The 137,620-nt window shown below is 49.7% G+C and overlaps 8 protein-coding genes across 12 annotated transcripts in view; 4 read left to right on the top strand and 4 right to left on the bottom strand.

Annotated features, from left to right (window-relative positions):
• Positions 1 to 2,863: 2,863 nt before the first annotated feature.
• Cdc5l (cell division cycle 5 like) lies at positions 2,864 to 47,452 on the bottom strand. The gene is made up of 16 exons (XM_070023623.1): positions 47,131 to 47,452; positions 44,288 to 44,391; positions 42,775 to 42,936; positions 40,661 to 40,788; positions 36,366 to 36,465; positions 33,928 to 34,146; positions 32,575 to 32,719; positions 31,447 to 31,635; positions 29,503 to 29,651; positions 26,782 to 26,944; positions 24,354 to 24,518; positions 22,742 to 22,822; positions 22,240 to 22,482; positions 20,669 to 20,866; positions 9,415 to 9,627; positions 2,864 to 8,261 (listed from the first exon to the last, which is right to left on the bottom strand). Exons 1-16 carry the CDS (start codon positions 47,173 to 47,175, stop codon positions 8,157 to 8,159), a joined length of 2,409 nt encoding a protein of 802 aa, XP_069879724.1. The 5' UTR covers positions 47,176 to 47,452; the 3' UTR covers positions 2,864 to 8,156.
• A 2,797-nt stretch (positions 47,453 to 50,249) lies between these two features.
• Spats1 (spermatogenesis associated serine rich 1) lies at positions 50,250 to 71,889 on the bottom strand. 3 transcript variants are annotated; one of them, XM_070023626.1, is made up of 9 exons: positions 65,535 to 65,622; positions 64,892 to 65,057; positions 61,900 to 62,047; positions 60,645 to 60,763; positions 59,802 to 59,963; positions 58,214 to 58,334; positions 55,604 to 55,666; positions 52,221 to 52,336; positions 50,250 to 51,969 (listed from the first exon to the last, which is right to left on the bottom strand). In XM_070023626.1, exons 2-9 carry the CDS (start codon positions 64,905 to 64,907, stop codon positions 51,941 to 51,943), a joined length of 774 nt encoding a protein of 257 aa, XP_069879727.1. In that variant the 5' UTR covers positions 64,908 to 65,057; positions 65,535 to 65,622; the 3' UTR covers positions 50,250 to 51,940. The 3 variants fall into 3 exon arrangements, with proteins under 3 accessions (XP_069879727.1, XP_069879726.1, XP_069879725.1); XM_070023625.1 differs by lacking the exon at positions 65,535 to 65,622 and adding an exon at positions 71,814 to 71,889 and having other exon boundaries at positions 50,250 to 52,336; XM_070023624.1 differs by having other exon boundaries at positions 50,250 to 52,336.
• A 3,824-nt stretch (positions 71,890 to 75,713) lies between these two features.
• Aars2 (alanyl-tRNA synthetase 2, mitochondrial) lies at positions 75,714 to 89,945 on the top strand. The gene is made up of 22 exons (XM_070023627.1): positions 75,714 to 76,060; positions 77,896 to 78,087; positions 78,860 to 79,005; positions 79,214 to 79,381; positions 80,075 to 80,219; positions 83,482 to 83,627; positions 83,744 to 83,852; positions 84,176 to 84,214; positions 84,308 to 84,419; positions 84,713 to 84,846; positions 85,540 to 85,684; positions 85,878 to 86,050; positions 86,170 to 86,283; positions 86,377 to 86,517; positions 87,177 to 87,314; positions 87,395 to 87,504; positions 87,649 to 87,757; positions 87,963 to 88,085; positions 88,229 to 88,339; positions 88,935 to 89,018; positions 89,132 to 89,242; positions 89,547 to 89,945. Exons 1-22 carry the CDS (start codon positions 75,818 to 75,820, stop codon positions 89,712 to 89,714), a joined length of 2,961 nt encoding a protein of 986 aa, XP_069879728.1. The 5' UTR covers positions 75,714 to 75,817; the 3' UTR covers positions 89,715 to 89,945.
• A 4,599-nt stretch (positions 89,946 to 94,544) lies between these two features.
• On the top strand, positions 94,545 to 109,831 carry Tcte1 (t-complex-associated-testis-expressed 1). Of its 2 annotated transcripts, none has more exons than XM_070023629.1 (5): positions 94,545 to 94,680; positions 100,425 to 100,769; positions 102,558 to 103,126; positions 107,519 to 107,968; positions 108,342 to 109,831. In XM_070023629.1, exons 2-5 carry the CDS (start codon positions 100,502 to 100,504, stop codon positions 108,549 to 108,551), a joined length of 1,497 nt encoding a protein of 498 aa, XP_069879730.1. In that variant the 5' UTR covers positions 94,545 to 94,680; positions 100,425 to 100,501; the 3' UTR covers positions 108,552 to 109,831. The 2 variants fall into 2 exon arrangements, with proteins under 2 accessions (XP_069879730.1, XP_069879731.1); XM_070023630.1 differs by lacking the exon at positions 94,545 to 94,680 and adding an exon at positions 94,985 to 95,053.
• On the bottom strand, positions 109,125 to 117,141 carry Tmem151b (transmembrane protein 151B). Its single transcript, XM_070023628.1, has 3 exons — positions 116,734 to 117,141; positions 114,260 to 114,700; positions 109,125 to 112,997 (listed from the first exon to the last, which is right to left on the bottom strand). The coding sequence occupies exons 1-3, from the start codon at positions 116,848 to 116,850 to the stop codon at positions 111,858 to 111,860; spliced, it is 1,698 nt and encodes a 565-aa protein (XP_069879729.1). The 5' UTR covers positions 116,851 to 117,141; the 3' UTR covers positions 109,125 to 111,857.
• A 5,474-nt stretch (positions 117,142 to 122,615) lies between these two features.
• Nfkbie (NFKB inhibitor epsilon) lies at positions 122,616 to 130,404 on the top strand. 2 transcript variants are annotated; one of them, XR_011372207.1, is made up of 7 exons: positions 122,616 to 123,120; positions 125,512 to 125,614; positions 126,441 to 126,663; positions 127,727 to 127,815; positions 128,210 to 128,446; positions 128,672 to 128,830; positions 129,468 to 130,404. XR_011372207.1 is itself a non-coding variant. In XM_070023632.1 (6 exons), the coding sequence occupies exons 1-6, from the start codon at positions 122,759 to 122,761 to the stop codon at positions 129,531 to 129,533; spliced, it is 1,080 nt and encodes a 359-aa protein (XP_069879733.1). In that variant the 5' UTR covers positions 122,743 to 122,758; the 3' UTR covers positions 129,534 to 130,404. The 2 variants fall into 2 exon arrangements, 1 of the variants encoding a protein (XP_069879733.1); XM_070023632.1 differs by lacking the exon at positions 128,672 to 128,830 and having other exon boundaries at positions 122,743 to 123,120.
• A 503-nt stretch (positions 130,405 to 130,907) lies between these two features.
• Slc35b2 (solute carrier family 35 member B2) lies at positions 130,908 to 133,858 on the top strand. The gene is made up of 4 exons (XM_070023634.1): positions 130,908 to 130,997; positions 131,428 to 131,621; positions 131,792 to 131,946; positions 132,495 to 133,858. Exons 1-4 carry the CDS (start codon positions 130,987 to 130,989, stop codon positions 133,428 to 133,430), a joined length of 1,296 nt encoding a protein of 431 aa, XP_069879735.1. The 5' UTR covers positions 130,908 to 130,986; the 3' UTR covers positions 133,431 to 133,858.
• Positions 133,859 to 133,958: 100 nt separating this feature from the next.
• Positions 133,959 to 137,620, bottom strand: part of Hsp90ab1 (heat shock protein 90 alpha family class B member 1) — a 7,148-nt gene continuing 3,486 nt past the window's right edge. Inside the window, exons 5-12 of the mRNA XM_070023633.1 lie at positions 137,406 to 137,539; positions 136,989 to 137,294; positions 136,478 to 136,643; positions 136,091 to 136,281; positions 135,834 to 135,981; positions 135,443 to 135,711; positions 134,419 to 134,752; positions 133,959 to 134,317 (exon numbers count right to left, since the gene is read on the bottom strand). Of these exons, the coding sequence (XP_069879734.1) occupies positions 134,208 to 134,317; positions 134,419 to 134,752; positions 135,443 to 135,711; positions 135,834 to 135,981; positions 136,091 to 136,281; positions 136,478 to 136,643; positions 136,989 to 137,294; positions 137,406 to 137,539 (1,658 nt within the window). The 3' untranslated portion in view covers positions 133,959 to 134,207. The remainder of the gene's footprint in view (positions 134,318 to 134,418; positions 134,753 to 135,442; positions 135,712 to 135,833; positions 135,982 to 136,090; positions 136,282 to 136,477; positions 136,644 to 136,988; positions 137,295 to 137,405; positions 137,540 to 137,620) is intronic.

Genomic DNA, 137,620 nt, shown 5'->3' on the forward strand with positions numbered 1-137,620 from the left:
CAAGACTCTTCCGGCAGCTGCTGCCCCCAGACTCCTGTTCGGGTCTTCCTCTCGCCCCTGCCACCCCTCACCTGGCCTCCAGCAGTCCTCCATCCCCTGCCAACCTCCTCCTTCCACTGCTACTGGAAATTCCTCTTCCTGTTCCATCAGCAATTTTTTTCAGGCCATCATCCTGTCATGGGCTGGAATCGTTTGGTTCTAGTATCTGCAACCAACCCAAGCAGGCTTCAGATGATGTGGATGGGGACAGAGGAGGGAGGGAGTGGCAGCTGGTTTTCAAGAAGCCTCTGAAAGCTGAGCTGAAACCTCCCGAACTCTCCCCGGGTTCCATCCCTGCCCCTTTCTGTAAACAGCTTTCTTGGTTCTTTTGAACATCATGATGCACAGCAGCTTGGGGTTCTCAGCACAGCCACGAGTGGAGCTGTAACTCTTCAACACCAACTTTCCAGTAGAAAGGATTTATTTGCTCATCTTGGGTCCAGGGTCAAGCCTACTCTAAGACAAGCAACGAGGGGTCCTGGCACCCACAACCTACAAAACAGGACCTCCCTGGCTTCGACCATCTCCTGCACATGCCGCCGCCATCCACAGACCCTCCTGGCTGTCCAGCAGGATCCTTGGTTGCAAGCAACAGAAGCTAATTTGGCCCAGTGTCTGTGAAAAGGGAGCGGATAGCTCAGCCACTATCAGAGGATCCAGAAAATCCAGAACAACAGCCCAAAGACAGCCTGCAGAATCAGTCCAGCCCCACCGAGCACATGCAGAGGCTCACCAGCTGCCAGGCATTCATCCCTGGGGGGGGGGGGGGGGGGCGCCACTCTCTCCTGGGAGTCTCCAGCTCCTGGACCTGTCCATAAGATGAGCTCCCATGTCCAGGAAGGAGGCTGGGAAAGGGAGCCCCCCACTTCTACAAATTGCTCCAAAACAGATCACAGATTTGAGTTGCATCCCAGTGACTGTTAGTTTAGAACCTAATATGATTTTGCAGGTCATCTAGGTCAACGGAGTCTTCAAAAATATAAAAACAGCCGGGCGCTGGTGGCTCACGCCTATAATCCTAGCTACTCAGGAGGCTGAGATCTGAGGATCTCGATTCAAAGCCAGCCCGGGCAGGAAACTCCGTGAGACTCTTATCTCCAATAAACCACTAGAAAACCGGAAGTGGTGCTGTGGCTCAAGAGGTAGAGCACTCACCTTTAGCTGAAGAGCTGAGGGACAGCGCCCAGGCCCAGAGTTCAATCCCCACAACTGACAAAAATAAATAAATAAATAATAAATATTAAAACAACTTTGGTTAAAAGTAATGACAATATGCTGAGCGCTAGTGGCTCATGCCTGTAAGCCTAGCTACTAAGGAGGCTAAAATCTGAGGATCACGGTTCAAAGCCAGCCCAGACAGGAAAAGTCCATGAGACTCATCTCCAATTAACTACCAGAAAACCAGAAATGGCACTGTGGCCCAAGTATTAGAGCGCTGGCCTTGAGCTGAAGAGCTGAGGGACAATGCCCAGGCCCAGAGTTCAAGCCCCACGACTGACAAAAAAATAGTGACAATGAATATGCTCTACTCAAATTTGAAGGTCAAAAGGTCAATCCAATTGCATCTCACTCCAGTGCAGTTCCTCCAGGTAACCACTAGGTGGCACTGGAGCTGTAGTGTGCTATGCCAGAACTAAGGACCACATTGGTCAGGTTCCCTGCCCAAAAGGAGCAACTATACATGTTTATCACTTTAAAACCAATGCTTTCTAAAGGCAAGAACCAGATAATTGATTGCCATCAAAGCAATAATGGAAAGCAACTCCAAACAGGTGACTTGGAAAATAGTACCAGTCTGCAAGTTGAGCATTATACACTTGTCAGTTCAGCTATGACAGAAAGCCTAAAATGGCAGACTGAGGTCCAGGTGCATTACCTGGGCAGGAAATGAGACAGAGACCCTATCTCAAAAATAATCAGTGGAGGAGCTGGGAAGATGGCTCAGTGGTAGAGCGCCTGCCTTGCATACATGAGGCCCTGGGTTCGATTCCTCAGCACCACATAAAAATCAGCAGAAGGAAGGAAGGAAGGAAGGAAGGAAGGAAGGAAGGAAGGAAGGAAGGAAGGAAGGAAGGAAGGAAGGAAGGGAGCTAAGCGACAGCTCCCAGGCTCTGAGTTCAAGTCCCAGTACTGTACTGGGAGGGAGGAGGGGAGGGGCAAAGACTCCCTAAATAAGTTGAAATATAAAATATAAGATTATGCTGTTTAAGAGACTGGTTCACACATGTAATCCTAGCTACTCAGGAGGCTGAGATCTGAGGATCATGGTTCAAAGCCAGCCCAGGCAGGAAAGTATGAGACTCTCAGCTCCAAATAACAACCAGAAAACCAGAAGTGGAGCTGTGGCTCAAAGTGCTAACCTTGAGCAAAAGAGCTCGGGAACTGTGCCCAGGCCCTGAGTTCAAGCCCCAAGACCTACCAAAAAAAAAAAAAAAAAAAGAGGCTGTTACCAGCAGGCATGATGGCTCACATCTGTTAACCTAGCAACTAGGGAAGCAGAGATCAAAAGGGTCACAGTTCAAGGTCAACTCAGGCAAAAAGTTAACAAGACCCCATTGCAATCAATAAGCTAGGCACAGTGGTGATCCCAGCTACATCAGGAGGTTTGAGTATGTGGATGGCAGCCTAAGGCTGTCCCTGGGCAAAACATAAGATCCTATTTGCAAAAGGACTGGGAACTCCAGTAGTAACGCACTCCTAGCAACCTTAAGGCCTCAGCTCAATCCCTAATACAGAGAGAGACACAAAGACAAAGACAGACAGACACCAAAAGTCAAATGTTCACACTGCCCATCACACAACCAGAAACTCGGGAGACAGAAGCTGGTGGAATGAGATTTATTCGGAGCCAACGCTGAAGAAGACAGAGGCCAGGAGACTGACTGAAATCTCTACCTCAGGGGCTTCATGGCATGAAGACATTTCATAGGAGAAAGGGGGTACAGCGAGACAACACGCAGGAAGTCCATGCGCTGGGCAGGGCTCATCCAGAGGCGGCCCTTTCTTCTGTGGTGGGAAGACAGGAACAGAGTTTGACCTCTTGGGGCAGGCTAACTAAAAACCTAGCCAGGGCTTCTCGCTGGTAAAAACAATGAGGAACAGTTTTCTAATCAACAGTTACAACCAGAAGTTACACATGAAATTTAAAACAATAGGATAGACAATTTAGCAAGCAAACACAAACAAGAAGATAAACACTCTAATAACAAAGGAAGTAAAATTCAAGGCAAACAACAAAAGGAACCAAGTGTTAAACTGTATATAACAGGCACAAGTATATCTCCAACACAGTATCAAACTATACAAAGCAAAACCTCCAGACAAAAATCAAGAGAAATGACAATAATGACTTTGACACATCAATCCATTGTGTTTATAAACCAAAAAATATAACTGAATCAGATAAATTGGTTAATACCTGTTCAGCTCTGTAGTTTGCAAACTGAAGAAATCTTCATTTAAAACATCTACAAAAAAACCTTTTTTGGGACTCAGTATCAAGTCTCAAAACTCAAAATTCTATGAAACAAAAATGGCATATGCTGTATTTTCTTTCCACACAGTAAAATTTCTGCACGTAGCAATTTCTTTAAAACACCAACCACACCAAAATGTTTAAATATTCCTAATACTTAAAATCTTAAAATTAGAACCAAAAATCTAAAACAAAGTGAGAAAATAAGGTGACTACACATCAAAATGTCTGCGATGTTCGCATTTTTAACTGAGATGTAACTCACAACATATGTGCATACAAACAAAATAAGCATGATTCAAAACCTTAAGAGAAAAAAATGCAGAGAAAACAAAACAGGATATATAATTTAAGATAAAAATCACCATCAAAACACTAGTTTTCTGAAGGAAAAAGCATGCCTTACACAAGCCAAAAATAAAATCTCTCGAAAGTAAATTTCTTAGAAATAGCAAAAATCCACTTTTAAAAAGATTCTTAGTTGAAATTCTATGCCAACAAATATTTAAGCTTCAAGTAGAAAATATTCAAGTGTAAATTAAATTTAGTAAATAATCAACATAAAAGAAGTATACCAAGACAGAAATTTTTAAGTTTACTGAAATTTGAAGGTAGCACACTAATTGTCACAAAAGAAACTGACAATTATCAAGAAATTATTTCCCAACAGGGCTCTGAACTGACACTTTTAACAAGCACAATCTGCCAAGCTTTCATGGAACAACTCTCTCTCATGCTGGAGCCGTTTAACGCACAGAAAAATATACACCATCCTATTTACTCTGGAGAGCTAGCAAAAGCCCCGGGTCCTAAGTTGTACACTAGCCCAAAGACCTATCTGGAAAATTCATGTGGAAGCTGTCAATTTTGTAAATAACAGAAAGAAGTCAGACTCAAGCACAAACAGGCAGTCCTATTTTGGGAGAAAAGTTTTCCTACAAAGGATTTGAGCTAGGCAGAGTAAGCACCCAATTAGTGTGGTATCATCTTGGATGCTTTATCCCAACATGACTTCTAATGTTTTAAGAGGTTTCTACTAGAGTAGTTTCTTCTGACTCAATCAGATTTCATTTCCTTCCCAAAATTAGGAGATTTTAACAAGCTCTTCAACACTAGTTTAGCCCTACCATAGTGAGTAGTCATGAGAATACATGGTCAACATGAAGGTTGAAACAGGCATCGACATCACTCACACCTATGCTGGTGCCACTTTCAGTTTAAAGGATACGGACAGGGCAATGGCAGGCATTACACTGAAATGGCAGGAACAGTGCAGACTGCCCAGGAGAAAAGGAGAGTTCTTGGTGAGGTGTTTAGGCATTGACTTCATGTAGTAAGATGGTGATTATCAGTACAATTAGATTAAGTCCATATAACTCAGATCTACATAAAATGCAAATGAACAATAAATATTTTCATTTTTTAAATGAATCTACCTGGCTTGAGGAAGGATGGTTTAATGCAAGAAAACCTGTTAATGTAAGTAATCACCACACTACAGTAGAAAAACTATATACGATCATCTTAACAGATGCCAAAAAGTCTGACAATATTCTACAGCCCTTTCTAATTCAAACTCTTTTAAAAACTAAAAACAGCTATACTACCATTCTAGATAAAGAGTCTCTAACTCAAAACAGCAAACTTAAAACACAATACAGTCATTCTGTTCAATGAGCATATGTGAAAATGGAACCACATAACTTGGGGGTGTGGGTGGGGTTGGAGGCCATGTGGGAGAAAGATGAAAAGGGTGGCACTGAGCTAGAGGCATTATCCTTATGAACTGGTTTGTTGAATTGAAACTCCTTTGTTCAACTACTTAAAAGATAGTAAAATAATAATTTTTGTTTAAAAGAAGAAAAAGATGGGCATCAGTGGCTCACATCTGTAATCCCAGCTACTCAGAAGGCTGAGATCTGAAGATCACAGTTCAAGCCAGCCTGGGCCGGAAAGTCCATGAGACTCTTATCTCCAATAAACCACTCCGAAAATGAAGCGGTGCTGTGGCTCAAGTAGCAGAGCTGTGGCTCAAGTAGCAGAGCACTCACCTAGAGCTGAAGAGCTGAGGGACAACGCCTAGGTCCAGAGTTCAAGCCCTACGACCAACAAAAAAGACGACCAGGGTTGGAGGCATGGCTCAGGTAGCAGAGCATCAGCCAATGAGCAAAAGTGTAAGATGAATTTGAGTCCCAGTCTCAGACAAAAATTTTTTTAAAAAAAGTAAAACAGCTGGGTGCTGGTGGCTCACCCCTATAATCCTAGCTACTCAGGAGGTTGAGATCTAAGGATCATAGTTCAAAGCCAGCCTGGGCAGGAAAGTCCATGAGACTCTTCCAGTAAACCACTAGAAAACCCAAAGTGGCGCTGTGGCCCAAGTGGTAGAGCTCTCACCTTGAGCTGAAGAGCTGATGGATAACGCCCAGGCCTCGAGTTCAAGCCCAGGGACAAAAAAAAAAAAAAAAAAAAAAAAAAGTAAAACACAGCAAACATTCTCATTCAAACCAGAAACAAAACAAGAATATATCACCACCTAATGTTGTTCTAAACATATCCACTATCAAAACATGCAATAAAAATTTATTTTAACTATGCGAGTACCACTGTTCAAAGATATTAAAGTATTTCCTAGAAAACCTAGAAGAAATTAACTGAAGTCTAGGAACTGAATGATGCCAGGAATACATGGTCTAAGACTTTAGAAATATGACCCCTTCAATCTCTCTACCCATCTCCATCCACCTCAATCTTACCTTGAGTTTTCCTCTAATTGTCTGACTTATTGTGTCAAGGATCCTAAACTAACTGTCTTTCATTTCCTAACTCCAGCAAAATAAGACATTCTTCTCAAACCTATTTGACATCTCATTCTTTCACTTATTCTTGTAGTCACTCATCGTAGACCCAATTCCTTACCATGTCCTTATACTTGAGGGCCTAACAAAGCCTTGTAGTAATGCCATTCTTGACACTCCTGCCACACTACCCTCCTGCTCCTCAGAATATACGGGCTTTGTGCTACCTACTAACTGCCTGGCTGCTCTTTCCCTCCAAGTCACAAGGGTGGCTCTTTCTAAAATGGTAATCAAGTGTTAGCTCTTCAAGAGATTTCTTTGATCACTTCCTATCCATATGGTTCTATTTTCATTTCTCCACAGAAGCTGACACTCATGATTTGATACTTCTCCCTGTTTATATTGTTTCCCCAATTAACTTTTGTTCTAATAAATGCTCATCTCCACCACCAGTAAACATTTACATTTAATTGTTGTTCTTTGCAGACTGTTAACTGCACAAAATAAAATCAGAAGCACGTCTACTTTATTCAATGTTCTCTCTCTGGCACAGGACATTTATTCAATAAATACCTAGTGAATGAGTGGGTCTTTTCTTCCTCCCTTTAGTTCCTAACAGTCAGATTGGGCAAAAATCCAACTATCTGTTAGGTTCACTCATTAAACTTATAAACAAAGTAAGTGAATAAATCCTTTTTTGTCATTGGGATTTAGTTTTTTTGTTTGTTTTGTTTTTGAGATAGGGTCTTTCACTATGTAGCCCAAGCTAGCCTTGACCTTTTTTGTTCTTCCTGTCTCAGTCTCTTAAGTGCTGGGATTACAGGTGTGTACCACTATATCTGGCTGCTACTAAATCATCTTATATGAATACTTATAAAATTAGGCTTATTCTTCATATTCTGTACTTAAGTACTTAATAGGTAAGCTAAATAGAGAGCTGTGAAGAAGCTGGACGGTCTTGTTGGGACATTGTTATGACATTGTTCAAAATAATAATCATAATAATCATAATAATACCTTGTAAGAAAAGAAAATACTTTGAAAGCCAGGTGCCGGTTCCTCACACCTGTAATCCTAGCTACTCAGGAGTCTGAGATCTGAGGATCATGGTTCAAAGCCAGCCCAAGCAGGAAAGTCCTTGAGACTCATCGCCAATAAACCACCAGAAAACCAGAAATGGCACTGTGTCTCAAGTGGTAGAGCAGTCAGCTTGAGCTGAAAAGCTGAGGGACAGCACTCAGGTCCAGAGTTCAAGCCCCATGACTGACAAAAAGAAAAAAAGAAAGTATTTTGCTAATTCATGAAGTATGTAAGCAGCTGGCAGACCCTCCCTAAAGGTGAAGAGTGAGGTACCACCCTCGCCTGCCCTCGCCTGCCTCGGCAGAGTAGAGCAACACACACCACCGAAGCACAAAGGACTGCCCCTGTATGTCAGCTGACCCCCAAGAGTCACTCTGTGACACAAGAGCAGCGGCTGCGTGTAGGCAGCTTCTGACTACTTACTTCACACAAAAGGCTACATTCCCAGTTTTTACATTTTCTTTTTATTCAAGGGGTTACTCACAGGCAGCACTTCAGTCAGACTTTTTTAAGGAAAGGCCAAAACTAAAAAACACAACTATGACACTGTAAAAGAATGCTCATCTTAATAATTTACACCCTGGTCCGTCCTGTGAAGTTAAAAGTCCTTACACAGAATGTGTAAGATTGATTTAAAATCATTTAAAATAAACAACTGAAAAACTGCAGATGGTGGGTAAATCTGCCAATGAAGACAAGCATCCGTTTCAGCCTTGCAGATATGAAAACCAGTGATTATTCATTTTGTGAGGGACACAAAATGTGCTTCAGAACTTGGACTGCAATGTCTCCTTCTCCAGCAGCAGGTCTGCATACCTCTGCTGAAGCTCCTTTTCTCTTTCCTGCTGCCGCTGCACATCTTCTTTGAGACACTTGGAGAGAAGAAAAGATGAAATAATTACTTCACACATAAGTGCATGGAAAGTGCAAAATCCAATGGAACTGCACCATCCTAGAGACAGCCAAGATACTCGGAGCACCTAGGAGACATGCCCCGAAAAGAATCGAACAGAGCGAAGACTTGTAGTAAAACCACTTCTATAACCATCCTTTGCTTTGTTGGGGTTTATTTTTGGGGGGGGTTGTGTTTTTTGTTTTTTGGGGGGGCGGGCGTCAGTCATGGGGCTTGAACTCCCTCTGCTCTTCAACTCCAGGCTAGTGCTCTACCACTTGAGCCACAAGCCACTTCCGGCTTTTTCTATTTATTGGTGCTGAGGAATCAAACCCAGGGCCTCATGCATGCCAGACAATCCTCTGCTAGTGAGCCACCTTCCCAGCCCCTTTGCTTTGCTTTTGTAAGATTACATCATGTAAAAAAATCTCTGCTGCTGCCAGGCACTGGTGGCTCATGCCTGTCATCCTAATTATTCAGGAGGCTGAAATCTGAGGAGTCCAGTTCAAAGCCAGCCCAGGCAGGAAAGTCTATGAGACACTTATCTCCAATAAACCACCAGAAAACCAGAAGTGGCACTGTGGCTCAAGTGGTAGAGTGTTCGCCTTGAGCTGAAAAGCTCAGGGACAGTACCCAGGCCCAGAGTTCAAGCCCTATGACGGACCCAAAAAAAAATCTCTACAGCTAATGTAGTAACAAACCACTACTGCCCTCCCAGCACCCACAAATGCACTAAGTAAGCCGTGACTGGCCTTTAACTGGGCCCACTGAGGAGAATGATAGTCAAAACCTGGCCAAAGGAATTTGATGTTTTGAGGTTCCCAGCATCCAAACACAAAAGGACACTGCTTAGTTACCCTCTTCCAGGTGCATGAATGGGATATGGTTAAGTCCTGTGGGACAGAGCACCAGCAGTACTTATTCCATTTCCCGGAGTGTCTACATGGAACCAGAAGTGAACAAAGCGAAGGCCTCAGCCTCCATTATTTGCAAAGGCAGATCTAATTGGAAAGTCAAAGGCCCACCAGTACACATTTCAGAAAGCCTATAAGGAAGAAGAAAATGGTAAAGCTCTGATAACTAGTTCTTTGCAGCTCTCCTAGGCAATGCTTTGAAGTAACACAAAGTACTACCTCTAGTCTCCGTGGAATTGCAGAATCTTCATGTTTCTTGAGTTCTTCAAAAGTACGTAATTCCAAGTGAGCCTGCTCAATTTGGTCCCATAAGTCATTCAACTGCTTCATGAGGCCCATAGCCCGAGACTGGTAACCTCCAAGCAAAATTTTCATCTTCTTTTCCATCTTTGCAGCTCTCTTGGCTTCAGTCGTCATGTGACCCCTGTTTATCTAGGGGAGTGGAGGGAGATCACATCCACAGTAAGTGAAAAAAGCAGAGCACCGAAGACTACTAAAGACCTAAACAATGCCTCAAAACAAAACTGCATGAGAGTTCCTCTTACCTCAACTAATAGAGCACAAATTTAGCTTAAGAAGGATTTATCTTGCACCTCACTTGAAGTTTATATAGTATAATAACTTGACTCACAACTCAATCTCAAAGCAGGTCTGAGTTTTAGGGTATGGGAAGATGACTGACTGTTCTAAAAATACTGTTATCAATCATCTGCATTGATTTTGGACAGGCAACACAATTATATCTCAAAACTGAGCTTCTGTATTATACAACTTGTCCAAATTTAGTAACTGAGTAATATTCTATTCAATTAACATGTAATAAGTGAAACCAAGCATAACATTTTCAAACTACAAAACTACTATGTCAGAAGCATGGTGTAAGACCCACAAGGGAAATAAAAAATACCATTTTGGGCTGAGAATGTGGCTTAGTGGTAGAGTGCTTGTCTAGTATACATGAAACCCTGGGAGCAATTCCCAAGTACCACATAAACAGAAAAAGCTGGAAGTAATGCTGTGACTCAAGTAGTAAAGCACTAGCCTTGAGCAAAAGCAGCTCAGGGACAGTGCCCAGGCCATGAGTTCAAGCCCCAGAACTGGCACAAAAAAAAAATCATATTGAGTAATAATGACAAAAATTCTGAGGAAACAGAAGATTAACAAAAAACTTAAGAAAAATAAGGTTTTCCTATTAAATATGTATACTGAGCATATATAAGCTACCTTCCCGAAGTTATAGGAAAATAATTTAAAATGTATAACTCACAAAAGAACAGAGAAGTTTCATCAAAATTCTGGTGCTATATAAACTGGTATAGCAGGCAGAAAAAGGCCCCACTTAGAGGGAGAAATGATAAGAAGGTAGCAGAATCCATCAACACACAGTGTATACTTTAGGAATGTATTCTACATGCTCACATTACATAACCACATCAAATTTCAAAGTGATCTGCAAAAGCCAGATCTTGACACATTACACACAAATGTGATGTTAAGCCTTCCTCTTCCTTTCTGCCTCAATGTGTTAATGCAACTACTATTCTTCTCTCAGACATTAAGTGGGCTGGGGGTACATAAGCAGAAATGGTGCTACATGGAAAATACTGCCAAATGCCAAAAACTGACATAAAAACTGTAGTAAAGATACTGTGAATATGTTTAGAAACTAAGATGTCAAAATACACAAATTTTTCCTCAACAATTATGATATATAAGATCTGATTTCAAAAAAAATTGTAGGCTCACTCTCAATGCTTTATGGTTAGAATATACAAGATTAAAAAAAAAAAAAAAAAGAGTGTCCATCAAAGTAAAGTAGAGCTGGGCACCAGTGGCTCAGGCCTGTAATCCTAGCTACTCAGGAGGCTGAGATCTGAGGATCAGGATTCTAAGCTAGGCCAGGCAGGGAAGGACACGAGACTCTTATCTCCAATAAACCACTCAGAAAACCAGAAGTGGCGCTGTGGCTCAAGTGGTAGAGCGTTCACTTTGAGCTGAAAAGCTGAACAACAGCCGGGCGCTGGTGGCTCACGCCTGTAATCCTAGCTACTCAGGAGGCTGAGATCTGAGGGTCGCGGTTCAAAGCCAGCCCGGGCAAGAAAGACCGTGAGACTCCTATCTCCAATAAATCACCAGAAAAAACCGGAAGTGGCACTGTAGCTCAAGTGGTAGAGCACTCGCCTTGAGCTGAAGAGCTGAGGGACAGCGCCCAGGCCCAGAGTTCAAGACCCACAACCAACAAAAAAAAAAAAAAAAAAAGCTGAGCGACAGTGCCTAGGCCCAGAGTTCAAGCCAGAGTTCAAGAAAAAAAAAAAAGTATTCACTCCTCCAGCATTTTATGAAAGTTAAGCTTTCAGTATTCTATACCTAACCTGAAGAGTAAAATACAGGTGAATTGGCAATGGAGCCATTTTCCTCTAAAGAATAACAAATAGAGAGCTGGGAAGGTGGCTCAGTGGTAGAGCGCTTGCCTTGCATGCATAAAGCCCTGAGTTCGATTCCCCAGCACCACATAAGCAAAAAGAAAAAAAGCCAGAAGAGGCGCTGTGGCTCAAGTGGTACAGCACTAGCCTTAAACTGAAGAGCTGAGGGGACAGTGCCCAGGCCCAGAGTTCAGGCCCCACAGCGCCACATCCAGTTTTCTAGTGGGTAATTAGAGATGAGAGTCTCATGGACTTTCCTGCCCTGGATGGCTTTGAACTGCAATCCTCAGATCTCAGCCTCCTGGGTAGTTGGGTTTACAAGTGTAAGCCACTAGCGCCAGTCTCCAATAATCTTAAATAAAGTGAAGTTCACTACCACTATTGAAAATTTAAAGCAGACCAACACCTGACACAATTACAGCTGACTTCATCCCATGTGAAAGGTAATAGTCAACCCAAAGCAGATGGATGAGAATATGTCAGCACAGCACTGTGCACAGATGACACAGACCAACCACATGCTTGGAGAATGTAAACGCTAAGGCTCCACAGTTCTCTCTACAGCATCATGCATCAGGAATAATAGTGGAAGGAGTGGTGACACCAGAGGGGCCACAATTTGATGTTGCTCAAGTTGCGTGAGGACAAAGTGCACTGGTCTACTTACTTGAGGACAGATTCGAAAATTCCTATAATAAAAGACATTTTAAAAATTCAAATTCAGCAAGACCAAAAGAAGATACTCCTAAGAGTGGAACACAAAGACACAATGCCTATGTGCATCTGACCATTCAAAATAATGTTTATCAAAATGAACTCCAGTAATGGAAACAAGGTTTTTTTTTCATTTTTGTTTTCTTTTCTTTTTGTTCTGATTACTCATTTACATATGTCTTTGGGAAGTGCAGGGGGAAGCACAGAACTGACGGGACAGAGGGTGACCAATGCAGCAGTGGTACTCACTGACACTGTGTTGAAAACCAGGAGAGAGCAAGGGAAAGGGTGACCCTGTCCAAAAAGAAATGCACTCACTACCTGACTCATGGAACTCTCATCACTTTTATGATAGCAATATAGTTTTTTAATTCAAATTCATGCCTACTCTCAAGGCAATTGACTTTGTTAACATACAACCAACCATTCACCAATCATGAAACATCAATGTAATGAACTATAATGGAGGCATTAACATTTACAAAAGCATGTCAACACATCAAAACATGAAATGGTAAGCTGAAATCCATAATGACGGAAAACCCATTTACAATAAGCAAAATCTGAGTTTTAGGCCTTGCTCAGTATAACAATCTCTCTTGCAAAATCAACCCATGTCTCCAGCTTCAGCAATTCATCAAAGCATACAGAATATGAGAACTACAACACCCATTGTGCAGGTAAAGTTGCTTTTTTTTTTTTTTTTTTTTTTTTGGTCGGCCGTGGGGCTTGAACTCTGGGCTTGGGTGCTGTCCCTGTGCTCTTCAGCTCAAGGCAAGCACTCTGCCACTTGAGCCACAGCACCACTTCCGGTTTTCTAGTGGTTTATTGGCGATAAGAGTCTCATAGACTTTCCTGCCCGGGATAGCTTTGAACTGAGATCCTCAGATCTCAGCCTCCTGAGTAGCTAGGATTACAGGCGTGAGCCACCAGCGCCCGGCTTTTTTTTTTTTTTTCTTTCTGTGACAGTCCTGGGGCTGAAACTCAGAGCCTAGAGGCTGCTCCTGAAATCTAGCTCATTGGAGCCACAGCAAGATTTCCGTATTTGGGGTGTTTAATTGGAGATAAGAGTCTCACAGATTTTCCTGCCTGGGCTAGCTTTGAACCTCCATCCTCAATCTCAGCCTCTTGAGTAGCTAGGCCTGAGCCACCAGCTAAAGCTGCTTCTTGAGGCTGCATAATTATCAACCACGGAATCCACCACTGAAGGAACTGAGGCACAGAGGTGTGCAGACGTACAAGAGGACCTCCCCTTTCCTTACACTGCGATTTCCTAGTATCTTATTTCATCCTCCATTATCTCAGACTAGCTTTCCATTCAGCAAAAACTATTACCCTCCCAAAGTTCACAGATAGACACAAGAGTGAGACCCATACCACTCACCTTGCACTGACGCTCCAAAGTGGACGTTTCCTACTTTACAGCCCACTACCAACAATGAACCTTCCTTGCTCCAGCCTGAGATGAAAGCATGCTTAAAGCCACCACATGGCTCCCTGAAAAGCCAATCACTCTAGACCCTGACAACAAGACCCTGGTATCTGCTGCTGCCCTTCATTCCTCCTTCCTGACTGGCAGGAACCTGTGCACACCCACTTGAAGAATTTTGACACTTGAGAAAATTTTTTAATGTCCCTTAGCTTCTATTTTTGAATTCCCAATTATTTTACTCTTAACAAACTATTGGCCTACGGGAAAACAAACATCTATGAAAATTTTTACAGGGAACAACTTTTTAAGAAGTTGAAGCTGGGCACGGGTGGCTCACACCTGTAATCCTAGCTAGCAGGAGGCTGAGATCTGAGGATTGTGGTTCAAAGCCAGCTCAAAGCCAGCCCCAGGCAGGAAGGGCAGGAAAGTCCGTGAGAGTCTTATCTCCAATAAACCACTCAGAAAACCAGAAGTGGTGCAGTGGCTCAAGTGGGAGAGCGCTAGCCTTGAACTGAGCGTAGGGACAGCACCCAAAGTGGCTCTGTGGCTCAAGTGGTAGAGCGCTCACCTTGAGCTGAAGAACGGAGGGACAATGCCCGGGCCCAGAGTTCAAGCCCATAACCAACCAAAAAAAAAAAAAAAAAAGTAGAGCAAAATACAACACAGTGTTTATTTAAATATGATCTTTGCTACAAACTTTGAGGAAAAAAAAGATCATATTTGTTCCTTTAAAAAATCATATTCACCTAGCTACTCAGGAGGCTGAGATCTGAGGATCGCGGTTCAAAGCCAGCCCGGGCAGGAAAGACCGTGAGACTCCTGTCTCCAATAAACCACCAGAAAACCGGAAGTGGCGCTGTAGCTCAAGTGGTAGAGCGCTCGCCTTGAGCTGAAGAGCTGAGGGACAGCGCCCAGGCCCAGAGTTCAAGCCCCACGACCGACAAAAAAAAAAAAAAATCATATTCAGGGGGCTGGGAAGTGGCTCCGTGGTAGAGTGCTTGTCTTGCATGCATGAGGCCCTGGGTTCGATTCCTCAGCACCACATAAGCAAAAAGAAAAAAGCTGGACGTGGCACTGTGGCTCAAGTGGTAGAGCACTAGCCTTGAGCTGAAGAGCTGAGGGACAGTGCCCAAGCCCAGAGTTCAGGCCCCACGAACGGACCCAAAAAAAAAATCATTCAGCCAGGCACCAGTGGCTCACTCCTGTAATCCTAGCTACTTAAGAGGCTGAGATCTGAGGGCAGTGGTTGGACAGGAAAGTCCATGAGACAATTACCTCCAATAAGCCACTCAGAAAACCAGAAGTGGTACAGTGGCTCCTCAAGTGGTAGAGCACTAGCCTTGAGCTGAAGAGCTGAGCAACAGTGTTCAGGCCCAGAGTTCAAGATCTATAACCAAAAAAAAAAATCATATTCACCACTGGGCAATGGTGACACACACCTATAATCCTAGCTACTCAGGAGGCCAAGATCTGAGAATTGCAGTTCAAAGACAGTCCAAGCAGAAAAGTCACTCTTATCTCCTGTAAACCACCAAGAAAACCAGAAGTGGCGCTGTGGCTTAAAGTGGTAGAGTGCTAGTCTTGAACTAAAGAGCTCAAGCACCCAGGCCCCCCAGGATTGACCCAAAAAAATCATATTCAAAGCATTGTACTATTAAATGAAGTATGCAGTTTTAATCTCTTTCCTCCCTTCTCCTACACACTGATAAAAGACACAAAATGCTGGGGGGCATTCATGTTGGATAGAAGACTACTGTATTTTTTTCTATTTTAACTTTCCTACAATGCACAGGTATTATTTTTAGAAAAATGTCCACATTTTTTTAATGCATAGAAGAGAAACTGTCTAAAAAATACTGGCAAGAGACCAATGGAAAACTGATGGTCCCCAGGAGATGAATCAGCGGAACCATAAGTGTTTCCTCGGGTCATTACAAAAGGGAGCTGTATGGGACTTATAAAAGTGTAATTGTTACTTTCAAGCTCACTGAGTTTGCTAAGGTTACTAAGTCTAAGTAATTCCAAAATAAACACATTATCCTTGGGTTTCCAATACTGTCTTCAGTTCAAGTCTGTTACAGTGAGGTTCAGAAACATTTAGAGCATCCCTCATTGAGACTCTTGCTTAGGGGCTCAGAACAGAACCCTATTCCACTGTAAAAAGAGGTTTAACAATACCCAGAATAAATACACAGCGGATGGCAGCTCCACTTCCTAGTCATCATTCAGCAACATGATCCTATAATAGAAAGATGTGGTTCAATCACCACATTTGCAAACAAGAGTCACAAGTAACTCCTTTCATCTCCAGACTCCTCACTGGCACGGAGTTTCTTCACTGAACCTTTTCTCTACTGATGAGAGCAGGTTCCAGTAGGAGATTACAGTCAGCATCCATCAGAGTGAGCAGCCAGCAGACTGTATTCTTGAAAGTAAGCCAACTGGTGGAGTAAAGTCCCTAACAACCTCTCCAGGGGCAGTAATCTACTAGCAAAGCAACATCGTGGCATGTGTGAGGCCGTGAAATCTAAACGGCCTGAAACAAATCCAACTTATGCTGAGGAGTCACAAGCAACATGACTAGACCAAGGAAATCTCTGGTCCAGTTCGGAGCTCTTGCTAGAGAAAACTAAAAAATCCACCAGGACCTTGAAGGAAGAGTCATGGCAGAGGAAATCAGACTTGGAAACCAGAGTCGCACAGGCCGGGAGCCTTCTCCCTGACTCTAAAGCCATGAAAGCATCATCCTGCTGACATACCTTCTGCACAGTCCTCAACCAGCACTGCACACTAACTCAATCCTTACCCTTCATTTTCACTCCAAGGAAAGGTTTTCCTGTGTAAACATATCTGCCTTCAAAATGGAAATCATGAGAAAATGGGATCCATTGTGCTGCCAATTCTGCTGAAATATAACCCTCCAGAAAGTCAGGGTCCTCAGAAGAGTTACAAACACACTGAGAAGAATGTTCAATGTGTTATCTGTGCTCTTTATTTCCAAGAAGTCAGTGTTACCTAATATTTCTGGGCTCCAATAACTGTGCCAGTGAAACACAGGGAGAAGTATTACTTCTGGACAAGTTTCCCCGTTTTTATAGCTAACATGACAAAATCCACTTTTCAGCCAAACTTCCTCAACACAGAAGTTTAGATACTATTTCAAATACTATTAAATTTAACAGCAAGCCTAAATTCAGATTTTTCATTTCACTTTTGCACCTAGTAGAAATTATTTTACTCAAAATAATTATGTCTTCAGATGATTTCCTATTTCCACTTGAAGTAGAAACAAATTACAGTACTTCAAATTCTATTTGCACTTCCCAATAGAAAGATGATTCATTTATGTGACATCCACAAAAATGAGTTCCTCCACATCAGGCTTTTCCCAGGTAAGTGACACCCACAAATAGACAGCTTATCTGCAGCGTTCCCTGCTACATCCCCAGGGGCGTGAGGGGTGCCTGGTATACAGTAGCTGCTTGGTAAAGTTCACTAAACACATGACTAAGTAAGTCAAGGAAAAGCTTTTATTTCTTGCCATTTGATGAAATTTTTCCTGCAATGATTACAACCATCCTTCCTCCTCTGTTGTTCTTGTTGTTGTTCTTGTTGTTTGTCCATCATGGGGCTTGAACTCTGGGCCTGGGCACTGTCCCTCAGCTCTTCAGCTCAAGGCGAGAGCTCTACCACTTGAGCCACAGCACCACTTGCAGTTTTCTGGTCGTTTAATGGAGGTAAGAGTCTCACAGACTTTCCTGCCTGGGCTGGCTTTGAACCATGGTCTTTAGATCTCAGCCTCCTCAGTAGCTAGGATTACAGGCGTGAGCCCTGGGCACCTATCCAGCTCACCATGTTAAAATGCCCCAGCATGCTGTGTTGTACACTCAACACCTTTCCTTCTCTGATATTAGCTATCACTTCTGCCTCCTCTGCTGCTCCTTGACACACCAGTGTATGGCAAGCTTTTAGAGCTAATACTGCCTCTGAGGCAGAATAAAACATAGGGACTTGGGCACAATTCAAAGTCTTTTCCACTTCTGACCTGCAGCCACATTGTCTGTGCATTTAACAGACTCTGAGCACACAAGCACCCCGCCACATTTCCCAGAATCTCTGAGGAGGTTCTCCACATTTTAAGTGCGTATCCTAGGATTTTCAGGAATGGGCTTGGTTTCAAATATTAATCATGAACAACGGCTGAAAAGACCAGCTCCAATGTAAACCTCAAGGCGTATTTTTTTAATCCATTTAGGAGACACCAGTGGCAGCAAAGCTGGATTTCATCTGGCCTGATGAGCTGTGATAGGGCCACAATTTAGATTCACTGTTCCAAAGTTCATGGCAGCAAAAAAATCAAACACACTGGCAACCATGGGGTGCTGAGCTTGCCCAGAAAGGCCTATCTCCCCAAACCTGAGAGTGGAACGGATAATTTGAGTACAGCATTTAGTTTATACAATACAACTGGAGTTCCTTCCCCACAACAAACTTTGAATAATGTTTATAATTTAGTAATCAACTGAAATGATGAAAGAATTACCACAATTGAAATAAAATATTTATGTATTTCAAACCAGTAAAACTATGTCTTCAAAAGCTATGAGAAACCTAGTTCTGAATTAGGGATGGAGACAAAATGGGGGATTTGTTTATTTGGGTCTTTGGGTTGCTTTTCTTCTTAAAGATTTAATAAACTTTCATTTGAAATAAGCATAGTTTACTAAGTTAAAGGATCTGATTAAGTATTCCTTAAAAGTAACTAGCTGGGTAAACAATAAAGCACAAGTTATCCAAGAGTCAGGGAGAGAAAAATTACTTCAGACTGTTTTATGAACATTCTTCCAAATGCACCAATCCTTCAACAAAAATAGTTCAACGGGAGATTTCAGTTCCTGGTACTGAACTGAACAAAGAGAACCACATGTTTTTAATGGCTGCTCATAAACGACCCAAATAAATCTCTAAAAGAACAGCAGTGGTTCTTTCTGTACTTTTCCCTTCAAATTCACAAGACCGATTCCACACAGAAATAAAAATTACTGTACTTTATGGCACCACTCACTCTGTGACACATTTATTTGCTGTCATGAAAGTTAGTGCCTCAACAAAGTAAATGAGATTTAGGGGGAAAACTTGTTTTGTTTTGTTTTGTTTTGTTTAATTTTAAACAGCACAAAATGTCCTTGCCATTTGTGGCAGAAAGAGTTTACCCACCTCAAATGAGAAGATTTTCAAACTAAGTGACAGACCTAAGTATTTATATACAACTGTTACAAGGAAGCTTTCCAAATAGCTTTCCAATCATTTCTGATGCTGACCTTAGATCAGGATTACATTGCTAACTACCATTTATAAGAAATGAAGCCTACAGAACACAAAGTATCACTTACAATTTAACCACTGATGGGCTCTTTGCCCCTGACTTTAGCTGTGGATTAAAACACAGAGCAACAGCACACCCTGCTGGAAGCTGGCAGGACAGCTAGCACTGTCAGCAGCTGAACACTAGCTCCCCACAAAGTGTGAATCACTTCAGAAACACTTCCCACTAAACAGGAAGCAGTTCCGAGGCACTAACCACCAGGTGTCTGTAGGTGTGATCTTAAAGGTTAACTTAAGGTTTTCAAGTAAACAACTTCCAAATGAAAAGATACTGCCTTTTCTTGCTCATTTCTCTAGCTCCACAAAGCCCAACTACCCCCAAGTAATTCTAATAGATGGATTTGGCCCAAAATAATGGTATTTGCAAATTGCTATCTGTAAAGAAAAACTGGTGATCACATAAAAGAGGAAACTGAAGCTATTTTCTGCACACAATTGCCTGATTCTACATACAAGCCCATCTTGGCTCAAAAACACCCCTAAAGACCACCATTAAGAATCCGCAAGGCAGCTTGGTGGTCTGTGAACCACAATTTACATGTCATTGGCAAAATGCCTGAACAGATTCTGGAATTCGAAACATGCCAACTGTATTAAGAAACCACAACCATGAAACAGCTAGTGTGTCTCGCAATCACAGAAACCAGTGCAGCCATTAGCTAGCTAAGTAATCCAGCTCCATGCTGTCTAATTCAAATGTATAGGAATAAGGAATAGAAATATAGGAATAGATGCTGGGTGCCAGTGGCTCACGCCTACAATTCTGGCTACTCAGGAGGCTGAGATCTAGGATTACAGTTCAAAGCCAGCCCACACAGGAAGTCCATGATACTTTTTTTTTTGGCCAGTCCTGGGGCTTGAACTCAGAGCCTGAGCACTGTCCCAGAGCTTCTTTTGCTCAAGGCTAGCACTCTACCATTGGAGCCACAGCACCACTTCCGGCTTTTTCTGTGTATGTGGTACAGAGGAATCAAACCCAAGCCTTCATGCATGCTAGGCAAGCACTCTACCACTAAGCCACATTCCTAGCCCCCATGAGCCTCTTATCTCCAATAAACTACTCAGAAAAAGCCATTAAGTGACAATCTGGCTCAAGTGACAACACAGTGCTAGCCTTGAGCACAAAGAGGCTCAGGGACAGCACCCAAGCCCTGAGTTCAAGCCCCAGAGGAAAAAAATGTATAGGAATAGAAAAGCATCAAAGTTCTGAGCTGTCTTGGCTAAAGAAACAAAACTCCTTTGTACCACTCAATGACATTATTCTGATGACATCCTACGAACAACCTTCTCACTTCTCATAAAAAAGACTGGGTCATCAACCTGCAGTGCATTCTTTAGAAAAATTAGCAATTCTGGAAAACCAATGAACAAGGCCAAGGAAGATCAAACACATCAGCATAATTTTCTTCAAGAAGTGCAAAGGTAATAAGCAACTGAAGCTGTCACTAGTGGTACTTACTATTTGGCTCATTATTTCAACCAAGATATATTTGGATTGGAACTTTCAAAGGATACTGACCTCAAGCCTCTTTTCAAGTGATTCAATTCTATCCTTTTTGCTGGCTAGATTGGCCCGTGTGTAGCGGCTTTGCCCAGGAAGATACAAAACTTGACTGTAGCACTCTTCCCACACCTGGTTGTAAGCTTCACTGGAGAGCTCACCATGGCTCATTCCTTGTTTTACCACTTCCATCTCTTGTACCAGAATGTCCTGGGCCTGTTTACAATAAGAAATTCAGTAAGTTAAATTCCATAAATACTAGTCAACACTGGAGAACTTAAAACTAGTCCAAGCTGATGCGGTGGCTAACAATTGTAATTCTAGCTGTTCTGTAGATAAGAGATTAGGAGGATAGTGGTTCAAGGGCAGCTTATACAACAAGTTCACAAAATCCCCATCTTGATCAATGACGAGTTGGATGTGGTGGTATGCACCTGTCATTCCAGCTATGTAGAAAGTGTAAATAGGAGGCTAAGGGACCAAGCCCACCCAAGCAAAAAGCAAGATCCAACTGGAAAAATATCAAAGCAGAAAAGACTCGGGGGGTGGGGGGTTCTCTGACTCAAGTAATAAGAGCATTTGCCTGGAAAGTGTAAGACCCTTAGTTCAAATCTCAATACAACAACAAAAAGAAAAAAAAAAACAAAAAACTAGTCTCTTTTTCCCTTAAGCCAAAGGCTAGGAATATTTTTTTTTTCCAGTCAGTTGTGAAGCTTGAACTCTGGGCATGGGCACTGTCCCTGGCTTCAGCTCAAGGCAAGCGGTCTACCACTTGAGCCACAGTGCCTCTTCCAGTTTTCTGGTGGTTAATTGGAGATAACAGTCTCTCAGACTTTCCTGCCCAGACTGGCTTTGAACCGCGATCCTCAGATCTCAGCCTCCTGAGCAGCTAGGATTACAGGTGTGAGCCACCAATGGTGCCTAGCAAGGCTAGGAATTTTGATCAGCTGTTTTTGTTGGTTTTTTTTTTTTTTTTTTTTGGGGGGTCCAGTCGTGGGGCCTTGAACTCTGGGCCTGGGCGCCATCCCTCAGCTCTTCAGCTCAAGGCTAGCGCTCTACCACTTGAGCCACAGCGCCATTTCCGGCTTTTTTCTTTTTGCTTATGTGGTGCTGAGGAATCGAACCCAGGGCCTCAGGCATGCAAGGCAAGAGCTCTACCACTGAGCCACCTTCCCAGCCCTTGTTGGTTTTTGTTTTTTTTTTAAGAATTAATATTAAGCCTAATCAATCAAGAAACCCCTAGTAAAAGCAAACTGATTTTAATAAGTCAAGCACCATGATCCTAATAGTATAAACATCATTTGCTTTTTTTTTTTTTAGCAATACTAGAGTTTTAACTCAGAGACTTGCACTTGCTAGACATACGTTCTACCACTTGAACCATATTCCCCAGCCCTTTTGCTTTTGGTATCCGGGAGGGCAAGTTCTTGCATTTGTGCCCAGTCTAGCCTGGCTCTAGATGCTCCAATGACAACTCCCGTGTAGCTAGGAAGAATGTGCACACAACCAAAGCAAGCTTGTATCTGTTCACAACACACAGCATCTCAAAGTGCTTCATCCTATGACAGAAACACTCTGCTCACTCGTACCTTTTTCAGCTCTTCTTTGGAGAACTTCTCATAAGGGCTATGCTCCAAATAGGTAATGTGTTCTGCATTGTTTGTACCAAATCCTACAGTTTTTCCTTTCTTATTTCCAGAGGGTTCGTAGGGATGGTGCAGAAGATCATAATGAAGCATTGTAATCATTTCCTTTTTGATTAGTTCTTCACTTTTTTGCAAATCTGTCAGAGGTGGCTCTACATTTAAGGGTCTTAAAATAGTTTCATTTACCTAAAATTTTAAAACAAGTACAATTACCAAATATACCACTGCAATATACTAAGGATACCATGCTTACAGTACACATTAAACAGCAATTATTTTCAAAAATGACGTTTTTCTCCTCTTAAATACTTAATGATCTCTGAAAGACATGTAAAAATTGGGTATGCTAACTACTTTACTATATTGTAGGAAGCAAATGAAATTTTATGAATGACATAAAAGCACCAATCAATTAAAACTTCCTAAACCAAAGATCCTCACTTACTTCAGAAGGTCTTGGCAGATCTTTCTGTACAGCCTTATGCATTCGCTTCATTTCTTTCACCCGCTCAGCTTCTCGTATGGCCTGAAAAAAGATTTTATGTCCATTACTGCATCTATCCAGTATTTTACACTTCTCATCAAGTATACTCAAAAACTAAAGCTGGAGCTTTGTAGAAAGATAAATGTTTGTAGAAAGATAATGTTAAAGCCACAGAAATACTCAGTAGATCCATTCTCATTTTACAATAGAAACTAAGATCTTCCAGTGTCCACCAGAGAATCCTCTGTAATTACCTCACTCCATCATAACTCAGGAGACTTCCACACACCCTTTCCCTTCAGCCAAAGCTAGTGACGTCATTTAAAAGCCAACCCATGTGTTCTTATACTCAAGTCGTGAATAATATCTTAATCAATAAAGCTTCATGTCATTTATGAGAAATTAAGTGTAACTCAAAGTAGCTGGGAACAAAACACAAGGTTGTCTGCTCTTCACATTCATATGGCTCCCCTCTAAAATAGGACTTCCACTGAATTCTTGATTTGTTCTCACAGAGACTGCAGCAGAACTAACTGAAACAAGCTACAGAGTCTCCATGCTATTTGAGGACTCACCAATTACCAGCCACAAAACTGAGGAAAACTCACTCATGTGAGCCTATTTCCTCATTTAAAAAGGGAGCTAATAGCCGGGCGCTGGTGGCTCACGCCTGTAATCCTAGCTACTCAGGAGGCTGAGATCTGAGGATCGAGGTTCAAAGCCAGCCCGGGCAGGAGAGACCGTGAGACTCCTATCTCCAATAAACCACCAGAAAACCGGAAGTGGCGCTGTAGCTCAAGTGGTAGAGTGCTCGCCTTGAGCTGAAGAGCTGAGGGACAGCGCCCAGGCCCAGAGTTCAAGCCCCACGACCGACAAAAAAAAAAAAAGGGAGCTAATGAGCCAGGCACCAGTGGCTCACGCCTGTAATCCTCAGGAGGCTAAGATCTGAAGATCATGGTTCAAAACCAGCCCAGGCAAGAAAGTCCATGAGACTCTTATCTCTAATTAACAACCAGAAAACCGGAAGAGGCACTGTGGCTCAAGTGGCAGAACACTCACCTTGAGCAGAAGAGCTCAGGGACAGCGTCCAGGCACAGAGTTCAAGCCACATGACCAACAACAACAACAACAACAAAAAAAGCTGGGGCGGGGGGGGGGGGGGGGGGAGCTAATGCCTTTCAATTATATGTAATTATACATACTTATGACATTCTCCAAATCCAGGTTTTAGTAGTTTACACTGACTAGAAACTATTTTCTTCAACTAACCCAAGATCTTCTTGTTTGAACACATCTTTTCTAGAGTTGAAGCAATGTCTAGAAGACTAGCTGTGTGTTTTAAAGAAGCATAATGAACTGCAGTTGATATTTCCATATACCTATTCATTTTAAGAAGCTCATCAAATTGTGAGGATACAATCAGTTACATCAGTATGCATTACTCATGATATATTTTGTTGAATATTGGGAAACGTTCAGAGCGAAGATGTGGAGACAGGAAGCAGCCCCTCTTCCCTGTGGTGCTGCCCAGCACACTGGGCAAGCCCTCACTCCTTTCTGCACCATCACTCACCTGCTTCCGTGCATCCACATCTGCGGCATCTTCGATGTATGTTTCATCTACCTCCCGCTCCTCCAGCTCCTTCTCGGCATTTTCTGGTAAAACGATTTCAAAATCATTCTTAGGGGCAGGAAGGCCCATCAGTCCTAAACGGAGATGTTCACGAGATTCTCTTTCCTGTGGAAAAGGATTGTTGTTCTTCAATTCGTGTTTATCAAGAATTCAACCATATTCTCTGAATTTCCCAAAAACCCAGCTGACCTAACATCAATTTAGAAAAATGATCCTGACTTCAGAATTGGTCTTTTCTTCTTTCTTTTACTGAAGACAGGTTCTTGTCATGTACTCTAGGCCTGCCTAGAACTCACAAGGCTCTTGGCACTACCTCCTGAGTACTAGGAGTGTATGCCACTATGCCTGAGTTCATTCTTTTTTTGCCAGTCCTGGGGCTTGAACTCAGGGCCTGGGTACTGTCCCCGAACTTCTTTTGCTCAAGGCTAGCACTCCACCACTTGAACCACAGTGCCACTTCCAGCTTTTTCTGTTTATGTTATACTGAGGAATGGAACCCAGGGCTTCATGCATGCTAGGCAAGCACTCTACCACTAAGCCACATTCCCAGCCGAATGATTTAATTCGTATACAAGCATTCAGAAATGGCATTCATTGGTACCAATTAAGCATTAAAAGAACTTCAGGCTAGCCTGAGCTACAGGCTCGGAATTAGGACCTCAAGACTCAAAAAAATAAATTAACCAATCTATATGTGAAGATGTATAAGGTACATTATATGTGTATATAAATAATAGGTTTATAGTATTAGTATTATTAGAATTCACTAAAAAAAAATCACTGACATTACATAAGGTCCAACAGTAAAAAATAAAAGCATTATCTTTAAGAGTCAGCAAAACTGAATCTTTATTTATTTGGGTTTGTTTTTTGCTGGTCCTGGGGCTTGAGCTCAGGACGTGGGTGCTGTCCCTGGGCCTCTTCATGCTCAAAGCTAGCACTCTACCACTTGAGCAACAGTGCCACTTCCAACTTTTTTGAGTAGTTTATTGGAGATAAGAGTCTCACAGGAGCCAGGCACTGGTGGCTCACACCTGTAATCCTAACTACTCAGGAGGCTTGAGATCTGAGGATCGAGGTTCAAAGCCATCCTGGGCAGGAAAGTCCGTGATACTCTTATCTCTAATTAACCAGAAGTGGTGCTGTGGCTCAAGTGGTGGAGTGCTCACCTTGAGGTAAAGAGCTGAGGGACAGCGCTCAGGCCCAGAGTTCAAGTCCCACAACTGGGGGGGGGGGGGGGGGGTGAGGGTCTCATAGGGACTTTTCTGTCTGGGCTGGCTGCAAACCACAATACTCAGATCTCAGCCTCCTGAGTAGCTAGGATTACAGGTGTGAGCCACTGGAGCCCAGCTTAAAACTTTTTTTTGTAATTAGCTTTGAGTTCTAGGTTCTCTTAAACATACAAAATAATTCAGAAGGGGCTGGGAAGGTGGCTCAATGGTAGAGCCCTTGCCTTGCAATCATGAGGCCCTGAGTTCGATTCCTCAGCACCATATAAGCAAAAGGAAAAAAGCCGGAAGTGGTGCTGTGGCTCAAGTGGTAGAGCGTTAGCCTTGAGCTGAAGAGCTGAGGGACAGCACCCAGGCCCAGAGTTCAGGCCCCACGACCGTACCAAAAAAAAAAAAAAATAATAATAATAATAATAATTCAGAAAAATTCAGGTTGAAAATCAATTTATGAGATATTTGAAACTCAAGACAATTTATAGAAATAGAAAAGTAGGGGCTAAAAGAAAGGTAGCTCAGTTGGTAGAGTGCTTGCCTTGCATGCATGAGACCCTGGTTTCGGTTCCTTAGCACCACATAAGCAGAAAAAGCTGAAAGTGGTACTGTGGCTCAAGTGGTAGAGTGCTATCCTTGAGCTGAAGAGCTGAGGGACAGCGCCCAGGCCCAGAGTTCAAGCCCACAACAGACAAAACGAAAAAGAAAAAGAAATGGGAAGTAGCTCTATGGCTCAAGGGGTAGAGCGCGCGCCTTGAGCTGAAGAACGCAGGGAGAGTGCCCAAACCCAGAGTTTAAGCCTCACGACCGACCAAAAAGAAATAGAAAAGTAAAACAAATGTATCCTTCATAAAAGGAAGTATTAATTAATGACAAAAGTCAATGAGAGATACAAGAGCATTACTTTCGGCTCTTACCAATATTCAAGTTCCAGTCCTAGGGGCTGGGATGTAGCTCAGTGGCAAAGCGCTTGCCTAGCAAGTGCAACGTCCTGGGTTCGATCCCCAGTACCAAAAAAGAAAAGACAAAAAAAAAAAAAAAAAAGATATCAAGTTCCAGTCCTACCAAAAGCGCGTGTGTGCGTGTGTGTGTGCGCGCACGTGCGCACGCACGGGGCACTTGCACGTAGAAAGGGAACTGACATTTACCATCTGCTTCACATAAGAGGGATCACTGTAATCTGCCATTCCATCCTCTGGGTTAATGTTTAATTTGTCTCTAAGTGGAGTTCGACCAGGGGTAGAGTTTGTCACAGGCTTGGGGGTGGTTCCACTCCGGGGAGTCAGCCCTTCAGCTCCATTAGAAGGAGTCCTTGAAAACAGAAATTCCAGTTAGTAAGAGTGCCACACATATTTGCAAATTTTTTCACATAAATTATTTCACAGGAAATGCAGAAGAGAAATAAGACAGCCCAAAACTTCTCTTATTTTACATTATTCTTTATACTATGATAAACTGGTGAGCACGGTCTTTACATGTAATATATTTACTGACTTCCAATCGTCTTTATACTTGACATTTTCTTGCCTTCTTAAATAGGTCCACCCAACATCATTTCAACCTTTGATACCTTAGGATGGCTAAGGAGAGGCAGTGATCCTGGATGACTTTCACCAACCAAGTTGTTCCCTGTCAGGTCAATGACATCAGTACTTAATGTAATTTAAGTGGGTCACCCCTTTACTTTGTATCTGGAAACCAACCACCACCTTTACAGAATCTCATATAAGTAAGCACATGTGATGACTTGGAGACTCTCCCAGCAATAAAGCCCACAGACTTTGCACCTTGTATTTTAATTGTTCAAAGCCTTTCTTATGTTTTGTTTGCTTACTTCCTGTATCTTGGCTGGGATCCACATTGATGGTGCTGTCAGACAGCTGTTCCCGAGAGGTGAAGTAATCGTTTAAGACATGGTCCCTGCCCCCAAGGAGCTTACAATCTAGTTGAGAAATAAGACATACACAAAAAAACAGCAATTAGGCTCTCAAGAAACACTGAATGTTATATAGGGACTGGCTGCCAGTGCTTCTTGATTGTGCTATCAAGTACACATGAACCAGCCTGAAGGGCTTTCTCTACTGAACAACAACCCACAAGGACATCCAAACACTTACAAGTAAACATCAAACATTAAGTGCTTAATAAGCTGAAATTCCATTTTAATATGACTTGCCTCTGTGACATTTATATCTTAAAAGATTCCTACAAAGAAGCCGGGTGCCGGTGGCTCACACCTGTAATCCTAGCTACTCAGGAGGTTGAGATCTGAGGATCAAGGTTCAAAGCCAGCCCAGGCAGGAAAGTCCAAGAGACTATTATCTCCAATAAACCACTAGAAAACTGGAAGTGGCACTGTGGCTCAAGCGGTGGAGCAGTAGAGCACTCGCCTTGAACTGAAGAACTGAGGGACAGAGCCCAGGCCCAGAGTTCAAGCCCCACGACCAACCAAAAAAAAAAAAGATTCCTACAAAGAAAAATCCCCATTTGATATAGGAAGTTCCACTGCCAGGCCTGGGTTCTCACAGCTCCCAACCTCTGCTGATGCTGTACTATACCCAGGAAGCCATCGCCCCATGCCAGCCTATGGAATCAAGCCTAGTTGTGAAGTCCCTTTTCAGGAAGCTCCCAACCTGCATTACTCCTTCCTGCTCTACTGCAGAGTAGAAATTATCTTTCTCTGCTTCAGGATACCAGCATTTAATGACGGAGGCCAGGCCTTATCAATTCAATCCTGTTATGTTCACACCTCTTTCTTCTTTCTAGCTGACCTAATCTCTCTGCTGGGCCACTCACTCTTGTTCTGTCTCCTTCAAGCTCTCTCAATTTCCCTCTTCCCCTGGCCCTCCTCTGCTTCACTAGAGAAATGCTAACTTCTACTTGCAATTACCTCCAGGGCTATTACCCAGTTAGACTCTATTCTGTAATCCTAGCTACTCAGGAGGCTGAGATCTGAGGATCATGGTTCAAAGCCAGCTCGGGCAGGAAAGTTCCCCATAAGACTTTTTTTTTTGGTCGGTGTGGGCCTTGAGTGCTGTCCCTGTGCTCTTCAGTTCAAGGCAAGCACTCTACCGCTTGACCCACAGCGCCGCTTCCAGTTTTCTAGTGGTTTATTGGGGGTAAGAGTCTCACGGACTTTCCTGCCCAGGCTGGCTTTGAACCAAGATCCTCAGATCTCAGCCTCCTGAATAGCTAGGTTACAGGCGTGAGCCACCAGCACCCAGCCCCCATAAGATACTTATCTCCAATTAACCACTCAAAACCTGGAATGGCACTGCAGTTCAAGTAGTAGAACACTAGCCTTGAGCACAAAGGGGCTCAGGGACAGTGCCCAGGCCCTAAATTCAAGCCCCACAACCAGCCAAAAATTAATAATAAAAAAAAAAAAAAATTCAGAGACAACATCCAGGCCAAGTTCAAGCCCCACAACTGATATTAAAATAATAAAAATAAAAACATAATAAAATAATAAAAATAAAAACTGAAGCCTTAAAGAAGTTCTAGTATTGAACCATTTCCTTAATACTATTATATGATTTATTATGAGAAGTAAGTAGAAATCAGAAAGGCAAAGAGAACATTTATTTCTGTTCTGTCAACATTACGAAATAAACATGCTGCCCTAGTCCATAGATTCAAGGTTTTCTAAAATATAAAATGCACTCGTTGCGGGGAGGAGGGTTGGGTAGGGGGGTGGGGGGAGGATGGGATGGGAAGGGGAAACAAAGGAGGAGGCTACAATGCTTGATAAGAAATGTACTCATTATCTTGCCCATGTAATTGTAACCTCTCTGTATAGTATTTTCACAATAAAAAAAAAAAAAAAACAAAAAAAAACAAAAAAAAAAACGCACTCGTTCTCGCAATACCTGAATGGGGTAGAAAGAACTGTGTTGGGAGTCTGCACCACTTGCCGCTGTGGAGTCACACCAGAGAAGTCACTCTCATGCAATGGGGTGTTCAGCCCACCTTTTAATGGGGTGTCCACGTTGGTCAGGGCCATGAGGTTCTGGGCCTCCTGATTAACAAGGACACAAAGAAGCACATTTAACAGTTTACAAATTTTGAAACACAAAAATTCTTTCACATCTTCTCAATGAAAACCAATAGAGCCAGGTGCTCATGGCTCACACCTGTAATCCTAGCTACTCAGAAGGCTGAGATCTGAAGATCACAGTTCAAAGCCAACCCAGGCAGAAAGCCCCATGAAATTCTTATCCAATTAACTACTCAAAAACCAGAAGTAGAGTTGTAGCTTAAAGTGGTAGAGAGCTACCCTTGAGCGAAAGAGCTGAGACAGTGCCCAAGCCCTGAATTCAAACCACACAACCGACAACCTCACCCCCACCCCACCCCCAGCTAAAAAAAAGAAAACAACAGAGAAAATGAATACTGGGCCATGGCAAATTTCAGTTTTTCCATTCCTCTGGCAACAGAAGACAGCACATCAGAGGCGCTAAATTAAGTGTACCTGTAAAGTTATGCTGTTGCAAACTCACATAGGGAACTGCCACTGCCCAAAACCTTCTACTAGCTGTGCCATCTCTCTTTACAAATGCAAGGTGCCAAGAATGCAAGTTCCCCAATGCAAGCTGAGGTCAATGTCAGAACACCTAGGTTTTAGTTTGGCTTCATCACTAATTCCTTATCTAATCTTCATAGCATCTCTGAGTCTCCTGGAAAGTTAAGATACTCCAAGTAGCCCACCACAAGGCTCCTAGGTTCATGTTCCTTTCAGAAGTCATGCTTGACCTCTTTAGGCAGAACAGACTATGCAGAATCAATGAATCCTCCATCCTCTATACTCAGTATGTACTCATTACATCCTCTCACCTCAACCACAATTATGATTGGCTCAGTGGTTAAGCACTTGCTTGGCATGTGCAAGATCCTTAGTTTAACCCCCAGCACAGCACAAAATATTTAAAAGAATAAAACAATATAGTAACTGGGGCCTCTGGAGCAAGTGATAAGGAGATCAATTGTTTTTCTCACTAAGCCTTCCACAACTATTTAACTCTTGAATCAAGGATCTGAAATTGTAACTCTTGAATCAAGGATCTGAAATTGTATTTCTGACTCCGTTCCACTCCTGCCCACAAATTCCATGTCCACAGGCACTCATCTAGGAAGTAAGCTCCCAGACCTGAGGCCTCTGCTCCACTCCACTGGTCCAACTGGACAGCATTAGACTATGTGAAGCAAGCTAAGTCAAAGGACCAGAGCACACAGTAAACTAAATGAGACGTTCTCTTCTCCACATTTCCCAAACTTTCTCACAGCTACCATCTCAAAAAAGTATAACAGAAAAATAAAATAAAAGCATTCACTTAACTGGCAACTCCTTTGTACAATAAAGATATTATTTTTTTAATGGAGAAACAACAGCATTTGCTGTGGCTGGTGTGATGGAGGAGGGGAACGTGGTGCTGCTGGCATACTGTTACAGGAACACAAAGAAGTTTGAAAATTCACTATTTCCTAATCACACATATGACTTTCTTCTAGGATTACTAGGCAATGTGAAACATTAAGGTGTGGTGCTTTGCTAACAGGTAGAAAGGACCAGAGAAGGGAAGGGCTAGCTTCAAAAGTTATAAATCAAAGGATGAAGAAATGACATCTGAAATACACAGTTCCTGAAGTAACCAGTAATCAACTGACTTCACTTCTTTACCACAGAAATAAATGCCCTCGGATCTCTACGCATTCAGGAATCAGCTTCAAACTGCTGATCCAAAAAGAACTACTTAGTCCTCTTTGTTGACACTTTTAAGGACAATAAACCAAGTGAAAGATATGTGACACCATACCTGCAGAATTCTGTCCTGCGAAGCTGGTGTTCTCGGGGTCCTAAGAGCAATGCTGTTGTTGGTGACATTGTACTCAGACAAAAGAGTGCTAGATGCAGAGTTTGTTATGCCAGACTCCTCAGCAGTCTGACGTGCGATCTCACTTGCTTGGCCTACTTTCACAACTTCCTGGAGCTCCGCATCTGAAATCTAGAAGAACACAATCATCAAAGTCCTTACTACATGTGGTTTTAAAATATAATAGAAAAATAAAATAAAAACATTCACTTAATTGGCAACTCCTTTGTACAACTACCTAAAGATACTTTTTGTTTAATTAACAAGGTGCTGGTGGCTCACACCTCTAATTCTAGCTATTCAGAAGGCTGAGCTCTGAGGATCCAGTTCAAAGCCAGTCCAGGCAGAAAAATTCCCATGGGCTTCTCATCTCCAATTAATTACTCAAAACACTGGAAGTGGAACTGTAGAACCAAGTGGCAGAGCACCAGCCTTGATCAAAAGAGCTCAGGGACAGAGCCCAGGCCCACAACCAAATTAAAAAAATAATAATAATAAATTAAAAAAACACTTTGTTTCCCCAAGCCAAAGCATATCTACCCTCAATTTAAAAAAAAAAAAAAAAGGCCTGGAGGGGCTGGGAAGGTGGCTCAGAGGTAGAGTGCTTGCCTCATATGCATGAGGCCCTGGGTTCAATTCCTCAGTACCGCATAAGCAGAAAAAGCCCCCAAAGTGGCACTGTGGCTCAAGTGGTAAAGCATTTGCCTTGAGCTGAAGAGCTGAGGGATAGCGCCCAGGCCCAGAGTTCAGGGCCCATGACCGCCCCCCCCAAAAAAAAAATTTAACTCAAAAAAAAAGGCCTGGAGCCCTGGAGCCCTGGCCTATAATGATTACTTCTAACCACCACAAACTATGAGAACTCTCACAGAGGAGTGTTCTTATTTCTCAACCCATCACAATGACTGATTTTGATAGGTGGCTCATCACTGTACTGTGAATATTTTAAGAGTACTCAAGACACGCCTGTTACATAGGCCCTCAATTGCCAAATAAATGAAATACCACATAAATCCAAACAATGAGATAAGCATATAAATTCACAAGATGAAAATACTACTTTAATCAAATTACCTGGGGGGCAGGAAGTACTAGTTTGCTTCTCTTTTTAGTAAACTCAGAAACACCACTGGTCTGAAGAATTGCTGATGGTAAATCAGATTCCTTTTTTCTTTTCAAGTGCTGTTTGTCTTTTTTCCTATCTCTTCCTTCTTTTTCACTGCCATAAATCAGGAAGTTATACATAAGCAATTAACATTAGATGCCATATTCATAACCTCTAAACAATCTTTGTCTTATGGGAATAACTAAAGCAACAAAAAAAGATTTTCTGGGCTGGGAACATGGCTTAGTGGTAGACTACTTGCCTAGCATGCATGAAACCTTGGGTTCGATTCCTCAGTACCACATAAACAGAAAAAGCCAAAATGGTACTGTGGCTCAAGTGGTAGAGTATTAGCTTTGAGCAGAAAAAAAAAGCTCAGGGAAAGTGCCCAGTCTCTGAGTTAAGCCCCAGGACTGGGAAAGAAATAAAAAATAAATTTAAAAAAAAGAAGATTTTCTAAAATGCACATTAAATTGTTCCCTATGAAGATTGCAAATTAGAATGTCTATTAAGAAACAGAGTACAGCCAGATGCCGATGGCTCAATCCTGTAATTTTAGCTACTCAGAAGGCTGAGATCTGAGGTCATGGTTCAAAGCCATCCTGTGCAAAAAAGTCCATGAGACTCTTATCTCTAATAAACTACTGATAAAAAGTCAGAAGTGGTGATATGGCTCAAGTGGCACAGTGCCAACCTTGAGCAAAAGCAGCACAGGGATGACACCTAGGCCCTGAGTTCAGGCCCCAAGACAGGCATTTAAAAAAAAGGAACCAAATATGGTTTTGGTTTTCATTTTTCTGGTTGGCCATGAGGCTTGAACTCTGGGCCTGAGCACTGTCAGCCCTGAGCTCTTCAGCTCCAGGCCAGCGCTCTACCACTTGAGCCACAGCGCCACTTCCAGTTTTCTGGTGGTTAATTAGAGATAAGAGTCTAAAAGACTTTCCTTGCCCAGGCTGGCTTGAATTGCAATCCTCGGATCTCAGCCTCCTGAGCAGCTAGGATCAGAATATGTTTAGGAAGATTTCTTCCATTGTAAACACTTCATCTGTTCACAATGCACACATAAATGTTAAGACGTGGTCAGTGAACAGACAGTCAACTAAGAGAACTGTGATTCAAGGGCCATACGTACAGCATTCTGTGCTAAAAACATGACAGCCAGGGTCACTGGCTGTCCCACAAAATTAAGCCCATTAAAGAAACAGAAGGATAACCAGTACCCATCAGGCTAAATAATATTCTAGTTTGGACAAAGACAATATTAGAACTTAAAAAAAAAAATCCTGTTATATATTTATTTCCAAAATCCAAAAGGAACTCACGATCTTAGCTCCCCATCAAGATCCTGTTGTCTTAGTTTCCTGAAATCTGCATCAAGGGCCTGATAGTTTTCCTCCGAGGTATCATAAAAACCAAGAGCAGGCTTTTTTTCGAATGGAATCTCAGCATTATAATCAACTCCTCTCTTCTTTTTTCTTTTCTTCTGAATTTCTATACCAGCTGCTCGAAGTTCTCGTCTTTTTTGAAGAGCAGCAAGACGCCTGAATAAAGAGAATACAAAATCACCCAGAATATCACTTACTATGGGCCAACAATGATCACTCACCAAAGTTAAGAAAACTATCTGGTTTTTGGGAGAAAGAAATACTCATTTAAGCCCTCACCTCATATCATTCACCAAACCCAAGTTTTGACTTAAAGAATAGAAAAAAGCAAATGGAAAAGCCAGAGAAAACCGTAGAAAATTTGTAGCTTCTCTTTGGATGAGAACGTACTTACTAAGTTAAATAATTGTCACTAGTTTTGAGATTTTTTTTTTCAGTCATGGGGCTTGAACTCTGGGCCTAAGCGCTGTCCCTCAGCTCTTCAGCTCAAGTCGAGTGCTCTACTACTTGAGCCACAGTGCCACTTCCAGTTTTCTGGTGGTTAATTGGAGATAAGAGTCTCACAGACTTTCCTGCCTGGGCTGGCCTTGAACCGCATTCCTCAGATCTCAGCCTCCTGCTTAACTAGAATTACAGGCATGAGCCACCACACCCGGCTTTGAGATGTTTTTTAACTGCAGCACTATAACAAAATTGTAAAATTAAACTGAAAAGAAAAAAAGATTTGTAATAAATATGAGGTTCAGCAGTAAGACTATAAAGAACCTTAGGTAAAGATTTTTCAAAACTCATTCCAACAGGAGTTTTTAAAAAAAGGTAAGTGAAAATAAATAATAGCATATCAGTTGCAGAGCCCTATACCCTCTCTTCTCCCTCCATCCTCCTTCCCTACTTCCTGCCCCACTCCCTACCCCCACTAGGGGAGGAGGAAGAAATGCCAAGCCACATGGACCAGCAAGAACACAGGCTCTGGGAAAGAAGGACAGAGAACAGAAAGTTCCAAACTTCTTTCAACAGGAACTTACTTCATTTGCAACAGTGCACAGAAAAGCAACAGTGCACTGCGAACTCCTAATACAGCGCATGTAGTGGTAAAAGGCAAGTGGGAAGAAACTGATAGAGCCATTCATTGGAGATAAAGGCAAAACGGAAGATGACTCATTTGCCAAAGAGAAACTGAAAGGCAGGAGGGAGGAGCCCTCTTGGAGTCAGAACAAATCTCAAATAATTCTCAAGAATTATCCCTTCATATGACCCTAACTGGATTGGATCCACTTGTGGATCCCCAGGACACTGCTGGAAAAAATTCAGAAAACAGCCCGAGGTAGTAAAGGAAAAGATGTCAAAGGGTGTTGAAAGGATGTTGGCAGAATACTTGCCTAGCTCCGAAAATTAACTTATTTGGTAGCAATCATGGGTTTAGCCAAAAGAAAATAAGAAAGAGATAGAGAAAATCATGGTTAAAGGCAATGACTACTTTAGCTCAATTTTTAGACAGACATTTATTTCTATGAGGCTGGGACTGTGGTTCAGTGGTAGAATGCTATCCTAGCATGCATGAAGCCTTGGGTTCCATTCCTCAATAACGCGCACGTCGGATTTAGCACTGTGGCTCAAGTGGTAGAGTGCTTGACCCAAAAAAGTTCAGGGACAGTGCCCAGGCCCTGAATTCAAGCCCCAGGACTGACCAAAAAAAAAAAAAAAACTAAAATGGGTTCAAAGCTCATTAACTCCTTCTCTGTTCAGAAGCGATGGCAGTTTCCCAGCCAGTGCCTGCCCGACTAATCAAGAAGAGTAACTAGCTGGCAGCAGTGCAAAATTCACACAGCCTTGTGTGTCCAAGGTGCCACAGCAAACCAAACACCACAGAGTTAGGGAAACGCAGTACGTCTGTCACAACTCACAAAATTTTCAAAATATGTATATTTTTCTATAACTAATCTAAAATGGGTAGAGGGGGCTGGGAAGGTGGCTCAGTGGTAGAGCGCTTGCCTTGCATGCATGAGGCCCTGGGTTCGATTCCTCAGCACCACATAAGCAAAAAGAAAAAAGCCGGAAGTGGCGCTGTGCCTCAAGTGGTAGAGCGCTAGCCTTGAGCTGAAGAGCTGAGGGACAGCGCCCAGGCCCAGAGTTCAGGCCCCACAACCGGACCCAAAAAATAAATAAATAAATAAAATGGGTAGAGAAAAAAACAAGTGAGCATGAAAATCAAAAGTCCATCCCCAGTTCCACAAAAAATATAAAGCAGCACCAGAGCTAAATATCAGAAAAACAAGAATTGGATAATTGAGATTACTATTCACCAAACAAGGTCAATTAATCATGCCTTACTGGATCTAAGGACAAGGACCATGAACATGGAAAGAGAAACCTACCTTGCTTCTTCCAACTGCTTCTCTCTTGCTTTTCTCTTGGCCTTCTTTCCCTGAGTATTTGCCAGGCGAGCTCTAGCTTCAGAAAGCATCTCGAGTTCATCTGCAAAAAGAAAAGAAAAACCACGTTCCTCTGTAACATAAACAAGCTATGTCATATAGACACTACATCATAGTGTCTAAAAGCCTAAAAAAACAAAATTAAGCTGAACACTGGCAGCTCATCCCCGTAATCCTAGCTACTCAGGAGGCTGAGAGGATCTGTTCAAAGCCAGCTGGGGAGGGCTGGGAAGGTGGCTCAGTGGTAGAGCGCTTGCCTTGCATGCATGAGGCCCTGGGTTCGATTCCTCAGCACCACATAAACAAAGCCAGCTGGGGCAAGAAAGTCCATGAAACTCTTATATCTAATAAACCAACAGAAAACCGCAAGTGGCGCCGTAGCTCAAGTGGTAGAGTGCTAGCCTTGAGATGAAGAGCTGAGGGACAGCGCCCAGGAACAGAGTTCAAGCCCCATGATCAACAACAACCAAAAAAAAAAAAAAAAAAATGGAAGTTGGAGATGTACTGGCCAAAGGAGCAACTATTCTAGCTGGGTGTGGGGATAAAACACCAGCAATCCTGAGGCAGAGGACCTCAAGATCTAGGCCAGTCTGAACAATAGCAGACACTGTCTCAAAAAAAAAGAAAGGGGAGAGAGAAATAGGGAAGAGGGGATGGGAAAGCAACTATTCCATAATAGAAAAGACTTGGAAAGATAGAGATTTGGGCCCAGTGCCAATAATCCTAGCTAATCAGGAGGCAGAGATCTGAGGATCATGGTTCAAAGCCAGTCCAGGCAAGAAATTCCGTGAGACTCTTATGTCCAATGAACCAACAGAAAACTGAAAGTAGCGCTGTAGCTCAAGTGATAGAGAGCTAGCCTTGAGCTGAAGAGTTTAGGGACAGCGCCCAGGCCCAGAGTTCAAGCCCCATGACAAAAAAAAGAGAGAGAAACCAATTAAATAAGCCAATATCCTATAACGAGATACAGGAAGCTATCAAAAGTCTTCCAACAAAAAAAAAAAAGCCCAGGACCAGATGGATTCACAGCAGAATTCTACAAGACCTTTAAACAAGAACTAATACCCATACTCCTCAAGCTCTTCAGAGAAACAGAGAAGGAGGGAGCTATCCCAAACTCATTCTACGAAGCCAATATCACACTCATCCCCAAACCAGGCAAAGACCCAACCAAAAAGGAGAATTACAGGCCAATTTCCTTGATGAACACAGATGCAAAGATCCTTAACAAGATTCTAGCTAACAGAATCCAGAAACACATAAAAAAAATTATACACTGTGACCAGGTAGGCTTCATCCCAGAGACACAGGGATGGTTTAACATACGTAAGTCAATAAATGTAATCCAACATTTCAACAAAGCCAAGGTCAAGAATCACATGATTATCGCCACAGATGCAGAAAAGGCCTTTGATAAAATTCAACATTCATTCTTGCTAAAAGCTCTGGAGAAGCCGGGCGCTGGTGGCTCACGCCTGTAATCCTAGCTACTCAGGAGGCTGAGATCTGAGGATTGCGGTTCAAAGCCAGCCCGGGCAGGAGAGACCGTGAGACTCCGATCTCCAATAAACCACCAGAAAACCGGAAGTGGCGCTGTAGCTCAAGTGGTAGAGCGCTCGCCTTGAGCTGAAGAGCTGAGGGACAGCGCCCAGGCCCAGAGTTCAAGCCCCACGGCCGACCAAAAAAAAAAAAGCTCTGGAGAAAATAGGAATAGAAGGAACATTTCTAAAAACAATAAAAAGCCATTTATGACAGACCAATAGCCAATATTATACTTAATGGGGAAAAGTTACAACCAATTCTCCTAAAATCAGGAACAAGGCAAGGATGCCCACTGTCTCCACTCCTCTTCAATATAGTCCTGGAACCCTTAGCCAGGGCAATAAGGCAAGAAAAAGACATTAAAGGGATCCCCATAGGGAAAGAAGTTAAACTATCCCTTTTTGCAGACAACATGATACTATACCTTCACGATCCCAAAAACTCCATCCCCAAACTCTTAGAAACCATAAATCACTTCGGCAAAATAGCAGGATACAAAATAAACCCACAAAAATCAGTTGCCTTCCTGTACACTGACAATGTACAAGAAGAGAGGGAAATAAAGGGAGCAACCCCATTCACAATAACCTCCCAAAAAATAAAATATTTAGGAATTAACCTAACCAAAGATGTAAAAGAACTATTTAATGAAAACCATAAAAAGTTAAAGAAAGAAATTGCAGAAGACACTCCCATGCTCCTGGATAGGCCGACTTAATATAGTAAAGATGGTAATACTTCCAAAACTAATATACAAATTCAATGCAATTCCTATTAAAATCCCAATGACATACATCACTGAAATACAGAAAACAGTCCAAAAATTCATATGGAACAACAAAAGACCTAGAATAACCAAAACAATTTTAGGGAATAAAGACAATATGGGAGGGCTATCCATGCCGAACTTCAAACTCTACTACAGAGCTATAATAACAAAGACAGCATGGTACTGGCACAAAAACAGACCCGAAGACCAATGGAACAGAATAGAAGATCCAGAAATAAATCCACAGGCCTACAGCCAGCTGATATTCGACAAAGGAGCCAAAGACATACAATGGAAGAAACACAGCCTCTTCAACCGCTGGTGCTGGGAAAACTGGGCGGCCACATGCAGAAAACTAAAAGTGGACCCCAGCCTATCACCATGCACCAACATCAACTCAAAATGGATTAAAGACCTTAACATTAAACCTGAATCTCTGAAACTACTGCAAGACAGAGTAGGAGAGACACTTGAACTAATAGGCACAAGAAGGAACTTCCTGAACAGAGTCCCAGGGTCACAACAAGTTGGAGAGAGACTCGACAAATGGGACTACCTTAAAATAAAAAGCTTCTGCACAGCTAAATCTATTGCAACTAAGCTAGAAAGACAACCAACTAATTGGGAAAAAATATTTACCAGCAATATATCAGACAAGGGGTTAACATCCTGTATATACAGGGAACTCAAGAAACTAATCCCTCCCAAACCTAACAAACCAATTACTAAATGGGCAAGGGAACTAAAGAGGGACTTCTCAAATGAAGAAATAAAAATGGCAAAGAAACACATGAGGAAATGTTCATCATCCCTGGTGGTGAAGGAAATGCAAATAAAGACAACCTGAGATACCACCTTACCACAGTCAGAATGTCCCACATCCACAAATCAGCCAACAACAAATGCTGGAGGGGATGTGGAGAAAGAGGAACGCTATTACACTGCTGGTGGGAATGTACACTCATACAACCACTTTGGAAAGCAGTCTGGAGGGTCCTTAGAAAGCTAAAGACTGACCTCCCTTACGACCCAGTCATACCACTTCTAGGCATCTACCCTGAACAACAGGAACCAATATACAAGGACACGTGCACCTCCATGTTTATTGCAGCATTGTTCACAATAGCTAGGATATGGAAACAACCCAGATGCCCCATCACAGATGAATGGATCCAAAAATTGTGGTATCTATACACAATGGAATATTATGCAGCCATTAGAAATGACAAAATAATGGCATTTGCAGGGAAATGGATGGAGCTAGAAGGAATCATGTTGAGCGAGGTAAGCCAAGAACGAAAAAACAAACGGTACATGGTCTCCCTGATAAGTGGATGCTAAATCCAAAATGTTAGGTGATACGACAAAACTAACAGGACTTAAGAAACAAAGAACTCCCACTCATCTGGTTGAACCACTACTAAATATCCCCATGCTGCTGATCACATATATGGTATATAACACGTGAACACCGTTATATGTTACAGACTGTGATAGACAATTTGCTCCAGGAAAGTTAGAATGAACTTGTGACTTTAAATAGCATCATTATTCCACAATACTGTGAAATTCCGGAAATTATGTAATCACTTAATCACAATAAAAAAAAAAAAAAGAACCTCGGGGAAGGTAGGGAGGGAGGGGATGGTAGGGGGAAAACAATGGAGGGGGTAACAATGTTCAAGAGGAAGTGTACTCATTACCTCACTCATGTAACTGTAACCCTCTGTATAGTATCTTTACAATAAAAAAAAACATATGGAAAAAAAAGAGAGAGAGAGAGAGAGAGATCTGGAAAGAGTCTAAAAGTAACAACTATTAGCAGAATCAGGATTTTAAAGTCACAGTATTTCAAGAGAGAACTGAAAGGTTTAAAAAGTCTGACAAGTCTTGAAAAGAAGGCAATTCCTCACAGGCACACACATACCCTCATCCATATCAATTGGATCGGGTCGTGCTGGTTTTGTCTCTGGATTTGGATCTATTTCTCCAGGTTTAAGCTTTCGTGGATCGTCTGTGGTTTCCTCTTCATTGTCCCTCTGGGCAGTTTTGTCCCTAGGAAAAAACCCAGATGATTAAGTCATTTAATATTAGAATTATCAGGTTGCCTAGCTCTGAAACTTTTTTTTTCCCAAAAAACTTTATATATAGGCCTTAACAACATAAAACATTTCTACTATTGCTTTCTCTGACAGAAACGGTATTAAAATTCTCTCATTTCAGTATGACATTGGTGGCTCACACCTGTGATCCTAGCTCTCAGGAAGCTGAGATAAAAGGACCAATGTTCAAAGCCAAACTGGACAAAAAAAAAAGTCTACGAAACTCCATCTCTAATTAATCAACAAAAAAAAAAAAATAGGATGAAGGTGTGATACAAGTGGTAGAGCACCAGTTTTGAGCAAGCAAACCAAGCAAGAAAGCATGGCACCAAGTTCAAGCCAAAATACCTGCACCACACACACACCCAAAAAAAAAAAAAATCCTCTAACTTCAATATTTCTATTCACTATGAAACAGAATCCAAGCAGCAACTTAATCATAAATACAGTAGATGGAAGTAGAGGTATGGTTCAAGAGCCTGGAGCAAAACAAACAAAAAAAAAAAAAATCAAGTAAGAGCACAAGGCCCCTAGTTCAAGACACACACACACACACACACACACACACACACTACAACCACACAAATAGAAACACAGTTATAACACACACACACACACACACACACACACACACACACACACACACACACACTACAACCACACAAATAGAAACACAGTTATAAACAAACCATGAACTCTGGAGGCAGAGGTAGAGGGATCATGATCAGAGCAAGGCCTGAGCAAAAGTTCAAGACCCTATTTAAAAATAACCAAGCCAGGCACCAGTGGCTCTCACCTGTAATTTTATCTACTCAGAAGGCTGAGATCTGAGGATCACGGTTCAAAGCCAGCCCAAGGAAGAAAGTCTGTGAGACTCTTATCTCCAGTTAACCACCAGAAAATCGGAAGTGGCACTGTGGCTCAAGTGGTAGAGTGCTAGCCTTGATCTGAAGAGCTCAGAGACAGTGCCCAAGCCCAAAGTTCAAGCCCCAGGACCAACAAAAAATAAATAAAATAACCAAAGCAAGCTAGGTGCTGGTGCCTTCGCCTATAATCCTAGCTACTCAGGAGGTTGAGATCTGAGGATCAAGGTTCAAAGCCAGACCGAACAGCAAAGTCCATGAGACTACTATCTCCAATTAACCATCAGAAAACCAGAAGCCGAGCTGCGGCTCCAAGTGGTAGAATGCTAGCCTTAAGCAAAAAAAGCTCGGGGGTGAGGGGAGGGGAGAGGGAAGGCTGGGAAGTTGGCTCAGTGGTAGAGTGCTTGCCTTGCATGCATGAGGCCCTGGGTTCAATTCCTCAGCACCACATAAGCAGAAAAAAGCCAGAAGTGGCGCTGTGGCTCAACTGCTAGGGTGCTAGCCTTAAGCTGAAGAGCTGAGGGACAGCACCCAGGCCAAGTTCAGCCCCCCAACAGACAAAAAAAAAAAAAAAAAAAAAAAAGCTCAGGGGCAGCACTCAGGCCCTGAGTTCAAGTCCCTACAACCAACAACAACAACAACAAAAAAAAAACCTAAGTAACAAAAGATTTTGCAAGCATATGACATTTGGAATAAAGAATGCTTCTCTAGCTTTAGTAACATTTATAGTTAAAAATTTAAAGACAGCCGGGCGCTGGTGGCTCACGCCTGTAATCCTAGCTACTCAGGAGGCTGAGATCTGAGGATCGCGGTTCAAAGCCAGCCCGGGCAGGAGAGACCGTGAGACTCCTATCTCCAATAAACCACCAGAAAACCGGAAGTGGCGCTGTAGCTCAAGTGGTAGAGCGCTCGCCTTGAGCTGAAGAGCTGAGGGACAGCGCCCAGGCCCAGAGTTCAAGCCCCACGACCGACAAAAAAAAAAAAAAAAAAAAAATTTAAAGACAGAAAATGCTAGATGTTTCTTCAGCCTCATTAACATAAACACATATTTTAATTTGCTACTGAAGATTACTTACAGGAGAAACTCATAGTGTTCCAAGCACTGGGCTGCTGTTCTTCCAATGATGGGAGCAATGGTCCTCCACTGAGTTGGCATCAACTTGGCCAAGTGCAAAAGTTTCTCTTCTTCTTCTCTGGACCATTCTGTTTTTTTAATGCTTGGATCTAGCCACTCATACCTAATTAAAAGATACCATTTTCATACTTTAATCAATTACTAGTATATCCACTGTACATATTAGATATTCTGACTTGTACTGTTTAAAAAGATGCTCCTATCCTTCAATGACTAAAACTATTCTTTAGACAACAGAATATTCCCTGTAACATTAAACTGATCTCACTCTACTCCACTGTACTTTAATTATGCAAGACAAAGAAAAAGGTGATTTGCCTAAAATATGATCTTTTTCAATTACCTTTTTCATTTATTTTGTAAGAGGTTTGGAAACTATGTAGAAAACTATGTAGAAAAAGACACTGTCACCTCATTATTTTTTACAGTCTTCTTACTTTCTCAGTGTGATTGTCTAACAACTTGACTTCTTGCAAGCATTTGACTTACAACTACTAGATACTTTTCAATATTGTATGCATTTTTATATGCTTTTAAATTCAAGTAAAACTACTACAGCATCCTGTCTTTCCAAATGTCCACCCCACCCACCTTTTCTGCCCAGTACTTAGCCAGATATAAGAGGCTGGCAAAATGGACCTAACTCCTCACAACTAAGCATCCCTAACAGAAAGAAACAAGAACCACATATTCAGCCTTAGAATCATGAGCCTCTTTATACTCTAATCTCTGCATTCTGCCACTTTCCCACATAGGAAGTTGGGTCACTACTGTATAATCCAAAGTATATTCCTTGTAGCAGCTAGCTGGGGCTAGGGCTGGGACCAGCTCATGCATGATAAGAGCACAGGTAAATAGCTGAATGTGTCATTACCCTGTGATGTAAAAGATGAGCCATAGATGGAAGTGTTTTAATGTGTTCTGATATATTTTAGTGTAGAAAATACAAAGTGCTTTGACTCTATTAAAGGGAAACAACTATTTATTATATGGTTGCCTAAAAAAATTAACCATTATTGCTTGTTTCTTTATGAAAATAAGTCCTAAAACAACCAATTCACAAACATCTGGACTGTAATCTTCTTCTAAGCTGGGACCCATCTGTCCCTGGAAGATTTTTACGCTTCACAAGGCACTCGCAAACACATGAACTCATTTAGATGGGGCTTCACATCTCCGTCAGTCAGTGCCAAAAGTTATTATGCCAAATTGGGAGAAAACTGGAGCAGGATGGAGGGGAAGGAAAAACAGCTTGTGTAAGACTACACAGGAAACAAGTAACAGCTAAGCTGAAATCCTATCTCCCACTCCATACTTTCTGTTATATCAGGAAGCCAGGGTTTTGGGGTATTTTTTTGTTTTTTGTTTTTTCTTAGAAGATTCAAAGAACTGAGAGGAGCGCTCACTCATGATCAAGGTTGCTTTGTGTTTTCTACTTATTAACTGGTACATACCATCTGGCTTTGCATTGCTTGGCTGATTTTCTATGCAGCAATGAGGCAATCCTAGACCACTGGTTTTTCCCATATTTCATTACCGCTGCTTTCAGAATTTCATCCTAAAATAATTGCCAGAGAAAGAGTACATTCAATCACAAAACTTCAAGTAAAAACAAAGACAAAACAACTCTGATATGATTTCTCTAGAGACACGTACACACGCATGTGTGCACACACAGACATGATACCCTTTCACCTTATCCACACTTACATATACATCCCTCCACAAACGGAAGAAGGAACAGTCCAATCTGAGAAACTTTACTTTATGATAGATTAATAAAAAGTATTTCCCAATGTGTACTGTCATTATCTTCAAAAAGATATATTCATTTATGTGTTCATCCAAAAAACATTTCCCAGATACCTACCTTGAACCAGGCCTTATGTTCTTGGAAGGAAAATTAAATAGGACATATCCAAACCTCAAGAAGCAACTAGGGCCTGCTATTATGGATAGTACTTTCTCTCCACCCAGTAGCCCTCACAACGACCCAAGAATTCACATCTCAGGCCTAACCTAAAAATTATCTCCACCTATCCCATCAGCTCACATAGTCTACTGTTTCTAAATACTAGTTTACCAAGGCATCAAACAAAACACAGAATGCCTGACAAGCTGACAAAGACACCAAGGATGATAAGGGCCAGAGGTAAATGCATTTGGAACATTTTACTTTTAGGCTCTATCCATATTAGACTCGAGTTACAGGCTTTGAGTTTCAGACTCTCCACTGCAGAGATCAACAATAAAATACTGCAGAGCTTTGCCTACTGCCTTGGAATCCTGTTACTAGATTTTGTGCACATTTGTCTCTCCCTCAGAAATCATGTGTTCAGGGCTGGGAATGTGGCTTAGTGGTAGAGTGCTTGCCTAGCATCCATGACGCTCTGGGTTCAATTCCTCAGTACCAATGTGGCTCAAGTCAAAAGAAGCTCAGACAGTGCCCAGGCCCAGAGTTCTAGTCCCAGGACTGGCAAAAAAAAAAAAAAGAAGGGAAGGGCAGGGAGGGAGGAAAAGAGAAAGGGAGGGAGGGAGGGAGGAAGGGAGGGAGGGAGGGAGGGAGGTAAAGGAAGGAAGGAAGGAAGGAAAGAAACAGACAGACAGAAAGAAAGGAAAAAAAAGAAAAAGAAATCATGTGTTTAACTTTAAAAGAAAGAAAGAAAGAAAGAAAGAAAGAAAGAAAGAAAGAAAGAAAGAAAGAAAGAAAGAAATCATGTGTTCAACTTTAAACATCCTAGCTTCCTCACTGCAAGTTAAGGCCATTTTCACTGACAACATTCCTAACTTTAGTCAAGTTCTGCTTATACTTCAATACATCTTCAACCAAATATATATGATAGGTATCTACCCTATTAGCTTTATTCCCAAACATCTGCCAAGCAACCAAGAACCAGAGCTACCAATTACTGAAAAGCATACTATATGCAGGACTGTGATATACCTGTCAAATGTATAAACGCATTTCATCAGACAAGAGATAGGATTATCTCCTTTAGGAAAATGAGGTCTAGGCAAAGATACAATTATCTCCTTGAGAAAACTGAGGGCTGGGCACTGGTGGCACATGCCTGTAACCCTAGCTACTCAGCAGGCTGAGATCTGAGGATCACAGTTCAAAGCCAGCACAAGCAGGAAAGTCTGTGAGACTCTTATTTCCAATTAATCATAGGAAAAATAAGCCAGAAGTGGAGCTGTATTTCAGATTCATGTGGTTCAGGTAGAGTGCTAGCCTTGAGCAAAAAAAAGAGCTTAGGGACAGTGCCCAGGCCCAGAGTTCAAGCCCCAGGAAAGGGGGGGGGGGAGGGACGAGCGCTTTAAAGAGGACAAAGCAAACTCCAACAAATGGAGAAAGGAGTATGAGTGAGACCACTGAGGTTATGATTCTTTGGCAAAGATTCCAAGAAGTATTTCTGAACTAGTCTTGTAGAAGGGTATAAAGGTCACCAACCAGCAAGAAGATATTTCAAGAAGGTACAAGACATAAACGAGACAAGTGCATCTAACAGTGTTTTCCAGAAAGGGATAAATTCAGTGCACTCTAAACACAAAAGGCACTGCAATCTAACTTCTACTTGGGCCGCTTTCCATTGCCCTTCAGCGCACCCAGGGCATTACCCACTGCCTTTGGACGAAAGGCAGTCTCTCTGGACTGGCTTCTATCCAGGCTAAGGCGGACTGGCAGGAAGGTAAGAGGAGGACCTTGGAATTTATCGGGAGAAGAGACAAGTTACAGATAAGCAGAGATGCAGGCATCGGTGGGCTCCGCCAGCCTGGCACACAAGCTGTTTCCACTCTGCAAGGAAGTCAAGAGAAAAGCCTAGCTGCGGCTGGAGAGACTCCTCTGTGTTTTCATCAGAGGCAAGCACACCTTGCTTAAAATCGAGAGCGAGCGAGGCCCCCAGAAAAACCACCCCTGGCGGATGTGCCGTCCCCCCCGCCCCAGAGCTCCTCCGGGACAAGGAAGGGGCGCGTCCCCAGTTCGCCAGTAAGCGTGGGGCCGGGCGACCCCGGTGGGCAATCGCAACGCCTGCCCTGGAGAAGCCCGGGCACACCATCCGGGCCCCGGGGCACGCCGTCAAGGCCCCGGACACACCCCGCGGGCCCCGGGCACGCCGTCCGGGCCCGGGACGCGCCCCGCGAGCCCCGGGCACGCCGTCCGGACCCCGGGGCTCGCCCTCGCGGTCCCCCACGCAGACCCCACAGGGCAGAGTCCGCGCCCCGACTCCGTGGCGCGCGTGCGCACAAACTACCAGACCCGGCGGAGGGCAGCGGACGGCGGGAAAAGAGAACTCACCTCGGTATTCCGCCACACGCCCCCTTTGATCATAATTCGAGGCATCTTGGCGGCGAGGGGTCCCGGCAGGCAGCCGAGAGGAGCTCCGGTGCAGTAGTAACGGCGCTCCGGTCACGGGACGGGACGCGACGCCGCCACTTCCCCCAGACGCGACCTTCGGCTTTGAAGTGATCGACGCAGGCGCGGGGAGGGGCGGGGGGGAGACGCGAAATCGCAAATCTCGCGAGATCTTTCTGGCTGAGGGAAAAAAGAAGTACCCGGTCCAAGCCTTCGGATGTCGGCAAAAAGCATCAGCCGCTCCCGGCCAAAACGTCCCACGCCGCGCGCATGTCCGAGACAGGTTGGAGGAAACGACGGCTCTCGCGAGATGCGTAGGCGGGGCCGGGCTGAGAAAACTGTACTGTGATTGGTGGTGACGTCACGCGGCGGGCGACGGTGGGAACGGAGCGTGGCGTTCCCGCTCGCTCGGGCTGCGGGGAGCCTCGCTGAGGAACGTCGCGCTCTCCTGAGCGGTTTAGCAAAAGTTCATTCAGAAGACACCGGGAAAAGGCAGTCGCTTCGACAGCTCAGTTTTCCAGCCTGTGAAACAGATACTAGTGGCAAGCTTTGCCGCCCCGCCCCCGCCGCGGGGTTTCTCCGGGTGAACGGGCCTGGCCGGGCTGGGTTGGAATCTGACCTCTGTTCTGTGTTCTGTTTCCCCATGGGAAAAGGGGAGCTGAGAATACTTGGTTCATACACGGCCTCCCGCGGAGATGGCCCTGCAGTGTCCTCCTGGATGTTCCGGGTGGACCCGAAGCACCTGAATATTTTGTATTCCTCTTTATATTTCATTTCGCCATTTGTCCCTTCTGGAAGAGCCGAAGAACTTTCTGATTCATTTTGGGGTTTGGGGTTGGTTGGGTTTTTTTGGGGGGTGAGGGGGACGTGGGGGTGTTTACCTTGCAATGAGAAATGGCTTTTTGCATGTAATAGAGCCCTGTTTTCTGTTGAGCAACTGTGTTTGGTCATCTGTAATCGCATTTCACTTGTCTCTGCTGTCAGCTGATGGTGACTGGTGGTGACAGTCCTGTCTCTGGACCTCTGCAATGCTTTCCTTCTAGGATAACCATTACCCTCTACCCTTCCCCCTACTCCTCTACCCTTCCCCCTACTCGTCGTCACACACACACATACACACACACACACACACGCACGCACGCACGCGCGCGCTCGCGCCATTTGGTTGATCCCCTCAAGAAATCTCCGTAATTTTCAACACCAGGACCTAACAGAAACCGGTCTCTCTCTGTTGGCAGCTGAACCTCTAGCTTATACGACCCAGGAATTGTTTATGTTCTTGTTTTGGGGTCCGGTCGTGGGGCCTGAACTCGGCCTGGGTGCTGTGCCTCAGCTCAAGGCTAACGCTCTACCACTTGAGCCACAGCACCACTTCCGGGTTTTTTCCTTTTGCTTATGTGATGCTGAGGAATGGAACCCAGGGCCTCATGCATGCAAGGCAAGCGCTCTACCACTGAGCCACCTTCCCAGCCCCACTACCCAGGAATTGTATACTACCATTTTGAGACTATGGAAACTGCAATGGAAAGCAGGCAGGTTACAGATGCATTCAAAGGAGCAGAAAGTGGAGAGACATAGCGATAGATCTGGGCCACATCAGACACCTTAGGTGTGTATTCCCAAGTCCTGGTTGCTACTTTATTCTTGCATTCTGATGATTTAGTTCCCCTTTTGGCATTTGCCAATTGGAACTGACTTTATTACTGTTAAAGAGTCCTAATAAATCCAGAACTGGACCCAGAGCCTTTTCAGATTTGAAAAGCCATGATGCCTTCTTCCCATTCAAAGAGACCATTGTATAGTGGCCATAACTATAACAAAGTGGTCACTTTTGGTGGCCCCTAGAAGAAAGTACCTCTTAAGACACTTTAGTATCTACACACTACTATAAGGAATTTAGTTCCATTAATATCTACCACATGAGGCTGGGAAGGTGGCTCAGTGGTAGAGTGCTTGCCTTGCATGCATCAGGTCCTGAGTTCGATTCCTCAGCACCACATAAGCAGAAAAAAAAAAGCCTGAAGTGGTGCTGTGGCTCAAGTGGTAGAGCACTAGCCTTGAGCTGAAGAGCTCAGGGAGAGCACTCAGGCCCAGAGTTCAGGGCCCAAGATCAACCAAAAAAAAATATCTACCACATAAATTAAGCCCCCCCCCCATGCATTGCATGCATTGCATAGCCAACACACACAGCAGCCCTATCAACTGTCCAAGGCACCTCTGAGCACACAGACTCCATTTTCAAGATGCAGAACATGCACACTGAATGGTTGAAACCAAAACCCCATAGTCAACATTTACCATATCACCCTAGTTTTACCAGTCAGGATGGGGAATCCCACCAATTGAAAAATTGACCACCACCACCAAGCAACTGCTAGAATTTTCTAGCAGGACAAGTAGACTATAGACCTTGAAACCCTGAGACATTTCAGCAAAGTGAGTAGCCACTTCTAAGTAGAGACTAAACATGTTAGAAGTTCTACTTTTTCCTTTTTTTGCTAGACATGGGGCTTGAACTCAGGGCCTGGGTCCTGTCCCTGAGCTTTTTCACTCAAGGCTAGAATTCCGCCACAGCTTCCATTTCTAGCTTTTATTTCTTAGTGATGAATTAGAAATGACTCCTCAGATTTTCCTGCCTGGACTTGCTTCAAACCACAATCCTCAGATCTCAGCCTCCTTGTAACCCTAATACTAAGATTATAAGCAGTTCCTGGCAACTTTTTTTTTGGTCGGTTATGGGGCTGGAACTCTGGGCCTGGGTGCTGTCCCTGAGCTCTTCAGCTCAAGGCAAGCACTCTATCACTTGAGCCACAGCACCACTTCCAGTTTTCTGGTGATTAATTGGAAATTAAAGTCTCATGGACTTTCCTGCCTGGACTGGCTTTGAACCGTGATCCTCAGATCTCAGCCTCCTGAGTAGCTAGGATTACAGGCATGGGCCACCAGCACCCAAAACCCAAGAGAACCTTCTGAGAACAAGTCACCCTATGGAACTTGTTGTTGTACATTTGTTCACCGTTACACCCACACAGGTAGTTTGCAAGTCACATTTTTATACAGAACATACTTTTATTTATACAGCAATAGAAATGCACAAAAATTGTTTTCCAGAGTTAATGGATTATGGAAACATTGTTGGAAAACTCCTTTGGCTTTTCTGAATTGTTTGGTTTTATTTGGATGGTCCTTGTGTCCCGGGAGGCAGAGAATTAGCACAGATACCTGCTGATATCACTTCAAGGAGTGGTCGGGCACAGCAGCTGGTGTAGGTACCCTGTTCTCTGCCAGCTAGTCTTCCAGCACAAAAGGTAGCATGAATGTACTGAGTTCTAAACCTCTTCATTCACATTGGCTGTCTGGAGACAATAAATGTTTTGACAGGGAAAGAAATCATCTCATGTATTGGGCACTTTTGGTATCAGCATGGGTCTTAAAACATCTTTTCCACAATAAGGTTTCAGGGAGACCAGATCTGCAGTCCTCAATCACCAACCAACAATCCCACCTTGTGGACAAGGCTGTAGGCTAGGAAGACGCTGAGAGGCCGGCATATGCCCATGTCACAGCCTGACTGAAGAGCAGGCTTTCCTTTTCACCTCCTCCAAATGATTGCTTCTGCAATGTGTGAGAAGCTCTAAGAATAAAGATGACCAAAATTCCCTCCTGTGTTAGATAAGACAAGACTGAAATGGGAATGAGCTACTGGACAATAGTATCCATTGTCTAATTATAGCCCTTTCATTTTTCTGACATGTACAAACTTGAGTATTTGAGAAAATACCAAAAAGTATTAAATAAATGAGAATGTGCTATGGCCAATCAATGAGAATTGTTTTAGCCAAAAAGAATGAAGGTTCACTGCTATGAACCTCAGGCCATATCCTCCCTCCAAAACAATCATGTGTTGAAATCTAACTCCCAAGGTAATAGTATTAGGAGATTGAATAATTAGCAGGCAAGGCAATTGGGAAAGAATGCAATCAGAACTCATAAAGTAGACCCAAGAGGTGGGCAAAATAGTACATGCCTATTATCCTCAGGAGACTGAGACTAGCCTAAGTAACATGGGGAGACCTCATGTCAAAAAAAAAAAGAGAGAAAGATCTCAGAGAGCTAACCGACACCTTCTGCCATATGAGGACACAACAATGAGGTACCATCTATGAACTGCATTAAAACTCCTAGACTCCAGAACTATGAGAAATAAATTCCTGATGTTTTTAAGCTATCCACTTTGTACAATTGTTAGGCCTTACATTGAGGGTCTCTTTAGAAAACTAAACCCATCTGAATAAAAGTGAATGTGGACTGAGTATTAGTAATACTGTTGATCAGTATTTAAATTCTTTGAAGTTGATCCAATTGTTCTTGTTAAAAAATTCATTTGGCTTTAGGGCAGCCATACTTGTAGTCATGTAGGTATACAAGATTAAGATGTCTGCCACTCCGTGTTAAGTAGCTCAACAAAGTAGTCACAGTAATAATATAAAAGAGACACAGAGGGAGGATCTGGAGAGGTGCTTACAATCACAGAATGTAGATGAAGCATATGCAAGTATGTAAAAGTCTCACAACTTCTCTACAAGTTCTGCAAGATTTCAAAATTTAAAGCTCAACAAGGCAAAGTACAGTGATTCCTCAGAGAAGCCATGATTTAAAACAGTGACATTGTCAAAACACAGCAACTGGATGGAGCTCGCTGGAGTGCAGTCAAGTGAGTGCTTTGTGGGCGTGTTTCTGAGCGTGTTTCTGCTCAGGGTTTTCTTGGGAAGTCCAAAGCACCTGTGGATAGAGGCATGGAGTTAAAGGCTGTGCTTCCTTGCGAGACTAACTTCTATCTACCAACGCACTCGACCCGCGATGTCTGGCTGTGACATCTGCCCCTGGTGCCATCTCGAGGCAGGAGATATATCCACTCCAGGAGAGGGTTGGCCTTCTCTCTCCTTCTTTCTGTAGGGAGCCTCTCAAAACCCTGCTCTTCTGGACTCTTCCAGATTGTATCCTGGTTGTTTCTGAAGGTGCTTTAAACCCACCAGAAAGAAATATGCTCTGTACTAATGTAGGTGCAGGCTGCCAATATTCAAGCTCCTCAACTTCTTTTATCTCATTCTTTAAGTTGTTGGCTTTCTCCTTCTCCGAGAAAGGCAAGCTGCAGGAAGAAGAAAATTCCAAGTTTCAATTTGTCTGATGTGAAATTTCCTTACACAATCATTGCAAAAGATACATGCTCCAAAAGATACACATACACAGTTTTCAAATTTAGAACTCATGTCTGTAATTCTAGCTACTCACGAATCAGAGATTAGGAGGATCATAGTTCCAGGCCAGAGCAGGTTAAAAAAAAAAGTTCAAGAGAATCCTATTGTAATCAGAAAGATTGGGCATGGTGGTATGATCCATACCAGCAGAAAAATCAGACAGTAGAAACAGAGCTGATGGCTCATGCCTGTAATCCTAGCTACTCAGGAGGCTGAGATCTGAGGATCACAGTTAAAAAGCCAGCCTAGGAAGGAAAGTCCATGAGACTCTTATCTCCAATTAACCACCAGAAAACCAGAAATGGTGCTGTAGCTCAAAGTGGTAGTACATTAGGGCTGGGAATGTGGCTTAGTGGTAGAGTGCTTGCCTAGCATGCATGAAGCCCTGGGTTCCATTCCTCAGTATCACAGAAACAGAAAAGGCCAGAAGTGGCACTGTGGCTCAAGTGGTAGAGTGCTAGCCTGAGCAAAAAGAAGGCTCAGAGCCGGGCGCTGGTGGCTCACGCCTGTAATCCTAGCTACTCAGGAGGCTGAGATCTGAGGATCGCGGTTCAAAGCCAGCCCGGGCAGGAGAGACCGTGAGACTCCTATCTCCAATAAACCACCAGAAAACCGGAAGTGGCGCTGTAGCTCAAGTGGTAGAGCGCTCGCCTTGAGCTGAAGAGCTGAGGGACAGCACCCAGGCCCAGAGTTCAAGCCCCACGGCCGACAAAAAAAAAAAAAAAGAAGGCTCAGGGACGGTGCCCAGGGCCTGAGTTCAAGCCCCAGGACAGGCAAAAAAAAAAGTATTAGAGCTTTAGCCTCCAACAAAAAAGCTCAAGGATACCACCCAGGCCCTGAATTCAAGCCCAACAAATGACAGGGGGGAAAAATCAATTGAGATTTCTACAGATCAAAAATACAATAGCTGGGAGCTGGTGACTCAAGCCAGTAATCCTAGCTACTCAGGAAGCTGAGATCTGAGGCTTGCTATTCAAATCCAGCCCCAGAATTAGAAAGTCTTTGAGATTCTTATCCCCAATTAATCATCTAAAAACCAGAAGTGGAGCTACACTAAACTAGTAGAGAGCTAGCCTGGAGCAAAAAAAAAAGTCAAGGAGAACACCCAGACACTGAGTTAAAGCCCCAGCACCAACAAAAGAAAAAAAAAAGTTGGGGGGGAGGGGTTGGAGGGGGGGTGTAGTTGTGGAGATGGGAGGGAAGGGCTGGGAGGGGAAAAACAAGGAGGAGGCAACAATGCTTGATAAGAAATGTACTCATTACCTTGCTCAAGTAAAGGTAACCCCTCTGTACAGTATTTTCACAATTAATAAAAAAAAGAAATGGAAAAACAAACAAACATAAAAGTTAGCCAGTGCCAATGGCTCATGCCTGTGATCCTAGCTACTCAGGAGGCTAAGATCTGAGGATCTGTTCAAAGCCAACCCGGGCAGGAAAGTCCGTGAGACTCTCAGCTCCAATGAACCACCAGAAATCTGAAGTGGCACTGTGGCTCAAGTGGTAGAGCACTTGCTTTGAGCTGAAGAGCTGAGGGACAGAGCCCAGGCCCAGAGTTCAAGCCCTACGGCTGAAAAAAAAATTTAGTAGATGGAATTAACAGAATATTAAAATACTGCAGAAGGAAACACTGAATCTAGGAAACAACCAATAGTAAATCCCACAACAGAACCTGAAACTGGAGCTTTTGTCTCTCCTGATTTGACTATCCGGTGGCTATGTCCTGAAGAGGGAGCCAACTCTCCACAAATAGTGTCTGGTCACCAGACATGCTGGTGTACAGTGCTTTGTCCTTTTAAAAAACACCTACTTTGACCTGGGCACGGTGGCTCATGCCTATAATCATAGCTACTCAAGAGGCTGAAATCTGAGGATCGACGTTCAAAGCCAGCCCAGGCAAGAATGTCTGTAAGACTCCAATAAACCACTAGAAAAGCAGAAGAGGTGCTGTGGCTCAAGTGGTAGAGTGCTCACGTTGAGCTGAAGAACTGAGGGACAGCGCCCAGGCCCAGAGTTCAAGCCCCAGGACTGAGAAAAAAAAAAAAAACTACTTTTTTAACTGGGCACCAGTGGCTCAAGCCTGTATTCCTAGATATTCAGGAGGCTGAGATCTGAGGATCATGGTTCAAAGCCAGCCCAAGCAGGAAAGTCCATGAGACTCTTATCTCCAATTAACCACCAGAAAACTGGAAGTGAAGCTGTGGCTCAACTGGTAGAGCACTAGCCCTAAACACAGAGAGGCTCAGGGACAGGGCTCAGGCCTCATCACCACCATCATTACCATCATCATCATCATCAAGTAAAATTAGACAATGGTATACCCACCTAGGAATATTAGAGTGTCCCATTTACTTTAGTTTGGCCTCTAGAGGTAGTATGTCTATCTTGGCATCTGCTCCACATACATACTCCTCTTGTGAAAGCTAGTACAACCCATGGCACCTGGCTGTTTACCAGTCCATCTGCTGAACATGTACATGTGCCCATCCCATGCCAGATACCACATGTGCTTGACTTCCCTGTTTCCAAACACCCCCTGGAATCCAAAAAGCTCCAGAAGTTGACTCCAATGTCTTCTACAGAAAAGATGTAGGTAGGTAGGTAGGTAGGTAGGTAGGTAGGTGAGTAGGTAGCTGGGTAATGGGGTGGAGAGAGAGAGAGAAATGTTTTTTGTTTTTTGTTTGTTTTTGCTAGTCATGGGGCCTGAACTCTGGGCCTGGGCGCTGTCCCTCAGCTCCTCAGCTCAAGGCTAGTGCTCTACCACTGAAGCCACAGCGCCACTTCTGGCTTTTTCTGCTTATGTGGTGCTGAGGAATCGAACCCAGAGCCTCATGAATGCAAGGCAAGCACTCTACCACTGAGCCACCTTCCCAGCCCAGAAACGATGCTTTCTTTTTATTTCGTGGGGGGGGGGTCCGGTTGTGGGGCCTGAACTCTGAGCCTGGGCGCTGTCCCTCAGCTCTTCAGCTCAAGGCTAGTGCTCTACACTTGAGCCACAGCGCCACTTCTGGCTTTTTTTTCCCTGCTTATGTGGTGCTGAGGAATCGAACCCAGGGCCTCATGCATGCAAGGCAAGCGCTCTACCACTGAGCCACCTTCCCAGCTCAGAAATGATGTTTTCATAATGAAGGAATAGCATAAAACTTGGTGAGAGAACTTACGTGGGAATTTGTGGAAGAGGCTCAAGTGGAATAAATGTATCAAATTTCTTCTCATAAGGCACTCTGAAAAACAAAAGAAAAAAATCAACTATAAAGTTAGTATGGCTTTGCTGGGCATGGAAGCTCACAACTGTAATCTCAGCTATGTGAGAGGCAGATATTGGAAGGAACAAGATTCAAGGCCAGCCCAATCAAGGAGTTACGGAGACCACCATCTCAAACAACAAGTCAAACATGGTGAAGTAGGCCTGTCATCTCCATTATACAGGAAGGATAAATAGGAGATTGTGGTTCATGCAGACACCGGCAGAAATGAGATATTCTATCCCAAGAATAACTAAAACGGATTAAGGATGTGGCTCAAGTGATACAGCACCTGCCTAGCAAGCAAAAGTACTTCAGTTAATCCATCCCCAAGTATTGTTTCAAGAAAAAAAGGAGGGGATGGCTTCTGTAGCATATTAATATATTACTGTGTATGGGGGGGTGAGTGTGTGCGTGCGTGCGTGCGTGCGTGCGTTTGTGTGTGTGTGTGTGTGTGTGTGTGTGTGTCCAGGGGCTTGAACTCAGGCCTGGACACTGCCCCTCCACTCTTTTGCTCAAGGCTAGCACTCTACCACAGTAGCCACACCTCCACTTCTGGCTGGTGGTTAATTGGAGATAAGAGTCTTATGGTCTTTCCTGCCCACGCTGGCTTTAAACTGGGATCCTCATATCCCAGCCTCCAGAGTAGCTTATGTTTATTTTTTAAGTCTTATCTTCCAATATTAATTTTCAAGAATGGGCTTCAAAATTGTAAGGACTGGGGCAGGGAAGATGGCTCAGTGGTAGAGTGTTTGCCTTGCATGCATGAGGCTCTGGGTTCGATTCCTCAGCACCACATAAGCAGAAAAAGCCAGAAGTGGCGTTGTGGCTCAAGTGGTACAGCACTACCCTTGAGCTGAAGAGCTGAAGGACAGCACCCAGGCCCAGAGTTCAGGCCCCACGACCAACAAAACAAAATTGTGAGGACCTTGCTTTGTTTGTTGTATTGTTTGTTTTGTTGGCTAATACTGGGGCTTGTACTTATGGCTTTGCACTCTCAACTTTTCACTTTTTCACTCAAGGCTAGCATTCTACCATTTGAGCCACACTACTACTTCTGGCTTTTTCTTAGTTAATTGGAGAAAAGCACCTCATGGACTTTCCTACCTGGGCTGGTTTCAAAGTGAAATCCTCAAACCTCAGCCTCCTTGAGTAGCTATGATTACAGGTAAGAGCCATTAGCACCCAGTTCCAACTTACTGAAACAGGATTTAGCTAACTTTTGCCCAGGCTAGTCTTTAACCGTAATCCTTCTATCTCTACCTCCTGAGTAGCTAGGATTACAAACATGTGCCACCACACCTGTCCCTAATGATGAAGTTTTTAAGACATTATCACCTAGTTATGTCTGAGATCCACCTCTCTTAAAAAAATAATTTAGGGGGGCTGGGAAGGTGGCTCAGTGGTAGAGCACTTACCTTGCATGCATGAGGCCCTAGGTTCAATTCCTCAGCACCACATAAGCAAAAAGAAAAAAGCCGAAGTGGTGCTGTGGCTCTAGTGGTAGAGCACTAGCCTTGAGCTGAAGAGCTGAGGGACAGCGCCCAGGCCCAGAGTTCAGGCCCCACGACCAGACCCCCCCCCCAAAAAATAATAATAATTTAGGGGCTGGGAAGGTGGCTCAGTGGTAGAGTGCTTGCCTTGCATGCCTAAGGCCCTGGGTTCAATTCCTCAGCAGCACATAAGGAAAAAAAAAAGCCAAGGGCTGGGAAGGTGGCTCAGTGGTAGAGCGCTTGCCTTGCATGCCTGAGTCCCTGGGTTCCATTCCTCAGCACCACATAAGCAAAAAGAAAAAAGCCGGAAGTGGCGCTGTGGCTCAAGTGGTACAGCGCTAGCCTTGAGCTGAAGAGCTGAGGGACAGCACCTAGGCCTAGAGTTCAGGCCCCACAACCAGACCCAAAAAAATTAATAATAATAATTTAGGATTGGGAATGTGGCTTAGTGGTGCCTAGCATGCATGAAGCCCTGGGTTCAATTATTCAGGACCACATAAACAGAAAAAACGAGATGTAGAGCTGTACCTCAAGCCTTGAGGAAAAGATGCTCAGGGATAGTACCCAAGGCCCTGAGTTCAAGCCCCAGGAGTGGAAAATAATGATAATAATAATAATAATAATAATTTACAGCCAGAAACTGATGGCTCAAACCTGTAATCTTAGCTACTCAGGAGATTTAGATCTGAGGATTGCAGTTCAAAGCCAGCCCATGCAGGAAAGCCTGTGAGACTCTTATCTCCAATTACCCCACCAGAACACTAGAAATGGTGCTGTGGCTCAACATGGTAGAGCACTATCCTTGAGCAGAAAAGCTCATGGAAAGCACCCAGACCCTAAGTTCAAGCCCCACAACCAACAAAAATAAATGATTTATAGGAAAGTAGAGGTTTGTTTCAGATAGCAGAACACCAACCTGGAGTAAAAAAGTCAAGTGCCCTCAATTCAAGCCCCAGTTTTGGCAATACACACAGGTAATACACACAGTTCCTTTAGCATATTAACAAAGTAACTTGAAAATTAACATGCTCACAATGCAAAGTTCACTGGTGGTAGGGTTGCACCTGCTTTGTAGAAGCCCTTACTCTGTTCTGGAATCATATACGGATTATCTCCTGGATTCAGCGCTGGGATCCCATTCCTGGGATCGATATCTGTGGAAAGTTTGAAAACACATCACACAGAGGACTCAAGATGATCCACAGTGTTTATCTACCCAGCTGAGTGAAATCAAAGCAGACTATTTTAGCTGAGTAAGTTACATCAAGTATCCTAAAGTTCTCTTCATGAGTATCTTGCCTTGAGGAGAGGCAAGCAGAAGGGTGAGCCTATGTTTACAATGTTTTCGAGGAGACGTTGTCATCATATTCTTCCCATCATATCCTTCCCCCTGGCAAAGAAAAGAGGCTTGAATTCAGAGGCTGAGATCTGAGGATCATGTTCAAAGCCAGCCTTGGCAGATAAATCCGGAGACAAATTGGAGGCTTTTATCTCTAATTAACCAGCAAAAGGCCAGAAGTGGAGATGTGACTCAGCCTTGTTCAAAGTGCTAAACAAGAATGAGAGGCCCTGAAGCTGGGTGCCTGTAGCTCAGGCCTGTAATCCTAGCTACTCAGGAGGCTGAGATTTGAGGATCTGTTCAAAGCCAGCTGGGGCAGGAAATTCTGTGAGACTCTTATCTCCAATAAACCACTCAGAAAACCGGAAGTGGTGCAGTGGCTCAAGTGCTAGCCTTGAGCTGAAGAGCTGAGGGACAGTGTTCAAAGCCCAGAGTTCAAGTCCCATGACCAACCAAAAAAAAAAAAAGAATGAGAGGCCCTGAATTCAAGCTCCAGTGGCAGCACAAAAATAAATAAGTATTAGTATGTGCTTTGGGCTAAGGGTTATGGGGTATTTTCCTTGTGGATAATACAAAATATATTTTAGACAACCTCTAACTGAAGCAGAAATAATTCTCTCTTTGGACTTCAATGAGGTCTCTGCTAATAACTTTCTGAGAGAGTTTATCTGTTGACTTAAATGTTGCATTAACATTTTACGAAATTCAGAGAAACAGAAAAATGTGTATCCACATACATTGAGAGTTCTTAGCCAAAATATGTCCCCTGCCAAAAATCTCTCATTTGGGTGCTGGTGATTCATCTTGTAATCCTAGCTTACTCAAGAATTTGAATCCTGGTTTGAAGCCTATGAGGGGTAGTAAAGCCTGTGAGACTCTTATCTCCCATTAACCACCAGAAAAGCCATTAGTGGAGGTGAAGCTCCAGTAGTAGAGTGCTAGCCTTGAGCACAAAAGCTCAGAGGTAGTGCCCAGGCCCTGAGGTCAAGCAACAGGACTGGCGTGCTCACAAGTGTGCGTGCGTGTGCACGCGTGCACGCGCACACACACACACACACAACACACACACACAAGTGTCTCTTTGCTTTCCTGTCTTCCTGGCTGCACTGGGGTAATATGGTGACCTTGAAGAGCTGGCCCCAGCATAAGTCTTAAGATCTGCACAATTCTACTTCAGGCCCTTGCTGGCCTTGAGCAGCAAAGGTCCCAGAGGAGAACATTACCGTATTTCTTCCTCCCAATGCTGGCCTTGAGCAGCAAAGGTCCCGGAGGAGAACATTACCGTATTTCTTCCTCCCAAGCATCTTGTCCACTGTCCTTTCTGCCAGAGACCTCTTGTTGCCAAGGAAAACCCCATTAAAGAGACACTGCTTTCCAACGTGGTAGGTGTGGATATTACTGCTGGGCCTTGGGTAAAATGTCCACTCCGGACGCTGGCCATCTTCTGCAAGACATCAAAACCATTTCATTAATACCAAACCCTGTCTTACAATCCAACTGAGTCAGGGTCTTGCTATGCAGCCCAGCATGGCAGCAAATTGCAATCATCTTAAGGCCTATTTTTGTGTATGCTGATCTTGGGGTTTGAACTCAGGACCTGGGTGCTGTCCCTGAGCTTTTTCACTCAAGGCTAGCACTCTACTACTTTAAGCTATAATGTTACTTCCAGTTTTCTGGTGGCCAATTGGAGACAAGTGTCTCATGGACTTATTCCTGACCAAGCTGGCTTCTAACTGCAATCCTCAGATCTCAACCTCCTACGTAGTTAGGATTATAGTTGTGAGCCACCAGCACCCATCTGTCTCTAAGCTTTAGTGCTCAAGCCTGGTGCTAACTTCTTCAGCCACAGCATCTGGCTTTTTGTTGGTTAACTAGAGATAAGCATCTCACAGACTTTCCTGTCTAGGCTGGCTTGGAACTGGGATCCTCAGATCTCAGCCTCCTAAGAAGCAAGGATTCCAACTGTGGGCCACGGGTATCTGCCAGCACTAGCCCCTGAAAAGCATGACCATCGCTCCCCCTAGGAGAGGATTGAAGCCTGTCAGACACCTGGCACCAGTGGCTCATAGTACCGTGATCACTGAAAGGCCCAACACACCCAGAGGAAGACACATGAGTGACTCACCTGTCAGACACTTCAGCAAGCTCAGCTCCTCTCGGAGCTTGAGGCCTTCAGGCACTGAGTTTTCAGAAGAGTGATTTGAACTCGGGGAGCAGCACTTCCCACCCAGATCTGCAGCAGTCCTGGAGAGAAAGAGATTGGAGTCTTCAGTGCACTTAAAATGGGAGTTGGAATCTGCTCTTACATGTTACAGAGTTCCATTATTCTCACTTAGAGAGCTGAGCCTCTTCCTCTAGAAAAGTCCCCAGCATGTTATTTGTTTATTCACAATTTTGGAGGGGAGGGGAACTGAAACATATTCAAAACATGTATACTGTAAAACAATGTGGCAGTTCTCAAAAAGTTAAATGTAGAAGCTAGGCATGATGGCTCACACCTGTGATCCCCAGATGTTGAAATACTCAGGAGCTGAAAACTCGGAAGATGGAGGCTCAAGGCTAATGAAGGTTAAAAAAAAAAAATTAGCGAAATTCTATCTCAACCAGTACAAAAGCTGGACATGGCGACAGGTGCCTGCCATCTCAGCTACATAGTAAACGCAAATAGGAGGATCACTGTCCAGGCCAGCCCAGGCATACACCTGGGACCTAGGCATTTTAGTTGTTAGAACAATAATTAAGCAAAAAAGGCTGAGGCTGAAATACATGGTATAGTACCTGTACCTAGCAAAAGCAAAGGCTTAAATTCAAGCCCAAATTCATCAAACTAACATAAAAAGTTGAACAATTACTATCTGACCTAGCAACTCTACTAACTCCTAGAGACTTCCTTGTTCCCAGCCACCATCTGTGTCCCTTCCCCCAGAGAGGCAATCAAGTCCAGTAACAAATAGGACAGTCTCTCTCTCTCTCTCTCTCTCTCTCTCTCTCTCTCTCTCTCTCTCTCTCTCTCTCTCTCTCTCTCTCTCTCTCTCTTTCTCTCTCTCTCTCTCTCTCTCTCTCTCTCTCTCTCTCTCTCTCTCTCTCTCTCTCTCTCTAACTCAGGGCCTAGACCCTATATATCCCTTAGCTTTTTCACTTGAGGCTGGTGCCTGCTTAAACCACAGCTCCACTTCTGATTTTGGGGACATTTATTAGAGATAACAGGCTCACAGAGCTTCCTGCCAGAGCTGGCTTTGAACCACAATCCTCAGATCTCAGCCTCCTGCATAGCTAGGGCTACAGGCATGACCCATGGACACCTGGCTTAATGAATAACTTCTGGATCAGAGTTCACCGTGCAATGATGGCTTCTCACTAGACCCCAGGCCCTGACTTACTTGCAGTAGGGGCCCATGCTGTCAAGGCTTAGGGGCTCACGGGCACAAGAGCCTGTCTTCACTGCCGATGGGGAGCTGGTCTTCTCATTACAGGGTACTGTGCTGGCAACACAGCCCTCAGATTGTACAGCATAGTTATACTCAGCATCTGCCGCACATAGATATCGCCCATTATTACCTTATTGAAGTACCTGCCATCTATCTTGTTCCCTATTCTGCGTTTTTCTATTAAATAGTTGTACAAAGGAGGTTCCCAGATCGGGTTACGAATTCAATTGCAGCATGATCAATATCACCCCACTGTTCTCCATCTTCTCCCATCCCATTCCTACCCTCAAGTTAGGTAGTTCAATTTTGGTTTTTGTTGTTGTTGTTTTTGGTTGGTCACGGGGCTTGAACTCTGGGCCTGGGCGCTGTCGCTCAGCTCTTCAGCTCAAGGCTAGTGCTCTAGCACTTGGCCATAACGCCACTTCTGGCTTTTTCTGCTTATGTGGTGCTGAGGAGTTGAACCCAGGGCTTCATGCATGCAAGGCAAGCGCTCTACCACTGAGCCACCTTCCCAGCCTTCAATTTTTACATAGTATACATTGAATGCAATGACAATATTTGCTCACCCTAAAAATAAAAAGAAAGCTGGCACTGGTGGCTCACATTGTAATCCCAGCTACTCAAGAGGCTGTGATCTGATGACTGAGGTTTGAAGCCAGCCCAGGCAGACAAGTCTGGGAGTCTCTTGTCTCCAATTAACCAGCAAAAAAAAAAAAAAAAAAAAAACCAGACATAGAGCTGTGGTTCAACTGGTAGAGTGCCAACTTTGAGTGAAAAAGTTAAGGGACAGCACCTAGACCAAGTTCAAGGCCAGTATCAGCACCAAAAAATAAAATAAAATAAAATGAAGCACCGCCAGTGAGTTCGGGCCAACCCAGGAAAGAAGTGCTGTTGTGGAACAGTGCCCAGTACAGAGGGGCCACACAGTTGTCAGTAGCAAAGACAAAGTCAGAACCAGTGGTGAGGGCAGGAACAGGATCAGGGGACAGGGAAAGAAATGGCCCCAGAAGCCTAAGGGAATCACCCTTGCATGAGGCCACAAAAGAAGTGTCAACAAGTATAGTAGAAACCGCACTTTGTGCCCACAATGCAACACAATTAGAAATCGATGCTAAAAACACAGCCAATACACTCCCTACGCCTGGGAACTCACACCACACATCTAAATAATTCACATAAAAGAAATCATAATGGAAGTCAGGAGTGCTTAATAATCAATGGACAGAAATACTATATATCAAAGCTTTTTGGCTTCAACTAAAGCAGTAATTAGAAACTGGGAATCTTAGGTGTTTCATAACATTATTATTTTATGTACCACGAAGAACAAAGCTGCCAATTAAAGATACCTTAGAACTGCCAAAAAAGAAAGGGAAGGAAGGAAGGAAGGAAGGAAAGAAGGGAGAGAGGGAGGGAAGGACGGAGGGAAGGAGGGAGGGAAGGAGGGAAGGAGGGAGGGAAGCAGGGAAGAAGGAAGATTTTCTCAATTGCTTCTGGAATGTTCATACAAGCAGGTTCACCAACAAAGACTATGACAACTACTTTGTACCGCACATGTAAGATCAACTCCAACTTCAGAGATGCAAATGAAAAATGACCATCTTAAGCCACTGTAAGGCTTAAGGCGGGGGGAGGGGGGGAGATTCTTTGTTTGGGTTGAGAGAAGAGGGTAGTGAGATGTACTTCCTGACCCTGAGCAGTGAGCAATGGAATGAGTATTCCCTTGCTTGGATAATAAATTGCATGCTAACAACCACACAGAAAGTGGCCTGAAGCTGCTCTAACAGAGAAGGTGCATCTGATCCAAGGATAATCAAAGCAATCTCAATTTGTTGCTACACAACACTCTGCTCATTTCAAGCTGACAACAGGACCCTTCTAGAAGTTAGAGACCCTAGGACAGAGTACCTAGGCACTTCTCTGTGCATATCTCCTACCACACCCAACCCCCAAAGCCCTGCCACCCCCCCTTTTGCTGGCTAGCTCACCAGAAAAGTTCATCATTCATCAGAATTGTTATTCAAATGCAATAAATATCAAGTAAGCTAGGCCAGGAAATTCATACAAGTCTCTAAAACACTAAGGGACAAGATGATGCAATACAAAAGATGCAAAGAAGGTTCTGGCAACCAGAAAGCAAGGAAGGGGAAGGGAAAATTTGTGGAGGAGATTATTTCTTTGGTACCACCTGTCAAACTCAAGATAACACATTCTATAACACATAACAAAAACCCAAAGCACTTTCCCAGACTTGTCATCTCCACTGACTTCCACAAAGCGCTGACAAGGAGAAAGTAACGCACCAAGTGACTTTAGTTTAGTATGGGTATCTATTTTTTTTGGGGGGGAGGGGTGGGAGTCGGTCGTGGGGCTTGAACTCTGGGCCTGAGTGCTGTCCCTCAGCTCTTCAGCTCAAAGTGCGCATTCTACCACTTGAGCCACAGCCCCACTTCCGGTTTTCTGGTGGTTCACTGGAGATCAGAGTTTCATGGCTTTACCTCCCTCGGCTGACTTTGAACTGCAATCCTCAGATCTCAGTTTTTAACCAGCCCCCCCTCTTATCAGCTCAACAAGCAAACTAAAATATAGGTCAGTGACTATTGCCTTTTTTCCTTTTGTGCCAGTACTAGGGCCTGGTGCTGTCTCTTAAGTTTCTCACTTAGGGCTGGAGCTCTACCGCTTGAGCTACAGCTCCACTTCCCCAGCTCCTTTTCTTTCTTTCTCACTTCCCAGTCTGGGGGTGAGCAGTTCTGCTCTGCCATAGAGCAACTGGATCCCACCCCGGAACTTCTAAAATTGGAATTGAAAAGAAGCCTTTTCTAAGTTGACTGTCTCTAGAAAAGCTTGGTAACTGAAAGCTCACTAACACTCGGGCCTGCAGACGGCCACGGGCCTCAGACGGCCACGGGCCTCACCCAGCCCTCCTGATTTCTTAGAACTCAACTGTATCCACTCTCCATCTTGATCCTGCCAGAGTCTTTCTTTTCTGGAATCTTCTCCGGATCTCGGCAACAGATCACTCTTCAAAGGGAGGAGCGGGAAGATGTCAGCGCCTGGGCCCACGGTCAGTGCACATGGGGCTGCCTTCGCTTTTCAACAGTCACTGCAACCTGAGGACAAAACGAAAAACAAGAGAAAGACCCTTGTGAGCAAGGTCACCGTCCAAACACAGCCACAGCCCTCCCCCCACCACACACACCACACACACCCCACCCCATACCCCCCCACCCCATCCCCCCACCCCACACACCCCACCTCCCACCCCATACCGCACCCTACACCCCCAAACCCCACACCACATCCCCACATCCCACATCCACACCCCCCCCACACCCCCACCCCCACCCCCACCCCCCACATCCACACCCCCACCCCACATCCCCCACCCCATACCCCACACCCCACATCCACACCCCCCCACACCCCCACCCCAACCCCCACACCCCACATCCCCCGCCCCACACCCACACCCCACCCCACATCCACACCCCCACCCACATCCCCCACCCCATACCCCACACCCCACATCCATACCCCCGCCCAGGCCAGGGCGGGCCTCGGATTCTCGGTCTGGAGGCCCAGCCCACCTGTTCCGGCCCTCCCGGTACTGGGTCACCCAGGAGCCTGCACCGAGGAGGATACGACCACTGAGACCCAAGCACCAACTGCCACCAAGTCCCGAGAGCCAAGGCACCTCGCGGCCACCAGCAACCGCCACCGCCGCGGGGTTGCGTTCGGAGGTTGCCAGGACACAGGTTCGCGTCCACTGGGGGCGGGCGCCGCCTTCCCTTTGTCTGCGCCCCTCCCCTCGCCCGGCCCCTCCCCGGGGCGGGGGCGCTGGGGACCTGCTCCCGGGGCCGGCGGGGTTGGCCTGCCTGCCGCAGCGCCAGTGCCGCCGGGCCGCGGTTCCTTCCCGGGCCGGCCCCGGGGGCGGCGGTCCCCGGGAGCGGGGCGGGAGCGGGGCGGGAGCGGGGCGGGAGCGGGGCCGGCCCGGTGTCCCTGGCTCCCGCTCCCGGGACAGCTGGGCGCCCTGCAGGCGTCCTCCCTCGACAGGTCCAGACCTCATTTTTCTCTTTAAGTGGCGGGGACGTCAGAGGTTATTTTTATTTCTTGTTTTTTAACTGATCATCAAAAAAATGGCCACCGTAGAAATCTTAGAAATGTGGAAAGGAAGGCATCAACGTCCGGCAGCCAACAGCCATGAGCAGGCTTCCCGGGTCTATGGCTGAATAATCAATCACTCACAAAACCTGGCGCTAGAATAACAGTAAGGATGATTATTATCATTATTAGTATTATTATTGTCTGTCGTGGGGCCTGAACTCTGGGCCTGGGCGCTGTCCCTCAGCTCTTCAGCTCCAGGTAAGCGCTCTACCACTTGAGCCACAGTGCCACTTCCGGCTTTTTCTGCTTATGTGGTGCTAAGGAATCGAACCCAGGACCTTCATGCAAGGCAAACACTACCACTGAGCCACTGATAGGGTAAATTAGAGCTAACAGCCACTTTCCCAGCCCCTGATTATTATAATACCTGTATTCTTCCTCCTTTTTCAGGAGAGAGGGTTGGAAGTCTCCCCACAACGTAGCCCAGACTAACCTCCAACACACTGTGTAGTCAAGGCTGGCCTTGAATTCACCATCTTTCTGCCTCCACCTCCCAAGTGCTAAGATTACAGGAGTGTGCCACCACACGAAGCTGTTCTCTCCAGATTGGGAGGGTTGGCTAGCATAGGCTGCTCTTGCTTGGGGTCTCTTCTGTCTCAGGAAGTAGGTGGAGGTTTTGCATTTGAGGCTGGTCACTGACACTGCCTGTGGCTGGTCAGCTGGGATGGTTTTTGTTTTTGCGTTTTTTTTGTTTTGTTTTGTCAGTGGTGGGGCTTGAACTCGGTCTAGACACTGTCCCTGAGCTCTTTTGCTCAAGGCTAGCACTCCACCACTTTGAGGCACAGCACCACTTCCAGTTTTTGAGTAGTTAATTGAAGAGTGTCACAGGGACTTTTCTACCCTTGCTGGCTTCGAACTGGGATCCTCAGATCTCAGCCTCCTGAGTAGCTAAGATTATTGGGCATGAGCCACCTGTGCCAGGCTTCCTGAGACTTTTGTCAGATCACCCACATGTGGCTTTCTCCATGCTTCTGGGTAATGTGAGGATCCCAGAGGAATTAGGCAGACAGCACTGCCTCTTCTGTGGTCACAGATGGAGGAGGAGACCTAGACCCTACCTCTCACTAGGATGACCAAGGTCACCTTGGTCACACCAAGGTGACTGAGGGTTCTCTATTTGTTTAAAGAGACAACATATGTCCATACAAAATGGAACTATATACCCAAATTTGCATCTAGCTTCTAAAAAGAAATCTAACATCATACCCTGGTCATTCCCTTTATTAAAGTTTAAGCCAGACAGGCACTGGTGGCTCACGCCTGTAAGCGTAGCTACTTTGGAGGCTGAGATCTGAGGATCATTGTTCAAAGCCAGCCCAGGCAGGAAAGTCTGTTAAATTCTTATTTCTATCTAACCGACAAAAAGACAGAAGTGAGGCTATAGCTCAAGTGGGAGAGCATTAGCCTTGAGGGAAAAAGCCAAGTGAGAACATGAAGCCCTGAATTCAAGCCCCAACATCAGAACTAAGTAACTAAGTGATTAACTAAAGCCATCTTCCCCATTCTACAATCCCAGGCCCTGGTGTGTCTTGGACCTGCCTCTCAAGAAAGCTTGGAAACTTGGGGCTACAGACCCCGATGGCACAAGACCCTGATGGTATACAAGATATGTAGCACACTGAATCAGACGAAATGGTCAGCTGTCCAGTGACACAAGGTTGCATATTGGCACTTTCACGGGGTTCCATTTAACTGCAAAAGGTTGGACGTTCCTAGCAAGTTCCATAGTGAGGTCAGAGGAAGGTTGACTGGACATTAGCCTCTATTCTCTGTCTTTACCCTACAGGACTCCACTGGGGTTCAATGAGTAGGAACTTGGCTTGGGGAAGGACTCACAGGAGCAGGATGGCGGGTGGACACACAGGGAGCAGGTGGACCAGGACACAGGACAGACACAGACACAGACACCGGGAGGGCAGGTCAACTTCTCTCCACCTCTCACGCCTCCTGCAACCCTGACCCTGGAGGTCAGCAGTAAGAATTGTGTGTCTGGCAATGACAGGAAACACAACAGCCCCAGGGAAGGTTATCAGATAAATCCTAGCCTATTCCACCTGCATCTGTGGCAGAATAAGAAAATTGAGCCTGTTAGAACATTATTTGACAGCTGAGGACTCAGAGACATTGTTTGCCTTTGTGCTTGCTTAGTTCATTTGCATAGCTCAAGAGATACAAGCTAAATTGGGGGAGGGGGGATCTTAAACACTCTCCCTTTCCCCAAAAGTACCACAAAACCCCCTACTGGGGAGTCTGACTTCCCCAATGTCAGGAAAAGGTCACCGATCACAAACTTTCATAGGACATGCATGTCCTACCAGCAAACACCAGAGGGCAGTGTAAACCCAGACACGGAGAAGCAGCTCTGACCCAGACTCTCCACCTCATTCTTCAGCCTGGAGCCTTCAGCCTGGACCTTCCCCTAGGAGGCCCAGGGGCCAGCAGGTGTTGAGGGGAATCGTTGTTGACAAAACCTGCAGTGGTGAGCAGAGGGAGGCAGAAAAATGTAGCAAGAGAGTATAAGCTACCCCAGAGAGGCTACCACCACCAGGCCCCCATCTTCAAAGTTCGTACCAGCAGCTCCTGTCGGGAAACAGTACCAGACACCTATATTCCAGGCACAGTACCAGGTGCAAGGGGCTCAAAGGTGAATAAAGCACACGCCTTCTCCCAGCCGCAACAGCCTCTGGACCATCACAGAACTCACAGCACAGAAAAGCACCATCCGTTTCTTCCCCAAGTACAGAAAGAGACAGATGGGGCCGAGATGGTAGTTCAGTGGGAGAACACTGGCCTAGCACATGCCGAAGGCCCTGGGTTCAATCCCTAGCACTGTAGGACACAGACAGGCTGGGAGGAGGTGACTGGCAACGCTGGGACACCCTGATAGGAAAGCCAGCCGCCATGAATTCTCATGAATTCACCGTAGTCATTCATGACCATGACAGAGCTAGAGTGGTCGCCCTCAGTATTGAGAGGATTCATCTTTGTCCCAGACTGCTCTGCAGTGATGTCTGTCCTCTCTCTCATCAGAGGAATAAAGAGACAAAAGTAACACTATTACATAGCCTCATTCCTTCCCTGTCCCTCTGCACTCACTCTCTGTCTGCACCTGATCCCTCCCAGCTCCTTCCCTGTCTGTGCCATCTCCTCCTGCTGGTCAAGGGGCCTTTCCCCCATCTCTCTCTCTCTCTCTGGGATTCAACAAATACTTCCCTCTCTGGGCCCTACAGGTCTAGAGGCAGCAGAGAGCCCTGGCTGACCCAGTGCTGTCTTCAGACATTATTACAGAATGTTCCAAGGATATTTCCAAACAATTAAAGTGCCCCTATGAAATCTCAAAGCTCAATCTGTTATTGAACTTATTCTAAAATGTTTTAAACATGTCCTTGACCTGTTAACCACATGCCCTGAACATAATGATAACCTTTCATAATACACTGGGGTCTATTTTCTGAACATTCTTAGAGCAACTCAGAGTGATATTGTGTGTGTATGCCGGTTTTAGGGCTTGAACTCGGGGCCTGGGCCCTGCTAGCTCAAGGCTAGCACTCTATCACTTGAGCTACTGCCCCACTTCCGATTTATTTGTTGTTTAATTGCGGATAGGAGTCTCACAGACTTCCCTGCCCAGGCTGGTTTTGAATTGTGATCCTCAGCTCTCAGGCTCCTGAGTAGCTAGGATTACTGGCCTGAACCACCAGCACCCAGCTAATATCAGAGTGATTTAAACAAAAGATTCCTCTATTTGATACTTGAACAAAGTAGTCCAAGGTGACTCATAGCAGGTAGGGACCCAGGCTTTTCCATCCTCAGTCATTGCTAGGTGACCCGCTTCTCATTACCTTTGTCATAAGTCTCTCTTCTTCCCCCACCCCCTGGGCAGGAGATTGAACCCAGAACCATGAATTGGCTAGGCACATGATCTACCACTTGAACTATGCTCCCAAACCTACTTTCTTTCCCTTTCTTTCTTTCTTTCTCTTTCTTTCTCTCTCTCTCTTTTTTCTTTTTTTTCTTTTTCTTTTTGGTCTTGGGGCTTGAACTCTGGGCTTGGGCGCTGTCCTTGAGCTCTTCAGCTCAAGGTGAGCGCTCTACCACTTGAGCCACAGCACCACTTCCAGTTTTCTACTGGTTTATTGGAGATAAGAGTATCACGGACTTTCCTGCTCAGGCTGGCTATGAACCGAGATCCTCAGATCTCAGCCTCCTCCTGAGTAGCTAGGATTACAGGCATGAGCCACCAGTGCTGGGCTACTTTGTTTTTTAAATAAGGTCCCACTAACTTTGCCTTGGCTAGCCTCAAGTCAATATCCTCCTGCCTCTACCTCCCAAGTGGCTAGAATTACAGGCAGGTGCCAGCACACTAGGCTCAAAAAAGGTCTCGAGTCAGGTGTTGGTGGCTCATAGCTGTAAACTAGAAACTCGGGAGGCTGAGATCCCAAGGATGACAGCCCAAAACCAGCCCAAGTCCTTGAGACTCCATCTCCAAAATAACCAGCAAAAAGCCGGGCTTGATGCTGCGGTGGTGGCTCACACCTGTAACCCTAGCTACTCAGGAGGCTGAGATCTGAGGATCACAGTTCAAAGCCAGCCAGGCCAAGAAATTCCATGAGACTCTTACTCTAATTAACCACCAGGATACTGGAAGTGGAGCTGTGCCTCAAAGAGGTAGAACATTAGCCTTGAGCAGAAAAGTTCAGGGACAGTGCCCAGGTCCAAGTTCAAGCCTCACACCAAAAGAAAAAAGAGAGACTGGGCTCCACATAGTAGAGTACCAGCTGAAGAAGCAAGCAAACCAGGTGAATCCAAGGCCCTGAGTGCAAACCCCAATACCACCACACACACACACACAAAAAGTCTATTGTAATCTTATTAGTCCTCTGAGAGCTAGAAAACCAAACGTGAGTTTTCTAGAAATACATATATTAACACATTCACAATATACACTTTTTTTTTGGTCATGGGGCTTGAACTTTGGGCCTGGGCTCTGTCCCTTAGCTCTTCAGCTAAAGGCAAGTGCTCTACCATTTGAGCCACAGTGCCACTTCCGGTTTTCTGGTGGTTTATTGGAGATGAGTTTCATGGAATTTTCTGCCCAGGCTGGCTTTGAACCGTGATCCTCAGATCTCAGCCTCCTGAGTAGCTAGGATTACAGGTGTGAGCGACCAGTGCTGGGCCCACACACAATTCTTGCTTCTACATGCTATTAAAGAAATCACTCTCAGCTTTTCCACCTGTAAAGTAGGAATAACAACTCATGTCATTACGTAGAAAGCATGTTGTGTGGGGGCTGGGCAGCTGCTCAGTGGTACAACGCTCAGGGAACATGCTGCGAGGCCTAGTGTTCCATCCCCAGCACTAGAAAAATAAAAATAAAAAAAAGCAAGCTATGCTGGGCATTGGTAAGGCACACCTGTCATCCTAGCAACTCAGGAGGCTGAGATCTGAGGATCCCGATTTTACGCCAGCCTGCGGCAGAGAAGTCTGTGCAATTCTTATCTCCAATTAAACAACATAAAGCCAGAAACAGCAGTAGGGCTCGAGTGGCAGAGTGCCAGGCTCGATGGAAAAAAACAAGTGGGACTATGAGGCCCTATGTTTAAGCCCCAGTACGTGTGTGTATTATATATATGTATATATGTGGCATGTTACAAGTCATATAGCAACGACCCAATGGGGTGTAGCTGTATAAGGCAAGTCACCGGTTTACAGGTCCCGAGTCTGGGATGGAGGGAGCTTCGCGGGCTCCGCGTCTCCATGCTCCTGTCTGGGGCTCTGTCCTGTCCCGGGGGTGTAAAGCCCGCACTCTCCTCCGCGTCTCCGGGCTGCGGGGCGGCGGGCGGCGGTGGAAGCCCCGCGCCGTCGGGGGTCCTCTCTCCGTGCGTGCGTGCGTGCGTGCGTGCGTGCGTGCTCCGCGTTCTGCAGGCGCCTCACAGCAGGCAGGGCGGGTCGCGGGCCCGAGAGCTTTCTCAGCAAAGCCGACGCACCTCGCCATCTCCCAGGGCCCAGGGACAGGAGGGAAGCGGCGGGAGCGGCATCGCCCCGCTGGCCCGCAGCCGGGGCGCCCGCCTCGGTAGCGTTTTCTGGGAGGCAATGCCGTCCACACCCGACGATCTGCCCTGTGCGCGCGCGCGCGTGCCCGTACCGGGGCTCGAACTCGGGTCCCGGGCGCTGTCGCTTGGCTTTTCACTCAAACCGCGGAAGGTGCCCGGATCCCCACGGTGCCCCTGCCCTGCCCGCCCCCCTCCCGTGCCTCCGCCGTCGGGCGGGACCCCTCCGCCCCCCCTTCCCTCACGCGCCCGCCCCCTCCGGTCTCCCAGCAACAGAGAAGGGAGCAGGCGCAGGCGCAGGCGCAGGATGGCCTGCAGGCCCCGCCCGCCGGCCCCGCTCGCGCCTACCCGGGACCCCAAGGTTCATCCAAAACCTCTCCGGTACCGCACGTTGGTCACTCCAGACACCGTCCAGACCTGCTAGAACCCCGCCGCCCCTGCCCACCCCCAGGCGGCATTGCTAACGGGATCCGGCGTCGGCCGGCGCCGCGGGCACCGTCCGGGTGCTAGGCCGTGGGTGGCGGACGGACACATCGAACCAGAGACGTCCTCGGCGAACGTTTCAGCCATCCAGCAGAAGCAAGCTTCTCGATTTGTAGGAGGAAACAGGCTCCCCAGGCCCAGGCCCAGGCCGGGCTGAGGAAGGGGGAAGTCCCTCGTGTCTGCCCCGCCCGTCATTCCAGGACAGAGTGAGTGCATCGCCGACCTCTGCTCCTACTCTCTGGAGTCAAAGTGAAAATCTGAAAGGACAGTTTCCCCCAGGATGGGGGTGATGGAAACGGGAGGGGGTGGTGACAAAAAATGGGTACCTTGAACCTGCCACGATAAGTAAGTCGACTGGCAACATTTAAAAAACAAAAAGTTTGGAATCCAATGCCAGTGGTTCACATCTGTAATCCTAGCAGCTCAGGTGGCTGAGATCTGAGAACCTAGGTCTGAAGTCAGCTAGGCAGGAAAGCCTGGGAGACTCTTCTATCCAATTAACAGCAAAAAGCTGGAAGTGGAGCTGTGGCACAAGTGGCAGAGCACCATCCTTGAGTGAAAAAAACTAAGGAAGAGTGCCTTGGCCCCGAGTTCAAGCTCCAGTACAGCATACCCAAAATATGAAAAAGTCGGATGTGGGGAAGACAAAGCATCACTCTCTTTAACCATGAAGACAGTACCTCAAATAGTATGCACAAAACCCAGCTGAAGGAGCTCCAAGTAGGTGGACTCCACACATGCTTTAAACTTCTAAATGAAATTCCTGCGAATATTAAAGCAGGGATCCGTTCACCTGAGAACAGTTCCAAGTTGGTAGCTTCCCTGTCTGAAGAATTCCATCTTGGGAAGCTGCAGAACTTAAGTTTAACTTCCTCATCAAGTAACAGAACAGACACATCCCAAGCCTAAAAGAACCAGCGCTTTGCCAGGAAACACTAAGCAGCAGTGACTCAACAAACAGCATCACATTTTTAAAAAAGAAAATGATTAATTTTTAGTGGCAAAGACAAAGTCATAAGATAGGGGGAAAACTACTTCAAACAGAAGCCACTAAAAAAAAAATTCTAAGGGAGAGGAGTTAGTCACAAAAGATTACATGAAACTCTTATCTCTAGGTGCCAGCCTTGAGCAAAAAGCCAAGCAAGAGCTGGAAGCCCTGATTTCAAGTCCCAGTAAAGACACACACACACACACACACACACACACACACACAGAGATAATAAAAATACTGAATTTGTATGGTGTATATAAATTATATACAGTATATAATTTACATCAGTAAAGCTGTTTCAATTCATGGCAGCACACTAGGTCAAAATTACTCTAAATCCAGGGCAGCGCAGTAGGTCCAAGTTAATCTAAAATATAGACTTCCTACTGTAACACAGAAGCTCTTGGCAAAATCTGGACCAGCTGATATGAGTACTGAATAGAAGCCCTGCTATATTTATCTGGGGGAAAAAATGCTCTCACTTCAACTCTGGGAAGAATTTCATAGTCTTTCTCAAGGTCATCAGTCTTCTAGAAATCCCCATCTGGCTTTAGGTTCCTGTTCCAAAACCATTGGAAAAATCAAAACAGGCACAAAAAAAAAAAAAAAACCACTTTCAAAACAACACCTTTAACTTATGTGGGCTAGGGGAAAGGCAGAAAATCATGGAATAGACATGGCTTCATCAGCAGACAGCTGACAGCAGACAGCTGAGAATTCACTATTGCCATAGAAACTCAAGTCCAAAATAGACTATACATTTCCTCAGGGAAAGTGCCTCAAAAGATCCCAAATAAGGGCAGGTGCTAGTGGCTCACGTCTGTAATCCTAGCTACTCAGGAAACCGAGATATCAGGATTGCAGTTTAATGCCAGCCCAGACAGGAGACTCTTATCTCCAATTAACCAGCAAAAAGCCAGAAGTGTGGTTCAAGTGGTAGAGTGCCAGCCTTGAGCAGAAAAAGCTAAGGACAGTGCCCAGCCTGGACACACACACACACACACACACACACACACACACACACACACACACACACACACACACACACACACACACACACACACACACACACACACACACACACACACACACACACACACCAAATAAAATACACCAAAAAAAAAAATGGTAAGGACCTTCAACTTGGCAAACTCCCTTCTCTTTCCAATGTTTCATTTCCTAGAGACCAGAGATCATCATGAGAAGCCCCTGCTGTGCCCACAAGGCCTGCTGGCATCAGAGTCACAGCTGTCCCCAGGGAGAGGAAGGCAAGGGGACCTGCACTGGGAAGCTTTCAGAGAACATTTCCTGCTGCTTTCAATTCACAAGACATGCCGACCTGAATTCTCTCTTATCCCTAGGCAAATTAAAAGACCAAATGTTATTAAGCAATTAATAATAGAGTAGATTGCTATTTGGCTTCTGTGTCTCTGACAGGCTCCTGTTCCAAAGGGCCTGCTTCAATCTCTAAGGACAAAATGACTATGGCAATTCCAAGAGGAAAGAAAACTGGCAAGGGCCTAAAACTGTGCCTCTATCAGTTGACTGTCTCCTGGATGAATGCTGACTTTCCCTTGGCATTCTCTGCCTTCTTCATTGGGCCTGGAAAAGCAATACACAACACACATCCATGTCCTCACACACACAAAACTGTCAATCCACACCTGTTTACTACAGCCTCATTTTTAACCTTGCAAAAATCAGTAACCCTAACAATCTGCTAGAATATAGAATATGGAGGGCTGGAGGTTTTTATTAATGTACCATTAATGTACCTAAAGCACCCTAAACATTGACTAGCGCAAAGTAGGCTCTCCATGAATTTTTTTTTTTTCTTTTTGCCAGTCCTGGGGCTTGAACCCAGGCCTGGGCACTGTCCCTGAGCTTCTTTTGGGCTCACCATCGCTTCCAGCTTTTTCTGTTTATGTGGTACTGAGGAATCAAGGGCTTCATGCATGCTAGAAAAGCACTCTACCATATTCCTAGCTCTCCATGAATATTTCTAAGGCTAAATGAATTAAGGGCCTACTATGTGCAGGAGGCTGTGCTAGGCCAACTTCTGCCTCTTGGGCCTCAAGAGGCTGCCTCCTTGAGTCCTCCACTCGCCAGGGGGCGCTGTAGGGAACCGCAGACATTCTTTCGGTTACTCTCTGACCCAGTGAAGCCGCTGCCCGGAGCCAAGATGGCGGCATCGGTGGCCGCTGTAGCCGGGCGTCTGCGGCGGGCCATTCGAAGGTCGTCCTCATGGCAGGGTCCCAGCCCTCGACCCCTCTCAGCCGAACCCCCTCCAGCCCAAGGATCGGCCGTGCGGGACACCTTCCTGAGCTTCTTTCGGGATCGCCATGGCCATCGGCTGGTGCCTTCGGCATCAGTGCGGCCTAGGGGCGACCCCAGTCTGCTGTTCGTTAACGCCGGCATGAATCAGGTGAGGGCGGAGCCACACCGGTCAGGGGGCGGAGCTCGCGAGCCTTCCGGACAAAGGCTGCGGGATTGGGCGAATAAGGCAAGGGGCGGAGCTTTCGGGGTAAGAGGGAGGTGCGTGGTTGGATAGAGGGATTGGAGGCGGGGCTTACGGCTTGAAGAAGGCTTGACTCAAAGGTCCAGAATTGAAGGCACAGGGTCCTTGTCTCCAGGCTTGGCCAGGCCGGGAGGGAAGATTTCATTAGTAAAATATAAATTAGGGCCGGGAGCTGGTGGCTCACGCCTGTAATCCTAGCTACTCAGGAGGCTGAGATATGAGGATCGCAGTTCAAAGCCAGCCCTGGCAGGAAACTCCGTGAGACTCTAATCTCCAATAAACCACCAGAAAACCAGAAGTGGTGCTGTGGCTCAAGTGGTAGAGCGCTTGCCTTGAGCTGAAGAGCTGAGGGACAGCGCCCAGGCCCAGAGTTCAAGACCCACGACCGACCAAAAACACACACAAAAAAACATTAAATAAGAGGTTTATTGAGCACCTGCTGTGTGCTAGGTAATGCATTTTCCCCTAAGCTTTTTGTTGTTGTGCCTGCCCTGGGCTTGAACTCAGGGACATAGGGGCTGAGCTTTTTTGCTTAAGGCTAGCAGTTTACTACATGAGCCACAGCTCCACTTTCAGCTTTTCTTTCTTTCTTTCTTTCTTCCTTCCTTCCTTCTTTTCTTTCTTTCTTTCTTTCTTTCTTTGTTTCTTTCTTTCTTTGTTTCTTTCTTGGAATACAGTCATCCCTTGCTATATCACAGTTCACTTATTGCACCTTCACTGTATCGGTTATTTTTTTTAATAGATAAATAATGATTCCTCACCTGGTTTTACAAAAAATATAAATAGTGATCCCTCATGTCACGGGAGTTATATTCCAAAGACCTCCACGATATGTTAAAATCTGCAAAGTAGCTCATGCTTGTAATCCTCACTAGTCAGGAGACTGAGATCTGAGGATTGGGGTTCAAAGTCAGCCCAAGCAGGAAAGTCCTTGAGACCCATCTCCAATAAATTACAAAAAAAGACAGATATGCTTTTGCTAGGCCCTGTGAATTAATTAAAAGCCCCTCCCCCCAACTTTGTATCTGTGTCCTTTGAACTAGCCTATTCTTGGCTGCAGTCCCTCACCTTGTTCCTGGGAAGAAGGAAAAGATTCTGATAGCTCTCTGTGTGAAAGGCAAACTACCCCTCACACAAGCAATGTCTTCTTAGCATCTTAAAGAAAATAGCTCAAAACTCAGCCGAACACCTTGTTCCTGTTCTGTTTCAGTAATAAAGCAACAATTTCTCCAGAATTCTTCCAGAGACAAAGGCTGAGCTAATAAACACAAATCAGGCCATACCTTCAACTTGTGACTGGCTTTGGGTTTTTTTTTGTATGTGTATATGTGCCACTCCTGGCAAGTGAGCTCAGGGCCTGAGTGCTATCCTTGAGCTTCTTTTGCTCAGTTAGAGATAAGAGTCTCTCAGATTTATTTGGCTAGGCTGGCTTTGAACCAGAATCCTCAGATCTCAGCCTCCCGAGTGGATTACCACCTGCATCCAGCATTCTTTTTTTTTGGGGGGGGGGTCCAGTCGAGGGACCTGAACTCTGGGCCTGGGCACTGCCCCTCAGCTCTTCAGCTCAAGGCTAGCGCTCTACCACTTGAGCCACAGCGCCACTTCCGGCTTTTTTCTTTTTGCTTATGTGGTGCTGAGGAATCCAACCCAGGGCCTCATGCATGCAAGGCAAGCGCTCTACCACTGAGCCACCTTCCCAGCCCTGCATCCGGCATTCTTAAAATACCTTTATGTGCTTCTAGTTCAAGCCCATCTTCCTGGGCACCGTGGATCCTCGCAGTGAAATGGCAGGCTTCCGACGCGTGGCCAATAGCCAGAAGTGTGTGCGGGCTGGAGGACGCCACAACGACCTGGAGGATGTGGGCCGAGACCTCTCCCATCATACCTTCTTTGAGATGCTTGGCAACTGGGCTTTTAGGGGTGAATATTTTAAGGTGAGTCTCCAGGGAGCTGAAGGGTTAAGAAAGAATCAGCAGCCAGGCGCTGGTGGCTCACGCCTGTAGTCCTAGCTACTCAGGAGGCTGAGATCTGAGGATCGCAGTTCAAAGCCAGCCCAGGCAAGGAAAATCCGTGAGACTCTTATCTCCATTTAACTGCCAGGAAACCAGAAGTGGCGCTGTGGCTCAACTGGTAGAGCGCTTGCTTTGAGCCAAAGAGCTGAGGGACAGCGCCCAGGCCCAGAGTTCAAGCCCCACGACTGACAAAAAAAAGAAAAAAGAAAGAAAAAAATAGGTCAAGATCTATCTTGTCTCCACTTTCCTGACTGCTTGCATAAAGGCTTATACTAGACACAGAAGTGAAGCACTGGATGATGGGTATAAAGGGAATACGTCACTTCCCTAACTGGATTGTAAGTCTGCCGAGGGCAGAGACTGGGCTTCCTGCCTAATGTCTGGTCAGAGTTGTCTGAATAAATGACCAGGCAGCAAGGCTGAGAAAGCTAACTGCAGTTAAAGTCACCTAAACTGAGGCGGACAGAGTTTCTGAAGAAGGTAGGACTCATTCTAGAACCGGAAGGAGACTAAAGAAGAGCAGGAAGCTTTCCCGGGAGGAGAATCCTCAAGGCAGACACGGTCGTGGCATGTTCTAGCAACAGCGTAGGGAGTGGGAATGATTTTGTCCTGAACTCACATGGTTGGCTGGCGCATCCGTGGGGCCTCTTTCTCACCCACATTCCTCCTCCCTCCACACTGGGGTCCACTACAGGAGGAAGCTTGCAGCATGGCCTGGGAACTGCTGACTGAGGTTTATGGCATCCCTAAGGATAGACTCTGGGTCTCCTACTTTGGTGGTGACCCCAAAGCTGGTCTGGACCCAGACCTGGAGAGCAGGGACATCTGGCTCAGCTTAGGGTAAGTCAATCCCTCATGATGCCCGTTCCTGGCAGACAGGACTGGAAGAGAGACCACCAGACCATTCCATTCAACATATCCCAGCATGCTGTGGGTCAGCCCTGTTCTTCCTCTTGCTGCTCTGGGACCTCGAGGAGGGATGGTCATGACAGGAGTCCCCGCTTCTGAATGCGTCCATCTCACACCATGTTCCTGGCTTGGTTCCCAGGGTGCCCACCAGTCGTGTGCTTTCCTTCGGACCCCAAGAGAACTTCTGGGAGATGGGCGACACTGGCCCCTGTGGGCCCTGTACCGAGATCCACTATGACCTGGCTGGAGGGGTCGGAGCCCCACAGCTGGTGGAGCTTTGGAATCTGGTCTTCATGCAGCACAACAGGTAACCAGGGCCAGAGAAGGAGCAGCATTCCTGACCAGAAGTGGAAAAGTTGACAGTTGGAAAACGGATCCAATTAGGAAAATGAACACGGAAAAGGCACCTCGAATGTCAGGCACGTTTGTAAACACTGCGGCTAGCGACTGACAGATTAGTCATGCTGTCATCATATGGTGGGGTTGAACTTGGTGATCTCTTAAGATTTTCTTCTAGCCTTGATATGCCTTTTTTTCCCCCCTTTCTGTCAGTACTGGAGCTTGAACTCGGGGCCTCATGCTCTTGTTTAGCTTTTTCACTCAAGGCTGGCACTCTGTCACTTGAGCCACAGCTCTACTTCTAGCTTTGCTGATTAAGTTGAGATAAGAGTCTCATGGACTTTCCTGCCCAGGCTGGCTTCAAACCATGAAGCTCAGATCACAGCCTCCTGAGTAGCTAGGATTATAGGCTTGAGCTGCCAGAGCCTGGTGACATGTCTTTCTTTAAGGACAAAGAATTCTGCCCCATAGGCAATGTTTGGGTCCAGGCAAGACCCCAAGCAGGCATGATGCTAGAGTGAGAAAGGACCACAGAGTATCATCTGTTACCCGTGGTGTTACCGCCTGTCCCTCCTCCCACCATCAGCCTCCTTGGGTTCCTCTCCCTTTCTCTACTGCACTTGGTGCTGGGTGGGCCTCACCTTGCACTTTCCCTGACCAGAGAGGCCGATGGAAGCCTGCAGCCCCTGCCCCATCGGCACGTGGACACAGGAATGGGCCTGGAGAGGCTGGTGGCTGTGCTGCAAGGCAAGAGATCCACCTACGACACCGACCTCTTCTCCCCGCTGCTCAGTGCCATACACCAGGTGAGCCGCCTCTGCCCTTCAGAGGATGGAGCAGTACCCAGAAGTGACCATGGGGATTTCCTTTGAGTATGAGAGACAGACGATAAATAAATGTATGCAGAAGCAAGATAGCAACTTGCAGATTGAGAACAAGCAGTAAATATGGTCATAACTAGCAGGGGGCACAAAGAACTCTTAAACAAGTGTGTGAAGGAGGTCCACCAAAGTCACGCAGCCTGTAAAAACAGCCACAGACAGCTGCTACCCCCCTAGAAGGGAGAGCAGCTGCCGAGGCCCTGAGGCGGGAAAGGGCTTGACATGTTCCGAGGACAAAAAAGGCAACCTGCCAGCTAAAGCAGAACCACATGGGATACGGGTGGGAGACCATGTCATTTCTTGGAATAATAAACACCTTAGCACTTCCTGACTTAAAATCGCCATGGAGAAAGTGGTGCTGTGCCTCAAGTGGTAGAATGCTCACCTTGAGCTGAAGAGCTGAGGAGCTGAGGGACAGCGCCCAGGCCCAGAGTTCAAGCCCCATGACCAACAAAAAAGAGTGAGTCTCATAGACTTTTGTTGTTGTTGTTGTTGGTTGTGGGGCCTGTACTCTGGGCCTGGGCGCTGTCCCTCAGCTCTTCAACTCAAGGAGAGAGCTCTACCACTTGAGCCACAGAGCCACTTCTGGCTTTTTCTGCTTATGTGGTGCTAAGGAATCGAACCCAGCGCCTGATGCATACAAGGCAAGCACTCTACCACTGAGCCACCTTCCCAACCCTCATAGACTTTTCTTTTCTTTCTTTCTTTCTTTCTTTTTTTTTTATCCAGTCGTGGGGCCTGAACTCTGGGCCTGGGCGCTGTCCCTCAGCTCTTCAGCTCAAGGCTAACGCTCTACCACTTGAGCCACAGCGCCACTTCCGGCTTTTTTCTTTTTGCTTATGTGGTGCTGAGGAATCGAACCCAGGGTCTCAGGCATGCAAGGCAAGCGCTCTACCACTGAGCCACCTTCCCAGCCCTCATAGACTTTTCTTCACCTGACTTCAAACTGCAATCCTCAAACCTCAGCCTCCTGAGGAGCGAGGATTACAGGCGGGAGCCTCTGGCCATGCTGTTAGTCTTGAGTGAGCTTACCTGTGCACCTGTGCGCAGGCACAGGCAGGTCTCCTGCTGGCTGCCAGTGTGGGACAGTGGGGTGACCTGGGGAGCCCAGGCTCGCTCACCTCACGACAAAGCAAGGCTCCAAAGAGGAGAACAGAACCACAGGCTCCCAACCATGTCCTTTCCACTGACTGCCTCAGTCCCAGCAAGGCATGGGCAGACGCAGACTCAGATGGAGAAATCGATTCCATCGCTTTATGGGGAAACGACTGTAAACACATCCAAAAGCTGCATGGGCTTAAAAAAAAAAAGAGAGAAAAAAAAAAGGAGGAGCCTTTAATAACCGACCTCCCACAGCGGGGAAGGCAGGAGTCACATCTGGTGAGGCCTTGAAGAACAGAATGACTTTCCTTCTGCCTGTGGTGAGGGGGGCTGGGAGGGGCGGGGCAGGACCGCTGTGCGCCTGTGAAAGGACATTTCCATCATCTGCGGATGATGGGCCCCCGGGAGGCTGTCACCAGTCCAGGCAAGAGGGCAGGGCGCCGCTTCCTGGGTAGCAATGGGGGAAGGAAAGCAGATGAGCAGGAGGATCTTGGGGAGGGAGAAGGAAGGGCCTGGGAAGGGAGCTGTGCCTAACATGGGGACCTAGGAAGAGCAGGTTAGAAGCGGGGCAAGTCAGACAGGCGCCCATCCTAGCTACTCAGGAGGCTGAGATCTGAGGATCACGGTTCAAAGCCAGCCCAGGCAGGGAAGTCCGTGAGACTCTCCAATAAAGCACTAGAAAACCGGAAGGGGCACTGTGGCTCAAGCGGTAGAGCGCTCGCCTTGAGCTGAAGAGCGCAAGGACATTGCCCCAGCCTAGAGTTCAAGCCTCATGAAGTGGGGCAAATCAAGTGCTATAACCACGTAGCCCTCGGACGTGCACCCGCTTTCTGCCCATCCTCTGCTCCCCAGGGCTGGGAGGCAGAGCAGGAAGTGAAGAGCACTTGGAATCAGATGTCACCTCTGAGCCAGCATACCAGCTGTGTGGCCTGTCACTGAGCTTTCTGTCACCAAGCCTCTGCCCTCTCCTCCCCCAGTATTGGGGCTTGAACTCAAGGCCTGGGTGCTGTCCCTTAGTTTTTTTGCTCAAATCTGGTGCTCTACCACTTGAACCACAGTTCCACTTCTGACTTGTTGATGGTTAATTGGAAATAAGAGTCTCATAGGCTTTTTCCTGCTTAGGCTGGCTTTGAACAGCTCTCAGCCTCCAAAGTAACTAGGATTACAGGCAGAAGCCATTGGCATCCAACTCTCTTTCTCCTCTCTTTCTTCCTTGAAAACAAAGGTAACCATGCCTCCCAGAGGGGTTGGTTTAGAGATAGCAGGTCCTGGTAGAGTCAGTAAGCAAGTGCCATGATGGCACTATTTTTTTTTTCCTGTCAATCAAGGGGCTTGAACTCTGGGCCTGGGCGCTGTCCCTCAGCTTCAGTTCAAGGTGAGAGTACTCCAATATTTGAGCCACAGCACCACTTCAGTTTTCTTGTGCTTAATTGGAGCTAAGAATCTCATGGAGGGGCTGGGAAGGTGGCTTATTGGTAGAGTGCTTGCTTTGCATGCCTGAGGCCCTGGGTTCGATTCCTCAGCACCACATAAGCAAAAAGAAAAAAGCCGGAAGTGGTGTTGTGGCTCAATTGGTAGAGCACTAGCCTTGAGCTGAAGAGCTGAGGGACAGCGCCCAGGCCCAGCCTTCAGGCCCCACGACTGGACCCCCCCCAAAAAAAGAATCTTATGGAGGAAGTAGCACTGTGCTTCAAGTGGTAGAGCACTCGTCTTGAGCTGAAGAGCTGAGGGACAGCGCCCAGGCCCAGAGTTCAAGCCCCATAACTGACCAAAAAAAAAAAAAGTCTCATGGACTTTGCTGCCTGGGCTGGCTTTGAACCACCATCCTCAGACCTCAGCCTCCTGAGTAGCTAGGATTTCAGGTGTGAGCCACCGGTGCCCAGCTCCTGATGTCACTAGTAGTGCCCAGGATGAGCCCCGGGACAGTGGAGCCTGACCCGTGTTTGCTTGGGTGGCTCTCCACAAGGCCATAGTGGAGGCGCTCAGCCCAGGGCTGAGGGCAGATACCCTGCGGTTTATGATGAGAACCACCGAGACCAGCTCAGGCAGGGCCAGCGGCTATGTCTTCTTCTCTTGTGCATTCCAGGGCTGCGGGGCACCCCCTTACTCAGGCCGAGTCGGGGAGGCAGATGAGGGGCGCATCGACACGGCGTACCGCGTGGTGGCGGATCACATGCGCACCATCAGCGTGTGCATTGCTGACGGCGTCTCTCCGGGGATGTCGGGAGCCCCGTGAGTCTGGAAGGGCTACAGGGAGGGAGGGGAAGGGGCAAGGGCCTTGGGGTGGGGGCAGACACCCCAGCGGGCATGGCTGGACCTGACCCACCTCTGGGCTCTGAACCCTTTAGGTTGGTTCTTCGCCGGATCCTCCGCCGCGCCGTGCGGTTCTCCTCGGAGGTGCTGCGGGCACCCCCTGGCTTCTTAGGCAGCCTGGTGCCTGTGGTGGTGGAGACGCTGGTAAGGACCTCCTCACCTGGGCCTTTCTGGACCCTCAGGGAACCAAACACAGAGCACCCCAGCTCCCCACCCTGCTGTCCAACACGGTACCACCAGCGGGGTGCTCACAAAAAGCATGGAGAGATGTCAGGAGGCTCCTTGCCTGAACTCTGAAATCTGCAGGGATCCGCTTCTGCTAACCCAACCCTAAAGCATCTCCCTAGCTGGGTCCCCGGGGGAGTGGAAGTGGGGGTGGGTGGGGGCTCCGCAAGGCGGCCCGGGAAGGGAGGTAGCAGGGGCTGATTGTGTGTCACACTGCCATGCTCTCTCTCCACCTCCCCTAGGGAGCCGCTTACCCCGAACTGCAGGAGAATTCAGCCCAGGTACAGATTTGGGTGGGGAGGGGTGGTGGGGGAGCTGGGGAGGTAACTTCCCTCTGAGTTCGCCGGCTCCACTCCCGCCCTGCCCCGTGTCAGATAGCCAGCCTGGTGTCAGAGGACGAGGCGGCCTTTCTGGCCTCCCTGCAGCGGGGCCGCAGGATCATCAACCGCACCTTGAAGCACCTGGGGCCTTCGGATCTGTTCCCTGGTGAGGAGAGGGGCGTCCTGGCCACGGTGACGGGGGTTCTGGCCCGCCCTGCGCCACATACACCCTCACACACCTCCACACCAACTTCCTCCTCTGTACCCCCTTCCGACACCCAGACCTGTGCTGCCTGCCCAGCCAGCCCCCTCCCGTCCCTGCTTTCCAAGGTGGGCCTCCTGAAGCCTAAAGGTGGGAGCACTCACCTGGGAGGACCCAGCGATGGGGAAGGACCACCTGCTGGCTTCTGTGTGACTTCCCCTTCCCCCCCCCATCAACACTCTCCTCCTTCCACACAGCCGAAGTGGCCTGGTCCTTGTCACTGTCTGGAAATCTGGGGCTCCCCCTGGACCTGGTAGAGCTGATGCTGGAAGAGAAGGGGGTACAGCTGGACTCTGCTGGCCTGGAAAGGCTGGCCCAGGAGGAGGCCCAGGTACAGCTGGGGACCCCACTCTGGATTCTGGTAGGTCACCTCAGCCCCTTCTCTAGAGCAACAGCTGCTGCTGCTGAGAGGAAGCCAGAGGCTGAGATGGGGCTATCCCCTCAGTCACGGGTGATAGGAGGAGCCTCCAGCCCCACACATGACTCTAGAGAGGGACACTGACCTCGGTGAAGGAAACAGAGGACCAGAAAAGAAGCCAGCGTGGCATCCCAGAGGGTCAAGTGAGGCAGCAGCAGGTCTGGCTGATCCAAGGGAGCCTGACAGCAGATTCACCAGGAAGCTGAGAGTGGGTCTCCAGCAGCCAGCCAAGCTCTGAGGTCCGATTCTAGAGGGACTTTAGGATCCACAGGGACATGGCTGTACAAGACTCCGGTCCCATGGCATTCTCCGTAGACATGTTCTTTTTTCTCTTTCTTTTTCTTTTTGTTGGTGTGCCGACTTGAACTCTGGACCTGGGCGCTGTCCCTCAGCTCTTCAGCTCAAGGCTAGCACTGTACCATTTGAGCTACAGCGCCGCTTCCTATGTTTTGCTGGTTAATTGGAGATGAGCACCTTGTAGACTTTCCTTGACTGGACTGGCATTGAATCCCATTCCTCAGATCTCAGCCTCCTGAGTAGCTAGGATTACAGGCGTAAGCCACCATGCCCAGAGTAGACATGTTCTTATTCATGTCCATTCTGCAGCACCGGGCCCAACAAGCTGAGCCAGCTCAGGAGCAGAGATTGCACCTTGACGTCCATGCACTGGGGGAGCTACAGCGTCAGGGGGTGCCCCCAACAGATGACAGCCCCAAGTACCGCTACACCCTGCAGCCCGGTGGAGGTTATGGTGAGAGTCTGGGCCCACAGATGGCCTGTGGTGTGTCCAAGATGATGGCTAGCAACCCCTGTGCATTCCTCAGGGCAGCCACCAGGGGCCGCTATGGCCACAGTTGGAGGTACCCAGCCAGGTGCCTGTTGGCCTCAAGTCCCAGCCCCACCAGCCCAGATTGAGTACTAATAAGCATTCCGTGTCCCACCAGAGTTTGACCCCTGTGAGGCCCAGGTTCTACAGCTGTACACGGAGAACGGGACAGCGGTGGCCTCTGTGGGAGCAGGCCAGCGCTGTGGCCTCCTCCTGGACAGGACCAACTTCTACGCTGAACAGGGGGGTCAGGCTTCAGACAAGGGCTACCTGGTCCGGGCAGGGCAGCCGGTAAGCACCTCCCTCCCCGAGCGAATGAGGCGGAAGGCAGATCTGAGCCTGGATGGGAGCCAAGGAGAAGGGACAGCTGCAAGTAGGCGCTTTGGGGTCTTGGTCCCTCCCTCTCTCAGGATGTGTTATTTCCTGTACCCCGGGCCCACATTTGTGGGGGCTTCATCCTGCATGAGGTGGTGGCCCCGGCATGTCTGCAGGTGGGAGACCAAGTACAGCTGCACGTGGACGAGGTAAGGCCCACCAGCTTTCCTTAGTAGCCTATAGTCCCTTCGTCTCCCAGCCCTCACCCTCACCCAGACCCCTGGGTGACAAAAGTGTTCTAGGCCTGGCGACTGGGATGCATGGAGAAGCACACGGCCACTCACCTGCTGAACTGGGCGCTGCGGCAGACGCTGGGCCCCGGCACAGAGCCTCGGGGCTCCCATCTCAACCCCGAGCGGCTGCGCTTTGACCTGGCCACCCAGGTGAGCTGACAGTCTTCACGTAAGGGAGAGCCTGGTGATGACAGGGTTGATAGCGGAGGGCCTGAGCTCCAGGCACAGCGCTGCAGCTCTGCCTGTCCCAGGGAGGGGACAGGTGAAGCAGTGAGGCCGTGCCCTCGCCCGGCTCTGAGTTAGTACCCAGGACCACCCTCCCCTGTGTAAATATTTGTGTGTGCACGCGTGCACGCGCACGTGCATGCATGTGCAGGTACTAGAGCTTGAACTCAGATGTCACTTGACATTTTTTTTTTTGGCTGTGGGGCTTGAACTCAGGGCCTGGGCTCTGTCCTGAGCTCTTTTGCTCAAGGCTAGCATCCCACCACTTTGAGCCACTGCACCATTTCCAGTTTTCTGGTGGTTAACTGGAGACAAGAGTCCTACGGACTTTTCCTGCCCACGCTGGCTTTGAACCATCCAGGATTACAGGTGTGAGCCACCAGTGTCCAGGTCACTTGACTTTTTTGTCTCAAAGGCTGCTATTCTACCACTTGAGCTACAGATCTGTTCTGGCTTTTTGCTGGTTAACTAGGAATAACTCCATGACCACTGACTGCTCATAAGTGCATCAATAACAAGCATGTCATGTGGAGACATGTCCCATGATGCCTGTGGCTCTGTGTTCCCTACCTCCCACTCTCTAGACAGCACTGACTCCTGAGCAGCTCCGGAGAGTGGAGGGCGCCGTGCAGGAGGCCGTGGGGCGGGATGAAGCTGTGTACATGGAGGAGGTGCCCCTGGCGCTCACCGCCCACATCCCTGGTCTGCGCTCTCTGGACGAGGTGGATTGGTGGCCCTGGCCTGCCCACTTCCGGCACACCCACCAGGCAGCCTGCTCACAGGCTCTCCCCTCTCCCCTCAGGCATACCCGGACCCCGTGCGGGTGGTGTCGGTGGGTGTGCCCGTGGCCCAGGCATTGGAGCCAGCTTCCCAGGCTGCCCTGCACACCTCCATGGAGCTCTGCTGTGGCACGTGAGCCCTCTCCACTGCCCTAGCCCCAGGCCTGGGCCACACCCTTCCCCTGGTCTGTGGGACCTCCAGACCTCAGTTTGGGGCTTAGCCGCCTTCCGTCTTTCCCATCATCCCCTCTGACTTTCTCCTTCCTCCCGCCCATAGGCACCTGCTGCGTACAGGGGCGGTGAGGGACCTGGTCATTATCGGGGAGCGCCAGCTTGCCAAGGGGACCACCCGCCTTCTGGCTGTCACTGGGGAGCAGGCCCAGCAGGTCAGCATGCCTTAGCTCCAGAGACTTCTGGGTAGAGATGAGGGTCCGGGGACACACACTGCGACACTGGCACGCCAGGGTGCCCTGGTACAGCTGTCCTTAGAGCTGGTGGTTTATTATTTGGTGGCAGCCATGAACTGCAAGCCCCTGTCCTGGCCACTGAGTGTCACCAGCCACCCCTCACGGTCCTGCCGCTCCCTTGCAGGCCCGGGACGTGGGCCAGGCTCTGGCCCACGAGGTGGAAGCAGCTTCAGAGAGGCTGAGTCGAGGCACCTGTGACCTGACCGAGGCTCAGCGACTGTCCAAGGACACGGGGCAACTCACAGAAGTGAGAGCCACTCCCCCCACCCCCAAGCTGGGTCTTTCCCGTCTTCCCCAAGCACCCCAATGCTTGGGCTCTGGCTGGCCTGGGGGTGGGGGTGGCGTTGGCCCCTTGGGGAAGGGCAGGGCGACACACCGCTCTGGCCATAGGCCGTGGACACCGCGGTGATGCCCCAGTGGCAGCGGCGGGAGCTGCAGACCACGCTGAAGGCTCTGCAGCGCCGTGCCAACACAGCCGTCCGGAAGCTGGAGATGGGCCAGGTGAGAGCAGGTGCACCCATGCGCTCAGGCACTGCGGCACCAACCCGGGGAACCCTCGGAGGCTGTGTGGGGACAGGCAGGTGGGAGTAGGCGTCAGCTTCAACCCCCCCCCATCCCCACCCCTGCCCCGTGCACCACCAGGAGCCATTGCAAGGCTGTGTCCTCAGCTCTCCGCCAGGCTGCGGCTCTGCCTAAACCCTTCCCTCCAGGAAGCATTGTTCCTTGACTACTAAGCCCCTCCAGCCACGTCCTCGCACATTCAGCGACCTCGGCACAGGGGCCTGAAGCTGTGGTGACAGTCAGGGGGAGGAAGGGGCCATGCTAGGCAGCCTGATGACCTGTGTCATCACACCTGTAATCCTAACCACTCATGAGGCCCAGATCTGAAAAATCAAAGTCCTAAGCCAGCCCAGGCAGGCAAATCCAAGAAACTCTTCCATCCAATTAACCATCACAAAGCCAGAGCGGAGCGGTGGCTCAAGTAGTAGAATACCTGCCTTGAGGGGGGAAAAGCTAAGAGCATGAGACCCTGAGTTCAAGTCCCAGTCCCAGCGCCCCTCAGCCCGGCCTCTGGGCTGTCCCTCCCGCCCTACAGGCTGCAGAGAAGTCCCGGGAGCTGCTGAAGCGGCACACGAAGGGGCGTCTGATCGTGGACACAGTCTCTGCGGAGTCTCTCTCTGTGAGTCTGTCTGGAAGTCTCCCCAGGCCTGGGGAGGGCCGAGTCCTGCCGCGGAGACGGCGGGGCGTCTGAGACGCTGTGCTCACCCCTGTGTCCCCCCCCACCCCCCCCAGGTGCTGGTGAAGGTGGTGCGGCAGCTGTGTGCGCAGGCCCCCGGCACGTCCGTGCTCCTGCTCAGCCCCCAGGGCTCGGGCAGTGTGCTCTGTGCCTGCCAGGTGGCTCAGGTGAGCAAGCAGCCCCAGCCCCACCGAGCTCTGAGCCTGGTGGGGCACAGGGGCGGGGGGGGGGGGGGGACCTGCAAGGACACCCATGATGACAGGGAGGGGCGATCTCCTAGTCCCTGTGGACAGCCCCTCCCACCCAGAATGCACCCTGAGATTTCCCAGTTCCACACCCCCCCCCCACACACACACACTCATCCTGTCCAGCCCTTCTCCCTCACCTCACTAGCTGCTGCCTAGCAGCGGGGCGGGGGGGCTGATCTCTTGGACCCCACTTCCCCTTGCCTCTGCTTCTGATTCTCCTCAGGGTACTACACCTGCCTTCACAGCAGCGGCCTGGGCCCTGGCCGTGTGCAACCACATGGGGGGGAAGTCCTGGGGCTCTCGACTGGTGGCCCAGGGCACCGGAAGCACTGCTGACCTGGAAGCCGCCCTCAGCACAGCCCGAGCCTATGCCCTCAGCCAGATTCACTGAGCAACCTACCAGCACACAGGAACTAAAGACAAGCACCTGGCACCCGGCTGGAGCTGGCACAGCCTCCCCAGAGACAAGAGGCTGGAGGACCAGCAGCCGAGCCAACGGAGGCCACCTGGGCCTCATGGTACAAAGAGACAGGGACACAAGGAAGTGAGCCGAGATGCACAACCCCCACCCAATGTGAACTCCTGGCCACCAAGGCTGAGACCGCTCATTAAAAGGATCTCACACAGGGCAGGTCGCTCTGGAAGATTTTTTTTTTTAATTTATTTATTATTTTTGGTCGGTCATGGGGCTTGAACTCTGGGCCTAGGCGCTGTCCCTCAGCTCTTCAGCTCAAGGTTACACTCTACCACTTGAGCCACAGCGCCACATCCAGCTTTTTCTGCTTATGTGGTGCTGAGGAATCAAACTCAGGGCCTCCTGCATGCGAGGTAAGCACTCTACCACTGAGCCACCTTCCAGCCCCTGAAGATTTATTTTTAAGAGAGGGGGACATTCCTCTCCCAGCATGGCACTGGTGCCCCACTGCTGGTTTACTGAGTGGAAAGACTTCTCAGGACTCAAATCCTGGCTACCGAGTTCCAGAAGTGTCATTTGAAATCAATGATGGAATGATAGCAAGGCAGACTCCCCCTTCAGGCTCCCAATGTCATATAATGATCTCTCATTTGAATTAGGGCCAGTTGAATTGTTGATATACTGAGCAACAGGCCTGATAGAGACTGAGATGGTAGAAAAGCACCAGACAGGCTGCAAGTCTGCCCAGGTGGAACTCACTTCAGAAGAGTGTCAAGCTGGGTACTGGTGGCTCACATCTATAATTCTACCTACTCGGAAGGCTGACCTTTGAGGGTTGTAGTTCAGAGACGACCCAGGGAAAAAAGTCCTTAAGACTTATCTCCAATTAACCACCAGTAAGCCAGAAACAAGAGGTGTGGCTCAAGCAGTAGAGCACCAGCCTTGAATGAAGAAACGCAAGGAGGCACAAGGTCCTGAGCACAAGCCCCAGTACTAGCAAAAAGGCATGTGAAACAGTGATAGAAAAAGCTAGAAGTGCTCAGGGAGGCAAGGGTAGCATTACTGTCTCCCTGTGAAGTGGCACTGAGCTGGGAACCAGGAAGAGAGGATGTGAGTCTCACAGAGATCTGAGGGAAAGTGTTCTGGGCTGAGGAGACAGTCAGTGCACAGGCCCTGAGTGAGGGGGAGGAGACTAGTGTCATTAGGCAATGAGCTAGGACAGTGGCAAGTTACAGGGTCTGCCCAATGCTGTGCTTTTGATCTGTTCTTTTTGGTGGCTTTGAGGTGACACTTGCTAGGGTGACACCACCACTTGAGCCATGCATCCAGTCCTGCTTTTTTGCTGTTAGTTTTAGAGACAGAATGTAGCTTCCAAAATCCTCTAAAGTCACAGCCTCCTGGGTGGGTAGGATTACAGGTGTGAACCACATGTACCCAGAAAATGCTGTATTTTAAAACAAGCGACACACTTGTCCAAAGCCAGGGCAGCAGGTGGAAACAGCTGGAGCTGAAAACTTGCCCAGAGCAGGATGAAGACATGGGTGAAGGCCTTCTGGCAGAGTGAAGCCCCCTGGCTCTTATTCAGGTACTAGAATTCTGCCTCTGTCTCTACTTCTTGTTACTAGCTGAAGAAAGGACCGCCAGGAGTCCATCTTCAAGGCTAGGAAGCACATTAGATGGCTGGGAATGTGGCTTAGTGGTAGAGTGCTTGGCTAGCATGATGAAGCCCCGGGTTTGATTCCTCAGTACCACATACACATACACAGAAAAAGCTGGAAGTGGTGCTATGGCTCCAGTGGTAGGGCACTAGCCTTGAACAAAAGAAGCTCAAGGATAGTAACCAGGCACTGAGTTCAAGCCCCAGAACTAGTTAAAACACACACAAACACACATTAGCACTGAGTCTAATGTCATCCCTACTCCCTGCGTGGTGTCAGCTTAAGGTGAGGATTTGGTGGGAAGTCACTGGTAAGTTTGAGGACCTAGACCTTCAGGGCCAGTGTGTGTGTGTGTGTGTGTGTGTGTGTGTGTGTGTGTGTGTGTGTGTGTGTGTGTGTGTGTGTGTGTGTGTGTGTGTGCATTTTCCCTTGGCTTTTTTGCTCAAAACTGGTGCTCTACCACTACAGCCATGCCACACTTGCAGCTTTTTGGTAGTTAGTTGGAGATAAAAGTCCCAAACTTAGCCGGGCGCTGTAATCCTAGCTACTCAGGAGGCTGAGATCTGAGGATCGCGGTTCAAAGCCAGCCCGGGCAGGAGAGACTGTGAGACTCCTATCTCCAATAAACCACCAGAAAACCGGAAGTGGTGCTGTAGCTCAAATGGTAGAGCGCTAGCCTTGAGCTGAAGAGTTGAGGGACAGCGCCCAGGCCCATGACCGGACCCAAAAAAAAAAAAAAAGTCTCAAACTTTCCTGCCCAGGCTGGCTTCTAATTAAAATTCTCAATTCTCAGCCTCCAGGGTAACTACATTACGGGCATGGGCCACAGATGCCCAGCTGGTACCCTCACTTTATTCACAAGTCACCTGGACATCACCTGGGCATCTGAGATGCTAACTTACCCAAGATGCCTTCTGGGAGTCCTGGAGGGAGCAGCAATGAAAGCTAAATTCTGCCATGATGGGAACCCCTTCCTGCCCAGCTCCTCCTCCCCTGCCCAGCTCCCCCTCCTCTCCCAACCCCTCCCCTGCCCAGCTCCTCCCCCCTCCCAACTCCTCCCTGCCCAGCTCCCCCTCCCCTGCCCAGCTCCTCCCCCCCTCCCAACTCCTCCCTGCCCAGCTCCTCCCCCCTCCCAACTCCTCCCTGCCCAGATCCCCCTCCCCTGCCTAGCTCCCCCCCCTCCCAACTCCTCCCTGTCCAGCTCCTCCTCCCCTGTCCAGCTCCCCCTCCTCTGCCCAGCTCCTCCTCCCCCACCAGCTCCTCCTCCCCTCCACCCAGCTCCTCCTCCCCTCCACCCAGCTCCTCCTCCCCCACCAGCTCCTCCTCCCCTCCACCCAGCTCCCCCTCCACTGCCCAGATCCCCCTCCTCTGCCCAGCTCCTCCTCCCCCACCAGCTCCTCCTCCCCTCCCCCACCAGCTCCTCCTCCCCTGCCCAGCTCCTCCTCCCCTCCACCCAGCTCCCCCTCCCCTGCCCAGCTCCTCCTCCCCTCCACCCAGCGCCTCCTCCCCTGCCCAGCTCCCCCTCCTCTGCCCAGCTCCTCCTCCCCCACCAGCTCCTCCTCCCCTCCCCCACCAGCTCCTCCTCCCCCACCAGCTCCTCCTCCCCTCCACCCAGTTCCTCCTTCCCTGCCCAGCTCCTCCTCCCTTCCACTCAGGTCCTCCTCCCCTGCCCAGCTCCTCCTCCCCTGCCCAGCTCCTCCTCCCCTGCCCAGCTCCTCCTCCACCCAGCTCCTCCTCCACCCAGCTCCTCCTCCCCTGCCCAGCTCCTCCTCCCCTGCCCAGCTCCTCCTCCACCCAGCTCCTCCTCCTCCACCCAGCTCCTCCTCCCCTGCCCAGCTCCTCCTCCCCTGCCCAGCTCCTCCTCTACCCAGCTCCTCCTCCCCTGCCCAGCTCCTCCTCCACCCAGCTCCTCCTCCATCCAACTCCTCCTCCACCCAGCTCCTCCTCCACCCAGCTCCTCCTCCCCTGCCCAGCTCCTCCTCCACCCAGCTCCTCCTCCACCCAGCTCCTCCTCCCCTGCCCAGCTCCTCCTCCCCTGCCCAGCTCCTCCTCCACCCAGCTCCTCCTCCTCCACCCAGCTCCTCCTCCCCTGCCCAGCTCCTCCTCCCCTGCCCAGCTCCTCCTCTACCCAGCTCCTCCTCCCCTGCCCAGCTCCTCCTCCACCCAGCTCCTCCTCCACCCAGCTCCTCCTCCACCCAGCTCCTCCTCCTCCACCCAGCTCCTCCTCCCCTGCCCAGCTCCTCCTCCACCCAGTTCCTCCTCCTCCACCCAGCTCCTCCTCCCCTTCCCAGCTCCTCCTCCCCTGCCCAGCTCCTCCTTCCCTCCACCCAGCTCCTCCTCCACCCAGCTCCTCCTCCACCCAGCTCCTCCTCCACCCAGCTCCTCCTCCCCTGCCCAGCTCCTCCTCCCCTGCCCAGCTCCTCCTCCACCCAACTCCTCCTCCCTGCCCAGCTCCTCCTCCACCCAGCTCCTCCTTCCCTCCACCCAGCTCCTCCTCCACCCAGCTCCTCCTCCACCCAACTCCTCCTCCCTGCCCAGCTCCTCCTTCCCTCCACCCAGCTCCTCCTCCACCCAGCTCCTCCTTCCCTCCACCCAGCTCCTCCTTCCCTCCACCCGGCTCCTCCTCCACCGAGCTCCTCCTCCACCCAGCTCCTCCTCCCCTGCCCAGCTCCTCCTCCCCTGCCCAGCTCCTCTTCCCTGCCCAGCTCCTCCTCCACCGAGCTCCTCCTCCACCCAGCTCCTCCTCCCCTGCCCAGCTCCTCCTCCACCCAGCTCCTCCTTCCCTCCACCCAGCTCCTCCTCCCCTGCCCAGCTCCTCCTCCCTGCCCAGCTCCTCCTCCACCCAGCTCCTCCTCGCTGGAGGACAGCCCGACTCGCCCGGAGGTTCAGGGACCCCAGCCCCATCCATCCTGCCAGGCTAGGAGTGGAGAGGCCTGGGGCTGTGAAGGGGCCCAGGCCGCCTGGGCCCGTCTCGGCCGTCCTCCTGCAGGTCTGGGGTCGGCCGGGCCGGGCCCGGGGAGATCCTCTCGCCCCAGCCCTTTCCAAACAGTGCCCCGCGCTGCGGCCGGGGCCTGCGGGGTCCCAGCGCCTCCCCGCGGGAGCCTCGCGCCCCGACCGCTCCGCCCCCGGCCACGCGGAGCGTCCCTGACGACGGCCGGCCGGCCACCGCCGCCTCGCTGACCGGCCCCGGAGCCCCTCCGGCGCCCCGGCCCGCAGCGGCCCGGCCGGGCGGAGCGTCGTCGCGCACCTAACGGAGACGCCCAGCCCAGCCCCGTCCGCTCGAGGTGGGACCCCGGGTCTGCCGGCCTCGAGTGAGGAGGGCCCCAGCCGCCCCAGCCCGCCACCCCCACTGCCCTCGGGCCCCCTCGGAGCCTCCCCACCCCGGGCGGGCGCCGGAGGAGGGGCCGCCGGCCTGCGGGGCTGAGCGAGGAGAGCTGGGGGCCAAGTGCACGGGGAGCTAGAGGGAACCCCCACCCTTCTGCGATCCCCCGCGAATCTGGGCATGGACGATGCAGACCAAAGGCCCGACACCTTGAGGTCTGCGGAGGGGGGTCGCGGGGCAGGGGAGGGACGGGGAGCTGGCTGGGAAGACAGAGGATGCAGAAGCAGAGAAAAGCGGCTGGAGAGCCAGAGGGCCGCCATGGAAGCCAGAGGGAGGTAGGCACTTGGGGAAGGAGAGGAAAGTCCTGTGAGGAGGGAATGTTCTGGAGATCTAAACTTTGACCTTTGGGTCTGGAGGGTCCAGCAGGGCTACAGGCAGGAGAGCTCAACTCTCCATTTGGGGGCCTGCCACAGAACCTCAAACCCAAGGATGTTATCAGACAACAGTTAAAGTCTGGCTACTCTAAGCAAGAGGCTCCTCCCTCCAGGTCGAATGGGAGAAGCTGAGGCCATTGTGGAGACTTCTCATACCCCAACCCTCCTCACCTGTTGCCCCACCCTGTGTGTGTGTGTGTGTGTGTGTGTGTGTGTGTGTGTGTGTGTGTGTGTGCGCGCACGCGTGCCAACAACAGTGCCCAGCAAAAAGTTATCTGAAATATTAGTTAGGATAGATACTCTCCAGTTGATTTTTTTTTTTTTTTTGGTCGATCGTGGGGCTTGAACTCTGGGCCTGGGCGCTGTCCCTGCACTCTTCAGCTCAAGGCAAGAGCTCTACCACTTGAGCCATAGTGCCACTTCCAGTTTTCTAGTGGTTTATTGGAGATAAGTCTCACAGACTTTCCTGCCGGGGCTGGCTTTGAACCACTATCCTCAGATCTCAGCCTCCTGAGTAGCTAGGATTACAGGCATGAGCCTCTGGCACCCGGCGATTTTTTGAAAGTGTACTGGTATTTGAACTCAAGGCCTCATGCTTGCTAGTAAGTCACACCTCCATCCCCCTTCCCCCACCTTCTTAATGGAGACAGCGATGGCCAGTTCTCTTTCAGCCTAAAGTTACCTTTTTTCCATGGGTCCTTCCTCTGAAAGGTCTAGCATCAATGGCCAGCTCACCTCTGGCTTTCCATCCACCTCTTGGACACAGCTTTGTAGAAGGTTCTGCCGGGCAACTGGGACAAAGGGCCTGGGCCTTTTAACTCAGCACCAAAAAAGTTAAGCCTGGGCTCAGATTGGTAAGAGAGCTCACAAGCAGGGAAAGTGGGAGGCTCATAGGAAGAGCAGTGAATGGGTGGGAAGCAACCCTGGCATCTCACAGAAGTGACAGGAGTGAGAGACTTAAACTTAGACCTTAGCACTCACTAACTAGCTTGGCCAGCAAATGACTTAAGCTTTCAAAGCTTCAATTGTGGGGTGGGAATAAAAGCGTTACAGTAATAACAAACCAGTACTGAACAGGAGGCCTTTAACAAGCTTATGTACTTGAGGAATCTAACATCTTTATCATAATATTCAACTCATGTCTTGAATGCTGTCTGTGGTTCTAACACTGTAAGAAACGTTACACAAAGCTGAGCACAGTGGTACATACCTGTAACCTCAGTACTCAGAGACTGAAGCAGAAGAATCTGGAGTTTGAAGCCAGAGAGGGTTAGACAGGCAAGCCCTGTCTTGAAAAAGAAAAAGTAGAAGGAAAGAAGGAAGGGAGGGAGGGAAAGAAATTTTCACACACACATTCCCTCCATGCTCTTCTGGATAACACCATGAAGAAAGCGGTATTAATTACCAGATAACTACCATATTGATTCTTTATTTGATAGATGCAGTGATTCTTGGCAAATAAAATACCCTTCCCAGGATTTGAGGGGCAGAAAGCACAAGGCCTGTGCACTCAGCCAGCTGCTATATACACATGCATTATGTGTCTACACCTCAATAAACCAGGAGCCAAGAATATGATTCCAGAACACCTGTCCACTGGTGCAAACCATCAGAAATGAGGGCAGCCCTGGTCACACCGGGGCATTACTTTTATCACTGCTGCTTGGTCATAGTGAGCAGACATTAACTTCCAGCTCTCAGAGCTCTGGCCTGGTGTCCTCTGTGATTTCAGCATCCCCTGCCCTGGTCCTGAGAACACAGTAGGACCAGGGAGGAGGATGGCCTTTCCCTGGGGATTGTGACCCTGGCTGGCCGCACTTAATAGGGAGGCATGAGCACAGAAAGCCCTGCCAGCCAGAGGCCCCGTAGGAAAGCAAGTCCACAGCGCATGTCCAGTGAGGCCCCAGAAGCGAAGGAAGTCTACTGCGCATGCTCTCCTACTTTCCCTTCCAAGAGCAGGAAGAGCCCTTAGATGAGGACACCAGATGGTGGCACCTCTGATGTCCCTGACCTCTAGGATGTCACAGATTTCTGCCCTGGAGGAGGACCAGAGTCCTGACAGGCTTTGCTCTTCGCCTTGGGTTCTCCAAGTGTCCCCGCAGGCTTCCCAGGAGACAGGATTCTGGGGGGACGTGGAAGCCGAGCGCTCTGCCACCTCTGGGACCACCCACCCTCCCCCTGTGGGGCCTAGGGGGCTGGCTGGGTCCTCCAGGCTCTCAACTTATGCTTGTCTGTCCCTCCTCTCAGGCTCCCAGGAAGACAGTGTCCCTCGTTACCACCCTCAGCCATAGACTGAGCGTGGGCAGAATAAGGCCCCTGAGACACGGGTAACAATGCAGGCCTTCTCTCTTCTGTGGTCTCTCCACACTCCCTCTCACAATAGAGCAGTCTCATGGCCTCTTTCTAATGGAAGTAAGAGTATCTCAGGCCTGGTGCCGGTGGCTCACGCCTGTAATCCTAGCTACTCAGGAGGCTGAGATCTGAAATGGTGGTTCAAAGCCAGCCCAGGCTGCAAACGTCCATAAGACTCTTATCTCCAATAAACTACTCACAAAAAGCAGGAAGTGGCGTTGTAGTGGTAGAGCACTAGTCTTGAGCACAAAGAGGCTCAGGGATAGTGCCCAGGCCCTGAGTTCAAGGCCCAGGAATGGAAAAAAAAGAAGTGTCTCAGATTTGTTTGTCCTGACTAGCTTCAGCTGTCCATCCTCAGATCCCAGCCTCCTGAGTAGCTAGGATTTCACACATAAAATGCTAGTTCCTGGCCCTATCCTTTTTTTTTTGTCATAGGTCTTGAACTCAGGGCTTGAGTGTTGTCCTTGAGCTCTTTTGCTCAAGGCTAGCAATGTACCACTTTGAGCCACTTGGGTTTTCTGGTGATTAATTGAAGATAAGAGTCTCACAAGACTCTCTAGTCCCAGCTGGCTTTGAACCACCATCCTCATATCTCAGCCTCCTGAGTAGCTAGGGTTACAGGCATGAACTACTGGCACCTGGCCCCAATCTTTTCTCTTTTTTTGGTCGGTTGTGGGTCCTGAACTCTGGGCCTAGTGCTCTGGGCGAGTGCTCTACCACTTGAGCCACAGTGCCACTTCTGGCTTTTTCTGTTTATGTGGTGCTAAGGAATCGAACCCAGGGCTTCATGCATGCAAGGCAAGCACTCTTCCCCTGAGCCACCTTCCCAGTCCCTGGCCCCAACCTTTTAAATATTCTTTAACATATTAGTAGCTTTCAAAACTAAAACTTTAAAAACATTTGGAAGCCAAGCACGGGCTTTCATGCGCTACCAGCCAGAGGCTAACTGTGGACATGAAGTAGCGCCAGGAACAACAAGGACCAGATCTTAGGAAGAAGTGCCTAAGAGGCTGAGAGGCAGAAGCAGAGAGCCACAGGTGATCTCTTTCAGAGGACACCCATCTGGTACCAGGTGCAGTTTCCTAAGGCATTGCTTCCCAGGAGGAAGGCAGAGTCCACCTGCCGGGATGGTGAGAGGCCCGTGCATTGTGGGTAATGCCCTAGCTCTGGTGCAGCCCACAGGTGTCCCAAAATGCTTCAGGTTCAGAACCTTCGGAGGACTCCAGGCATAGGCCCAGCAGCGCAGGCGGGTTGTTGCCTCTGACCCCGTCCTGCTATTCATTCACCTGCCTCAGCTATTGTGGCACTTGGAAGAAGAGAAGGGCCTCAGAAACCTGAAAGTCAAAGATGCCAGCTCAGCACCCAAGAAACAGGTTTTAGGGGACAGTTCCCACCCCAAGACCCCTGCCCTTGAGAACCTGCAGCCTCCACCCCTGCTCTAGTGTTCAACCTTCATCAAACACTGCCTCCCAACAATCTCCACACTAGTGCACAGTGAAGATGTTACCAGACTGTTTTACAGAGAAGGAAACTGAACTTCAGCCCAGTGAAGTCACATGACCAAGGTCACACTAGTCATTGAGGAAGCCAGACGTGTAAAGCAGCAGCACAGCCTGCTTCCAGCTCTTCCCTCTGAGCCACCATTAGTTAACGCTGGACACAAGCCGTGGATTTGCATTCGATTTGCATAAAGGGAGTCACAATACACAAATATACACAAATATCTCCCCCCATACTGTCCCTCGCCACCCTCCCTTCCCCTCCCATCCAGGCTCTTCCTCCTCGAGCTGCCTGGCAGGCTAGGCAGTGCCATCTGGTCCCTCCCTCTGCCAAGCACGCTTTTGCTGGATCTGGGTGTTCCTTCTTAGCACTGCAGTGTGCTGAATCGGGGTATTGCCCCATTGCTACCTGCAAGGCTCAGACCAGGGTACCCGCAGCAAGGGCATGGGGTGGGCACGTGGGATGGTCCTGGGACCCAGACCTCCGGCCTCAGCTGTCCATCTTCAGTCCCAGATTTAGCTTTCTTTCCACCTCCCACGCCGCCTGCTGCCATCTGGGATGCCAGAGGAGGGGGGGAGAAAGACGTCCTAGCAGGCTGAGAATGAAGGACAGGCTGGGCACAGAGAGGTAGGCAGGGCAGCAGCCTCAGTGACCCCTGGCAGCCCACACTGCTCCAAACGGCGGCCACAGGCTCTGTGTGACCATTGAGTCATCAGACTTTTAACTTTTGGTATAAAAATATCTATCTATACATCTTATCAGTAACTTTTTTTTTCCTGGTCCTACAGCTTGAACTCAAGGCCTGGGCGCTGTCCCTGAGCCTCGTTCTGCTCAAGCTAGAGCCCTAGCACTTGACCCACAGCGCCACCTCCGGCTTTTTCTGAGTGGTTAATTGGAGATAAGGGTCTCATGGATTTTCCTGCCCCAACTGGCTTTGAACTGTGATCCTCAGATCTCAGCCTCCTGAGTAGCTAGGCTTACAGGTGTGAGCCACTGATGCCTAGCATTATTTACTCTTAATAATTCTTTTTTTTTGGGGGGGGTCCAGTTGTGGGGCCTGAACTCTGGGCCTGGGCGCTGTCCCTCAGCTCTTCAGCTCAAGGTGAGCGCTCTACCACTTGAGCCACAGCACCACTTCCAGCTTTTTTCTTTTTGCTTATGTGGTGCTGAGGAATCGAACCCAGGGCCTCAGGCATGCAAGGCAAGCGCTCTACCACTGAGCCAACTTCCCAGCCCCTACTCTTAATAATTCTATTGGTAGTTATTACCCTCATTTCACAGAGATAATGTCAGAAATTCAGAGGTTCTGTAACCTGCCCAAGGTCACACAACTAGGTGCTGGGATTGGCATCTGAATCTGCTCCCTTTAAGCACTACTCAATGCTACTAAAGTAACATGTGTCCCCTTCCTCTTCCTCAGACCTGCCATTCTGAACAGCTCCCTGTTGTCACTAGTTTCCTGTGGGCCTGGCTGCTCCTGTATCTCTAGCTCCAAGCATGCAGGACTCTTCAGCACAAAACCTGGTCTCCACCCAGTCTGGAAACTTGGCCACAGGCCGGGCCTCAATTTCAAGCCAAAGTGCAGGCACAGCCCCACGGCTCTCCAAGACCCCCGCAGTGTCCTCAGGCCCACTTGAGTCAAAGTCCAAACTGTCAAATTTCCAACGCATGCGCCGGCTCATCGCAGAGGACCCTGAGTGGTCTCTGGCCATCGTGCCCCTCCTCACAGAGCTGTGCATTCAGCACATCGTGACCAACTTCGAAAGTGAGTCTACCCAGTTTGGGGTGGGAAGGAACAGACCAAGAGGGTAGAGAGGGCAAAGCTGGGTCCTTGGTCCTCTGCTCTGGACAGCGCCCCCTGTTGCCTTCCCATGCTCTGCCCTCCTTGTCCACTTACAGGAAACTCAGCCTGAGCTGCATCTACTTCTTCAGGAAACCCTCGTCATCTGGCTCTACTTCACGGGCTTCTATGAATGAATGGGCTCCTGGGCTGTTCTATACTTTGTGATAATTGGCCAGCTTCTCTGACCTGATGAGAAGTTTACTGAGGACAGGCATCATTTTGCCACAATAACCAGGCCTCCTGACCTTGCATATATTCCTGTCATATATATCCTGTTATATTCCTAGAATATATAGTCCTGCTCACTTTTGGCTCCCCCAAACCTCCTGATTGTAAATTTCAGGACAGGGCTTCTACCTCCTTTATTCATTTATGCATCTCTTAGCACTTCAGCACACAGTAGGTATCCAAACAATATATTTGTTTTTATTTTTTATTTTTCAGTGCTGGGAATGGAGCTTGAACTCAGGGCCCAGACACTGTCCTTGAGCTTATTTTGCTCAAGCCTGGAACTTTACTGCTTGAGTCACAGTTCCACGTCTGTTTTTTTTGGTAGATAATTGGAGATGAGAATCCCATGGACATTCCTACCTGGGCTAGCTTCAAACCACAAACCTCAGAGTAGCTAGGATTACAGGCATTGGCACCAGTGCTGGACCACACATACACACACACACACACAGAGTCAGTTGTGAGGCTTGAACTTAGGGCCTGGGCACTGTCCCTGAGCTCTTTTGCTCAAGGCTAGTGTGCTACCACTTTGAGCCACAACTCCACTCCCAGTTTTCTGGTGGTTAATTGGAGGTAAGAGTCTCAAGCACTTTCCTGCCAATGCTGACTTTGAACTATGATCCTCAGATCTCAGCCTCCTGGGTAGCTAGAGAGATACCAGCACCTGGCTATACTTGTTTTTCTATTTGTTTGTTTAATTATGGTAATCCTGGGGCTTGAACTCTAGGCCCAGGTGCTATCCTTTGCCTTTTGTACTCCAGGAAATCACACTACCACTTGAGCCTCAGCTCAACTTTCAGCCTTTTTTGTGGTTAATTGGAGATAAGAGTATCACAAACTTACCTTCCTATCCTAGCTTCCGACTATGATCCTCAGATCTCCGTCTCTTGAGTAGTTAGAATTACAGGTGTGAGCCACGGATGCTGGACCCTGTATTTGCTTTTTTTTTAATCAGTCACGTGGCTTGAACTGAGGTGCTGGGCGCTGTCCCTCAGCTCTTTTGCTCAAGGCTAGCACTCTACCACTTTGAGCCACAGCTTCACTTCGGGTTTTCTGGTGTTTAATTGGAGATAAGAGTTTCTCGGACTTTCCTGCCAGGAATGGCTTCGAACTGTGATCTTCATATCTCAGCCTCCTGAGTAGCTAGAATTACAGGCATGAGCGCCCAGCACCCAGTTTATATTTGCATTTAAATTCATGAATCAAGCCAGACCCGCCCGGAACCTCTGGATCAGGGACTGCCTCCTCTATCAGATGAGGCAATAACTGGGATTGGACCCGACAGTCCTTTCTTACCGAGGGCTCCCTGAGATCCAGTGTGCCACCTGGCTGCAGTCAGGGAAGCCCCCTTAAGGCCACAACTGGCTCAGGAAAGCAGAGTCTGTTTCTGCGGGGTGCCCTCAGCACCCCGGGCAGGCCCAGACACCGTATCATCTTGTCCCCAACACTGACTTCTCTCTTCCCCCTCTGCTCCCAAAGAGAACCCTATCCTGACCGAGCTGCTCCCGGAGCACCAGCAGAAGGTTCTGAGCCGCCTGTCGCCTGACCTGCCCCTGACGATGACTGCCAACCTGATCGAGGATGAAAGTTACTGGCGCCGCTGCTCCACCAAGCGCTGGGCCGTGTGCCACGTGGCCAAGCACGGAGGCAGCTGGAAGCGCATGTTCTTCGAGAGACACCTGGAAAACGTGCTCCGACTCTTCATCCCAGGCACCACAGACCCCAACGTGATCCTCGACCTCATTCCCCTCTGCAGGAACTACATCCGACGGATCCAGATGCATCAGTTCCTTCCCCCGGTGCGCCTCCCAGTGACTCCCCGGGCTGGGGAACAGTCAGACTCCGGCAGTGAGGGAGAGCTAGAAGAGCCTGCCATGGACCACTACCAGCTGGGGAGCCTGGTGGCTGGCCTGTACCACTTGGAGGAGCTGGACCTGGTGTATGGAGTTAAAGATTGCGGCATGAACTTCGAGTGGAACCTCTTCCTCTTCACCTATCGCGACTGCCACGCGCTGGCGGCCACCATCAAAGCATGCCACACCCTCAAGGTACCATCCACCGCCAGGTTACCCCTGGCTCCCCCCTCAGCAGGTCCTGGATTCCTACTCCCTTCCCCTTCCTTCTCTATCACCATCCTCTTCTTCACATTTCCTTTCCATTTAATGCAGGTAGGGGTGGATGTAAATGGTTTTTTGGGGGGTAATGTTTTTGAGGGGGTACTGGGGTTTGAACCAGGGCCCCGTGCATGCTAAACATAGGCTCAGATTCCCTCGAGCAGGGTGGTGGGTGGGTTATTTTTGGTTGGTTGCTGGTGTTTTCTGGCAGTGCTGGGGTTTGGACTCAGCACCTGGCCACTTGCTTAGCAGGCTGTCATTTGAGCCGCTTGACCACCCCCTTTTTGTATTAGTTACATTTTTTTTTCAATACTGGCACTGGGGCTTGAATATAGGGCGTAGGCCTAAGTATCCATTATATTTTTGCTCATACCTCTACTTTGGGCTTTTTGGTGGTTAACTGGAGATAAAAAGTCTCATGGGTTTTCTTGCCTGGGCTGGTTTGGAACCTTGGTCCTCAGATCTCAACATCTTGCGTTAAGTAGGATTAGTGTGAGCCCCTGGCATCCAGCTGTATTAGTTATTTTTCAAGATAGTATCTCACTTTATGCCTGGTCCACCCTGAACTGTAATCCCCGTTAGTGCCTCTCTTTGTGGCTGGGCAGGCCAATGACAGGGTCTGACCATTGTGCTTCCTCTGTTCCTTAGAATGACAGCCTTTGGTTGAGATAGAGTCTGTCAAGCTCCAATGCTTGGGCTGGCCTCAATACCTAATCTCCCTGATCTGTGCCTCCCCATGTAGCTAAGATTGCAGGTTTGAGCCACCATGCCTGGTCCAGAGGAGTATTTTTATGCACCCTGCAACCAAGCTAGTCAGTTCTGTGAGTACAGAACTGAAAGAGGCCTGGTGTCCCCAGCTCACCAGCCAAGTAGCAATCCAACAAACATCTGCACCCCAGGCCCTGTCCCAGGTGCTGAAGATGCAGAAATGAGCAAAATTACTGTTTGAGCCCTTTGGAGCTGCAGCCTGGTGGGATGAAAGGCACTAACGAGCAATCACATAAATGGAAAGCTGCAATGAGGCTAGGGTTGCCAGATTTAGCCCATGGAAAGTTTGAAGTTCAGATGAATAACTTTTTAGCAATATATTCCACAGGGCATAGTTGTTTATCTGATTTAAGCCTTCTCAGGCATCTTGTTTTATCAAGGCTCTTATTTCTCAGTGCTGTGGATGAGACCCAGGCCCTCACACGTGCTGAACATGCACTGGGCCGTTGAGCTTCCTCTCCCCCAGGCCAGTCCAGCATCCTAAACCTGAATGAATGCTATGAAGAAATGACATTCTGGGGCTGGGAAGGGGACTCAGTGGTAGAGTGCTTGCCTTGCATGCATGAGGCCCTGGGTTCCATTCCTCAGCACCACATAAGTAGTATAAGCCGGAAGTGGCGCTGTGGCTCAAGTGGTAGAGCGCTAGCCTTGAACTGAAGAGCTGAGGGACGGCGCCCAGGCCCAGAGTTCAGACCCCATGACCAACCAAAAAGAAAAAAGAAATAAAAATGACATTCTTTCGTGTGTATGTGTATATCAATGCTGGAGCGATAACTCAGGGCCTAGGTGCTGTCCCTTGCCTTTTTTTTTTTTTTTTTCCTCAAGGCTAGCACTGTACCACTTGATCCACAGCTCCACTTCTGGCTTTTTAGTGCTTAATTGAAGATAAGAGTCTCACAGACTTTTCTGTCCCAGCTGGCTTTGAACCACGATCCTCAGATCTCAGCCCCCTGAGTAGCTAAGATGACAGGCGTGAAACACTAGTGCTTGGCAGAAACAACACTTTTATAAAAGAGTTAAAAAAGGGCACTTGACCTTGCTAGAGCAAGTGTCATCTCCATAGAGAGGAGGAGGAGGAAGAAGAGAATGATCAGAAGGAATTATTCAAGGGAGATAGGGACCACATTCCAAGCAGGAGAGAACTCTGCACACACTGGCCCAGGCGGGGTACATGGCTATTGGCAGGGGTTGACTGGGAGAGTAGGCAGCTAGGAACATGAGTGCCAGATGAGCAGAAATGGGATGAAAATTGTCAAGGACCCTACACTCACCAGGGGAAGAAGACCTCAGTTTAGGAGTCTACCTTTATCCTGAGAAGCTTTGGCACACCATCAGTGTTATTCTGTTTGCTGTTACTATAACGAAATACCCAAGACTGGGTATTTTATAAAGAAGACATGTGTATTTGGCTTACAATTTTGGTGTCTAGAGAATCCACACAGCCTGGCACCAGCCCCTTCATTTTCTCCTCTGAATCATGACAGAGAAACAGGAAGGGAAATGGAGGCACACAGAGGAGATCAAGCGGGTACAATAGCCTCTGCTTATAACCATCTGCTCTTGTCACGAACTATCTGGGGGTCCAAAGAGTACTACATTTAGTCTCCTCCAAGGTCCTGACAACCTTGCACTAGGCCCCAACCTATAAAAGTTCTACCACCTGTGAACACATCATTACACTGCGGGGGGGGGGGGAAGCGGCCAGTGCATGGACCGTAGGGAGATGGGACAAATCACAGGAAAACTTTAGTGCACCCAAGGGCATTAGGCAAAAGGGAGGTGGCACTGGGTTGTACGTGTGAAAAGGTCACTGTTTGTGAAGGACAATAATCTAGGTTGAGTGACAGGTACAGGAGGTCCCCTGGAAAACCATTGCCAATTACACATAAAGATGGTGGTATTATACAGAGATGGAGTAGAAAGAGATTTAGGCAGTTCACTGACTGAACTCACTGGCGTAGGAGGACATAGAAGAGAAAGAAGGAGTCGGGGCTAGAGGCTCATGCTTGTAATCCTAACTACTCAGGAGGCTGCAATCTGAGGATCACAGTTCAAAGACAACCTGGGCAGACAAACCCAAAAGAGTCTTATCTCCAAATTAATCACCAAAAAGCTGTGACTCAAGTGGTGGAGTGCTAACCTTGCGCACAAAACCTGAGGGACAATACCTAGGCCCTGAGTTCAAGCCCCAGGACTGGCACAAAACTAAAAACAAAACAAAACCCCAGGAGCAGGAAGTAGCAGGCTTCTCACTCATGAGAGCAGATGGCTGGAAGGGCCATTGGCAGAAGCAGGGGAGATGGGCGGGGGACAGATTTTGAGGGGAAGAGCAGTCTGAGGCAGCCTAGACAAGGAATCATCACTTCAGTAGTTGGGATGAGAGGCTGGTGAGGCTGGGATGAGGCCTGAACAGAACATGGGAACACGTGCGTCTTCATGAGCGCGGCCAAGGAAGCATGTATTTGGAAGGAGCTTTGCAAGGTAGAGCCAAATGCCAGGCAAGAGGAATACAGCAGGCGGTGTGGGAAGGAGAGCTTGCCAGGACAGCAAGGAAGAGGAAAGGGCCACATGGCAGTGTGTCACAGAGTGTGTGGCTGATAGGCGTGAGCCACAGGGAAGGATAGAGGCCAAGACCGGCTTAGCAGCCCTGGAGGTCCTGAGGGAGGATTTCAGTGCAATAGCAGAAGCAGAGGCTGGGCAGCAGTGGCTGGGGGCGAGAGTGGGAAGTGAGGACGCAGGTGGTGTGACCAATATGCCAAGAACTTCCCTGTGATGGGGAGCATGACACTGAAATAATGAGCACTTTGGATTTTGTTCAGAAGAAACATAGGTAGGCAGGCATCAGTACAGGCACGCACACCTGTAATTCTCACTACTCAGGAGATCCGAGGGCTGCTATTCAAAGCCAGCCCAGGAAGGAAAATCTGTAAGACTCTTATTTCCAGTTAACCACCTCTCCCCCTAAAAAGCCAGACAACTGGCAGAGCATCAGCCTTCAGTGTTAAAGCCACAAGACAATGCCTAGACCCTGAGTTCAAGCCCCAGTATTAACAAAAGCAAGAGAGAGAGAGAGAGAGAGAGAGAGAGAGAGAGAGAGAGAGAGAGAGAGAGAGAGAGAGAGGGAGGGAGAGAGAGAGAGAGAGAGAGAGAGAAAAAGAGAAAGAGAAAGAGAAAGAGAGAAAAAGAAAGAAAGAAAGAAAGAAAGAGAGAAAGAAAGAAAGAAAGAAAGAAAGAAAGAAAGAAAGAAAGAAAGAAAGAAAGAAAGAAAGAAAGAAAGGGAAGGAAGGAAGGAAGGAAGGAAGGAAGGAAGGAAGGATGGAAGGAAGGAAGGAATTAGATCTTGTCTTTGTCTTTTAGGACTGGAAGTGCAGCTCAGGGTAGGGTGCTTACCATGCCCCATACTCCAGGCAAAGAGTTCCTGCTCTTGGCATGGTAGGCCTTGACCAGCTGAGGCATCAGGCACTGGGTGTGCAGAACCTCGGCCTCTCCATGGCTCCCTTCTCTACCTGGCGAGTTATGCCTGACTGGAGGTGTAGTAGAACCTCTCTCTGCCCACAGATCTTCAGGCTGACCCGGAGCAAGGTGGATGATGAAAAGGCTCGCATTCTAATCCGCAGCCTGCTGGACCACCCAGCGCTCGAGGAGCTCGACCTGGCCCACAACCTCATTGGAGACCGTGGGGCCCGGGCTGCCGCCAAGCTACTAAGCCACAGCCGCCTCCGTGTACTCAACCTGGCCAACAACCAAGTGCGTGCTCCCGGCGCCCAATCGCTGGCTCACGCCCTGGCACACAACACCAATCTCATTTCTCTCAACCTACGCCTCAACTGCATCGAAGATGAGGGTGGCCAGGCCATGGCCCACGCCTTACACTCCAACAAGTGTCTCACCACGCTGCATCTAGGTGGCAATGAGCTGTCCGAGCCCACGGCCACGCTGCTCGCTCAAGTGCTGTCTGTCAACACCACACTCACCAGTATCAACCTGTCCTGCAACCACATCGGGCTGGTGAGCCATCACTTTGGGGGCAGGCAGGGTGTGACGTGGGGTGCCTGCAGTATTAAGCCAGCTGTCTTTGCATACTAGCCCAGTAAGAGCTTTTTTTAGGTAAATGCTTCACCCCTTGAGCCACACCTCCGTTTCCAGCATTTTGCTGGCTAATTGGAGGTAAGAGTCTCACAGACTTTTCTACCTGGGTTAGCTTTGAACAACAATCCGTAGATCTTAGCCTCCTGAGTAGCTAGGGTTACAGGCCTCTGCCACCTGTGCGCAGCTTTTCAAAATGTTTCTTTTAGTTATATCTGTGTGTGAATGAACGTGCCTATGTTCCCAGATAGGGAGGTAAAATGGCCTCTTCCTGACCACCTCTCCCCTTCCCCAGGACGGCGGGAAGCAGCTTCTGGAAGGCATTTCTGACAACAAGACCCTCCTGGAATTTGACTTGCGCCTGTCTGATATAGCCCAGGAGAGCGAGTACCTCATTGGCCAGGCCCTGCATGCCAATCGAGAAGCCGCCCGCCAGCGGGCCCTGAATCCTGGCCATTTCATATCGCCCATGACAGCCAGCGGCCCTGAGAACTCCATGGGATAAGATGGGACACAGGACATGGGCAGTAACCTAACGTGGGTCACTGCCCCAGCCACATTCTCATTTCACCATCCTGCTGCGTGTCACCGACTCTGAGGAAGGGGACTGAGGGCCCACAAGTCTACTTGGAGTCAGTGATCAAGGAATATACAAGGGAAGATGTACAGTGAACAGGGGAGAAGAGGTAGAACACAGACATTTTGCTCTTGGGCCCAGTAATGGGGCCAGAAATCAGCAAAGCAGAGAGGACCCAGACTTGCCCATGGGGACCACGCAACCCAGCTCCTCTACTCATCCCTACCCCCATGTTCCTCTACTGAGTAATCTTGACCTTCAAACACTCCTCTCTATGGAAGAGCTATGCTTGACTCTTTAAACTCACCCCTGCAGATGCCACCCCACCCAGAAATTTGACTGTGCTTTATGTGACCTAATTTGGGGGCTGCAGCACCCCTTGGCAGTCCCACACTCAAGCTAGACGAGAGACAATGGGTGATTGAATGGCCTAGGCCCAGGGGCCACAAAGCCTCTCATGGGAAGGAGGGGGAGGAAAGGAGCGCCACACAGGGACCGGGCGTCAGTGAGTCACCCGCAACTTTATTACCCACCATTTGATTTGTACAATCTTTGCGCTTGGAAATCCACGACAGAAAGGCCACAGTGTGATGCACCCGATTGACAGAGACCTGTCTTCTCTTCAGCCAGGCCCAGCCTTCCCACAAGCCCTTGTGTCCTTGTTCCACATGCAACTTCCCAGGTGCCCTGCACAAATCCCTGTCACTCCATGGCTGCCCACCCTGGGGCCATACCTGCGCAAACCACATCAGGCCATAGGGCCACGAAAGGACCTTCACCGATAGATTCAGGCTGAGCCTCATCCCCATTCTCCTTGGCTGAGTGGCCCAGAGCCTCTGGACCCATGTCCCCAAAGGGTGGACCACGGCTTGCAATCACAGTCCCAGAGTGGCTGGCTGCTCTCCAGGGACTCCTTCCACCCAGCAGGCGCCGAGCTGAGCACCAGAGGGGGCTTGTGACTGCGATTATGTGCCTGTCCGGGAAACCTACAGTCATCTGTGCCTGACACCCTCTGACAATTCTGGAGTGCAAATGCGTAGGTGTGAGGGTGTGTGTGTGCGTGCTTGTGTGTGTGTGTGTAGCAACAGCTGCTAGCAGAGGTTCTAATTAGAGAAACAAGAACATTCAGTGTAAAGTTTAATTTTAGAGATTAATTTTCTGGTTTTTGTTGTCCCTGGCAATCAATAAAGCTACCAAGAAAATAGACCAAAGAATTGGTTTCTCTCTAAGTCTGTGCGTTGTGTGGGAGGTGAGGCTGTCTGTGAGACCTAGGTAGAAATGGTCGACAGGCAAAAATAATAACGGGGGCTGCCCTTCCCCTCTTCCTCAGGCCAGGCTCTGTCTCGGGACCAGGCCTGGAAGAGGAGCGGCCGAGTTCCTCGGTCCTTGGAGCCATGGGGTGGCCTGGCTTCCAAATGAAGACAGGACATTCAGGCACCAGCTGACAAAGAACTGTGGCCTGAGGCCCAGCTCACCACCTGTACCCCACAGATGTCCACTCAGGAAAGAGGGGTGCCCCAACTGCCAGGTTCCCCAGGAGCACAGACTCAGGGTCCAGTGCTGGCAGGTGGGCAGGCACAGCTGCCCAGGAAAACCAGAGAGGCAGCTATGTCCTTGGCCCAACCCCCTTGCTCTCTGGCCTTCCCTTCCCTCCTCACTTAGCCTCCTCCATGTGATCAGAAAACTCAACCCCCCTATAAGCCGTAAGACGTGGTATCTCCACAAGTTGGGCTCCCTATGACCCCCTGGGAAGGAGGGAAGGGGAGCCAGAGGAGATGTTGCATAGGTGGGGGCCACCCCTGTTGGCAGGTACAGGACTGGCGGGGCCAGAGGAAGATGAGAGGGGCCGAAGGCCGGGAAGGTGGAGCTGGGATGGCTGAGGCAAAGCACGAGGCATCAGGATCACGGTACCAGGCTAGCCCAAGGGCAGGGTCTCCTCTCTAGGCTGAGATGTGGACTCAACCCCTGGGGTGCTAAATCTGCTGGGAAAATTTTAGCCAGGGCTACTAATAGGGAGGGCAGAGATTGTACACGGACATGCACACTGAAGTACATCAGAGCAGAAGAGAGGCACAGGGGAGGAGTTGGGTATCAGAGTTTGGGGGGAACAGGACAGGGGCTGGTGCCCCGGGTGGTAGCAAGACGTCCCTCTGAAGACCCTCATGTACACAGGGCTTCAAGTGGGCTACAGGAAGATGAAGGGCCAGGCAAGATCTAGAGAACTGCCTCTGACCCTCCCACGGGAACTGAGTATTTCTCCGCTTGGAGCTAGTGACATCGTTAGCCCCAAAGACATACGTATAAGCAACAAGCATGCTCCACTTCTCCCTCAGACCTGGGGGGAAGGCAAGGCTGTCCTCCCGGTCCTGCCCTCTGCTCTTACTCCCATCCGGTTCAAGTTCTCCACACCAGTCCTGTCCCTTGTGCTCTCCGTTCAGTTGCTGGTCCTGGCCAGCTCTAAGGGGTACCACCTGGGTGGCATCCGAGCCTCTCTCCAGGGCGCTCCTGATCAGAACCCAGGTGGAGTCTGCTGCGAGGCTGTGGGTGCCCGTCCTCCAGGCTCCCCTCCTCCCACACCCTGGCAACAGCGTTACAAGCACAAGTGTGCCCAGTGCAGCAGTCCCTCCTGGGCCACGACTCCTGGGGCCCAGTAAGATAAACAACAGGGAAGGGAGTGGCAGAGAGGAACCCCCCCCACACACACACACCAGCACTAGGGCCAGAGCCAAGGAGAGAGACACCTCCATGGTGTGGGTTGAGTAGGAGTTGCTGCCTGGCCCCCAACACCAGCCCTGCTGTCCACATCTGGCCCCTCCACAGAGGCCTTCCAGTGTCCTCTCTTCCCCACAGCCCCTACACCTCCCCACTGCGCTATGGCGGCTCCCTCGAGGAGGCCCAAGGCAGATCCGGCAGCTCAGATTGCCTAATAACAGTCAGAGACGGGTAGGACAGGAATCCTCCGTGTGCCCCGTGCGGGAGGCCGCGTCCCCTGGGGGTCTGGGCGGTACTGGGAGGATGGGTGGCGACCCGCCCCCCTCCTGCTTCAGTGCACAGGGAAGTGGGGGTCTCGGCTGCTGATGGGGGTCTGCCTGGGCGCTCTCCCTTGTCCCGCCCCTGCAGTGCCCGGCCCCGTCCTGCCCTCCCCGTCCCCCGCCCCCAGTCCCCGCTGTCCACAGGGCCGTCCCGGGCTCAGGCAGCGGGGTGGAGGCGCGGGCCCGTCCAGCGGCCCCGAGGTCACAGTGAGGTCTCCACGCAGGAGCCGTGGCGGTGCAGGGGCCGGTGGCTGTGGCCGAGACACCCCTCCTGCCGGTGGACGATGAGGACGGGGAAGTAGAGGGCGTCGTGGTAGGGCGGCGGCGGCCCGGCCTCCTCCTCCTCCTCCTCCTCGTCGTCCCCCATGCTGGCCTGGCTGGACAGCCGCGTCTGCTCGGTGGGACAGCTGGCCTCGTTGACGCTCCCGCTCCGGCTCCGCCACAAGCAGCTGCGCCGGGAGCCGTAGAGCCGGCCGAGCGAGAAGCGGCTGCCCGCGCAGCCCGCGCCGCCGCCGGGCCCCGGGCCGGGCCGCGGGCTGGCGCAGATGCTCAGCGCGCTGCGCGAGAAGATGGAGGAGCTGCTGGCCGCGCGCTGGCAGTGCTCGCAGCTGCGGCGGAACGGGGCCACGCCCGCCGCGCCCGGGCCGCCCACCCCGCCGTAGCGGCACGAGGGCGCGTAGCCGCCGGCGCCGCCGCCGCCCGCGCCCGCGCAGCGCGCGCCCAGCCCCGCCAGGTCCATGAGCACCGCCTCCGAGTAGCTGGGCACCAGCTGCTGGTTGGAGCGGATGTGCCACTCGAGCTCCGTGCTGTCCACCGTGTTGACGCGGGGCAGGCGGTGCGTGAGCGGGGGCAGAAGCTCGTCGCTGGGGCTGAGGCCGCCCCCCGCGCTGCTGGCCGCCGAGCCCGGGCCCTCCAGGCCGAAGAGCTTCTCCACGTGGTAGTGCGCGTAGGCCGTGCGGTACTCGGCCAGCACGCGCAGCGGCCACGACAGCGTCAGCAGCGCCGCCGCCCAGAAGGCCGAGGAGCAGGCGTACCAGGGCGGCCGCGCGGGGTCCGGGAAGGCCACCATGAACTCCCGGAAGTCCACGTTCTTCAGGTGCATGCCCTCGCGCGCCTCCATGTAGTCGTCCAGGCCCTCGTTCTCGGCGAAGAAGCGCGCGCGCTGGCACAGGTAGGCGTTCTCCGCCTCCACGCTGGCGAAGCTGAAGCACTTGGTGAAGCGCAGCCGCGTGGCCGGCGCCCCCTCCAGCCCCACCAGCGCCTTGGACACATCCCGGACGCCGCAGCGCGCGTAGTCGAACTCCGCCTCGGCCACGTGCGTGTTGACGCGCTCGTGGTAGACCTGAGGGGCCGGGGGAGGGGGGGGCGAGGTGGAGGTGGCATGGGGGGGGAACCAGGGGTGGGTGCCTGCCTCTCACGGCGGACACCCCCCCTTTGCTCCCCCCCCCCCAGCCTGACCCGCCCTGGGTACTGGCTGGAGCTGGATGCTATCCTGCAGTCAAACATGTGGAGTAATCAAAACCCCCTCCGAGTCAGAGATGAGAGAGGGACTAGAACCCTGGCCTGCCTGGGCGCATCCAGGAAACTCTGCTTCCTGTGGGTCCTGCCCTGGCGACCAACTACGCACCCCCTGGCTTGCCTGTTTCTGTTGTCACTTGGTCTGGTCCCATCCACCCCCTCACCATGCAAACAGCCTTCTCTTCTCCCCTGAGCCCTCAATGAAGATCCCGAAAGCCCGTGACGCTAGGCTCCCATTCTGGATGTCATCCCTCAGCCTTCTTGCTTCTGCAGCCATATTAGACCCCAGTGGGTCTAATCCTGGAATCGAGGATGGATTGCCCTGCAGACTCTCCACATGTCCGTCACCCCCTCTGTGCTATAAGAGCCTGGATTTGAGACTAGCACTGCCACCCAGGAACTGCCAACCTGGGGCAAGTCTGCACTTACCAAGGAAGGACCTCCGAAGCAATCTGCCTCAGTGACTCCAGCCCCTGCCAGAGACTGTGTGAAGCCATCTACAGCCATTAAGTATTAAACAGGCTTACACCCTGGAGCCCCATGGCTTCGGGTTTTTTCATCTCCTCCACATACTAGCTCTTTGGCCTTGAGTAAGTTACTTAACTGTTGTGTGCCTCAATTTCTTCATCTGTAAGATAAGGCTACACCCATTTCAGAGCCTTAGAATGATGTTATGTAAATGTCTTCATATTTGCAAATACTTAGAGTCTGGCTGTCAGTGTTTGCTGTTATTGTAGCTGCTAGTATAAGCTCCGGTAGCTCATGGCTGCCTTAGGCTCCCTCTACAGGCAGGGCCCAATCTTTTTGTTGTTTTTTTTGTGTGGGTGTGCTGGTGGTAGGGCTTCAACTCAGTACCTGAGCACTGTCCCTTAGCTTTTTCACTCAAGGCCAGTGCTCTACCACTTGAGCCACAACTCCACTTTCAGCTTTTTGCTGGTTAATTTGAAATAAAGAGTCTTACAGACTGTCTGGGTTGGCTTCAAGTCACAATCCTCAGATCTCAACCTTCTAAGTAGCGAGAATTACAGGTGTGAGCCACAAGCACCCAGCATCTTGAATAGCCTGCACCCCAGCCCAGCCTCTCACCTGGGTGGTGGTGTAGGCATCTCCATTGCGGTATCGGGTGACCTGCCGAGTGCGTCGGACATAATGGTAGCTGATGGCCTTCCACCAGATGCAGGGTGTAGCCTGCTGCATGCGGCCCACACGCTCCCGCACACTGCTCACGTCCACGCGGTGCTGCAGCTCATGGCGGGCTTGGCAGTGCCAACACTCCACCAGGTAGACGGCGTACAACATGAGCAGGAAGGCCAGGGGGATGTAGACGTAGCCGTTGGAGCAGGGGCTGTCGTGGTACATGAGGCTGTTGCCTTGGTAGGCGCTGCTGAAGGTGAGGCGGGTCACCGTGGTGACGTGGCACCAGGCCACTGCCCCCAGGCAGCCGTACATGAGCAGCGAAAGCAGGAGGCACTTCCAGTGGGACTCACGGCAGAGGGACTTGGTGAAAGAGGGCTGGATGGGACGCTGCTGCTCGGACAGGGTGGGGATGTGAGACAGCGGCGGGAGACAGATGCAGGCGTGGAGGGGTGGAGGCCCGAGGCAGAGACACAATGATGTGGAAAGGAAGGGTAAGACCAGAGAAACACAGAAGTGATCCCGATGGGGAAAAGACCAGAATGCCAGTGCGGGAAAGAAGAGAGGGAGACACCCCAGGGGGCAGAGAGGGATCAGCATGCCAGAAGTGGAGGCCCAGGAAGCAAGGAAGATACAAATGTGTAAGGTGGCACCCAGAAAGAGTCCAAAGACAGACACAACAATGGCAATGAAACAGAAGGTGTGGACAGGGAGGAAGGGAGGACAGACAAACAGGCATCAGCAAAGGTAGGTCCCGGCCCAGACCCCCTCCAAGTGCCCCAGTAAAGGGGGAGGGACCCCGATATCATTCCCCCATTTAGCAGGTGAGGGCCTGACTTCTGGCTCATGTTTTCTGTACTAGAGTCTAGAGAAACCATTCACCTTTGGCCCACCCATCTTGGCAACCCTCACAGTGCCTAACACTTCCTTTGGAGCTGGGAGCCCCCAAGGAAGCCTAGGCTCATGTTTTCTCTTCCACCCCCCCCCAGTTCTTAGCCCCATTCCCCTCTGAATCTTCCTGCTACCCCAGCATCCTGCCTCTGGGTTCCAGGATGGAGGGAGGGGCTGGGATCCCTGAGCAGAAGGCAGTCCAGGAGGAGCTCTCCAAAAGGACACAGACATGTGACTGGGGAGAAGATGGGACAGAGGCAGGGGGTGGGGTGAGGAGGAAGACACTTGAAGCCCTGCTGTTTGTCACAGAAAATGGTCTTTGATACTCTCCCTGGGCCTGTGTGTTAAAGCACTCGGCACATTCTGTCCCAGCTTTGCCCAGTGAGTTGTTTACTTGTCTGCCGCTCCAACACACCCAGTGCTCCTGAGGGCAGGCCCCGTGCCTCTCTGTCTGCATCCCAGATGCCACCAGTAGCCACCACATTAACCAGGCTTGAGGTTGACTTCTCACAGTAGCCGCAGCTTTCCCACCCCTCCCCACACACAACCTCCTCCAGATTTCTCCCTTCAGTTAGCTCTGCAGCCTGGCCTGGAGGCCGGCCAGGGAAAGGAAGGAGAGATGGAAGGAGGCCCACAGTAACCTAACCAGCAGCAGGCCTGGATTCCCTGTGCATAGGTAGGTGGGACAGGAAATAGCTCACAGCCTATACCTACTCGGAGAGGAAAGGCGCTGTGCCTTCCAGGGCCCTGTCCTTGGGAGATGCGTGCACCCGTGGGTCCACACGGGTGTATGCTGGCCCCAAGCTGGGCGCGCTGATAGGGGTCTCCCGGCAGTAACCCCTGCCCGCGTGCTCCCGCCCTGTGCCCAAGTATGCAAAGCAGACGGGCTGGGGGGTGGGGGGGGTAGCAAATCTGGTACTTTCCTTAGTCTCTTTGTCTCCAGTTTCGGAGGACTAGAGTAAGGATATGCTTAGTACCTAGACTTAAAAGAATCCGTGGACTCGGGGCCCCCTAGGGGGAGCGGCAGGGAGTGGCGGGGAGGGTGCACCCCACCCACACCCACCCTGGCACTCCTGGGACCCCAGGGGGTCCTGGCCCTGTGCACTCTGACCTGTCCTGGGCTGGGGGCTCCACCTCCCCAGGTCCTGTCCCCTAGGCGCCAAAGCCCGTGCAGGCAGGCGCCCTTGCTGCCTCCCCGGGCAGCACCCCGTGTCCGGGTCGGATCCGTCACCCGCCGCCCGCTCTCAGCCGCCCGGGGTCCGCGAGGCTCCGCCCCAGGCCCCTCCCCCGGCCGGGACCCCCGAGTCCCGCCCCCGGCGCGGCCCCTTCCTCGCCTCCGCCCGCGCCCGCGCCCGGCACCGCGGACAGCTCCGGCCGCCCGGCGGCGGGGTGGGGGCGGCGGCGCCGGACTGCGGCTGCGGCGCCGGTCCGGGGCGCGGGCGCGGGTGCGGGGCGCCGGCCGCGCTGCGGCGGAACCGGCGGGGGGAGGGTGGGGGGCGCCGGGCCGCGCCCGGGCCGGGGCCGCCGGCTCTCACCTCCTCGCGCGCCGGGCCCTCGTCCGCCGCTGCCATGGGCTCCTCCGGGACCCCGGGGCCGCCGCCGCCGCCGCCGCCGCCGGCGCTCTCTCCCGCGGCCGAGCCAGGGGGGGACATGGCGAAGAGGGGGCGCGTCGAGCTCCGGACCTCCCGGGGGGCTGCCGGGGGCCGGGGGCATCCTGCGCGGGCCCGGGGGAGGGGGCGGAAGGGGCGGGGCCCTCGCTGCTCCCCACCCCCCGCCGGGGGGAGGGCGCGGGCCGGGGGCCGGGGCGGGGGGGGGGCCGGGCTGGGGGGGCCGGGGCCGGGGGCGGTGTCACCTTGAGGCCCTCGCGGCGCCGCTCCGCCTCCCGCCCGCTCCCGCCGCCGCCTTTTGTCTGAGCCGAGCCGGAGCCAGCGCGCCCCCCCTTCCTCCCCGCGCGGCCGGGCCCCGCCCCCGGCCCCCCAAACCCCGCCCTCCCCGAGCCTACCTAATAAGCCACCCCCCCCCGGGGGAGAAGCAACAGGGGTTCCCCGCACCCCTTCCCCGCGCCCGGCCCCGCGCCCCCACCGCCCTCCTGCCCGCCCGTGCTGGGCGGCCTAGGCCGCGAACTCCTGCACAGCCGTCCTCCGGGGAGGGGGCGCTCGAGGGCCCCCCGCAAGTTCCTGGGGCTGAGGGGTGGGCCGGGGAAGGTGGCCCCGGCGCCCTAGGGGAGACCCTCAGCCCCGGAAAGGGTTAAGGCTGGAGCCGGACTTCGGAGGGACCCAGTAGCGTGGAAGAGACGGAGAGGCCGAAGCTGGAGGCCAGAGAGGACTGACGGAGGGCAGACGGGAGGACAGAGGAACCATCTTCCTCCCCAGAAGAACAGCCCCAGAAAAGCAATGAAGTGTGCACAGCGTCCTAGGCTAGAGGTCAGGGAAACCTGGTTCGAATTCGCAAACCTGCCTCTGCCATCCCCGGGCGGCGTGACCTTGCGCGAGGGCCTTCGCTCCCCGAGCCTCTGAAGTGCCCGGAGAAAGTAATGTCTCCGAAGGACAGGGACAGAGGTGACCAGGCAGCCTCCACGGCAGGAAGCAGAGGTGACAGACCCCCCCAGGAAGCGCCCCCAGTGACTGCCGGCGGCCACCCGTGCACCCCCACACCGCCTTTCCATCTAATCCAGTAGGAGAGGCTGGAAGGAAACGGGCATTCATCTGTTCATGCATTCCTAGACAACTGTTAGGCACCTACTGTGTGCAGAAATAAAACACAGTCTCCTACTAAGGAAGCAGAGTTTAAAGGGGATGGGAAGATACCCAAACTGATAACGTGTAGTAAGGGCCATGAGAGAGTGACTGCTCTCCACACTTGCTCTCTATTTACAGAGCTAGCTCTGCAACAGCCTTCTCATTCAAAAGTTCACAAGAAAGCCAGCACCAGCAGCTCACACTGAAGCTGTGTGCAGTGTAACCACACCGTGGTGTGGGCCTTCATGCTTCCACAAAGGAAGGTTGAGATGGGGAGAATTTCAGTTCCAGGCTAGCATCTCAGCTGAAGAAGCTGGCCGGGGTGATACATACCTGTCATCCTAGCTACTGTAGAAAGGTAAATTATAGTCCAGGTGTGTGCCTGGGCAGAAAGCAAAACCCTGACTCAAAAATTGCACCAAAAGAAAAAAAAGAGCCAGAGGCATAACTCAAGGGGTAGACTGTCTGCCTATCAAGAGTAAAGCGTTGAATTCAAATTCATCCACGGACCCCTTTGGGATAAGGAGTCACAAACCTACTTTCTGGGGGAGAGAGAGGCACATTGATGAGCCTGGCATGTTCCTGGGCTTCATCAGCAACGACAGAGCCTCTTTCTCCACCCCTCTACCCTTCCATTTCCGGTCCTTTTTTTCTATGGGGTCAGGTGGCTCTCTGTCCACCAATTGCTCCAGAACTATGCAGTCTATGTGACCCTCTCCAGCCCAGAGAGCCCATTCTCCCTGCCCAAGCAGGGAAGAACAATGGTTCTGAAGAGGCAGGGCTTTTCATTCACTCCATGACACAAGAACAATCTCTTGATGGTGCATTCTAGTCTCCCCACCATGCTTCTGTGTGTGTGTGTGTGTGTGTGTGTGTGTGTGTGTGTGCTAGTGCATGCCAGTCCTGAGGCTTGCACTCAAGCCCTGGGCACTGTCCCTCTGCTAGTGCTCCACCACTTGAATCATAGTTCTGCTTCCAGCTTTTTATGGTTAATTAGAGATAAGAGTCAAGAACTGTCTGGGAATAGGGCTTAGTGGTAGAGTGTTTACTAGCATGCATGAAGCCCTGAGTTCTATTCCTCAGTACCACATAAACAGAAAAGGTGGTGTTGTGGCGCAAGTAGTAGAGCACTAGCCTTGAGCATAAAAAGCTCAGGGACAGTGCCCAGATTCTGAGTTCAAGCCCCAGGCAGAACTGACAAAAAAAAAAAAAAGTCAAGAATTTTCCTGAATGGGCTGGCTTTTAACTACAGTCCCTAGATCTCACCTCTTGAGTAGCTAGGACTGCAGGCATGAGCCACTGGTCCCGGTCCTACCCATGTTTTGGGGGAAGTCTACCTTATCGCCATGTTTGTTCAGCCCTTTGTTCTGTTTTCAGCGCATTTCACAGAGTTCAGTCCTCCCTGAGACAGGACAGCAGAGGTCCTAACACCCACACACATAGTCTTCCTCCCCACACCCCTGCAGTCAGGGGACTTGAGAAGGGGGAATAACCCAACCCCTTTTGGCCAACTCCACAGCACCCAAAAGACAAAGGACCACCCACCGTCTCCATTCCCACACAATACCCTTCCCTAGAAGTTCCTGGCAAAGGAGGTTCCTGGTTTAGGGGCTGTGGAAGGAGCGGCTGGTTTGTCATCATGGAAACTGGACCTGTCTTTCTCTGCTGGATGGGCAGAGGTGGGGAGTAGGGACAGAACAAAGGGAAACAAAACACCAGCAGAAGGAGAACAGGACCCAAGGAGTTTGCTGAGGGGCCAAGTCCGGATCCCATTCACCCACGCTTCAGCTTGAGTCTGACTCCCAGGTCACCTTTCCAGAAAACACCACCATAGTCCCTCTCCCTCTCCACACCCTGGAGCATTCCTGGAGGAAAGCTTCCTGATGCTGGGGCAGTGGATGACTCAATGCTGACCTCATGTGGCCAAAGGCTGGGATGCCACACACCTATTACAGCCGAGGGAAAGACACCTGTCTGGGTTGGGATGGGGTTCTCCTTAAATTCTGCTTCTGTGTGTGCATCAGAAGTGTGGAGCCTGCACCCTCCTGAGTTCCATGTCCTTGCATACAGTCTCTCACACCCAACCCATGTGGTTTAGACCTTGATAAAGGGAATGTTTCATTGAAAAGGCTTATAAAGTCTAGGATTAGGTCAGGATAGCCTAACTCTGCTCTTTCTTTCTTTCTTTCTTTCTTTCTTTCTTTCTTTCTTTCTTTCTTTCTTTCTTTCTTTCTTTCTTTCTTTCTTTCTTTCTTTCGGAGTCCAGTCATGGGGCCTGAACTCTGTGCCTGGGCACTGTTCCTCAACTCTTCTGCTCAAGGCTAGCGCTCTACCACTTGAGCCACAGCGCCACTTCTGGCTTTTTTCTTTTTGCTTAAGTGGTGCTGGGGAATCAAACTCAGGGCCTCATGCATGCAAGGCAAGCACTCTACCACTGAGCCACCTTCCCAGCCCTTTTTCTTTCTTTCTTTCTTTCTCTCTTTCTTTCTCTCTTTTTTCATCAGTAATGGGGCTTGAACTCTGCGCTTGGGCGCTGTCCCTCAGCTCAAGGCAAGCGCTCTATCATTTGAGCTATAGTGCCACTTCTGGTTTTCTGAGTAGTTTATTGGAGATAAGTGTCTCACGGACTTTCCTGCACTGGCTGGCTTTGAACTGGAATCCTCAGATCTCAGCCTCCTGAGTAGCTAGGATTACAGGCGTGAACCACAAGCACCTGGCCAGCTCTGCACTTTCTGAGCTTGGGCAAGTTGAATCATTCTCTGGGCCCCCACTTCCCACCATGAAAATGGGAGTAATGGTGCTAGATTTTGATCCCAGTTGTCCTGGATCTTAGCTTAGCCTTTTTTTTTTTTTTTTTAAAAGCTTAGACTGTCTTCTAGATTGTGAGATTAGAAGAGGAGAGGGTAGTGGAGGGTGGGGGTGAGGACATCTGAAATCCCACTAACCTTCAAGAGAAGCCTTGTGTTTTTTTGGGGGGGGTTGTTATAGCATTGGGAATCAGATCCGGGTTCTTGTACTTGCTAGGCAATCTCCAATATCCCTAAGGAGTGAAGATGCCTCAACTTCCTAGGGCTTTCCTCAGTTTCCCTTCATGGCTCCTCACTCTTCAAACTCAACACTCCTCTTCTCTAGGGGCATGGAGAGCAGAATGTGAGACTAGACGCTTCTTTCCTCCCTTTCCCTTCCCATTTCCAGCACAAATAGAACCTTGCCTGCCCCTTTACTCCACTGAGAAGTTGGCTATACTGTGTGTCCTCACAATTCCCCACTCCTGTCTCAGAACCGCCATTCTGAACTGTAATTGCCTTGGGCTTTGGTTGGTGGCAGTAGTGGATTGTGCTATTTGGTTTTACCCAAAACAAACAGAACTATATCAAGAGCATAGCAAAAACCCCATAGATGTTTGTCACTGAGTGAATGGTTGAATGTATGAAACAAGGTTCCAGGGGGAAAGGGAAGTGGGGAACTGGTCAGTAATTCTCCACATTCACCCCAGCTTCCTTCACCTAAAACCAGACATGAAAAGGAAGCTGTTCCCTTAGAGACAACCGTCGAAAGGCATGGCTGGCCCAAGATAGATGGTATTTGGAGTCTTGGGGGGAGGAACAAGGAAAGAGAGACCCCTGAGAGACTGGCTGAGAGGCCACTGTAGGCCAAGAGCTCCCACAGTCTTCCTAGGCTCAGGGAAAGCAGGGACAGGGAAGGAAAGATGTGTCAGGGCTGGGGCAGAGACTTCCAGAGTGTGTTTGGGGCCTCCCCATCCCAGCCCCACCATGAGGAACTGAATGTCCCCAAACTCTGGTGCTAGCCAAATACTGTAACCACTCCAAGACTGTGCCTCGTCCTGTGAGGAAGTAGAAACCCCGTGACCACTGCAGCTAGACAGTGGTCTGCCTGAGAAAACCTACTTTCCCAAAACACATCCTTGTGCTCATTTCTATGTGATTCAGGAAGCTGACAGGGGAGCTTCTCTAGGATGGACCTCAGGGAAGAGCTGCTCTTAGATAATGGATGCCCCCTTTCCTACCTTTACTCTTGGGCACTTAGGGAAAGGTGGGAGAAATCGAGAGGGTGTAGCAGGCAATGCCTCTTCTCCCATCTCTCCACCAAATGTGCTTTCCCAATAAGACGCATGCAGAAAATTAAATAATTCCTCCAAAACAAGAAATGGGAGTGAAGGAAGGAATCAGGTGCCAGCAAACCAGAAAAGCCAGACGTGGGGCTGCGGCTTACGTGGTAGAGCTTGCTCAAGTCTTGAGTGACAAAACTAAGGGACAGCGCCCAGGCCCTGATTTAAAAAAGAAAAGGGAAAAGGAAAGAATGAATTGGTAGACTTAATGAACAGAATGACGAAGGAAGGGGGAAAGAATGAATGAGTGAATGAAGGGGTTACTCAATGGAGGGGTGAGTCAGGACGGGAATGGTAGAGTAAGAGCTCAGAGCTGAGGGCCGCCAAGGGGGATTCCGGAGGGGCGTGGCCTGTACCCGGAAGCGCCCGGAGGGGCGGGGGCGGGGCCAGAGGCCGCTGGGAGCCCCGGAGGGGCGGGGCGAGGGCAGGACCTGATTGGCTGCCCGGCCGCCGGAGTAACCGCCGCGACCGCCGCGGTGGGCTCGGCACCGCGTCGCGCCTCTCCTCCGCCCCGCGCCGCCCCGCAGCCCCTCGCGCCTCTCCTGCGCCCTTCGCACGCGCACACCGAGTGGAGAGGCGGCGCGGGGTCGGGCGCCGGCCCTGCGAGGCGGACCCACCCCCCGGAAAGGCGCCCGGCGGCGTCCCGGGAGCCGGATCCAGCCCGAACCCAGCCCCCGGGCTGGCGCCGCGGGCATGTCGGAGGCGCGGAAGGGGGCGGACGAGGCGGACGAGGGCCAGTGTGACTCGGGCATCGAGTCCCTGCGCTCCCTGCGCTCGCTGCCCGAGCCCGGCCCGGCCCCGGCCTCCGCGCGCGGCGGTGGCCCGCAGCCCCGGACCCCTCCCCCCGGGACCGACGGGGAGCCACCGGAGAAGGGGGACGCGGACGCGGAGCGGGCCGACTCCGCCTACGGCTCCTCCTCGCTCACCGAGCCCTTGCCTTTGCTGGGGGGCCCCGGGACCGACGACCCGGCCCCCGGCTCGGCGCTGCCGCCCGCGGGGACCCTGAGCCCTCAGCAGCTCGAAGCCCTCACTTACATCTCGGAGGACGGAGACACGTGAGTCAGGTGGCGAGGCCGGGTGGGAGGCGGGGAAGGAGGTACAGCGGCTCCGGAGACTGACCCCCCACCCCCATCCCGCCAAGCGCTCGCCCCAGGCGGGACAGCACCTCCTCTCTCCCAAACTTCAAACTCAACTCTCAGCTACGCGTTTGAGCGCTGGTGAGGGGCCCGACCAGAGGACCTGGCCTCACCTCTCTGCCCGACTCCCTTTTCAGAGCTACCACGACCCCCTGCCTAGGCCCCTGGATGGAATCCCAGCAGGCATCCTGGAAACCTACCAATAAGCCGCCCCTGGGAAGGGAAAATTCCCTGTTTGGTGTTGTTTTGTTTTTCCCGTGCTGGGGGAAGGGACATCCTTGCTTGCTCAATCTCCGGGATTCCCAGCTCCTGACCTCAGAAGGTCCTGTCTCAAGGAACAAGAGTCACCAGGTTACAGGTTGTCCTTCTGAGGCCAGGAAGCAGGGAGTTGGGGGGAGTCCTGCCTGGATTCCTAGATGCTGCTGGGAGCTAGACCTGGGTCAAGTGACTGAGCTGGTGCACCTTTGCCCCCAACGACAGACAGAGGTCTGTCTGCACCAACATACTTCCTCCTCTGCTGAGAAAGGGGAAGTGAGGGCTGGAGTCACCTCCCCTCCACCCTGAGCCTGCCAAGTCATTTGGACTGTCCAGTCTTAGCTCCTCATCTTACCTTTTCTTCTCCAGGCCCCGAGGGAGTTTGGCCTGGTGGCAGCAGAAATAAGAGACAGTTGTGTGGGATGGGTTAGCCAGCTGAGGACTTACCCCCAGGAAGAAGAAAACAACAGCAGAGGGGGAGTGGCTGAGATTTGGGGGTGAGAAACTAAGATGGGGGTAGGGGGCTGGAATCCCCTACTCAGGGATGCTAGACTGAATAAGGCATAGGAGAGGTAGGAGATGCTTTTTTGGCCATGCAAGGGTCCTACCTGGGTGGGCATTGGCACTGGTGATGATTAAGTAGAAGAGGAGAGAGACCCCTAGGCCTTGTGTACTTTTTACCTAGATCACCAGCCCCCAGGCTCAGAACTCCAGGGTTTTGAGCACTCCAAGGAACTATCACTTTGGCTGACCTTTGATCCAGGGAGCAGGGATGTGTGATACTACCCTGTTTTGCAGGCCTCAGCCCCAGCATTTGCCTGTACTAGTTCTAGAGACAGGTGTGTGTGTGTGTGTGTGTGTGTGTGTGTGTGTGTGTGTGTGTGTGTGTGTGTGTGTGTGTGTGTGTGTGTGTGTGTGTGTGTGTGTGTGTGTGTCTGTGTGTGTGTGTCTGTGTGTGTGTGTCTGTGTGTGTGTGTCTGTGTGTGTCTGTGTGCATGTGTTTAAGGAATCCTCAATGGGTCCCCCAGAAAGATGGAGGTGGGGCTACTTTTCATCCCTTGGAGGTGGCTGGCTGAGCTGTGGGAGGTGTGGAAGTAGGAAGAGGAAGTGGGAGGAGGGGAGACTGAGGGAGAGAGGGAGGTGGCTGCAGGAATGTGACCCAGAGAGCAGGCACTGGCCTAGGGGATTTCCAGAGCTGTTCCTCCCTCTTCACTCTCTTCTGGGCCTCTCCTGGCCAAAGCCTGCTCACCTCCTGCTTGAGCAGCCCACTCCCCAGCCCAGACAGGCCTTTGAGTGAAGCTGCCCTGTCACTAGTGCCCCAAGGCCTAGACCCTCCAGCTCCTGTGATCCCTACCTGATGTGGGGAAACCCCGTGACTGGAACTTTCCCTCTCAGCTGTCCCCCTCACTCTTAGATTAAGACGTTTGTCCCCCTCCATCAAACGCCTCCAACGGGAGGTGTGTATCAAAAAAGGGCCTCAAGCCAGACCCATCTGGCCAGTACCATCTGAGGAGTGGCCTTCCCACCTCCCCTGAGCAATAGGCCGGGATGTGTGCTGTCTCCTTGTTCCTCTTCCGGGACCTTGTTTCCCTCCCTTGGAATGTGTGACACTGAGTTGCTGGGGGAACCCCACATCTGCCTCCTCCCATTCTCCGTGTTGTGGGGAGGTGGGGAGCTCAGCCCTGGAAACCCCCTCTGCCCTCCTCCAGCAGTTTTCAGTTTGGCTTTGAGCGGTGGCCGGCCTGGCAGGGCCCTGGGGACACAGGGGATCTGGGTGTGGGCAGGCTGGACAGGAAGCCCCCTGACCCATCAACACTCTGCCTACACTGCCCACCCCACCCAAGGTCCTTATCAGGGCCAGCCACGGGAGCTTTGTGCCCTAGCCCTCAGAATCCTGCCTTCCCTTACCAGCCCTCCCTTCCTGATCCAAACTCTCACTTCCTCCACCCACCCTGTCACTAGTTAAAGGCTGACACATTCCTTTCAACCTCAAGACCCCAGCCCAAACCTCTGGCCTGGCTGGACCCTCACTCCAAGCCCTCCCCTGCCCTCCAGGCTGCTCCACCTGGCAGTGATTCATGAGGCCCCAACTGTGCTGCTCTGCTGCCTGGCTTTGCTGCCCCAAGAGGTCCTGGACATTCAGAACAACCTGTATCAGGTAGGTAGCCAGAGCAAGCTATGCCCAGGTGCTTACCTGTTTGTGTCCTGGCAGCTATCCCAGGCTTCCACGCCAGGCTCCTTAGGTTGCTGTCTCCGGAAACCATCTGGCAGATTTGGGGCCAGAAGCTGAGGATGTGGCGATGAGTAACAGCCTGTGCCACAAGGCTTGCCGAGCTGGGGGGGGGGGGGGGTACCATCTAATTGCCCAGTTGTGATAAAGACTCAAAGACTCAATATAGCTGCTGTGGGGTCCAGCATCTTTGTACAGCAGGCAGGGAAGCCTAAACAGAGGAATTTGCCAGGGACACTGCCTGATACCCTGTGTTTTCCAACCTGACAGCTCAACTTGCTGGGTATCTCAGCCCTCCCCAGAGGGTAAGCGACTACTGTCTTCCCCCACATGTCCTTTCTCCAGGGGCTGAGGAACCTACAAGAAGAATAGAGGGGCCAGGCTGAGATCTGAGGATCAAGGTTCAAAGCCAGCCTGGGCAATAAAGTTCATGAGACGCTTACACCAATAAACCACTTAGAAAAGGCCAGATATGGTGCTATGGCGCAAATGGTAGAGCACTATCCTTGAATAAAGCTCAGGGACAGTGGCTACGCTGTGTTCAAGCCCCAGAACTGGCAAAACAACAACAACAAAAAAAACAGGTGGCCATTTCCGGAATTGGGGTCCTAAGAACTAGGTGAAGGTTGACAGAGGGAAGGGCTTGGAAGACCAGGACTCTTAACAGAAGGTACTAGATTGCTAGTGCTACCCAGCGTGTTCTCAGTGGCGGGAGCATGCTCTAACAGCCCTGCCACCCTCTCTGTGCCTACAGACAGCACTCCACCTGGCTGTTCACCTCGACCAGCCAGGGGCAGTTCAGGCGCTGGTACTGAAGGGGGCCAGCCGAGTGCTACAAGACAGACACGGGGACACAGCGCTACACGTGGCCTGTAGGCGCCAGCATCTGGCCTGTGCTCGCTGCCTGCTGCAGGGGCAGCCAGAACCAGGCCGAGAACCACCGCGCTCCCTGGACCTCCAGCTGCAAAACTGGCAAGGTGCGGGCATCCCCAGAGCCTGTGGGATTCACAGGGGATAAGAGACAGGGACCTCACCAGGGAGGTCCCATGATACTTCCCGAGCTTTAAGCACATGGACACTCAGTACATCCTGACTGGATGAGGAGTGAGTGAATGAATGAATGATTTGACACACCTACTTTGTGTATTTAGCCAGATATAATGGCTTATGTGTATAATCCCAGCTACTCAGGAGGGAAACCAGCCAGGACAGAAAGCTAGCAAGACTCTAGCCAAAAAACCCTCAACAAAGCAAAAGAGGGTCAGAGGAAGCGGAGGAAGGCATGGCTCAAGTGATACAGTTCCTGCCAAAGAAGCATGATGTCCCGAGTTCAAACCCCAGTACCGAAAAACAATAATAATTTAATAGACATAGGATGAACTCTCATTCATCTAGCAGAACACTACCGAGGGTCTTCCATGTGCCAGATAGTATCTTAAGCGCTGGGCTTATATTTGAACAAAGCCAAGAAAGACCAGACACTCATTACACAAAGTGGGTTATTTAATATGTTAAGAGGAAGCGAGTGCTATGGTAGAGTAGAACAGGATGGGGAGGGCTGGGATGTGGGGGTGGGAGAGCTGTGATTTTTTTAAACTGGGGTGGGGGATGGTCAGAGAAGGTCTCATGGAGTCAGAGACCCTTGAACTGACACTTGAGAGGAAACATGTAAATTTGAATCTAAATCTCTCAGTACAAGCAGGGATCGGGGAAGGAGGGGGTCCACACTAGAAAGGAGATAGCACGATGGGGCTTGAAGGCAGGTAACAGTCTAGAGTGGAAAGAGGGGTGATGAGTGGGGTTGTTGCTAAGTAGCTGACCCCTGAAGCATGAAAGTTTCAATAACATGACCTGAAAAGGTCATGTTGGGTTTCTTTCCTTGTAGACTTTTGAGGGGGATTTTGGGGTTCCATTTTAATATTCTTGTGATCAGAGGCATTGCGTGGGCAGAGGTCCCTTGAGGCTGCGAAGGCAGAAGGCCCCTGAAAAGGGGAGGGGGGGACCACTGGGTGCTGATCAGTAGCCCCTACCCCACCCCAGGTCTGGCCTGTCTCCACATCGCCACCCTACAGAAGAACCAGCCACTCATGGAACTGCTGCTTCAGAGTGGAGCTGACATTGATGCCCAGGTAAGTCCACTTGGGCACTACCCCACCTGCTCTCCCCACCCGGTAAACCCCAGGTTACCTGCCAGCATCAGAAGTGGCACTGGCTGGGCACCAGTGGCTCACGCCTGCAATCCTAGCTACTCGGGAGGCTGAGATCTGAGGATCGCAGTTCAAAGCCAGCCTGGGTAGTGATGTCTGTGAGACGCTTATCTCCAGTAAACTACCAAAAAAAAAAAAAAATGGTAGAGCTTTAGCCTTGAGCAAAAGAAGCTCAGGGACAGCACCCAGGCCCTGAGTTCAAGCCCCAGGACCAGCCAATAACATAAAAAAGAAGTGGTGGCACTCACTTCCTTCTTCTGAGCTCAGCCCAGCTCGCTGCCTCAGGGCAATGGCTGACTTCCATCTTCTTCTCCAGGAGGGCACCAGTGGGAAGACTGCCCTGCACCTGGCTGTGGAAACCCAGGAGCGCAGCCTGGTGCAGTATTTGCTGCAGGCTGGAGCCCGGGTCGATGCTCGCATGCTCAATGGGTGCACACCTCTGCACCTGGCAGCTGGCCGGGGCCTCAGGGCCATCTCATCCACACTGTGTGAGGCTGGTGCTGACTCCCTGCTGCTCAACGTGGAAGATGAGACGCCCCAGGACCTGGCTGATGTAAGACACTCGTGCTCTGTCCCACTCCACTCTGCTCTTGGGGCCCCCACCTCCACAGCAGATAGGCACTGCCATCAGCTACAAGGGTCTGGAAGTTGGTTGTTTGGGGTATGTTAGTTACTGACTTTGGCTCCCTAAGCTGCCCTCTGCTCCAACCTGAGCCTGTTTCCTTAGTTGGTCAGGGCCAGGAGGCCCAAACATGGACTCATACAAGGTTTCTTGCAGTTACAGCAACTCAGCTGATTTCAGCTGTAGGCAGATGTATGACAACCCAAAGGTGTTGAGGCCTGTGAGAAGCCCGAGCCACGCCCCAGGATCACCACTTAGCTTCAGCCAAGGCTTGCTTAAACGCAGAGTGTGGCAGACCCAGGAAACTTTTGAGAGGTGAAAGAGATTATTCTGTACAGTCCTTCCAGTTTTCAAATGTTCAGTGTTAAGTTTTTTAAAAAAAGTTAAAAAACAACAACAACATAAAACCCTGAGACCTAGGGAGAAAAATGTTTATAAGTACTTTTCCCCCAACACCTGCAAATACAGCAAATAGGCCCATAGACTGGATTGCCTCCAATCTCCCTTCTAGCTTGGATATCCTGCATTATTTTATTTATTGTGCTGGTACTGGAGCTTAAAACTCAGGAGTTGGGCACTGTCCCTTAGCTTTTTCACTCATGGCTAGCACTCTGCCACTTGAGCCACAGCTCTGCTTTCAATTTTTTGGTCATTAATTTGGAAGTCAGAGTCTCATGGACTTTTCTACCTGGGCTGGAAAGTCGAACCATGATCCTGAGACCTCAGCTTCCCAAGTAGTGATGATTACAGGCATGAGCCACTGGTGTCCACCAGCTGCTGCATCATTTTGAAGAATGAGAGCTTGAGTAAGGCCTTGGAGCTGTGCCATGCCCAGATCAGCCACATCTGGGGAATTCGTAAGAAGATACATTTCTGATGTTTTTCAACTCTGGTGGGAAGCCAGTTTCCCCAGCTCTCTCCTGTGACTAACCTTCCTTCCCTTCTTTCTCAGCCCCTGACACTTCTGCCCTTCGATGACCTGAAGATCTCAGGAAAGCCACTGCTGTGTGTTGACTGAACCCAGTGTCCTGAGGATTCTGCCTCTCCCCATATGGGACTGCTGAGGCCAGAGCCTGGGGCCCGCACAGTCCGGAGCTGAGAGCGAGGATTGCAAATGAGAAAAGGCTGTTCTGGAGGGAAGGAAGAGCTTCTGGGATGGACTGGGTGAAGAGTTTTGGAGGACTTTCTCAAAGCCCCAGCTATCCTGGGTGAAGCCCACTAGCATCTGTTGAAGATGGCAGGGGGTGGGTCCCGTATTTCTACACATGTTGGATCAGGCTGAAATGCCAAGCAGCAGGAAAACATGGATCCCTCTGAATAAGAGACTGCAAGAGGATAAAGGGAGAGGCCCCAAGGGTCTCATCTAAAACACTGATGTTGAAGACTTCTTACAGAAGCCCTGAACTTTGGGAAGGGATATTTCAGTAACATGACACTAAAATGGCAGACTTAAAGAAACAAAACAAACAACAGTTTTTCTTCTAGAGCTATTTCTGTAATTAGGCCTTCCCTGCAATCTTGTGGCAAAGGTAGAGGCAAAGAAGGAAATTGTCCCCTGAGCAAGGCTGAATCTTGCTGTAGCCAGGTAGGGATCTGAGAATTCCCAGGTCTGTTTCTGACCAGCACAGCTTGTATCTTTCCTGTGGAAATGCAGAAGGATGGAGAGGGAGGAGGACTAAGAAGATACAAACCCTGGGGCTGCCATCTGTTGGAGCACGGGGAGGCTGAGCAGGGAAACAGCCCTCCAGTTCCCTCCCATTCCACAGGCTGAGGGCCATACTGGGTCAGCCTATGACTGGCAACAAGAACATGGAGCGGTAAACCACGCGGCTTCTGACTGCAAGCCCCTAGTCTAGTAAGACTGACCACCATTAAAGTCATCAGCACCACGTTTGTCCTCACCAGTGGAGGTGGGAGCTGGGCAGGGAGGACCAGTGAGGCGGGTGGAGGACCAGGAGCGGATTGGGTGATTGGGTGGCCGGGACACCTGAGGGCTGGGAAGGGGGCAGAGCCTGGGGAGGCCTTTGGTGCCAGGAACTGAGAGCGGCCGCGGAGCTCTGCAGGAGAGTGGGCGAGAGCGGTGGGCCAGGTCATGTTCAGCCTGGAAGGTCGCGGGGTCGGGGGACGGTGGCCGGGCTTAGCAAAAACGGGAAGAAGACATCCCCCGGGCCGGAGCCGGAGCTGGGGGGCGCGGGGCCTCGCTGCCCCCGCCCACGGGGCGGGATTGGAACGCGGGCCGGGCTCCCTGCCGGCGGCGGGCGCCTCCAGGCCGCGCGGGGGCGCTGCGGGGCCGCGGCGGGACGGCGAGGCGGCCGCGGGAGGCGGGAGGGAGGGAGGGAGGGAGGCGGGAAGAGCGCGGCACTTCCGCTGGCCTCCAGAGCGCTTGCTGGCAGCCGGAGGAGGCGGCGGAGGGAGCGCGCGGCCCGGGGACTCGCCTTCCCCGGCCCCCCTCCGCCCCACGCGGCCGGGCTATGGACGCCAGGTGCGGGGCTAGGACGGCGGCGGCCACGTGACCGAGTCCCCGGCCCACGTGACCGCGGGGGTCCGGGTGGGGGTCCCGGGCGCCGCGCGGCCCGTCCGCGCCGGACGCGTGGCGCGGCCCCGAGCTGGCGGGGACCGCGGCGCGACGCGGCCCCGCGTGCCCGCGGGGGGTCCGGGCGGGAGGGCTGGAGCCCCGGGGCGGGGGAGGGGCGCCCGCGGCCCGCGCGGGAGGAACAGAGGCGCCTGTGTGGCCGCGGGGTGGGTCCGCCCGGGAGGGGAGGGAGGCGGCCCGGGCCCCCCGCCGGAGAAGAGAGGCTCTTTGTCCGGCGCGCTGCGGCGGAGGGGGCGGGGAGGGGGCGGGCGCGTCTCCAGCAGCGCGGCCCCTCCGAGCGCCGCCTGACCGGCCCCGGCCCCGTGCCCCGTGCCCGCAGGTGGTGCGCCCTGCTGGTGCTGGCCGCGCTGCCCTCCCCGGGGGCCGGGGGGGACGCGCCCGAAGCCCCTCCGGAGGCGTGGACCCAGCTGTGGCTCTTCCGCTTTTTGGTGAATGCCGCCGGCTATGGCAGCATCATGGTGCCCGGCTACCTCCTGGTGCAGTACTTCAGGCGGAAGAACTACCTGGAGACAGGTGTGTGGAGACGACAGGGTGGGGAAGCCTCTAGGTCCGGCTTTAGGACTTGGCAATAACTTGGAGTGGGACGGGGCGGGGCGGGGCGGGGCGGGGAAGGGGGGGCTGGCCGCTGGCGGTTCTGGGGCGCTGGAGGTGGTCTGGGACTTGATTTTGTGTGTCTTCCTTAGGCAGAGGTCTCTGCTTCCCTCTGGTGAAAGCCTGTGTGTTTGGCAATGAGCCCAAGGCCTCTGATGAGGCTCCCCTGGCTCCCCGGACAGAGACGGTAGAGACCACCCCCTCTTGGCAGGCCCTGAAGCTGGTCTTCTGTGCCTCAGGGCTCCAGGTAGGTAGGCTGACTCCACTTCTCTTCCTGGGTTGGGTACCCATGGGCAGGGACTCAAAAGTTTCAACGTGTTCATCCCAAAGATTTGCTGGTGTGTTTTCTACACAGCCCTCTGCCTCTTCCCTCCTCTAGCATTGGTCTTGAAAGTTAGGGTACACTGTTGCTTCACATTGAGTGCAGAAGAGCACCCGTCTTACTCACTTTCTGATGATTTCTGCTTTGCTGTTACACTTTCCTCTGCACTGCCCTAACATAGACGTCGTAACTCGTTAAAGTTTGGGGAGTGAATTCAGTACTGCACGTGAGGTGGGAGGGTGGGGCATTTCACACAGGTTCAGCTCATACTGTGTTCAGTTTAGGAGTCCACCCCTCCCTGATAGGAAAATGCTTGGAATGGAGCCAGCTGGAACATGCCAACTGCAGGGACAGTTGGGGTCTGGGCAGCCCTAAAGCCGTGTTACTGTTGTTAGAATCTTCCAGAATGGGTGAGGGAAGCGGTTGAGAGCTTTTCCTCCTCTTGTTTACTGTCTCCACCCTCCCTCACCCAGGTGTCCTACCTGACTTGGGGCGTGTTGCAGGAAAGAGTCATGACCCGCAGCTATGGGGCCACCGCCACATCACCAGGTGAACGCTTCACAGACTCGCAGTTCCTGGTGCTAATGAACCGCGTGCTGGCGTTGGTTGTGGCTGGCCTCTACTGTGTCCTCTGCAAGCAGCCCCGCCACGGGGCGCCCATGTACCGGTACTCCTTTGCCAGCTTGACCAATGTGCTTAGCAGCTGGTGCCAGTACGAAGCTCTCAAGTTCATTAGCTTCCCCACGCAGGTGCTGGCCAAGGCCTCCAAGGTGATTCCCGTCATGCTGATGGGAAAGCTGGTGTCTCGGCGCAGCTACGAGCATTGGGAGTACCTGACGGCTGGCCTCATCTCCATTGGGGTCAGCATGTTCCTGCTGTCCAGTGGACCAGAGCCCCGCAGCTCCCGGGCCACCACACTCTCAGGCCTCATCTTACTGGCCGGCTACATTGCCTTTGACAGCTTCACCTCAAACTGGCAGGATGCCCTCTTCGCCTATAAGATGTCCTCGGTGCAGATGATGTTTGGTGTCAATTTCTTCTCCTGCCTCTTCACAGTCGTCTCCCTGCTCCAGCAGGGCGCCCTGCTAGAGGGGACCCGCTTCATGGGGCGGCACAGCGAGTTTGCTGCGCACGCCCTTCTGCTCTCAGTCTGCTCTGCGTGTGGCCAGATCTTCATCTTCTACACCATCGGGCAGTTTGGGGCTGCCGTCTTCACCATCATCATGACCCTCCGCCAGGCCATTGCCATCCTGCTGTCCTGCCTACTCTATGGACACACCATCACCGTGGTAGGGGGACTTGGGGTGGCTGTGGTCTTTGCTGCCCTCCTACTCAGAGTCTATGCGCGGGGACGGCTAAAACAGCGGGGGAAGAAGGCTGTCCCCACTGAACCTCCTGTACAAGTCTGAGGGGACAGTGCCTGAGGCAAGCGAAAGGACCTCACCACACCAGTGTTCTCTGCCTCTGGCAGTGTCTTCTCAGTATCACAGACCAGCTGTTTGGAAAAGCTGTGGGGTGAGGAGGCAGGAGGCAGCCTTTCTTTTGCCTTAAGACCCCATCCATTTGCCAGTAGTCCCAGGGTGGAGTTGAGGGGGGGGGGATGCCATTTCTTGGCCCAGGGTACTTAAGGGGTTCTTACCAAGTTCCCTGTCATCATCCCCTCCTGTTTACTCCAGGGAAGAGAAGCCTCAAGCTTCCCCAGGACAGTGGGGATGTGCCGGGCAATCCTGCCCCTTGCACTGTCAGGGTCCTGGGCTCTGCCCCAGGAGCCACTTGCAGGTTTTAGTATTTGGGAAATGTTACTTCTTTTAACTTTATTAAAAGAGCTGCAATGGAAGTGGTCTGGTGTTTTGGCCTAGTTTAAGGGACTGATTTGAGAATACCACGTGGGCTTGCTGTAGCAAAAAGCAGCAATATCCACTTTACAAGGGAGAGAATTGTATAAAACTCCATCTTTTATTTTGCATACTTTTAATCTCATAACACAAAAAAAAACCACAATACACAACACCCAACCCTGCTGGCAGAGGGAGGGAGGGGGTTAGGGTTTGAATCCCTTGTTTCCTGCCTGGGACTTGGGACAGGAGAGAAGATAATCAGCAGAGGGAGGGGAGGTGGGACAGGGCCAGTCTAGGCTGTGGACACTATACAGAGGAGGGAGCAGGCTTCCTTCCCAGTGGGAGTTTCTAATCTACTTCTTCCATGCGAGAGGCATCCTCATCACCCTCCAGTGGGGGAATCTCATCAGGAACAGCAGCACTGGGCTCCTCTGCTGCCACTTCATCCTCATCAATGCCTAAAATTAAAAGAAAAAAAAGTTAAGTCTCACAAGAAAAACAGGTTAGAGATTGAGACCAGTCCCACAACTAGCCACAAGCTCACTAGACTCCAGCTTACCCAGGCCAAGTTTGATCATGCGGTAGATGCGGTTGGAGTGGGTCTGGGGGTCTTCCAGGGAAAAGCCAGAAGAAAGCAGTGCAGTTTCAAACAGCAGCACGACCAGGTCCTTGACAGCCTTGTCATTTTTGTCTGCTTCCGCCTTCTGTCGCAGCGTCTCCACAATGGGGTGGTCGGGGTTCATCTCTAGATGCTTTTTGGCCATCATGTAGCCCATGGTGGAGTTGTCTCGAAGCGCCTGGGCCTTCATGATCCTTTCCATGTTGGCTGTCCAGCCGTATGTGCTGGTCACAATGCAGCAGGGGGAAGACACAAGCCTATTGGAGATTGTCACCTGTGGACAGTTAAAGAGTTCAGCAGGGTAGGGTGGCAGCATCTGTAGTCAGAATCAATAGTATTGACAAGATCTATGAGTTATACCTGTAATCCTAGCTACTCAGGAGGCTAGGACCTGAGCATCTTAGATGCTATGAGGCCCAGGCAGCAAAGAAAATGTATGAGATTGGGGCTGAGAAGGTGGCTCAGTGGAAGAGCGCTTGCCTTCTTGAGACCCTGGGTTCGATTCCTCAGCACCACATAAGCAAAAAGCCGCAAGTGGCGCTGTGGCAAGTGGTAGGAGCACTAGGCCTTGAGCTGAAGAGCTGAGGGACAGCGCCCAGGCCCAGAGTTCAGGCCCCAGGACCGGACCCTTCCCCCCAAAACAATGTATGGGATTTTTAGCTCCATCTTTTAAAGAGCTGGAAATGGATCTATAGTAAGCTCAAATGGTAGAGCACACTAGCCTTGAGCAAAAAAAGCTTAAAAGACAGTGAGGGTCTAGGGCCAAGTTCAAGGCCCAATCTGGCACAAAAAAAAAGTTCCTACTCTAGCAATTTATACTAACAATGATCCTCAAATGTGACTAAGAAACCAAGCAAGACATAAAATGATTAAACAGTAAATTCCCTGGGATCTCCACTAGCAGAAGTCTGACCCACAGGTGCAGGTGGTTACAAGTAGTACATTTCGTCCCTAAATGGCTCACCTTCTCAACCTTTTTATCCAAGATCTCTTTCATGAGCTTGCAAAGGTTCTCAAACTTGGCTTTGCTCTCCTCCATCTTCTTTTTCTCCTCTTCATCCTCTGGCAGCTCCAGACCCTCCTTGGTCACAGAGACCAGGCTCTTCCCATCAAACTCCTTGAGTTGCTGCACGCAGTACTCATCAATGGGCTCCGTCATGTACACTACTTCAAAGCCCCGCTTACGCACTCGCTCCACGAAGGCAGAGTTGGCAACCTGCTCTTTGCTCTCACCTGCAAGTTGAATTATTAAGTGTAACCTCTTCCTAGTGCCAGTTCCCAGGAAGCAGGGATATGTCCCTCTACCTGTCCTTACCCACAGAACCCCTTTGGATCAAGACCCAGGTCCAACGCACCAGTGATGTAGTAGATGGACTTCTGTGTCTCCTTCATGCGAGAGACATACTCTGACAGAGAAGTCATCTCATCTCCAGACTGGGAAGTGTGATAGCGCAGCAGTTCAGAAAGGCGCCGCCGGTTAGTAGAGTCCTCATGGATGCCAAGCTTTTGGAATAGGAGAGAATAAATAATCCAACTGGAACCTGGTACTCTGAATGGGGAAACCCTACTTGCTAAGTATCGTGATATCAGCAGAATTAAACATCAGCCTCACCTTTAGGTTCTTTGAGAATGCCTCATAGAATTTCTTATAGTTCTCTTTGTCTTCTGCCAGCTCAGAAAAGAGTTCAAGGCATTTCTTCACAATATTTTTACGGATCACTTTCAAGATTTTGCTCTGCTGGAGCATTTCCCGGGAGATGTTCAGGGGTAGGTCCTCAGAGTCAACCACACCACGGATAAAGTCTGCAATCAGACATAAAAGTTCAGCAAAGCTGGACCAGACCTGGCTGCCCACAAAGCAGACAAAGTTCTACTCTTCCCACAAACCTCTGCTACCTAGCACGCTGCAAAGGACCACTGCAATAGACTGGAGATCTATAACAGTGCTCTACCCAACCAAAAAAAGACACTCCCAGCTAACAGTCTCAGAGATACTCACTGAGATATTCAGGTATTAACTCATCACAGCTATCCATGATGAACACACGACGGACATAGAGTTTGATGTTGTTCTTCTTCTTCTTGTTCTCGAAGAGGTCAAAGGGAGCCCGGCGGGGGATGAAGAGCAATGCTCTGAACTCCAATTGACCTTCTACAGAAAAGTGCTGAAATAACCCAAAATTATGAGCTAGCAGTAATTTGAACACACTTCTTAGTCACATATACTAAAGCATTTAAATAAAACCAAACGGGTATCCCAAGGATCACTGAGAAACTTCCTCTGAGCCAACACTAAAGTCTACAATGGTACTGGTTATACACAATCCTTGCAGAACATTAAGCCTGTGGGGTACATCAGAACCAATAGTCTGTTTCTCCATTTTGTCCAACTGCTTTCTCTGTTCCTAGCTACAATCCATTAAGCAGGCCACTTCTGTGCCACATTCCCTGTCAATAATTTGCACCTGCTCTCGTTTAGTCCACACAAAGAAAATGAGAATAAACCTCACCTTGACTGCCAAATGATCTTCCCAGTCATTGGTAAGGCTCTTATAGAATTCTCCATATTCCTCCTGGGTGATGTCATCAGGATTTCTGGTCCAAATGGGCTTGGTCTTGTTCAGTTCTTCATGATCAATGTACTTCTCCTTAATCTTCTTAGTCTTCTTTTTCTTCTCCTTACCACTGTCATCTTCCTCATCTGATCCCACATCTTCAATCTTAGGCTTTTCCTCATCATCCTTTTCTTCTTCTTTTTCACCTTTCTCTTCCTCTGCCTCATCATCACTGATTTCCTTCTCTCGTTCCTTCTCCAACTAAAATGCCAGATTTAACAGTTAAAATTTTGGAGAATGCAACACCAGGAAAGCAAAGTCAGAGGACATGAACTTCCAAAACAGCAGACACAGGTTCCAGCCCACACTTACATAGAGGGTGATGGGATAGCCTATGAACTGAGAGTGCTTCTTCACGACTTCCTTGACCCGCCTCTCCTCCAAATACTCTGTCTGATCTTCTTTGAGGTGGAGGATCACTTTGGTACCCCGGCCAATGGGCTCACCTAGAAAAGAATTGACTTTAAGTTTGGAAGATGTCATGTGGAACATTGACTATAGTGAAAATAAACTGCTTTACAAATACT

This window comes from Dipodomys merriami, unplaced genomic scaffold, assembly GCF_024711535.1.
Source record: "Dipodomys merriami isolate MVZ:Mamm:240054 unplaced genomic scaffold, mDipMer1.0.p SCAF_16, whole genome shotgun sequence".
Lineage (NCBI taxonomy): Eukaryota > Metazoa > Chordata > Mammalia > Rodentia > Heteromyidae > Dipodomys > Dipodomys merriami.

What these genes read in the sequence shown, in the direction of transcription:
- Nfkbie (XM_070023632.1), top strand. Translation starts at nt 122,759, where the DNA reads ATGTCGGAGGCGCGGAAGGGGGCGGACGAGGCGGACGAGGGCCAGTGT. An exon ending in ATCTCGGAGGACGGAGACAC is followed by an intron (nt 123,121 to 125,511) that starts GTGAGTCAGGTG and finishes CCTGCCCTCCAG; the next exon opens with GCTGCTCCACCTGGCAGTGA. An exon ending in CCAGCTGCAAAACTGGCAAG is followed by an intron (nt 126,664 to 127,726) that starts GTGCGGGCATCC and finishes ACCCCACCCCAG; the next exon opens with GTCTGGCCTGTCTCCACATC.
- Slc35b2 (XM_070023634.1), top strand. An exon ending in GAAGAACTACCTGGAGACAG is followed by an intron (nt 131,622 to 131,791) that starts GTGTGTGGAGAC and finishes TGTCTTCCTTAG; the next exon opens with GCAGAGGTCTCTGCTTCCCT. An exon ending in TCTGTGCCTCAGGGCTCCAG is followed by an intron (nt 131,947 to 132,494) that starts GTAGGTAGGCTG and finishes TCCCTCACCCAG; the next exon opens with GTGTCCTACCTGACTTGGGG.
- Tmem151b (XM_070023628.1), bottom strand. Translation starts at nt 116,850, where the DNA reads ATGTCCCCCCCTGGCTCGGCCGCGGGAGAGAGCGCCGGCGGCGGCGGC. An exon ending in AGGGCCCGGCGCGCGAGGAG is followed by an intron (nt 114,701 to 116,733) that starts GTGAGAGCCGGC and finishes CTGTCCGAGCAG; the next exon opens with CAGCGTCCCATCCAGCCCTC. An exon ending in ATGCCTACACCACCACCCAG is followed by an intron (nt 112,998 to 114,259) that starts GTGAGAGGCTGG and finishes CCGGCCCCTCAG; the next exon opens with GTCTACCACGAGCGCGTCAA.
- Spats1 (XM_070023625.1), bottom strand. An exon ending in GCTTGGGAGGAAGAAATACG is followed by an intron (nt 58,335 to 59,801) that starts GTAATGTTCTCC and finishes AACTTTCCACAG; the next exon opens with ATATCGATCCCAGGAATGGG. An exon ending in CCACCAGTGAACTTTGCATT is followed by an intron (nt 55,667 to 58,213) that starts GTGAGCATGTTA and finishes TTTGTTTTTCAG; the next exon opens with AGTGCCTTATGAGAAGAAAT.
- Aars2 (XM_070023627.1), top strand. Translation starts at nt 75,818, where the DNA reads ATGGCGGCATCGGTGGCCGCTGTAGCCGGGCGTCTGCGGCGGGCCATT. An exon ending in TGCTCAGTGCCATACACCAG is followed by an intron (nt 80,220 to 83,481) that starts GTGAGCCGCCTC and finishes TGTGCATTCCAG; the next exon opens with GGCTGCGGGGCACCCCCTTA. An exon ending in TCTCTGCGGAGTCTCTCTCT is followed by an intron (nt 89,019 to 89,131) that starts GTGAGTCTGTCT and finishes CACCCCCCCCAG; the next exon opens with GTGCTGGTGAAGGTGGTGCG.
- Cdc5l (XM_070023623.1), bottom strand. Translation starts at nt 47,175, where the DNA reads ATGCCTCGAATTATGATCAAAGGGGGCGTGTGGCGGAATACCGAG. An exon ending in AAGCAATGCAAAGCCAGATG is followed by an intron (nt 42,937 to 44,287) that starts GTATGTACCAGT and finishes TCTTTTAATTAG; the next exon opens with GTATGAGTGGCTAGATCCAA. An exon ending in CTTGATGGGGAGCTAAGATC is followed by an intron (nt 32,720 to 33,927) that starts GTGAGTTCCTTT and finishes GATTTATGGCAG; the next exon opens with TGAAAAAGAAGGAAGAGATA.
- Tcte1 (XM_070023629.1), top strand. Translation starts at nt 100,502, where the DNA reads ATGCAGGACTCTTCAGCACAAAACCTGGTCTCCACCCAGTCTGGAAAC. An exon ending in CATCGTGACCAACTTCGAAA is followed by an intron (nt 100,770 to 102,557) that starts GTGAGTCTACCC and finishes CTGCTCCCAAAG; the next exon opens with AGAACCCTATCCTGACCGAG. An exon ending in CCTGCAACCACATCGGGCTG is followed by an intron (nt 107,969 to 108,341) that starts GTGAGCCATCAC and finishes CCCCTTCCCCAG; the next exon opens with GACGGCGGGAAGCAGCTTCT.